Genomic DNA, 112,433 nt, shown 5'->3' with positions numbered 1-112,433 from the left:
CTGCTGAGGAAGGGCCCCCTCCTTGCTTGGATGTGGATCCCAAGGACCTGCTTCAAATGCGGCCGCTGCCTCCCCAGGGACAGGCACAAATGGTGGGGTGGGGCAGCTGAGCCCTGACCTGCACCTGCTCTCTGAACTATGGCCCCAGGGGGGACAGCCCAGGTGGGCTTGAAATTGACTCCCATGTCCCTGTTATCCATTGCTGTGTAACAAAGCACCCCCAAAATTCGTGGCTTAAAGCCCCCCTTTGTTCCTCTCTGTCTTGGTCTGTGGATGGCCCTGGCTCAGCTGGGCGGCTCCCCCTTGGGGCTTCTCTGCAGTGTGGTCAGGGAGCAGCTGCGGGGGGGGGATCTTCTGAAGGGATGCACGTCCAGGATGTCTGGTGCCCTAGCTGTGTGGCTGGCTGGCCGTCTCCCTGAGCGTGGCCTCTCAGTGTGGCCGGCTTGGGCTTCCTGGGAGCATGGCGGTCTCAGAGTAGTGGGATTATTCCATGGCAGCTCCCCAGTCCTCGGTCACGGGGCCAAGCTTCTCACGACCCAGCCCGGGATGTCTGACAGCATCATTTCCACTGCGTCCTATGGGCCAGAAAGTAAGTCCTGGCCACCCCAGATTCCGGGGGGGGGCGGTACTTCCCGAGGGTAGGAGACCTGGGACACATGGTTTATAAGGGCCATCGTCAGAGACTAGCCATCACCCCCATAACTCTGTAGGGCAGTGCGCTTCCCAGCCTTGGCCTGGCCACATAGTGTCCTGGAGGCCAGAGTGAGCGTCCGCCAGAGAGCCCATCCTAGAAGCTGGTCCCGTCCTGCCCAGCAGCCCGGCGGGCCTCTTCCTCCACACACGCGGGACCCAGGGTGTGCTCCCTCCCTCGAACACAGGCCATTTCCTCCTGTGTTTGTGTGAAAATGAGAACGAACCACAGAGCCTGCACAGCTGCGGCCCAGACCAAGGAGGAGCCCCGCTCCCAGCCCCTCCGCCCACTGGCTGGGCTGGTCCCCGGAAGCTGCGGCTCAGGTGCAGGGACGAAGCAACATCTCCACAGAGCATCGTTGTGCTCACGTTGCGGGGGAAGTAGCATCTGACGTTGATGCAGGCCGAGACAGCGTGCAGTGTAGATTGCAGAACACGTGTGCCTTCAGAATGTCAGCAAGGTGCCACCCCTGCAGGAAGCAGCCTGGCAGTGCCTCAGGCAGTTAGACATCGAGTTACTGGGTGACCCAGCACTTCTGCTCCCGGGTGTCTATCCAAGGCTTCGAAACGGACTCAGACAGATACTGGCAGTATTCACAATAGCAAAAGGTCAGAGCAAGCCGTGTCCATCAACTGATGACCAGATAAACAGTGTGGTCTAGCCACACAGGAGAATGTGACTCAGCCATAAAGAGGAATGAAACTTTTCATTGCAGCACTATTTAAAATAGCCAAGACATGGAAGCACCTAAATGTCCATTGACAGAAAAGTGGATAAAGAAGGTTGGTACCTATATATGGTGGAATATTACTCAGCCATAAAAAAGAAGGAAATAATGCCATTTGCAGCAACATGAATAGACCTAGAGATGATCATACTAAGTGAAGTAAGTCAGAAAGAGAAAGACAAATACCATATGGTATCACTTATGTGTGGAATCTAAAAAATAGTACAGGGACTTCCCTGGTGGCTCAGTGGTTGGGAATCTGCCTACCAATGCAGGGGACATGGGTTTGAGCCCTGGTCCGGGAAGATCCCACATGCCGCGGAGCAACTAAGCCCGTGCACCACAACTACTGAGCCTGCGCTCTAGAGCCCGCGAGCCACAACTACTGAAGCCCACATGCCTAGAGCCCGTGCTCTGCAGCAAGAGAAGCCACTGCAATGAGAAGCCCGCGCACCGCAACGAAGAGTAGCCCCCGCTCACCTCAACTAGAGAAAAGCCCGCGTGCAGCAACGAAGACCCAATGCAGCCAAAAAAAAAAAAGGTACAAATGAACTTATTTACAAAACAAATAGAATCACAGATGTAGAAAGCAAACTTATGGTTACCACGGGGGATCGGGAGGAGGGATAAATTGGGAGATTGGGACTGACATATACACACTACTGTTTATAAAATAGATAACTAATAAGGACCTACTGTATAGTACAGGGAACTCTACTCAATACTCTGTAATGACCTATATGGGAAAGAATCTAATAGAGTGGATATATGTATATGTGTAACTGAATCACTTTGCTGTACACCTGAAAGTAACACAACACTGTAAATCAAGTATGCTTCAATAAAAATTTTTTTTAAAAAGGCATGAAATTCTGACACGTGCTACCACAGTGAGGAGCCTTGAAGACGTCATGCTGAGTGAAAGAAGGCAGACAAAAGGTCCCATGTTATATGATCCATTTACATGAAACGCCCAGAATAGGTAAATCCATAGGGACGGAAAGCAGATTAGGGGTTGCCAGGAGCTGGGGGAGGGGAGAACGGGGAGTGAGTGCTTAATGGGGCAGAGTTTCCTTTCCGGCCGATGAGAATGTTGTGGAACTAGGGAGCCTGGTGTTTACACAACAAACACTGTGAATTACACAACACTGTGAGTGTGCTAAACACTGCCGAAGCCTACAAGGTAAGACGGTTAATGTGATGTGAATTTCAGTTCACTTTTTTTAAAGAAGGAAAACTACACCAGTGAGACCGTTCCGGAGCATTCCACGCTGGCCGTGGACACCCAGCCCCGTCGGCCGCACTCCCGGGGCCCTTTGTGGCAGGTCGGGACCAGGCCCCTGCGGCCTAGCCACGGGCCTGGGGACAGGGGGCACGGTGGGGGTCTGCAGCGAGGCCTGGCGGGGCGTTGCTCAGAGGCGGGAGGCCAGAAAGGCAGAGGGAGTTCAGCCGTGTGTCCGGAGGGCTCGCCGCGGGCGGGCAGCACGCAACTGGGGCTCGGAGGGCGTTAGGACAAGAACACGGCGCGGTCGAGGGGGGCCGGGCTGCGGGGTGGCTCGCTGACAAGGCGCTGTTCGCAGAGACCCGAGGATCCAGGAGGAGGAGGAGGACGGGATGGAAGAGGGTGCCACGGCCCACGGGGCCGCCAGCCGGGCTGTGCTGGACCCCTCAGAGGGCACTGGGAGCCGTGGAAGGTTCCAGACAGGGGCACGGTGGTCAGCCTCTGCCTCTGGAAGGTCGCTGTGGCTGCCCGGCAGGGGGAGCAGGAGGCCAGTGGGAGGGACTTCGGCCGTTGTCCAGAGCGGGGGCGTGCAGGTGGGTGGCCTTGGACCCCGTGGGAGCAGGTGCAGGAGGAGGTGTCTGGGTGGCGGACAGCTCGGGGGGGCGGGGCCCGAGCCACAAGGAGCCTCTGAAAACCCGCCTGTGGGTTTGGGAATGAGGGGGCTTTGGAGATCCCGCCGAGCCGCGTTCAGAGACGCTCGGGTGCGGCCGGGGTGAGCGCGGGCCAGCGCGCGTGGAGACCCTCACCCTGAGCGTCAGCGCCCCAGGGCTGCCGGGACAGGCCACCGCGAGCTCGGTGGCTTGAAACGGCACAGACTGGTTATCCTACAGCTGTGAAGGCGGAAGCCCTAGCGGGCCTCCCTGGGCTGAAGCCGAGGCACGGGCAGGGCTGCCTTCCGGGGGCTCCAGGGGAGAACCCCTTCCTGGCCTCTTCCAGCTTCTGGAAGCGGCCGCACGCCTTGGCTCCTGGCCCCTCCTCCACCTTCCCGGCCAGCGGCCGGCAGTCCTGTTCTCTCTAGGGCTCTACCTCCTGCTGTCACATCTCTACTCTGACCCCCCCTGCCGTCCCCCACGAGGACCCTGTGACGACACCGGCCTCCCCTATGATCCTGGATCCCCCTACCTCAGGGTCCTTCACTTAACCGCGTCTTTGCCGTGTAAGGTTCCCCGTTCGAGGGTTCTGGGAGTACGGTGTGGACGCGAGAGCCAGGGCGGGGTCCTGGGTGGGATTCAGTCTGCTGGGCCCTGGCAGGACTGGGGGAAACTCCTGCTGGCCGCCGCCTCCCCTTCCTCTGTAAGAGGCAGGGACGAGGTCATCTACCAAGAGTGGGGTGGGCGGAGAGGGTGGCTGCACGTGGTCCCCATGGGGTCGGGGGCCTGGAGTCGCGGTCGCCTGGTGAGTGGGGCTTCCTGCTGGCACAAGGCTGGAGGAGGCCCTCGGACGGCGCCCAGCAGCCTGGGCAAGCGGACAGGTGGACATCGGCTTCCTCCAGGGCTCAGCCTTTTCCCAGAGGGGGTGACGGGCAGCCCGTGGGTCCAGAGAGGTGAGGAGACTGGTCAGGGAGTTCCTGATGTGACAAACCCCAGGGATGGAGGGTGGTGAGGACCGGAGGGGCTGGCGGGCAGCGGGAAGCAGGGGAGTCGGGCTGGGCGTCCAAAACAGGCGCAGAACTCAAGCCTGGACGCAGGCTGAGCCAGAGGGCAGTCGGGGAGGGTCAAGGTCAGGGGCGTGGGTGTGGGACCTGCTGGCTGGCGGCAGAAGTGGGCGCAGAGGAAGCCTGAGGCCGGGGCCCGAGTGAGGGGTTGGGCGGGGCTCCAGGGGTGACACTGGCGAGCTGTAGGGGTGTAGCGGACACCAGGTCCAGAGGATAGTGATACCCCGAAAGCAGGGAGTGGACAGAGGAGGAGAGGGCCTGGGGCAGCTGGCAGGGGGCTGGGTTCACGCCACCTGGTTACTGATGACGAGCTGCCCGCAAGTGTGTGTTTGCAGGGGCAGCGCCCTACCCTCTGCATCTCTGCAGCCAGGAGCAAAGGGCATCCAGGCTGGGCACCAGTGGGTCTGCCATGCCAAGCAAAGGGGCTGAGGGCCCAGGCGCAGTAAGCCTACCTTCTGGGGCTAAAGGTCTCACCTTTTGAGGTTCTCAGGGGGGCGCCAGGGGCAGCAACAGAAAGCAGGGGCCGTGCAAAACCCCTGATCTTTCTGGGCACCTGGACAAGCCTTTTCTTTTTTTTTTATGGCCGTGCCACGCTACTTGCAGCATCTTAGTTCCCCGACCAGGGATTGAACCTGGGCCACGGCAGTGAGAGCACCGAGTCCTAACCACTGGACCGCCAGGGAAGTCCCAAGAAGCCTTTTCTTTTCACCTGAGTTAGGGAGTTTTAGTGATGGTTAAGTGTTTCATGTTTGTGGTGGATTTTTAGTTTCATTTGGTTTGAGTGTTTTGCTCTTTTTTAAGTTAATTGTTTTCCAAAGTGATGCACATACACAGCAAAAGGAAAAAGAAAAACGTTAAATATTAGTGCAAGACTCATACACAAAACTACCAGTCCCCAGCCCACCCCTCTCCACAGTTTGACCCCCCAGAGGCGGCCACTGTCAACCCTTCAGGCTGATTCTTTTGATGTTTCCCCTCCAAGGTCTCTGCTCACGTGGCCATTTCTTGATTTATTGGTTGTGGGCATTTTCCTCTGACTGCCTTGGTCAGGCCAGCTCAGCCACAGGCAACCAGGAGAGCCACCAGAATAGCTCCAACAGCGTGGGGTCGGCAGTCTCCCACTAGAAGTCTAGAAGGAGGAGGCCCCAAAGCCTTCCATAGAGCACGTCCCACTGGCACAGCAGGTCAGCCCCTACTCAACCTCATGATCTCAACATGGCTGCTGTGGCCCAGGCATCACCTACAGACTCAGTGGCATCAGTAAAGGGGAGGACAGTCTCTTTGCAAATAAGGAGGAAACGCTTGCCCAGAAGCCCCCATTGTGAGGACCAGTGACCATTCACCTCTAAGATTTGGGCCAGGGTGTGGGGGGCACAGTGCCTTCCCTGAGCACACCCCAGGGAGGGTGAACGCCCCCAACCCCAGGCTAGTACTGTGAAGAGGAGGTGAGGTGGGAGGGAGTGGACATGGGAGAGGCGTCCACTGCCTCAGGCTCGCGGCCCTGGAGGGTTCCACACCCGCACGTCCCCTTCCTTCTCTCCCAGTGCGTCCCCCTCAGGACCGCCAGCTGAGTCAGGGCTGGGTGTCACTGTCCTTGAGGAGAGGGTGCACCCCGTAGCATCTGAAGTGCATTCTGGTTACCCTTCCTGCCACAGGTAATTCTGATTTTCTGATTTAACCCCTGCCTTTTCCTCCTTTCCTTCTGTGATGTTTAATTTTATGTATGGACTTGGCTGGGCCACGGGTGCCCTGGTGTTTGGTGGGACTTTCTTCTGGGTGTCTCTGGTTGAGAGTAACATCTGAACGGGTGGTCTGAGTCAAGCAGGTGCCCTCCCCTTGCGGGTGGGCCTCGTCCAGTCCTGGAGGCCTCAACAGAGCAGAAGTGAGTGATGCAGAATCCACTCTCCCTGCCCGACGGTCTCCAGCTCGGACAGCGGTCTCCTGCCTTTGGACACAGACTCAGGCAGGACCTCACACCTCCGGCTCCCCTGGGTCTCCAGCTGGCCGGCTGCAGACCTGGGGACTTGTCAGCCTCCATAACTGTGCGTGAGCCAGTTCCTCATAATAAATGGGTATATATATCCGTCCTACTTTACACTTCTATATATAACACATACTCACATATGTGTTCTGTTTCTCTGGAGAACCTGTCGCCCCCGCCAAGGTCAATGCCCCGGTTGTCCTGCAATTGGTCTGTCTGGGTGGCAGCTCCCCGGGGCCCTCCTCCTTTCGCCCTGGGCTGGTGCTTCCTCCTGCAGGACCCAGGGGTCTCCTGTCTCCCAGATGAGCTGCATCCCCGGGTCGCTGGCCCCACGCCTTCCCCTTCCCTCATTTCCTTCCGCATTTCGCTGGTGCACATCCTCCTCGTCCTCGAAATGCCTCGTGAAAGCTGATCAGTGAGGACCTTCACGTGTGTGGAAATGTCACCAGCCCCTCACCCTGATGGATGCCTGACCAGATGGGTAATTCTAGTAGGAGTGTCATTTTCCCACGACGAAGCTTCCAGCACCAGGCTGACCACTGAGCCGGCGTGCCTTTCTAGTCCCTGACCATTTGCGGGGAACTCCTTTCCCTCTGCAGCCATTTGGGTCCCCAGCTTCCGTAATATCCTGGGTTTCTCAATCCTTGGCCAAGTAGGCAGTGACCATTTCAGTCTGGAAACAGGTGCCCTTCCGTTTGGGAAATCTTCGTATTGTTTCTTTGATCATTTTTTCCTTCCATTTTCTCTCTTCTGTCTAGAACTCCGGTTAGTTGGATGTTCGATTACGTGAATGAGCCCCTAATTTTCTTAATTTTCCTCTTTATCTATGTGTCTTTGTCTTTACAGGAGAGTTTCTCAGTTTTATCTTTCAGTCCATCTATCTTTTCCATATTTCTCCCGTTGTATTTTTAACCTGATGGGGGCTGTTCTCTCTCCCGCTTCCGTGTCTTCCCCCCGAGTGTGGGTACAGTTGGGTTTTTCTGGCCCACACTCACTCTCTCTGTTTCCTTTAATTCGGGGGCTGGGGGTACCCCGTCTGTGTCTGGGTGGGTGTGTTGTCAACTGGGGGGGCCGCGCTGCAAACTGTCGAACCAGCCCCCTGGTGGGGCCCCCAGGTTTCAGTGCCTGGGGGTCCTTTCTGTGGGCCTCTTGGTGTCTGTCTCCAAAGGGGAGCCCTGGGCCCCCGGCCTGGGCACAGAGCAGAGTGACCTGCGGACGCCCGGTGGGGGTCTGTCTTCAGGCTTCCTTCTCCACCCCGCTACCCTCCATAGACTGCTGCACCAGCATCAGCCTGTTTCATCGCTCTGGTTTGGCTTTTTGTTTTTGTTTTTTTTTTGGCCTCGCTGTGTGGCATGTGAGATCTTAGTCCCCCGACCAGGGATCAGACCCAGGCCCCCTGCATTGGAAGTGCAGAGTCTTAACCACTGGACCACCAGGGAAGTCCATCATTGCTGTGGTTTTGAGTGCATCTTCATACCTGGTTCTACAGGCTTTTTTGCTTTTTTTTCAGAATTAACTTACTTATCATTGACCTTTCTTCCTTACAAACGTTAGAATAAGTGTGACAAAACCAATGGCAGGAAGGTGAATTGGGGTGGCATCGGGTCTGCAGTCACCTGGGAGAGACTCAGGGTCTGCACGGCTCCCCATGTGCCCAGACGGAGCAGATCTCCTCGTTTCTCCGGATCGCCTGCGTCCAGACTTCCTCTCTGCCGGCTGACCCACTCCTGCATAGTTTCCCTCCTACTGGGAACACTGCCCTGCTTTCTGTCAGGATTCTGCTGGCTTACTGCCATGGGAAGGGGCGCCACTGATTTACAAACACTGAAACGTGAAATGTGTACATGCAGAAGAGCATGAAAAACGTCTTTGTATAAAGTACAGTTTAGAGAATAATAGTAAAACAGACACGCAGGAGCCAGGTCACGGAATATATCACATTTCTGGTGCCCTGGAAGCTGCAGGGGGAGGACCCTGCCCCCAGCAAAGTAACTTCCTCCAGACAACGTAGACTGTCCGCTGCGTCTTCTGAACCTGTCAGCATTCGGTGTGTGTCCCCCGAGCTATAGTCTCTCTTGTTTTGACAAACTGCTCACCTGGAGGCACCAGGAGGAGAGAAGCCGAGCAGAGCCATGGGGTCCAGGTCTGGCCTCAGCCTCCCTGAGGGTTTTTAGGAACTGTTCTGGGGCCATCAGTGGGCAGGGACACAGATGACCTAGGGATATCCAGGCCCCCCACAGTCGGGGCATCTGGCTGGGGGTTGGGCTGTCCTGTATTTCTGCTTCTGAACCCACCAGGGCTGTCTCCCAGTCCTCCGGCACAGGTCAGATGGGCCAAAGGAGACACTTCTGGGGAAGCCCCATCCTCAGCTACCCCCGAGGTGCCATCTCTTGTGTCACACTGTCTGACCTGGATGGCTGACAGTCCCAGGGGCACGGTTGTCCTGCAGACGTCTCCCTTCAGAACCCCCTGTGCACTCATCTCCCCCCGGCTCCTGAGTTAGATGCTGGAGGTCTGTTTGCCTGGTCTATTTCTTGGTTTACTCTCCTTTTGACGGAGCACATCCTTCAGTAGCTGCTTGAGACACAGTGCATGCGTGGAAGATGCATTTTAACACCTTGCGCGTCTCAGAGGTTTTTATTAAACCCTCACACTTGAATGATAGCTCGGGCAGGTATAGAATTCTAGGTGGGAAATCACTTTCCTCCAGCACTTCGTAGGTACTGATTCCTTGTCCGCTTACCTCCAGGGTGGCTGCTTTCACTTCTCAAGCCATTCTGAGGCCTCTTTGGGGACCTGATAATATATGTTAATTTGGGGAATGTCCCGTTTGTACTAGAAAAGAGTGCACGCCTCTTTCTATTTCTTGTGTTACCCACACAGTCTGCAACTTTGCTTGTGATGCTTGAGCTGTCAGTGTCTGAGACGGGAGTTGGAGGGTTTCCATCTCCAACCACTGTTCTTGGGTCAGTTGTCACCTATTGTTTTCTGTCTTCTGAGGCTATGTTTTTTTTGGGGGGGTTTTAAAAAATATTTATTTAATTTATTTGTTTGGTTGCACCGGATCTTAGTTGTGGCAGGCAGGTTCCTTAGTTGCGACTCGCCAGCTCCTTAGTTGCGGCAGGTGGGCTCCTTAGTTGTGGCATGTGGGATCTAGTTCCCTGACCAGGGATCGAACCCGGGCCCCCTGCGTTGGGAGCGCAGAGTCTTAACCACTGCGCCACCAGGGAAGTCCCTGAGGTTATGTTTTTAGTTGCATACATGTTGTATGTTTTTGATCTGCTGTTTATCTCACAAATATTGGATCCTGCTGTCTCCTAATTTAAAATGGTTAAAACGGTCAATTTTATGTTAGGTATAATAACCACCAGAAAAAAAAAATACACAAAACAAGACAAGCAGAGAGCCTTGTTCCTCTTGACTGAAGAACCACTGATGAACGACCACCTCCGCAGGGACTGCACTCCAGCCCTGGTCCACAGAAGATGCACGGTCGGGGCAAACTCACGACAGCCAGCGCGAGAACCTGAGGATGAAGAGGTTCAGGACGCGTGCCGGCGGTCACAGCGCGTGGGCCTCGTGTGCGTCTTCATCAGGGCAACTGTACAGACGCCGTTCCTAACAGCGACCAGGAGCCCGGAACCCTGAGAGGTTCTCAGCGTGCTGACGGCATTACGGGTACATTCTGGGAATACAGCTGAAGTACGAAGTGACGCCTGGGATCTACTCAGCACAACCAGGTTGGAGGAGGCGTGCGAGGGGGCGAGAGGGACGGGGTGGGGGTGGGGGTCTAGGTGACCCGGGGACGTGCAGGGCGGGCAGGAGGGGGCAGTGTGGAGACACATCACGGGACCTCCTCCCTGTGCCCCATGGACCTCCCCACCGAGTCCTCATCTTTTTTTTTTTTTTTTGCCACACCGCACAGCACGCGGGATCTAGTTCCCTGACCAGGGATTGAACCCTCGTCCCCTGCAGTGGACGTGCGGAGTCTTAACCACTGGACCGCCAGGGAAGTCCCCCGAGTCCTCATCTGTAATGAAGGCAAATCCTCAGACTTTGTGTCTCCGAAGAGTCCCCGCCTCCACTCTGTTCTCCTTCTGGGAATCGCGAACCTGCTGTTTCCCCATCCTTCTCCATCCTCCGCTGTGTTGTCAGGGTGGCCCTTCATCCCTCCCGAGTCCGTGCCTCTTCTTGGTTCTCTCTGAGCCCTGGCTCCTGCCTCCGGCTTCCTGAGCACCCACCCTTTGGGCTTCTCTGTGAAGCCCCCTCCGGTCAGTCATTCCGCCCAGAACAGCCGGGCCCCGTGGCTTCTTTTTCCGCCTCGGCCTGGACGCCCGGGCTCCGCCACAGAGCTTGCGGAGCGGGGAGAGGTGCTCGGGACCAGGGGTGGGGGCCTCTCCCTACCCCGCCCGCAGGGCCCACCAGGGCCTTGACCAGCAGCGCAGCCGCTCCTGCTTGCCTCCACCCATCCTAAGCCCCCAAAGCCCCCGCGCGCTCCGGCCTCAGCCCCTGCCCATCCCTCCCCGTGCCGGCGCTAATCTGGGGCTCACTGCTGGGGGCGCCCTACACCTGCATCCCCAGGTGCCCATCCCCCCGTGCCGGCGCTAATCTGGGGCTCAGAGCTGGGGGCGGCCCACACCTGCATCCCCAGGTGCCCAGACTCCTCACTGGGGTCACTGGCCATTCCCCGCGTACAGCTGAGCCGACGTGCAGGCGACACCACTGCTCCTTTACTACACCGTGGCCTACGCACCCAGGTGGGACTCCATGTGGCCCCGGGGTGGGGGTGTGGTCACGTGAGGGCTGCCTGCCCCCTCCCCCCGCTGCCCCCTGGGGCACGGCGTAGGCTGGACTCTCAGACCCCCAGCCGTGGCAGGGTCTCCCCAGGACAGAGTGGCCCGTGCAGGCCAGAGACGAGCTGAGCTGGGGCCGTGGGACAGCACCAGGCCCACTGGCCAGAGTCCCCTGGCCGGTCTCAGAGGTTGCCGGGGGTTCAGGGCGCGGCTGGGGGCCCTTCTGGGGAGGCAGGGGGAGTTGGGGCAGGGCCTGGGCTGGACCCCGAGGCCCACAGGCAGGCGGAGAGCGCGGCGGCGGCGGCGTGTGGGACCCCCAGCTCTGACCTCGCTCTGGCCCCCGCACAGTGCCGACTCCTGGACGTGCACCGTCCTGTGGACGTGCCAGCGTCGCCCTGCGCCGGTGGCTGCACCAAGGCCCCACATTCCCAACCTCTAGGCGCCCCTGGGTCTCGAAGGGAAACAGCTCAGCCAGGAGCCCCGGGAACGCGCAAGCCCCACCGCAGCCGAGCCCGCCCGGAAAGCACGAGCCCGGGAACAATGCCCTTCGTGTGACAGACTTTCCCCTCTGTGGGAGAAAATAGAGTTTAATAGAATGGCGATTTCCTGCATTTGTGCCTTCGACTGAGGGGTGATTCACACAAGACCTCCCACAAAGAGGAGCTTCTAGCCAAGTCAGCCAGGGCTAGGTGCCCCAAGGGCCCTGCACCCCTGGGGGCCCGAGGGCCAGGCGAGGTTCCACCCGCCGTCCTCCAAGCCCCTGCCCTCCCGAGCTTCAGCTCCAACCCCAGCAGCTTGGATATGTTCAGAGGCGCCGGAGCTGTTCAGGCAGCAGCAGGGCTGGGGGAGGACGTGGGGGGCTTCCTGGAGGAGGGGAGCTCAGAGCGCTAACAGCTAAGCAGGAGCCATCCAGGAGGGCCATGAAGAGAGCTGCTCAGGGGACAGAGGGTCCAGGGGCAGAGCAGATGGGGTGCCACGGTGAGGGCAGGCCACGGTACTGGGTGGAGGGGAGCAGGTTCCAGGAAGGGGTAGCAGCAGCAGTGCCTGGGCTCCTTCCATATTCTGGGTGAAGAGGGTGGGGTGGCCTGGGGGGCATTCCTGGATATGGGGAAGCTTAGCGGTTAATGACCGACGAGGGACACCAGGGACTGAGGCTGAAGGTGCCAGGAGCCCACCCACAGGTCCTGGGTGACGCGCAGCCCTGGATGGCCCGGGTGGTCAGACCCAGAGCTCAGGGATGTCTGACCTGCTCGGAGGGTGGGGACAGGATCCTGAGGGCACTCCTGGGGTCTTTCCCTTCTCACGAAGAGGTTTGCAGGCAGGGCCTCGGTGGAGGGGGTTTGACCCCTGCACCCCACTGTGGGGCACGGGGGAGGCGCAGAGCAGGGCACCGGCATCTGGGACAGAGCACCGGGCCCAGGCTCACACTGAGGAGTCCTCTGGGCCGTGTGATAAGGACGCTGTCTCCACCCAGCTCTACGCTTGAGGACAGGGCTGCCTGTCGGTCCCCCCTTCCCCTTGCTTCCCAGCTCTGATGCGTCCTCCAGGGCACTCAGCCTGTCGGGCCCTCCCCTGACTTCCATGTTTCAACCTTTCTCTGTCCCCAGGGCACAGGGACCACCCTCGTGCCTTCTCCTGAGGTTTCTGCCACTCCCACACCCAAACCCCACCACGGCCAGACCCTCTCCCTGGAGCTCTGGGGCCGCTCCCGGTTCATACTTTCCTCCCCTTCAAGGCCCAAAACACAGAGTTGGTGGGACCGACCGCCCTGCTTTGGGGACACACGGCCCTTCTCTGCAGGCATCGATGACAGCACTGCGGGGCGGGCCAGTGTGGCTGAGATGAGGCTTCACTAGGACATCCCGCTGTGAGGCTGGTGGACGGTGGCCCGGCTTCTGCCCTCCGGATGCGCGGGGCCTTGGCGCCAAGGCCTCGCTGCCCACGGCTGCCGCCTGCCCACGAGGGAGAGATGGAGCGCGGCAGGGGTGCAGAGGCCCCTTCCTGCAGCCACGCGGCAGCCTGAGGCCCCTCCTGCCGGGCCTCCTGCCTCTCCTGCTTTCCCTGGGGGCAGGCTCCCTGCATGGGGTCTGGCACCCCACTCCTCCGGCCCCCCCCCTTGATTCTTCACAGGTGTTTCCCCCCAGACCTCTTCCACATCAGCTCCCCACTTGGCCTCTCAGATGGGATCAAGTTCAAGCCGCCGCCGCCCCTCCTGGACCTTGTGACCTCCAGCCAAGGAGGTCACCTCAGGCCAAGCCTCCAGGGTGGCATGGCTCCCCGCTTTCCCTGGTGGGTGCTCAGGCCCTTTGCAAACGCTCGCTGCCCTTTGTACAGCACCTACGATGTCCTGGCACTGCGCTGGGTGTTCTCCATCTGACACCTCAAGTCTCTGCGCAAACCCCGGTGTTACAGCTGAGCTCAGAGGGAGTTGAGGCTTGCCCGAGGCTGCAGAGGGGCTCGGCCAGCAGCCCAGCACCGCGGGGACACAGCCATGGTGGGCTTTGGGTGACAACTGTTCCCTGGGCTCCTCTGGCCTCAGGCAGCCAAGACCTCTGGGACCAACTCCTCATGTTAAATCCCGCCATTTGAAATACCCGCAGTGTTTTTTTCTGGTTGGGTTGGACAGAGTTGGGGAGGGTTTTGCAGGATGGGCCACAGGGGGGTTCAGAGGAAGGAACTGCAGCAGGTTCCAGGGCACTGGGGAGAGGGGCGGGCTTGGGGGCTGGCCCAGAGAGGTCCGCTCTGTGTGGTGGGAAAGCGGGCAGAAGTTGGGCCATGTACGCCTTGGCTGGCATGGTGAGGACGGGGCGTCGTGCCTCTGGGGCCAGCTCCGTCTCCCATCCCCTCCCAGACCCCACTCTCAGCTGTGGGTGAGCATGTGACTGAGGCCCAGCCAGAGAGCTGCGCTGGGCTGACTGACGGGGCCTGGTGAATGGGCAACCTTGGGGCAGAGGGCACGATGGAAGTGGAGGCCTGGTGTGGCCCCAAGTGGACGGCCTGTCCACGATGGGCAGGACTGCATGGCAGAGCCCGGGTGAAGGAGGGAGGGGAGGCCTGGCCCAGGTGGGGAAGCACGGGGGGCCCTGCTTCCCTCACTCCCCTGCCAGGCCACAGTCCCGCTTCCCAGCCCGGAGTCCCAGGGGGCTCCTCCTCCCCTTCTGTCGGGGAGCCGTGGGAGCTGGGTTTCCACCCTCTGGAACCTGAGTCCCGCCTGATGCTGTTCTTAACGTCTTCAGGCCTGCAACCCCTGCCAGGGGTCAGAGGAAGAGCCCGGACCTGGGAGGAGCAGCCCTCCGCCAGCGGGTCTCTCTCCGCCTTCCCGTGCCCCTCCCCCAGCTCTGCAGGGTCTGATTCACGAGCCCAGCCCCCGCCAAGTCTTCCCCAGGAGGGGACGTTCTGGCTCATCCACCCACCCTGCAGACGGGCAGACTGAGACCCAGAGGAAAGGGCTGAGCTGAGCCCAGCTTCGTCCCCTGGTCCGGCTCGGAGCCCCCGACAGCGAGCCCAGGGCGGCTCTGGGCAGGTGGCCGTCGCCTCTGACCCCGGGCCCGGACGGCCTCTGTGTCTGGGCCTCGGCTCAGAGCGTTTCCTGCCCGCCAGCCCCAGCCCAGCCCCTCAGGAAGTGGCCGCCTCCTGAACAAAGAGGCCGGCGGACAATGGCCATTGAATTGGGCCGGGGCGCTCGCGCACGGACAGGCCACCAGCTGCCCGCACTGATAAGACGGCTTCGCAGGCTTGACCGGCTCCGGGATCCGCGGCAGGAGCTCGGGCCCGGCGCGGCCCCGCCCCGCGGACTGGGGGCCAATGGGGAGACGGCGCGCCGCGCCGGCCGCTCGGGGACCAATCCGGGAACTCACCGGGGAGCATCCCCGCCCCTCCAAACGGCTCTGGCCCCGCCCCCGGCGCGGCCCGGCGCGCCCGCCCGGCTGCACCCTGGGCGGGCCAACGAAGCCACGCTCTGGAGAGTTTTTCCCCTCTAACAGCGTCGGAAGTCGGCGCCTCGCGGCGCTTCCTTCGCCTACTTTGGGTGCAACAGTCCGGGAGGGCGGCCCGGCCGGCTTTCCTCGCACTCCCTGGCTCTCTGCGAGGGTCGCGGGCGGCTCGCTGTGCTCCGGGGGCAGCCTGGTCCTCCCGCCTGCCTGAGGCACTCCTCCTCCGGGGGCGCCAGGACCCATGGTGAACATGGGGCAGCTCCGTGTGCGGAGGCCCGGCGCTGAGAGCCAGCTCCCAGAGACGAGCGGGGGCCCCTGCCCAGGCCTGAGCCGTGGAGCAGAGGTCGGGAGTCAGCCCCGCGCTGGCTCTGGAGGGCCCAGGTGCACCAGGTCATCACCCCTAGTCTGGGAGGCTCTGCGAAGAGGCAGGCACAGAACTGTAGGCAGGGAATGTGGCGGGGTGCGTGTACGTCTGGGAAGCGGGTCACAGCGTCTTCCAGAAGAAGCCTGGCCACCTGCAGGGGGAGGAGGGGGGCTGAGAGGGGCAAGCCTAGAGGTTTGGGAGAACTGAGACAGGCTCTTTCTTCCTGGCAGGATGAGGTGGCCCCCTTCTGAGCCTGGCAGCCCCCAGGCAGAGCAGGGATCCTGGGAGCTTGGGCCCACGGCAGCCTCCTGTTCCGTGTGTCCAGCCCGCAGCTCTGCCATTACTTCCTGGCATCACCAGCCTGCAAGCCCCGCCTTCAGCAAGCCCCTGCGCTGGTGGGAGCCTCCCCCAGGATAGGGGTGATACAGGGGGGGCAAAGTCAAGGCAGAGGGACACTCGCAGGCTGCAGGGCCCAGGAGAGGGCTCTGACCCAGCCATCGGAAGGCTTCTTGGGGCAGGTGACACTTGTGTTGCATTTGCCAGGGCAGGACGGGATAGACCCACCAGGAGAGGGAGTGGCCCAGACACAGGCTGGAGTCAAGGAGGAGCCAGGCGTTTGGAGAAGGGCAAGGGGCCCAGGAGCGCAGGTGGAGCGGCCAGGGCGCCGGCGGTGTGTCCAGGCCCCAGGCATCGCCCTGACACAGCTGCCCCTTGGGCCTGTGGAGAAGGTGGCCATCGGAAGGAGAGTGTTTGCATGGTGGCTCTGTCAAGGTCCCAGGGGCTAGGCTGGGCCGGGAGTGATGGTGGCGGCGGTGCTGCGTAGAGGGTGCGGGCTGTGGCCCCGGAGATGCAGGTCCAGCCTGGTGGCGGTGGTGGTGAGCACCATCTGGCTGACGGTGGTGGTCCTGCTGGTGGGCTGGCAGGTTGCGGCCACGGGCGTGGTGGCATGGCAGAGTGCTGGGGCTGCGGTCACTGGGGGTGGCGCCGTAGGGCAGCCCACGTGGCTCCAGGTGCCTCGGAGAGGCTGCCCAGGCTTCCACTCAGTGGCCTGGGGTCGTGCCCTCCAAGGAACAAGGTGTCCCCTGCCAACTCTTCCTGCCCCTCCCATGTGCTGTGAGTACCCCATCTCCTGAGTAACCTAGGTAACCGTGACGCCTCAGTGGCCTGGGCAGGTGGACACACCTGACCTTCAGGTGGATGCAGTCCAACCCTCAAGCGGACACAGCCTGACCCTCTGACCCACAGCCTGACTAACAGCAACCTTGGCCCACCTTCCACCCCACCTTGGCCCCGGCCGTGTCCTCACCCTGACCACCTTCTCCACTTCACCCTTTGATCCAAAGCCTCAAAACTGCGGCTGCCCTTCCTGCCAGCAGCCACGGGGCACTCCCCGCGCCCACCACGATGTCCCCCGCTACGGCCTCCGCAAGCACAGCCAGGTGGTCATGGGTCACATTTGCGTTGTTTTGTGAGCCATCCAGGCCAAGCCACAGACACCCGGGCCTGCATGAGTAGATACCTGCCCGGCCTCTGCCCAGCACCGGGCCCTGCTGCTCGGGCTGCAGGAAATGGGAGGCCCGGCGGCTTCTGACTCCCGCCCTTTATCAGCCCACGACGCTTCCTGTGGCCAGCGAGGCCTGGGCCCCGTGGCGCCGGGACACCAGGTCAGCAGTGACTCACCGAGGGCCCGGCCTGGGGACACCCTGGCCCACACCCCCTGCCTCCTGAGAACTCCTGCCCTCACCCTGGCCCACACCTGGCTGGCAGGGCCACCCTGAGCCCCCATTCCCCGGTCCTCCCATCATTCTCCACCCACCAGCATCCTCCCCATCTTTTAGCCCTGCCCTCCCTTCCCCATCCCCGACAAGCAGGGTTGAGGTGCCCCACCTCTTTGTGCCCCCCCAGTCCCAAGTGCTCATAGCCAGTAGGGTGGGCAGCCGGGGCTGCAGGGCCCACCAGGGCTGAGCACAAGCTCCTTGCTTTGCCCACCTAGGCGGCCACAAGTTTGCTCCCTACCCACGGGCTCTGCTGTCCCCCAGCTCTGCAAGGCGCACCACACCACACCTTCCAGGGACCCTGACCCCTCCCACCCTCAGCTCTCACTGCTTCTCCCCACACCCTGTCACCCAACCCCAGGTTGGCAGCCCACCTACCTCCTCTGTGCCCCATCACGGCCTGACCAGTTCCTTCTCCTTCTGGTCTCAGTGTGGACCCCTCGTCCTCCAGGAAGCCTTCCTGGTCTAACCCCTACAATCCTCCCACCCTGGGGCCTCCCATGGATGTCTCCAGTCCATGGAACTCGTCTCTGAGCTTTATTGGACCCTCGGCGGGAACCCAGATTCTGCTGCTCACTGGCAGAACCCACTTCCCACCCTTGCCCCAGTGCACCCCCTGCCCAGCACGCCCGGCGACACTGCGTGGGTCAGGACGGGAACCGAAGTTGGGGACGGGGCAGAGAGGGCCCTGGGAAGCTCGTCTTGGTCTGAACTCGCAGGGCGCCCCTCCCCAGGTCTGGGGCAGATGTAAATGGCAAAGGAACCAGCTGTCTGGGTGGGCCCCTTCCCAAAGGAGAAGTGCCAACGCCTCCCTGGAGCAGGACTCCTTGTGGGACTGACCCACACACATGCACAAGCACACACGTGCACACGCACACACAAAACCTGCAAGAGGGTCCTCATCGTGCACACCCAGCCGGCCCACTCAGGCCCACCCGGGAGTCCTGTAGCACCGCCTGCTGGCTGACCAAGCAAGACCCCCTTCTGCTTGCCGAGCCTGCGGGGCTAGGAAGTGGGTGCTTCGCACAGCATGTGCCCATGTGTGCGTGGGCACTCCTTTGCACCCTGTGGCCTGGGCCCTGTGACCACCATGCCACCTCTACAGCATTCACATTCCCAGGCCGGGGTCAGTGATGGTCGTTTGGAAAATCTGTCTCTGAATAGCAGCAGTCCTGCCCAGGGCCAGGCTGGGGGTGCACCAACGGGGGCGGAGGGATTGAATGCCATCCGCAGGCTGGTGTGCTCCGGATTTCCACCCCTTGTGTGGCCTTTCCGTCACTTCAGGCGCTTCCATCCGCTGGCCCGCACACCCAGCAGGCCCCCATCCCCCAGGGACAACCACAGGGGCCTCCTGCGCAGACCCTGCCTGGCTCCCCCCCCCTCTGGCGGGCCTCGAACCTCTGCGCCGCCCTCACCTCTGCGCTGCGCTCACCTCTGCGCCGCCCTCCGGCGCACACGACTGCTCACCCTCTGTGCCCTGCCTGCTGCGTTTCCCCACAGCACGGAGGCCGTTCCCTCCCCGCCGTGTCCCCAGCCCCACGGCCAGCCTCAGAACCTCAGAGCTTCGCCACGAGGCTTCGCCAAGGCCTGCTGAGGCCTTGAACGGGAAATACGTGCTTTCCAGAGTCCTGCGTGTGGCTGGAAGGAGTATCCTGGTAAGGGGCTTTGGTGCGGAGGGAAACCCAGAGGTGGTGAGACCTCAGGGAGACCCGGGGGGTGGGACGGACACTAACATCTCCATTTCCCATCACTCGACGTGACATGGCACGTGCAGCTGCCGATCCCAGGGGGCCCACCTCCCTCTGCAGGCAGGCCCTGCCCGGACAGCGCGGGTCCTGCCGGCTTGGCCCTCGCTGACCCAAGCCCTCCCGCCCGAGGGGCGTCCCCCCAGCTGCAGGCTCAGCTCCACATTGCCGCTGAGGCTGGAGGCCAGGGCCACGGTGCCATCGCCCTGCGAAGCGCCCGACGGTTGTTTTCCCAGGCCCCCACCGAGGCGGGCACCTGGCAGATGATGTCCTTATTCACTGTGACCTCCAGATGGGAGGAGAGATTACTCAGTCTGGTCAGTGTGAAGGCCCCTCGTCGCCAAGGGGAGGATAGTCCCCACGCTGTCTGGCAGAGCGGCGTTGCCTCTGGTCAGCCTGGGCCTCTGGGCTCCAGCGAAGTCTGCGTGGCCTCAGCAGTTTGCTCCCTGTGACGTGTGATGACCCTCCCTGCTCCACCACGGCCCCGTGGGGCCATCCCACGATGTGCCCCCATCATGGCCTCCCACTGGGTTGGCAGTGGATCAGGGTCAAGGTTGTGTTGAGGGCTGGGGTCAGGGTTGAGGTCAGGGTCAGGTCCTACCAATCTGGGGCCCCTGCCCTCACAGGGCCCATTGTGTGGCGACAATGGCTTCCTGAGCCAGGTTCCTCTCCCAGCAGGAAAGCCATCAAGCCTCCACTTTGCCACCGCCCACGGCCCCTTTGAAGGGCCTGGGCGGCCAGCGCGAGGCCTGCAGCCTTGGAGCCAGTTCCTCAGCCCCCACCCCTTGCCAGCCTGGCCGGGGCCCAGGCCTCCCCGGGGACCGGCCAACCCTGCAGGCACGTAGGCACAGGACAGCATAGGTGGGCACTGCCCAGTCAGGGGAGCTGCCGGCCACACGCAGGCACAGCCCCAAACGCGGCCGTCACTCAGGAGCTCCTACCCTTCAGGAAGCAGTTGGCCCCCGTGTCCCCCAAGGGGCCAGGGTGTGTGTGCAGGGTGGCTGTGTGTCTTACGGACATGGCAGCTTGGGGCCTGGGAGAGTGTTGGCAGGACACCTGGGCTGGGCCTGGGGAGTAGGGGCCCAGAACCCAAGGCCGTAAGGAGGGCATCAGTCCCCTTGCAGGACAGGGGACAGGCAGAGGGCCTGCCCCAGCTAGGCCAGGCCTCCCCACCAAGCCCAGCTGGTCCTGGGGCGCCCCCTGCTGCCTGGGGTGTGGCTGCATAGCTGGGGCCAGTGCTGTAGGTGGGGCACAGTCTGGGGCCCCCTCAGGTCACAGGAAGCTGGGGTGAGGTGTCCAGCTGGCCCCAGGCTCTGAGAGCTCGGGTGGTCCACTGGGCACTGTGGCCGCAAGTGGAGGGGTGGCCAGAGCCCAGGCAGCAGGGGCCTGGGGTGACGCTCGGACCCAGGGCTGCAGCTCGGGCTGCTTTCTCTCCACGCTAGTCTTCACCGTCTTGCTGGGCAAGGGGGTCTTCAGTCCCAGGAAGGGAACCGGGTGGGCGTGGGGGGGACGGCGAGCCTTCTTGGATGCCCGTGCAGGGCGGGAGCGGCGCTGCGCTGGGGTTTCGGTGGGCAGCACGGTCCCGGGCCCAGCGGTGACAGAGAACAATGGCCCTGAACCGAGCCCCGTGGCTTTGAGGGTAGCCTTTATTATTCAGGGAATGGGGTGTCCTCGGGGTGTGGGGGCCACGGTCTCTGTTGAACCCCCGCTGTGGCCTGGAAGCGAGGTGGACTGGCCTGGGCAGCCGTGTGGCCGCAGCTATGGGGCTGGGGGGGCAACCAGGCCCTGACTCAGCCAGTGCTGGATGGGGGCGAGGCCCCAGCTTCTCCCGACGTGGTCATGGCCGCGCGGGGGGACCCGCAACCATAGACCCCTGTGTACCCTGCCACGCTCTCGGTGGGTCCGTTGAGTCTGTCCTGCTGTGACCCCGGGAGCCGTGCTCTCAGCACGCCTGCTGGACAATCCGTAGGGCGATCCCCAGCCTTGCAGCGGGTGACGGGTCCATCTACATCCCTCCCGGGGCCCCACTCAACGCAGGAGTGGGCACCTGGCCCGGAGCTGGCCAGTGACGAGAGGTCCCCACCCCCAGGCCCAGCCCAGCCCTCGCTCCGCTGCTTTTCCAGCCTACTGAGAAGCGGACGGAGAGGCAGGGTGTATAGGACAGCAGAGGGGCTGGGGGGAGAGCAAGAGGTGGATGGGGGACGGGGCACCGGCCCTGGGATGGTGAGACGGAGGGAGGTGCGGTCTGGAACTTGCCATATGGTGCCGAGCTGGTGGGAGCAGCGTTTATGGGGCTGCCGGTGGGAAGGGCGCAGCGGGGGGCTCAGGCTGGGCTCCTTGAGGCGAAGGTGTCAGCGGACCTTCGTACTCAGGGGCCGCCCAGCACCTGCCCCTCCCTCAGAGAGGCCCTCCCCCTGCCCACAGGTGGCCTTGGCAGCAGTGGGTGGCCCTCGGTCCGCTGCCTGCCTGCCTAGCCAACCAGAAACCACTGCGGGGCCACACGGGGGCACGTGGGGAGCAGCTGGGAAGAGGCAGGTGTGTGGGCCCGGGCCCAGGGCACACACGGCCTGAGGCTGAGCGAGCTGGTGTGACCTTTAAGTGACCGGTGGCAGCGGGGCACAGGGTAGGAAGGGCTGAGGCTGTGAGCTCTTTGAATGACTGCATAGATGCCATCCACTGTAGACAGTTCTTGGGAGGTGGATGCAGAGGGGCGCTGCCATCATCCCAGCCCTCCTTCTGCCTGACCCCTGACCCCCACCCCCGGGTTCCCACTGCCGGCTCCGGGCACCTGGGACCAAGGTGCTAAGCCTCCAGCTAGAGCAGCACAGAGCAGGCTGGCTCAGGATGTGGCCCATTCCCGAGGGCCCTGGCGGGGGGGAAGTGGGGGCCGGGCCCTCAGGCCTGCCCCCCATTCTTGGAGGAGCCTGAGGCAGTGAGTGGCACGTCACCGGGGCCCACCCAGCCCTGCCAGGAAGGTTACCTGTGGTCCCAAGTCTGTGGCTCAGAGAGGGGCAGGAATGGGCACGGTGTGGGCTGGGTGACCAGCAGATGCCACGTCCTCTCCGGGGAGTGGGCAGCCCTGTCACACATGCCCTGCAGCGAGAGGCACCATCAGGCCCATGGGCACCTGAGCTCGGCCACCACTGGGGTGTGGATCTGGGTCCTGTCAGAGCCCAGCACCCAGCACCCTGAAGGGTGGTCCAGAGGCACGAATGGATAAATGTGTGCACAGATGCGCATGTTCACGGATGGGCGCAGATGTGTACGAGCTGTACGTGTATGTCTGTGCGCACAGGTGCGTACCTGCAGGTGTGGAGGCCTGCACCTGGGAGAGGGCTCTGGGCCAGCGGCTGGAAGGCCCCGGCTTCAGGCAGATGCCAGGCAGTGTGAGTTCCGGGGCCCTGTCTCCTGGCCTCCCCTCCCTCGATCCTGGGGTCAGACGAACAGGTCGTTCTTTGGGGTGGGAGGATGGCATGCAGATGTGCGACGCAGGTGCACACGGGCCTGCACGTCCCCCTTGGGCCAGCACGTGGCAGTGGTGGCCTGCCCGCAGGGCGTGGGCCGTGGCCCAGGGGCACCCCCAGCCACCCTGGGGCTTGACTCCTCCAACCAGACGCCACACCCGGTCACCACCACGTGCCCCCAGACCTCCCCTTCCAGCAGCGCCCTGCCTCGCAGCCTCCCGTCCCCGGGGGTGGAGGAGGCCCAGCTGGGGAAGCAGCCTCACTTCAACTCTGGGCCTCGGCTCGCCCCTCAAACCTCCTCCACCTCCTGCCCGCCTCCACTCCCGGCCTCAGCAGCCTCTCCTCTGTACGCGGACACCCACTCGCAGACCCGAGCCTCACCCTGGCCTCACCTTACGAGGCTGGGCAGCACCGGCCCCTCCCACCCAGCCTCCCATGCCTCCCCCGGACCCCCTTCTTGCCCAGCCTCCCAGGGGAACCATCCAGCCACAGCTCCGTCTGGAGAGCCAGCCCCGCACAGACACAGCCAGCGCGCACCCCTCCGCCCTCCCCAGCCGCCAGCTCAGCCCTGCCGGGAGGTTCCCCAAGCACCCCCCTCCCCGGTCGCCTCTGGGCCGGCCCACCACCTGCTCCCTGCGCAGTGCGATGCGCCCCCAGCCCATGAGGCTCCTCTAAGAGCCCCTGCAGCCAAGCAAGCTCTCCTAGCCCCAAGAGGGGCCCAGGGCCAGGACGGCCCACAGCTGGGAAGAGTGGCACAGGGACTTCCAGTGAGGGTGGACATGTCACTGATGGTTCCCCATCAGTCAAGGCCAGGAGCATGGAGCTTGGAGGACAGGTACCCCTGCCTCAGCCGCACTCCTCCAGGGAGCAGACAGGGAATTGTAGACCACAGACTCAGTGGCTTTCTGCTTAAGGAACGATCTTTCTGTTTCACCAAGCCAACCCTCCACTCCAGCCTTCCAGAAGCCCTGGAGTCCAGGCTGGCTGCATGGTACAGGCCGAGGGGCACAGCCAATGGCCTCAAAATCCACCCCCTGCGATCTCTGGTGCACTCCGGGAGGGTGCACTCTGGGAGGGGTCTGCCCACCCCAGGGGCGGGGGGGCTGGGCCCTGGGTGGGGCAGAAGCATCTGCCCTTCCCCCGAGGACACCTCCCGGACAGCGGTGCCCAAGCCAGACCGAGAGTGGTCTCTGGGCCTTCCAATGAGGAGGCCTGGCCCGGGGGGTTCTGGGTGGCAGGAACCATCCGGAGCAGGGCTGCCAAGCTCGAGGCCCCTCTGCCGGCCACGCCTCGGTGGACGGTGAGCCCGATCGCAGCTCAGGCACGAAGCACCTGTAGCTCTCTCACCCAGGCCGGCCGCGCAGGCTAGCCGGCTGGCTGTGCACATGTCTGCTGAGTGGTGCCGGCTGGCCAAGCGGCCTCTGGGCTCTTGGGTGCAGATCTGTGGGGTCCCCAGGGCCCAGGCAGTGGCAGGGAGGCGCGAGGGCCTGGCTGGGGACTTCGGCTGGAGATACACGATCAATTCTGGACCAGCGGGACACAAAGTGCTTCTCAGACGTGGCAAGAAGGTGAGGGGCGCGGGGAACCCAGCTCCACACAGGCAGAGGAGGGTCCTGGAGCCCGCCCAGCCCTCCACGCACTTGGACAAGCGGCCGGGGCTCCCTGTGCCTTAGTTTCCTTCCGTGGGACATGACATTGCCGCCTGCAAGGGCTCTTGGGCCGTGAGACCCACCTCTGACCAGATGCAGAAGCTGGTCCGGCCCCCCTTGCTGGGCAGAAACACTCCTTACGTCGCTCAAAACATGGTCGCAACAAACAGCAAGTGCCACAGAGGCCACGTGTGGCTGTGGATGAGGGCGGCGGGGCAGGCGGGCCGGCACCCATCTTGTCACCAAGTCTCGGCGCTCACGCCTGTGGGCTGGCCCCAGAGGCCCCATCTGACCCCTCAGGAGATGCCGGGGGGTCCACCAGCAGGACACTGCCGGCAGCAAGGTCACGCCTCAGTAGCCATCGTCGTCGTCACCGTCACAGCCGTAATCTGCAAAGCACAAAAGAGTCACGGACACTGAGGGGGCGCTGCGTGGTCAAGCACGCTGCACCCGCCACCGCCCACCCCGTGAGCGGCGCCCCAGGCCAGGCTGCACGGGCCCCACCACCACTGACGGGGACCGCCGCGTCGGTCCCTTCATCTCTGCAGGTCCCGGGGGCAAGCGCCCGTGTGAGCAGTGCGGGGGTGGGAACCTTTCTCCTGCTGGACGGGCAGCCCAGAGCCCCCAGTCTGCACAGCAAGCGGGTCCCGGCCAGCTCCTTCTAGCAGCCCTGGCCTCAAAGCCAATACGGCCAATCGTAAGACGCCAGTTCAAATTCCCTTCCAAGGTGCAGTCAGGGGTTTGTGCCCCTTTCCCCGGAAGCCCCCGGCCCGCCCCACCCGCTTGCGGAGCTGCCGCCCATCGTCTCACCGTCGCCGCCCATCATCTGCAGGGCGCTGACACAGGGCTCCCCGTCCTCCTCATCGGGCTCCTCCTCGTCCGCGTCCTCCTCTGGGTGGTACGACACAGGCCCACTCTCCACCACGACCGCCGTGGGCCTGACGGGCTCGGCGCCCAGGGAGGGGGGGCTCGGGAGCAAGGCCTGCCGGGAGGGGTGGGCTGGGGACAGAGCGTGGCTCCCAGGCCACCGCGGGGGAGTGCTCTCTGGGGCGGGGGGATACGCCCCACCCTTCAAGAGTGGTCAGCGAGGACACCCCGATCCCCCGCGCCTGCCCCTGCAGCTGCCCTGGGACCCCTCAGGGGCCCTGCCTCCCTGCTTCTCCCTTCTGTTTCCTAGGCCCGACCAGGACCCCAACAATAAGAAGGGAAGACCCCTGAACCCCAAGACAAGGGAAGAGGGAGGCCGCTGACTGCGCTGGACCCTGGGACCTGGGCCTGGCTTCCCACACGGAGGGTCGCGATGGCTGTGGGCTGGCACACACTGGTGGGCTCAGGCTTTCAGGCCCCGGGCCGCCCCTGGGCCTCCCTCTGGCTGGGCTGGGCTGGGCTGCTGGCACTCCCTCCCTGACAGGCGCTCACAGACACGGTGCCGGGCGTCTGCTGTTTCCCAAGGATCCCTGTCCCCCGGCTATGTCCACACAACGCACCTCTCCCACGGCCACCTTCTTAGCTGGCTGCGTCGACACCATCGGCCTCAACCTGGAAGAGAGCACAGCACGGTGGCCTCAGCCCAGGCTGCACCATCGGCCACGAGGACACGGGCCCCGCTGGAAGGCCCGTTCTCTGACGGCGGCATCTGGCCAGATGTAAAGGACGACGGTGTACTGAGGCTCCCGTGGCACCACCCTGACTGGGTCTTGTCCGCCCAGTGGCTGCGCCTGGGCCCTGAGCGCTGCCCTGTCACCTCCTCCACCCAGGCCCGGCAGCCCGCCCCGCCCCCACCCCTGCACTGTCCTTCCCCCGACCCCACCGGCTGGGCAGGGGGCTGAGCCTCTTCACGTCTACCCCACAGACATGGCGCAGGCAAGATTCTTCCCCCGGGGCCTGGGTGAGCACTGCACCCACAGGCAGGGCAGGGCCAGGGTGCTGGGGATGGGGGCGCAGGGAGCCAGAAGCAGCCGGAAGTCTGGATTTTTGTATGAAAGCTTCTTTTTAAATGTTGGCAGCAAATTCAAATTTCATTGAAGCCACTCTGCAGGGAGACAGAAGGTCCCTCTGGACAGAACCCCCATGTATTGATCAATACTTGATGAAGGATAAAAACTGGAATCACACTGCCCTGCCACCAGGCACTCCAGGCCCCCCAGGTCAGCTGTTTTCTGAAGCGGTCCTGGGCTATCTGCCCCCTGCCACCCCCCATACTTCCAGGAGAGCGTGTGGAGGCCGTGGGCAGCAGCTGCTGTGGGAGACCCGTTCAGTCCTCCCACTGGTCCCTCCTGAGTTTCCCTGTGCTGGAAGAGGAGGAGGGCGAGAGGCACGTTCTAAGACCCAAGCCCGCCCCTCCCCCCCCCTCCCCTCCCCTCCCCTCCCCTCCCCTCCCCTCCCAGCCTGAGAGCCTTGGTTGCCCGCTCCACCCCACCAGGCCCAAGGCACCGGGCACCCACTTCTGCTAACAGCACCCCTTCCAATGGGCTTGTTCTTCCTCCCTCGGACCCTCCAAACACAAAACGCAAGGCGCTTTCTACACAAAACCACTGCAAGGGGCTGGGGGCGCACACCAAGGCTCCCCGGATGCTGCTGACCTGCCCAAGGGCGACGGCGGGACTCCCACGGGAGATGAGGCAGGTCCTCCTCCCAGCCCTGGCCGCGGGAGCCATCCAGACCCAGGGAGCCCCCCACCAGACCTGTGCAGGGTGGCCAGGGCAGGGGCAGAGCCCACACTGCAGCCGCTTCCCTCCAGGGCATGGCTTGAAGGAAGATGTGCGGGGGCAGGGAGGGGGCGCAGGCGATCAAGCTGCACCCACGGCGGCCCCAGCCCCGCACAGTCCGCTACCCTGGGCCCTCCTGGCTATCTGGCCCAGCCCTGCTGTGACGTGCCAATGAATGCTGGGCACACGGGGAATGGATCCCGTAACAGCCTCCGACAGCGGACACCTGACAGCGGGGGTCTGGCCTGTCAGGCCAGGTCTGGGCAGCCCGCCCCGTGAGGGCCTCGGCAGCAGTGGCTCCGGGGTCTCACAGGAAGCCCTCGCTCTACATGGTCTGGGGCTGCAGCCTGGAGGGGACAAGGCGGCGGCTCACGCAAGGCTGTGCCCAAGCTCGGAGGAAGCCCCTCCCACACGGATGGCTCTCCGGGTCCCCACCTGTCACCTGGGGAGGCGTGAGCTTGGAGCCACAGCTGCAACAACCCGAGGCCCAGCAGAGAAGTCCAGAGTCCCCAGAACCCAGGAGGCGGGAGCCGGTGGCGCGCTCCCTACCGACTGAGGCCAGCCCGGCCGGGGGAGCGCGCCGTCAGCGGACGGGGTGAGAACGGCTCCTGACGTGAGGGCCGGCAGGAGGCGGGTCTGGGTCTCAGGCCCTCCTCTCGAAGCGCGCCCGGCAGCCGGTGACTGGCTGGGCCTCTCGGGGGGTCTGCGGGCACCTGGGCACACGCTCCTCCCCTCCGCCCGCGGCCCCGCCCAGCCGGTGGCCTGGAGGGCCCGTGGCTGCCCCACGGGGCCGCTGCCCCACCGCTTCTGGAAATGCACCGCGGGCGCCAGCCGCCAAAATGCTCACAGACGGACGGCGAACACCACGTCCACGAGGGGACAGCCGGACCGTGCGACGGGGCTCGGCCACAGCACTTTGCACTGACAAACACAGGCTGAACCTGAGCTCTGGGAAAGCAGCCCCCGTCACCCCCGTGCACGGTGATGGGAGCAGGGGATGCCGAGCTTGGGGGTGAGGCGCCCCCTCGCCAAAGGACGAGGCTGCCTGCCACGACCCGGGAGCACAGGCAGCGACCACACCGTGTCCGGGCGGGGCGCTTCCCAGGCTCCAGGAGAGCGGCGGGCGGGCCTCCCGCAGTGCCCGCTCTTGTGCCTGTCATCAGAAGGGAGCACGGGGACACCCAACAGGACCAGGACCAGCTGTCCGGACACTGACAGGCTGTACTGGGCGCTTGGGGACTTGGGGGCGTGGGGTCTCGAGGAACAAGGGAGCGGGGTCACCAAATTACAGAAGTGTCGCAAAAACTGCGAAAAATGATTACTCCCACTTTAGAGAACAGAAATGCAAATCAGAACATCTTTAACTTCTCAGATGAGTCAGGACAAGAAAACGGTAGCGCCAGAGAAGAGGGGGTCAGGTGGTGGGAGTGCAGCCCCAGAGGGCCCTCCCCTCTGGAATCCCCCCGCGAGCACAGCCGGGGGCCAGGCTGCGGGCACACCGACCAGCCTCGGCCGCGGCAGGGGCTCTCGGCCTGGGGCGGGGGGCACTGCAAAGCTGCCTGGACCTGGCCCCACCAGCCGCCATCAGGAGGGCCCTGTGGTCGCGCTGGTGTCTTCCCCACCCTATCCCACTTGCCCCATCAGTGGTTTGCTCTCCCTCGGCGGAGAGAGCAGGGGGATGGGGGACGGGCAGGCAGTGCGCAGAGCATGGGGGGGGGCCCTCCCGGGAGAACGGACCCCTGGGGTGGAGAATGGGCCCGGCCCACAAGTCTCTTCAAACAGAACAGACCCCGATGCCGCAGGACCCCTTCCAGGGCTGAAGCCCTGCTCAGCTCCTGGCCAGGGCAGCGGGGGCCACGCTGGACACCGACACTGGTTCCCAGCACACAGGTGGGGAACGCCCCGCAGCCCTGCGCCTGCCCGACACCCAGCCCGCCTGGCACGGTACCTTTTCCCCACGCTGGCCACGGGATCAGCCCCGCTCCTGCTGGCTGGCGTTTTCCGCCGAGACAGCTTCCTGGCTCCAGCCCTCTCCTGAGGCCGGGCGTCCTCCTTGTGTGGGCCGCCCCCGCCCTTGCTGTCGAGGTCCCGGAGCACGCTGTAGTTGATCTTGCTGGAGATCTTCTTCTGCTCCAGCATCTTCTCGATGGCCTCCCCGGCCGTGCTAGCCTGGATCGGCTCCCGTCGCTTGCAAGACTTCTTGGGCTCGATGGAAACACAACATTACGCTTCCTGTAGGTCTTGGTCCTATGAACCTGCCAGGTGCCACTCAGGACGTGGGAGCGGGGCTCAAGCAATCAGGGTCGGCTGGGGAGTCTTACTCTCCCTGGAGAGTGGGGCACAGGGCAGTCCAGTGCTGGAGGAGCCACTGGGCAGCTGCAATCTGCCTACAGCCCACCGTGCAGAGCCCCGGCCGGGCTGGGCCCCAAGCGGGCTTCCCCAGGTCACAGGGCGGGGGCGGGGGCTGGCCGGGCATCTGCCAGTGGGAGGCCAGCACAGCGCAGGGTGGGCGGCCGGGAGCTCTCAGGTCCCTGAGGAAGAGGCGGCGCCCTACCTTGTGCTCCTTGTAGATGCCGAGCTCCCTCTCCTTCGCGATTCTCGCTTCTTTCTCTGAAAGGTCAAGGAGCGGGGTCAGCAAGGCTGGCGCCCCGGGGCACCTGGGCGGGTGGGGGTCTGCGAGGCCCGCGTTCCAGGGCGCCTGGGCGGGCACTCACCCCTCTGCTCCCGCAGGTACTCGGCATTCTCCCGCATCCACAGCTCGGCCTTCACGCGGGCTTCGGCCTCGTTCAGGATGTACTGGGGCAGAGCGCAGCGTCACCATCAGAGGGCACGCCCAGAGCTCAGCTCTGCCAACGTGCGCCCCTTCAAACACGCGGGTCAGGAAGCAGGCCTCCGACCCAAGAGGGAACGTGTGTGGAGAGCCGGCTAACACCCTGGTGTCCTCCAGCCTTTCCAGGCCGGCCTGAGGGCCGCATCCATGAACCAACCCCGCAGCAAACGCCCCCCCACTCCTGGCAGTTTGTGGTCCCCCGGGGCACGGGAGCCAGGCCAGCCAGAGCGCAGGGACGTGGGTCCCGGAGAAGGAACTGAGGTGAGGGCTCAAGACGCCAACTTAAGAACACGCAGGTGGCCTCAGGCACAAAGTGATTGATGACAAATCAGGGGAAAGGCTTCCCGCCTGCCAGAGAACAAGCATTGCTGGACAAACTGCTAAGAGCCCGTCTGAACAACGGCAGGCCCAGGGGGATATGGAGCTGTGCCCCCAGCCCACAGGAGCTTCCCAATGGGGCGCAGCCTGGCACTCCACGGACCCCAACCAGCACCCCCGGGAAGGCCACTGAGAGCTCACGGCGCTTACTCTGTCGATCTCGAGGTCATCGATGCCGCTGAGGTCTAGCTCACCGTCCCCGGAAGCATCTTCTAGAGGGAAGCACAGCCTGGCATTTAGGGTCAACGTCCAGTTAAACGAGCGCATACATCACCTGGGCCATCTCAGGACTCGGGGGTGCGGCCAAGGGCTTCTAGCAGCCGCTTCCTCCCGGCCGCCAGCCAGTCCCGGCCCCATCCCTGCGAGTGCAGGGCACAGGGGGCAAGGCTTACATCCCAGCGCCGAGTGGAAGCAGCAGGATGCTAACTTGGAAGACCTCCCAGACCTCACGCTCTCCTGTACAGAAAGCTTTTCAGATCAACAGGCCCAGGAGAGGGGGCCTCAGGCAGCCTTCCGTGACCACGCTCAGGACACCCCCAAAACCCATCGGCCACCACCCTCCTGCCCCAGCTGGTCAACAGCACAACCTGCACGGCCCAGAAACCGGGGCCGGCCCTCCTGTGGGCCGCCCCTCCTGTGGGCCGCCGCTCGTCATCCAACGGTTCTCTGCCCTGTCCTGTTGGTTCCAGCCCGACGGGAACTGGGAATGCTCTCCTGCCAGCAGGCTGTCGGGGATGCTCTCCTGTCACGTTGCCGCTCCGCGGCGGAGGCTGGGCGCTCAGACACACCCCCACGCCCCTCTGCGGTCAGCCTCGCTCCCCTTGCTCTCTCAGCTCCAGCCAGCTTGGCCTCTTTCTGTCCAGGTCGCAGTGCCCCCAGCTGCCTCAGGGCCTTTGCACATGCCCTCTGCTCAGTGAGCTGTGGGACCTGCTCCGGGTTCCACTCATACGGCAGCCCCTTTGGGGTACAACCCACCTGTACCTAACTGATGGGCTGGGTCTGTGTCACATCCCTCTCCCCTCTAGACCACCAACGCCACCACAGTAGGCGCACGACCGCCCATCGCCACGCCCAGCCACAGGGCACGGGAGGAACATCTGAGCAGCGTCCCTCTCACAGAGGCTCCTTGCACACAGAGGCCAAGCCCCTGGCACCCAGAGGAGGCAGGGCCCACCTTACGGTGAAACTGCGACAAGACCAAACCCGCCACCCTCCTGGAGCTGCCTGCACGCCAGGCCCCCCCGAGGGAGGAGCAGCTGGGCCCCTGCGCAGGCGCCCCGGCACTGCAGGCACTGGAGCCCAGCAAGTGACATCCGTCCGACCAGTGGAGATGCCGCCTTTGGCCGACACTTTCCCACCAGGTTAGATGCAGAGGCGCGGGCAGGGGATGCCAGTCTGTCCCTGTGGCCCCTCTGTAGCATGTGGCCTCTGCACTGAGGCCTCCTGAGTTGCACAGGGGCAGGAAGGAGCCTCCAGCCACAGCCCGACCAAACCGAGGGCTCTGGTCAGCGGAGGAGGGTCCCGGAGATGCTGACAAGCCCTGCGGCATTCGGGCGTCAGCACAGCTGGGGTCACTGATTGCTCACACAGCCTGCAGCGGAGCTGGCAGGGCCCCTCCCAAGCCCACCCTTCTCGGAGGCCCCTCAGAAGCAGCACCTCCAACTCCCACAGGCGGGGGGGGGGACAACCCAGGCCTGGAAACCCCAGCCCACCTGCCCGGAGGAGCCCCCCGCCGTCTCTCCACCCCCCCTGCTCCCCCAGCCCCTGGGCGCTCACTGGGGTCCCGGCTCTGCGAGGAGATGCACTCTCGGATGGAGTCCGAGATGCCCAGACTGGCCGCGGTGGGCAGAGGGCCGAGCAGGGACTCCAGGGCGGGGGGCCTGCCGCCTCCCTCAGGGCCTCCTGCCGCCTCCGAGCTGCCAGGAATGCCTCCCCCAAGGAGCTCCTGGTAGAAGTCCTTGTTCAGGTGGCTGGCCGCGGCCTCCAGCTCTTCATCCTCGGCGTCCTCCTCACCAAACAAGCTGGACGTGGTGTCCTCAACGGAGCCTAGGGACACAATTTCACGCACCACCTGTTACCCAGGCAGGAAGCCAGAGAGCCCGCTTGGTGAAGAGGAGCGTTTCCGCCCAGCTGCAAAAGGCACTTATTCCAAAAGATGTGCCTTGTCCCAAGGGCGCCCAACACCCACCCGCCCGTGAACGGGCCTCAGCCCACACCTCACACGTGACGCAAAGATTAACTCAAAATGGATCAGATGTGAACCTAACAGCTAAAACTGTAAACGTTTCAGAGAAACAATGGGAAGATAGGTGACTGTGAATTAAACCGGAACTTCTTATACATGACGCTGAAAGCAGAATCAATAAAGCACTGATAAGTCGGATTTCATCAAAATTGAGAACTCTACCTTTGAAAGACACTGTTAAGACAAAAAAACAAGCTGCAGACTTACCTGCAAATCACACATCTGACAAAGCACTTGTCTCTAGAATGTGTAAACAACTCTGAAAACACACAACCCAATAAAAAATGGGCGAAAGGTTTGACCAGAGACTCCAGCAGTGGCGACGTGGGTGATAAACAGGCACGCGTCATGCTGTCACGACGGACCTGCAAGCCTGCATGCCCCGCCCCCTCGCACAGCCACACCAGTGCGAGGGGCACGGAGGGATGGACGCCACACTTCCGGTGCCACCACGTTGGAAAACAGTCAGATGCTTTCTTAAAGACTTAAACACGTCTCCCCCTGACCCAGCGATTCCACTCCTCAGCATTTACCCAAGGGAAAAGGAAATAAAGACAGTTACATGATGGACTTTCCCAGTGGCACAGTGGTTAAGAATCCGCCTGCCAATGCAGGGGACACGGGTTCAAGCCCTGGTCCGGGAAGATCCCACATGCTGTGGAGCAACGAAGCCCGTGGGCCACAACTACTGAGCCTCTGCTCTAGAGCCCGCGAGCCACAACTACTGAGCCCGCGCACCTAGAGCCCATGTTAAGCAGCAAGAGAAGCCCATGCACCGCAACAAAGAGTAGCCCCCGCTCGCTGCAACTAGAGAAAGCCTGCGTGCAGCAACGAAGGCGCAACGCACCCAAAAATAAATAAATAAATAAATAAATTAATTAAAAAAACAAAAACAGTTACACGAATGTTCACAGCGGGTTACGTGCAACGGTCCAAGACTGGAAATAATCCCAGGGTCCTTCCACCTCGGACTGGGTGCACTCGGGCACCACTACTCCACAAAGAGGGCTGATCTAGCGACGGACGGCTCAGAACAACTACACCGAGTGAAAAAGCCAGAGGAGAAACAGGATACACACTACACGATCCCACGTACGTAAACAACACGACTAATTTCCAGCAACAGGAGGCAGCTGCACACCGGGGTGGGCACTCGCCGGGCCCTGGGCCTGGAATACACACCCCCGACCACGCGCACAGCTCCCTCACGCCCTCTCGGCCCCTTGCTTGGAAGCCCACGCCATTACCGTGTGTGTCACCGGACATCCCGCAGGAGGGCCAGCAGAGGGAGGACATCGGTCGGTCCACTCTGTCCGCCGTGGGGTCCCGGGGCCCAGTGCCCTGCACGCATGAGACACGTCCTCCGGAGGGAAGGATCGTACCTGCGTCCGTGGCCCGCGTCCTCCTCCAGCCCTCCTCCAGCCCAGCCTCCGTCCTCGCCGCAGAGGAGGGGACGCGGGAGCTGCGGCTTCCTTGCCGGGGCTGGGAGGCTCAGGGGCTGGTTCACGAGGAGGCAATGGATCCGAGGAGCGACCCAAGGCCAAGGCGGGCCGGGCCCGTCCCTTCATTCTTGACACAACGGATGAAACGTGGAAATGGTCCAGATAACCAAACGGCAGGGGCGTGGAAGAGGACACGTCCCCGACGGTCTCCCCAGAAGGGAAGCGTGTGAAAAGCTGGAACTGGAGCAGGAGACGAGCGGCCCCTCCACAGCGCCTGGTAAGCGTGACAGCGGCCGCTGACAGCCGGGCGGGGGCAGGAGAGCGAGCCCGTGTCCGCCCCACTGCTGGGCAGGTGCAAACAGGTGCTGCCCGAGAAACGGAGGACTGAAGAAACCACGTGAAGGAAACCACTGGGACAAAACCCAGACCTTCCCAAGGTCCAGAAAACACCAAGCAGAAAGGCACATAAGCGACATAAAAGAGCTCACTTCCACTGTTGAAAGAGAAAAAGCTCTCAGGCTGGATCAGAAAGCAGAGCTCAATTCTCTGCTGCCTAGAAGAGGAGGACACGGACGGAACAGGCGGGGCAGGCAGAGCAGAGACCACCAGGCATGCCCCCAGGCCGTGGAGGGCGCCAGGCACCAAAAACAAGCCAGCCTCAGCTGGAACACGGCGGCCACTTCTGTCTGCAAGAGGACCTCAAAGCTGACGACGTGACCAGTGAGATGCCCCGACAGACACAGAGCCCAGCCCAGCTGGATGGGAGCAGAGGGGGCCTCCTCCCAAGCACCACTGGCGTCTCCAACCAGCGGGCCTGTGGCCACAAGAGTTGATGGCACAAGGGAGGGACAGCGCCAGCAACACACTCGGTCACAACGCAGTAAATGAGGTTAACAACAAAATCAGAAAACAAAAGCCCCCGCCCCAACTCTTAACTCCCTCACTTGACTCTTAGCACCAAAGACAAATATAATCTGAGACCGTGAGCAGCGCAAATCGTCTGATACCAGGACAGCGGATCGCAGCTCAAACGACACTCGGGCCCTGCCCTGCGTGTGTCACAGGAAACCAGCCAGGCAGTGACCTCAGTTTAAAACAAGGAGAGAAGCTGCGAGGAGGACAGAGCAGAGGGAAGCGGAAATCAGCAACAGTGTACAGGAAGGCAGCAGGGTTCATAAATCAGTGCGAGAGCTGGCTGAACGGGAAATCAACAACCTAGCTAGGTTAAAAAAAACCAAAAAAACACAGAAACAAACTATGCAGAATAAGAAAGGATAAAAATGAAAACGACCAGAGAAACAATAAAGTCAAAAGTATTGTTAGATACAAGTTTGTTCAAATCTGTGCCTGGATGGGACGCCGTGGCAGCCTAAGAACAGAGAGGTTCACCGTCTGGCCAGGCAAGGCCTTCCCAGAACCATGGGACACTGTGGAAATGATGGATCACATTCATTGACCCAAGAAAACCCTGTGTTCTCTCCGCAGACCCTGCAGACATCAGAAACACTCCCTGACGGCTGAGATTGGACGGCTCAGTGAAAACGGCGGTGGGTGTTTCCTTTACAGGACAACGTGGTATTTCAGCCCAAAGCCTGTACCGTGTGTCCCGGGCAGCACAGAGGCCTTGTGGGGAAGCCGGATGACATGCCCATTGTCACAGCCAAGACTCAGCATGGTCTTTAAGGGTCAAGCAATGGACTAGGCAAGAGCAAGAAAGTAGGGGCCTAAAAATCGTGAAGGGCAGTAAAATACCACTATTTGTAGACGACCTAACTCACCAATTACCTGAATAATCCGATGATGAACTGAGAAGTACTCAAAGCAGTAAAAGAATCCCTAACATACAAGAGCACAAAAGTACCACCTAGAAATCAGTATCTTCCACAAACACAGCAGTTGAAGATGCCACTTATGGCAGCAACAGAGAAGGCAGTGCAGCTGGGACCCAAAGCACCTGAGGCAAGGCCTCAGACTCAGAAGAAAACCCCCGGGAGGGAGACACCCCGCTCTCGCTCTCGGGGGGAGGACGGCGCCAACCTGCTCCAGGTGATGGACCGAGCGGAGAGCTGCGCTGGGGCGGGCGGCGGCCAGGATGACTCTGAAGGTGGGACGAGGAAGTGAGCGAGGGGCAGCTACAAAGCCCCAGGGAAGAGGCGGTGAGCAGGTGCTCGCCTTCCAGACTGGATGACTGACGGAACCAACGCTTACTCAGCACCCGACCCTGTCCTGTGAGCCAGAGAGGGGGTGGGAGGGCGCCGGCCGCCGACCCGCAGAGCGTGAGCGGAGGGGGCGCCCCGAACCAGCCGGGGTGTCCCCGGAGCACGGCAAGGGAGGCAACGTGGGAGAAATGAAAACCACACACGCACAAAGAGAGCTGTCCGAGGGGGCTCACGGCAGCTTCGCGAGGCCCCAAACCAGAAACGGGGTTGCGCACGAGCTGCGATGGGACGTGGGGAGAGGCGGCAGCGGGGAGGGCTGTGTGGGCCGCGGCCGCGGGAGCAGGGCGAGCTCTTTCCCACAGGCAGCATCTGCCAGTGAGTGAGTAGCCTGAGGGCAGCGGGGGCAGGAGACTGGTCTGGAAGACTCGGCCGCCCCGGAGCTGCTGGGGACACAGGGTGGCTCGGGGTGTCCTGGGAGCAGCGGATGCCCAGCTCGGTGCGCAGAGGCCTGGGGCAGGGGTGGAGCCAAGAGGCAGGATGCACGGCCACGGTGGGGGCAGCAGGAGGGGCAGCGAAGCTCGGCGGCGGGGCAAGTGCCGGACACGGGTGAACTGAGCCAGCAGGTGAGGAGACGTGGCTGGACTCACCATCTTTTGTCAGGCTGGCAAGGGCCCCCTTTGCCTTTGGCCGGCTGTTTTCTAGTTCAATCTCAATTGCGTCCTGGTAGCTGGATATTTCACCTGAAGCAATAAATTAACAGCAAAAAGTAAGCACAGGGGACTTCCCTGGTGGTCCAGTGGCTAAGACTCTGCGCTCCCAGTGCAGGGGGCCTGGGTTCATCCCTGGTCGGGGAACTAGATCCCACACGCGTGCCGCAACTAAGAGTTCACATGCCGCAACTAAGGAGCCCGTGAGCCGCAACTAAGGAGCCCGTGTACCGCAACTAAGACCCGGCGGAAACAAACAAACTAACTAACTAAATAAATAAAATGTTTAAAAAAAAAAAGCAAGCACACAATCCGTTCCTGTAGGGACCTGAAGCACCCGTACGTTAAGATAGGCTGGTTACCTTCCACTTCCTCCAGCTGCTTTGACAGGACTTGTTCCAGCTGAAAAGGAAGAGGACGAATGCGTTTAGCGAAAGGAGCGAGAGCAGTGCCTGCCAGCACCCGGCGGCCTCTCGACCCCAGCGCAGGTCCCCAGCCTGACGAGAGGGACTCGGGCTTCAAGCCCCCAGAGACATGAGCACCAGGGCCCTCAGGGAGGCAGCTTGCCCCAGAAACTGTACGGGATGCACTGAGGGGGGTCTAGGGAGACCCCAACAGCAGACGAGATGGCTCGGGGCCCAGGAGGGACCGTGCTCCGTGTGGCCCACCCCGGCCCCGCCCGGGCTCAGCACCCCGCCCCCGCTTCAGTCTTCGCAGCTACGCCACTGTTGTGAAGCAAGAGCAGGAAACGGGTGGGGCAGCCAGGCCCGGTGTGCGGGTGGCCCACCTGCTTCATCCGCAGCTTCCTCTGCCCAGCTGTGTAGGACGGGGGGTCGCACTCCTCCTCCAGGTCGACCTTCATGAACTCGTCCACGGTCAGCTGACTGGTGGGGGTATCTTCAAACTCTGTGAGCCTGAAACAGACGTTTGAACGGGAACCTGGTGCCCGAGAACAGCGCTCAAACCAGCACCCAGGGCTTCCCTGCTGGCAAAGGGGTTGGGAATCCGCCTGCCAATGCAGGGGACAAGGGTTCAAGCCCTGGTCCGGGAAGATCCCACATGTCGCGGAGCCACTAAGCCCATATGCCACAACCACTGAGCCTGCGCTCTAGAGCCCGCGAGCCACAACTACTGAGCCTGTGTGCCACAACTACTGAAGCCTGCACACCTAGAGTCTGCGCTCTGCAACAAGAGAAGCCACCGCGACGAGAAGCCCGCGCACTGCAACGAAGAGTAGCCCCCGCTCGCTGCAACTAAAGAAAGCCCGCGTGCAGCAAAGATCCAACACAGCCAAAAAATAAATAAAATAAATTTTTAAAAAAACAGCACTCCGTTTACAAAACAGTCCCTCAGGGGTGCTGGTTCCCAGGCCCAGCACCCTGCCACACACAGCTGTGAGCACAGGCCCGGGGGCTGTCCGGCAGCCTCTCAGCCCCTACTCTATCCTGCCGATAGCTTGGGCCCCTGGGAGAAAAAGGCACGGCACTCTCATTGCTCCCCCAGGTAGACTCAAGAAGGCCCCAGAAGGAAGGAGGCCGAGCCACCAGTCCCAGGCAGGCAGGGCTCCTGTAGTGCAGTGTGCCCAGCCATAATTAATTCTTGTCCATTTCCTACATTTTATACCATATTTAAAATGTTCAACAGAAAAATTTTTAAAGAGAACCAGAGTTCAAATAAGCAAAATAAATTTCCCTCTGCCTTTGAAAACTGCCATAGGATATGATCTCAGTAGAAAGACAGCCATCAAGAGCTCCAGACTCAGGGTAAATACCCTGCGCTGACGGCTGTGCCAGCGACTCTGGGCTGGTGACTCTCTCGTCACAGTCTACGTGGAGCTCCTGCTGGAGCTGCCGCAACGACCCTGTGAACACAGTATCCAAAGCAGGGGCTCGCCTGACCACTCCGTTACAGGGACACAGTGGCCCTCTGCTTGAGCCTGGCTTCCCCCAGGGAGACCGGTCACTCAGGCTGCACCAGCCAGGAGACAGACAAGGTCACTCTCGGTACCTGTTTCCTGACCTGAGTCAGAGTGACTTTACAAACCACTGTCCACCTCAACACAGGGTGGAAGAGAGGGGCCACCGCTTGGACGGACTGAGAGGCTGTGCAGGGAAGCCTGGCCAAGCCCCCGGCTGCGATAAGAGCGACCCACCTCTTGCGCAGCGTGGATTCGCACACCTTGACCACGCTGATGACCTCTTTGACGGTCCTCCGGAAATCGTGCATCCTGGCTGCAACCAGAAGTGCTGGGAAGGAATACAATGGGGAATTCAGAAACAGGATGCTCCTGCCAAACCCAGGAGCGATCCTGTGGGCAGAGGGCTGATGACCCCACAGTGCGACCAGCTGGAGAGAGCGCCAGAGGGTGCTCTGGGAGCCCCGGGGCGACACCGCCCTCCTCACCTTCCTGCGGGCGGTGCTGCACGGTCTGCACGACTGTCAGAACACCTGAGATCCGCAAACCGCTTTGCAGGCAATTATACAGTAATTTTTAAAAACGTAAGAAGTACTGCATCACACATTCCTTCTTTAAACGCAAGAAAAATTAAAATACACTTTCTGAGAACTTTGTGTAACCTCTCAAAGCAAATGAGTGAACTCTGAGGTGACCTGTATAGGAAACGCTGGCTGGGGATGGACAAGCCAGGAATCGGGGAGAGAGGGAGTGGGCCCAGGTGTGCTGTGCTGCGACCACAACTGGCTGGATCCTGGGAGAGGCCCAGATGCTGGACTGCAAACTCAGGAGTCAGGCTTGGAGATGGAAAATGCATCTCAGGAAGCACTGATCCTGCTGGTTGCTGAGCGCTCTGGAAAGGAGGGGACTCGACCTTGTGGGGCAGGGTAAGAGGCTAAGAGGAAGGGTAACGGCCCTCCTGGGGAGGGGCTCCAGGTCCAGGGAGTGTCAGGAACAGAGCAGGAGGGCCGTCTGTGGGCTGCTGCCACCTGGAGGGGAGACGAGACAACTGTCGTTTGGGGAACGGGGCGCTAGCCCGACAGCCCGGGGTGCCCTCTGCAGCAATGACTCAGCACGGCTGCACCTCAACATTCAAGCCTGGGGTCAAGGCCAGGAAGCTCGTCAGTCCCCTTGGCCTCTGAGGGTCCTGCCTGTCCTCCAAGACAGAGGTGAGGTCAAGAGGCAGCAGGCGGAAGTCCCTGAGGGCTGGGTTCGGACTGGGCCAGGGAGGCCAGCAGGCAGCTCTGGAGGCAACCCAGCACCTACCGGCTCGGCCTGCTGAAGGGCCGGGACACAAGGCACCCGCACGCTGGCAGCGGGACCCAGCCAGCGGGACTCCAAGGCCGCCTCACCTGCCCCACAGAGGCCCGAAGGGCGCCGGCCCGTGTGCATCCAGTCCCTCTTCATCCTCTGCAGGAGCCTCAGGGCCGTCATGGACACCTCGTGGTTCTTGTCACCGAACTCCAGCAGGTGGGCGAAGCGCGGGATGTACAGGCAGGGGTCTGCGGAAGACACGCACCTCAGCCAGCCGTACGCGCCCTGGAACAGGAGTGTGCAGTGCCAGGAGGCCCTGCGGGGCGTGCACTCCACATCTGGCAGCACACGGAAACCCACCTGGTGCGACAAGTGCTCCCCCGCGCCCCCCCTCGGGCCACCCTCACCCGTCCTTCCACCGCACAGGCTCCCCAGGGCCCCTTTCCTCCGACACGAGCCCCCCTCCTGGACACGCAGCCTCCCGGAGCAGCTGCAGACACTGCGGCCGGGCGGCTGCTGCACCCAGAGTGGAGCCGGTGGGCAGGACGTGCGTGCCCTGCCACGGGACGTGGGGGCCCCAAGCCTGCGTATGCATCGCACACGCTCCTGCAGACGCATGCACAAAACCCCGTTGCTTCATTTGGCATTCCATGGACTGCTGTGAGTCAGCCAAGTTTTTACGTACTTATTTTCTGCACTTACTCTTGTGTAATGCCAGCTTCCATCGTCTGCCCTCCTGTCTACGGGCGTGTGCACCTCTTCAGATGAACGCCTCTCTCACTAAGGGAGCGTCAGCCCGGCTCAGGAGGGACCGGAGCCGCCTGCACACACACCCTCTCCCTCCTTACCAGCACTCCCTCACGCGGCTTTGGGCTAGACGCTTCGCGGGCAAAAACAACCAAGTAATTTACTCAATTCAGCTAAGCGTCTGGATTGCCATAGGCAACTGAAGGAACCCTGCAGAGCCCTAAGACAGAGAATAGCGGGGCGAGACCTCCTTTGGACAAGATCATCCAGGAAGGCTGTGCTCAGGGGGCCGGGGCGGAGGCCCGAGGAGGGGGTTCCAGGAGGGGACGGGCTGGCCCGGAAGCAGGTGTGTACAGGCAGACGGAGGAGGATGAAGGGCAGATCGGGAAGACCCTAGGAGGCACAGGAGGGAAGGGGACTGGTCAGCTCATCTCTGACACCTCCAACAGCAGCGCAAGCAGGCGTGTCAGAGACCCCAGCTGTCTACCAACAGCCAGCACCGACCTTCTGGGCCCCAGCCTGCCCACTTCTCCTGGCCTCCCTACATCTACAGGGCATTCATGACTGAGCTCTGGCCCCTGGAAGCCCCATAGATCCTACGAGCACCTCTTCCACCCCTGCCAGCCTTGGCTCACATAAAGGACCCAGGGAAGGTTTCTGAGGCCACAGAGATTGGCAGCCGCCCCTGAAGCAGGCTGGGTCGCCCAGGGACCACATGGATTCAGGCGGACACTCCCCTGCACTGACCAAGGAGGCTGTGGTGGCGTAGGGAGCAGTGCCTCTTGGTTGCCTTATGCCAGCCGGACCCTAACAGCCACCCAGCTCAGCCCAGCCAACACAGTGTGGAAATTAATAAGGGACAACCTCGCGTACAACGAAGGCGGGACGCCCTGAAGGGGGCGCTCTCACACCAGACCCTCCTTCCCAGCTTGCTTTGCGCCTCTGGGCGGGCAGAAGCTGGTGCGCTGCCATAGGAAGAGGAAGGAAGATTTTCTCCCGGCCCAGCAACAGCCCAGCCAATGAGAAACCGCCACCACCCTCAACTCTCACTTTCCTCCAATGGAGACTGGAAAACCTTCAAAGCAGCCCCGCCCAACTTCCTCCCCCCGCCCCCCCCCCCATAAAGTAAGGCTCCTCTCCTTTGTTGCAGGACTTGCCTGTGGTTTGCCATAGCTTGTGGGTCCCGAAATACAATTCCCCTGCCTCTCCCGAGTAAACTCATGTTGCTGGTAAGGTAACTGGCTGTTTTAGGTTGACAACAGGCAGCTACTACCACTTAACCCCCTCTTTCAGAGACGACAAGGTGCCCAAGATGGGGCAGTGTCATTTGAGCCTAGGCAGTCTGGAGCTACACCTACTTCCACTGTGGGTGTTTTGTTTTGGGTTGGTTTGGGGTTTGGGGGGGTTATTTGGTTGCTTAAAAAGATATTATTGGGAGAAAACATATTTTAAAAATATAATTGCTAAGATTTCTAATTATTTACAATAAAACAAAACCCATCAGAACTGGGGATTAAGTTAAAAGCACATTAAAAGATCTCATCCTGATTTGGGTGGGACTTTGACGCTGATTAGTTCTTGAAATAGAAAACTGTGGTACTGGTAAAAATTTCAAGGCAAACATGCCAGCAGTCTGCGATCGGTGTGGAATGGACTGGGGCATTTAAAGTAGGGAGAAGAAAAAAAAAAAAACTAGGAGAAAATAACAAACCACAAGTATAGGTCACACAACGTTAAGTTAAATTCCCTAATCAGCTTGCACCAAAGCGCTAAAACCAGGATATGGTGTTTACAAGAGACACTTAAAAATAATGCAAAAAGGTGAAGCTCCAAAGGCTCTGCTGGGCCCCACGAAGCAGGTCACCAGGAGGAAAAGGGCAGCCGTGAAGGGAGCAGCAACACGGGACTCAGGGCAAGGGACCCCTGAAAGGGACACAGACAGATGTTTCTTAGGATGGAAAGGACAAGATAATCTTAAAGAAGCCAGAACAGTCACAAATCTGTAGACGCACGGGGAAGGAGAAAGCATTAAATAAAGCAAAAAGTGTTGCAAACAAATTTCCACACTTGATATGAGATTTTAACATAACCACAATGATATGAGATTTTTAACACAATTCCCTCAAATTTGACAGACTGGCTTGGGGGAAAAAAAGACCAAATGGGGAACTGGATGCCATCACCATAGGCTCAATTTAACAAATATGTTTTAAAGTCAATACCTTATAAAAAGTAATCATTCTTTTCCAAAGTCTGTGGAACAGTTATGAAAATTGACCGTGTATTAAAGAACAAAGAAACCCTCCCTACATCCCAGAGAACAGAAATATCACAGGATGTGCCCTTTGACCTCAAGGGCAAGAAAACTAAAAATTAGCAAGACAAGGGTACACAGCCCCCTCACCTCCAGACAAACTATTAGGAAACTAAAGAACAATTTTCTAGGTAACTTAATAGACTTAAGTGCTTAGGTAAGGACAAAATAATGAACTAAGTAGTTAAATAAAAAACTAACAAAGTGAAATATTTAAAACAGGCAAAAAAGAAGACTTAAATAGACATTTCTACAAAGACGACATACAGATGGCCAACTGGCACATGAGAAACTGCTCAACATCACTAATTATTACAGAAATGAAAAAACTCCAACGAGGTACCACCTCATAACAGTCAGAATGGCCATCAACAAAAAAAAATTTACGAACAATAAATGCTGGAGAGGGTGTAGAGAAAAGGGAACCCTCCTACCCTGTTGGTGGGAATGTAAATTGGTACAGCCACTATGGAGAACAGTATGGAGGTTCCTTAAAAAACTAAAAATGGAGTTACCATATGACCCAGCAATCACAATCCTGTGCATATATCAGGAAAAGATACATGCACCTCGACGTTCACAGCAGCACTATTCACAGTAGACAAGATGTCCATTGAGAGAGGAGTGGATGAAGAAGATGTGCTACACGTATACAATGGAATATTACTCAGCCATAAAAAAGGAGGGACTTCCCTGGTGGCACAGTGGTTAAGAATCCACCTGCCAGGGGCTTCCCTGGTGGCACAGTGGTTGAGAATCTGCCTGCCAATGCAGGGGACACGGGTTCGAGCCCTGGTCTGGGAAGATCCCACATGCCGCGGAGCAACTGGACCCGTGAGCCACAACTACTGAGCCTGTGCGTCTGGAGCCTGTGCTCCGCGACAAGAGAGGCCACAACAGTGAGAGGCCCGCGCACCGCGATGAAGAGTGGCCCCCGCTTGCCACAACTAGAGAAAGCCCTCGCACAGAAACGAAGACCCAACACAGCCAAAAATAAATAAATTAATTAATTAATTAAAAAAAAAAACACACACATATAAGTAAACTGCTTATAAAAAAAAAAAAAAAAAAGAATCCACCTGCCAATGCAGGGGACATGGGTTTGATCTCTGGTCTGGGAAGATCCCACATGCCACAGAGCAACTAAGCCCGTGCGCCACAACTACTGAGCCTGCGCTCTAGAGCCCGCGAGCCACCACTACTGAGCTCGCGTGATGCAACTACTGAAGCCCACGCGCCTAGAGCCCGTGCTCCGCAACAAGAGAAGCCACCGCAATGAGAAGCCCCTTCTCCCGCAGCTAGAGAAAGCCCGTGCGCAGCAATGAAGACCCAACGCAGCCAAAAATTTTTTTAAAAAGAAGGAAATAATGCCACTTGCAGCAACATGGTTGGACGTAGAGATTATCATACTAAATGAAGTAAACCAGAGAAAAACAAATATCATATGATATTGTTTATATGTGGAATATTAAAGATGTACAAACTTATTTACAAAACAGAAAGACTCACAGCCATAGAAAACTTATGGTTACCAAAGGGGAAGGGGGGGGGATGGATAAATTAGGAGGTGGGGATTAACACATATACACCGTTATATATAAAATACATAACCAGTAAGGACCTACTGTAAAGCACAGGGAACTATGCTCAATATTTTGTAATTACCTATAAGGGAAAAGAATCTGAAAAAGTATACATATATATGTATATACATATGTATCTATGTATAATTAAATCACAGCACTGTACACCTGAAATGAACACGATGTTGTAAATAACTATACTTCAAAAAAAGTTAATTAAAAAAAATTATATTAGTGTTGCAAAGAGGGCTAAAAAAGGGGAAATGGAAATATTCTAAAGCCAAATGAAACATTAAAAAAAAGGTTAAAAACCTCCATCTTAGGAAAAAATATTAATACGGGAAAAAAGGAGTAATAAAGAAAAGTAAATATATAAATAAATTACTTTCACCAGGAAAAGAATTTTAGAAGATAAAACCAAAAACACTATGGTGCTAGTACAAAGACATATATAGACCAATGGAACAGAATAGAGAGCTCAGAAACAAACTCACACATGCATGGTCACATGATCTCTGATAAGGGTGCCAAGACTACACAATTGGGACAGGGTAATGTCTTCAACAGATGGTGCTGGAAAACTGGACACTCACATACAAGAGAAAAAAGATGGACCCTTATCTCACACATCATATACAAAAATCAACTCCAAATGAATTAAAGACCTAACCGTAGAACATGAAACTGTAAAACTCCTACAAGAAAACGTAGGGGAAGAGCATGACATTGGAATGTGCAATGACTTCTTGAATATGACACCAAAAGCACAGGCAACAAAAGCAAAAACAGACAAATGGGACTATACCAAACTTAAAACCCTCTGTGCAGCAAAGGAAACAGTCAACAGAGTGAAAAATGCCACCTACAAAATGGGAGGAAGTACTTGCAAATCATGCATCTGGTAAGGGATAAATCTCCAGAATATGTAGAATACGCCTAAATCTCAGCAATGACAAAACCAACCCGATTCAAAAAGAGGCAAAGGAGTACAAGAGACTTCTCTCCAGAGACACAGAGGTGACCAACAAGCACCTGACGCGGTGCTCCACATCACTGACCGTGAGGAACTCAAACCCTCTGTGAGACAGCACCTCACCTGTTAGTTAGGACGGCCGCCCAGGGGGGTCGTCTCTCCGGGAGTTCATCCCGTCCCTTCCGCCCCTGACAGCCCCGTGGACTCCGGACAGCACAGGCGCGCAGGCTGCAGAGTGGGCCTCGAAGAGGGGCAGCCCCTATGTCGGGGTCCCGCGCAGAGATCGGACCACGCCAGAACCACCAAAGCCGCCGCCGGCCGCTCCGCCGCGGGCCCGCGCCCACACGGTCCCTCCCACACCTCCGCTGCGGGATTCCAGCAAGCGCCCGCGCGGGGCGGGGCGGGGCGGGGCGGGGCGGGGCCGGACAAGGGGCGGGGCCTTGGGCGAGCACGTCGCCGCGCGGGGCGCAGCCGGGCAGGGGGCGGAGCCGCAGGCGAGCACGTCGACCGCGCGGGGCGGGGCCGCGCCGCGGCGTGACGCGCGGGCGCCGCGGCGGTGCGGGCGGGCTGGAGGCTCTGGCCGGCGGGCGGGGCGGCGCGAGGGAGCAGCGCCCGCCGCCCCGGGCAGGCCGGCCCCCCGCGCGCAGGGCCGCCGCGGCCCCATGCTGCTGCCCCTGGCCTGCCTGCACGGCCGGGTGGCGCAGTGTCTCACCGCGCTCCTGGTGCTCGCAGAGCCGCCCCCGAGGCCCCGGCGCGGCGCGAGGGCGCACGGCGCGCCGCCCCCGCGCGCGGAGGCCGCCCTGCCCGCGAAGATGGCCGCGGAGCTCTATGCGCCCGCCGGCGCCGCAGCCGCGGCCGCCACCGCCACGGACATCGCCAACAGCAACGCCGCCGCCGCCGCCGCGGGCAGGAAGGGACGGCCCAGCGCCCCGCTGCCCGCCCTGCCACCGCCCGCGCCCGCGCCGCCCGCACTCGACAACAACAACTTGGAGAGCCCCAACTGGCAGTCCTTCCACCCGACCCTGCGCGAGAGGTGAGCCCGGGGCCTGCGCCCCCGCCCCTGCCCGCGCCCCGCGCCGACGCGAGCCCCGAGCCGTGTCCTGTGCCTCTGCCCTTTGCAGGAACGCGCTGATGTTCAACAACGAGCTCATGGCCGACGTGCACTTCGTCGTGGGGCCCCCGGGCGCGGCCCGGAGGGTGCCTGCCCACAAGGTTGGTAGAGGCTCGGCCCTTTGAGCTCCCAAAGGCGACCGGCCGCCTCCCGAGTATGGACGGTCCTCTTCCCGGGTGTGGCAGCTGCTGGGGGCAGGGAGGGCCCAGGGCTCAGGGCAGCTCTCTCTCTCTCTCATCCGCAGTATGTCTTGGCCGTGGGTAGCTCTGTCTTTTATGCCATGTTTTACGGGGACCTGGCAGAAGTCAAGTCAGAAATCCACATCCCTGACGTGGAACCTACAGCTTTTCTCATCTTGTTGAAGTAAGTCTGCCTCCTCAGGGTGCAAGGATGGGGCGGTTCCTCGCTGCCTGGTTCCGCCAGCCAGCTGCCTGCAGCTTCCTGAAGTCCACAGGGACGGAGGGCTCCTGTCCCAGGCCCTGGGTGCGCGGCGTGACCCACGCAGCTTGTGACTTGGCCCCGTCCTGCCTAGGTACATGTACAGTGACGAGATTGACCTGGAAGCTGACACGGTGCTGGCCACTCTGTATGCCGCCAAGAAGTACATTGTCCCCGCGTTAGCAAAAGCCTGTGTCAACTTCCTGGAGACGAGTCTGGAAGCCAAAAACGCCTGTGTGCTGCTGTCCCAGAGCCGGCTGTTTGAGGAGCCCGAGCTGACCCAGCGCTGCTGGGAGGTCATCGATGCTCAGGCTGAGATGGCCCTGAGGTCCGAAGGCTTCTGTGAAATTGACTGGCAGACGCTGGAGATCATCGTGACGCGGGAGGCCCTCAACACCAAGGAGGCTGTGGTCTTCGAGGCAGTCCTGAGCTGGGCCGAGGCAGAGTGCAAGCGGCAGGGCCTGCCGGTCACCCCGCGCAACAAGAGGCATGTTTTGGGGCCAGCCCTCTACCTGGTCCGAATTCCAACCATGACCCTGGAGGAGTTCGCCAACGGCGCCGCCCAGTCGGACATCCTGACGCTGGAGGAGACCCACAACATCTTCCTGTGGTACACGGCGGCCAACAAGCCCCTCCTCGAATTCCCCCTGACCAAGAGGAAGGGCCTCGCCCCGCAGACGTGCCACCGCTTCCAGTCCTCCGCCTACCGCAGCAACCAGTGGCGCTACCGCGGGCGCTGCGACAGCATCCAGTTTGCCGTGGACAGGAGAGTGTTTATCGCGGGGCTGGGCTTGTACGGCTCTAGCTCCGGGAGAGCCGAGTACAGCGTGAAGATTGAACTCAAGCGGCTGGGGGTGGTCCTGGCGCAGAACCTGACCACGTTTGTTTCCGACGGCTCCAGCAGCACCTTCTCAGTCTGGTTTGAACACCCCGTGCAGGTGGAGCAGGACACCTTCTACACCGCCAGCGCCGTCCTGGATGGCAGCGAGCTCAGCTACTTCGGGCAGGAGGGCATGACCGAGGTGCAGTGCGGGAAGGTGACCTTCCAGTTCCAGTGCTCTTCCGACAGCACCAACGGGACCGGGGTCCAGGGCGGCCAGATCCCCGAGCTCATCTTCTACGCCTGAGGCGCTGTGGGGTGGCAGGGGTGCACGGCGAGTGGCAGGCCCTTTCTCTACAGGCAGCCCGTGACCCGCCACCTCGAAGGTTGCGCTCGCGGCGTGCCTCCTCTGCAAGTGGTCGGCTGGAGCCTGAAGCTGTGACACAAGACACTTTCCTGCACAGCCAGAGCCTCGGTCTCTGCATCTCTTGTACGTTGGGGCGCACGTCCCAGGTGGAGAGCAGATTTGGGGGGCACAAGGCAGGCTCCAGATTCCCTCCACGGGGCACCCACACCGCCTGCTTTGAGGGCTTTGCCATCTCTCGCATCCTCTTGGATTCTATTCTAAGTGGTTCTAAGCTTAAGATCTTCAGTTCAAATCCAAAACGGGAAAAGTCACTTAAAGTAGTTCACCTGTTTAAGTGGATTTTCATAATAAAGTTTTAACAAAATGAGAGCCGCACGTAGATAAACGACTGCGAGTCTCAAATTGCCCTAACAGTGCTTAGCGGGTACTCCCAAGAGGCCCACCCGTCCCCGAGTTTGCCCTCTGCCGGCAGCCCGGGCCTCCGCCATCTGGGAGGGCTTGCTCTCCGGGCTGCAGCCAGACCGCTCTAGAAAAAGCCAGGTGTCAGGTTGTGTCTACTTCCTGGAGTGTCACTAGCTGCTCAAAATCCTACTGTTTGATTTCGACGGGGTGGGGGCGTGGGGGTGCTCTGCCGGGCCCAGGGCTCCTGCCCCCGAGAGCGGACTCCCGCCTCGGGCTCCCAAGCAGCCTGCACGCGCGTGCCGTGGCGTCAGGCAGGCTCGCTGAGCCTCCTGCCTCTGTCCTCCCTTGCTGCAAACTCCTTGGGCATTTGCTTTGTTTCTGAAAAACCTCCGCATGACCCCTGGAGGGAGGGACCGTGTCACGCGGCACAGGGATACAGCCCCCAGCCCCAGGTCTCCCTGTGCCTGCGGCCCTCCTCCTCCGGGCCCACCCTGCTGGACCGTGCCTTACGGCCCCAGGGGACCACCCTGTGGGTGACCCAGGACTGCACGCCCTGCCCACCCTCCCTGGCCCCACGCACCACCTCCTTAGTACAAGGAGATGTGCCTCTAGACGCTGATGGCCGAAGGAGGGAGCAGCCCCTCCAAGCCAACTGTGCGAACAGTCCTCACGGTAAAGCTGCCATAAAGGCCGGCCAACCGTGGCTGGGAAAGGCCCGGCTCCGTCCGCAGGGGGCCTGCCCGCCCCGAGGCACCGTGCTGCCAGAGGTCCTCGAGCGGTGGAGACAGGCCCCCATCCACGCAGCACTTTCGTCCCACTCCATCCCTACCTGCGGGCACTGCCCACAGCGTTCCGGTTTTAAACCGGAAATAACCCCCCAGGCTGCTGGGCTCCTGGCAGCCTCCAGGCGACGCTTGTTCCCTGTGAGGCCCTTGCCCTTGCACGCGCCACCCTCCCACCCAGAGCACCGGCAGCGCACCCCGTGAGCCCCACAGTACCTATTGCTGGTGCGTTGATGCAGAGCTCTCTCGCCAAAAGAAGGAACGTCTTCCCCAGCACGTAAACGTTCACCTGTCATGAAGACACCACAACTAAGAAGGGCGTTCATGTGCAGGAAGTGTCTGCTTTTTTTTTTTTTCATCGTTCAGTCTTTAAGAGCCCCCCCTGCTGCCCCACACGAGCCCCCAGAGCAGCCCAGGGCACTCCTTCCCTCTCCCAGGTGGCTTTTTTAGACTCTACCACTATCTCAGCAACGACTGAACTTGCTGAGAAGAAAAGCTGCCTCAAGAGTAGCTGGCCGAGCAGAATCATCCAGTGCGCAAGGCGCCACGACTGCGGGGCCACGGCCACTCCTCTCCCCCGTTCCCAGGGGCTCACGGGGGCATCCTCTTCTGTCCCCACGGGCCAGCTCAGTCCTGGCTGTGGGGCTCTGCAGGCCTCAGTGACCCTCCACCGCTCCCACCTCAGGTCCAGATCCACCGTGGAGCCTGCCCCTGACCCAGTCACCTGCCAGAACCTCCCCGGGCGCAACTGAGCCCGGGGCCTGGCCAGGCACTGTCCTCCCAGCCTGCCTGGCGCTGGCCGAGGGCTGGGCAGCTCGCGGGGAGGGCGCTGCTGAGCGGAGTGACGGCAGGAGCGGTGCAGGGGAGGCGTGGATGGCGCGCAGATCCGAGAAGAGCCCAGGCTCTCGCCCCAGGCCCGAGCTGTGGGCTTCGCCGTCCCAGCCGGAGCTGGAGAAACCCCTGGCCACCTGTCTTCACCCCAGCCCTGCCCACAGGACTCGGGCCTCGCAGGAGGGCTGGCGCTGGCCCTCTGCCTCTGACTGCCTCAGAGAGCTCCCTCACCCGATCAAGCCTGGCCTGTGAGCCCCTTGGCCCAGCACCCAAGAGGGCACCAGAAAAGGTGCTGAGGAAGAGTGAAGACCTTGTTGTGTGCCATATCCATCACGGGGCTTGCAGATGGCACACGGGCGCCTGCTGCCACCAGGGGACCAGGGTGCTAAGGAATGGTACAACGTTGAGTCTCCTCAGGGGAGGAGATGAGGGTACCTGTGGGCACCAGGCAGCCTGGGGCCTTCCCAGCGGGGGCCAGGCCTCCCCGTCCAGGCAGCAGAGGGCACCCCCCACCCCACTGGCAGTCACTCTGCCCTCCTCCAAGATCCCCATCCCAAGGGCCGGGGGCTCCCGGGGAGCCTGCCACCGAAGCGCGCGTGTCGGCGTGCACCTCCCTCCGCCGGGTTCCCACCAGGCTCCTGCGTCCCGACCCTCCTGCCTCACCCTCCGCTGAGGCCAGAGCAGAACGGACCTGCCACCCGGCGTGCCGTCTCCGCCTTCCCCGCAGCACATCCCGATTCTGCCTGCCCACGCCGTGACCCCCACCACCCCAACCCCGGGACCTAGGCAGACGAAGCCTGAATGCTGCAGGAAAGCGTTCTCTGAACAACTTCAAGTGGAAAATCAAATTTTAAAAAGGATATGCCTGTAAAATGCGTGGTTATTGCCAGAGATGCTTTGACGGTCACTCTCCCGTGTCCGTGGCTGTGTGTGGGTGGCCAGCCCTCCCTGGCCCCTAGCACGTGGCGGGCAGGCTCCGCAGACCCTGAGGGCTCCCGGCTCTGCCTCTGAGGGGCCGTGGCCCAGGCACGTGAGTGCCTCTGTGTCAGCCTCACTATAAGGGGGCACAAAGGGACGTCCTGCCAGGACCCTCAGGGCCCAGAGGGTGCTGGCTGTGAGCTGAAGCCGGGAGGAAGCCTGCCTAGGTGTGCGTGTGAGCGAGGACAGAGGGGGCCCTGGGCGTGCGTGTGAGCGAGGACGGAGGGGGCCCTGGGCGTGCGTGTGAGCGAGAACGGAGAGAGCCCTGGGTCTTCTGCTCACGCCCTCCGAGCACCCAGCCCTCGGCAGTGCAAGCCCCCGAGTGGGACCCTCGCCCGACACACGTGCTCCACACCCACATCAGCTGCAGACACGTGTGTCCTGTGAGTGCTGAGCCTGTCCCAGCCCCTCCAGGGTGGGGCCAGGTCACCTCCCACCTTCCCAGTGCCCAGGCTGGGCTCTGCCCAAGACCAGGGGGCCCGAGGCTCACCCTTCCACCTGAGGTGTTAAAACTGTCTGTGTGGCTCCAGCCTGAACGTACGGGGTCTCACTGGCCAGCACGGTGACTCTCCGCTGGGCCCTGATCCAGCCCCAGGTGAGTGGGAGCATCTACTCTGTCACCCTCTCCCACCTGAACCCTGACTGGTGTCCTGCTTCCCAAGGTGTGAAGCAAGAAAGTACTGGAACACCTCCCTCTCCCTCCCAAGCGGCGCCCAAGCACTTCTGGAGCGCCGTCCTGTGCGAGCCCTCACTCCTGTCCTTCCTGGGGAGTCACCAGGATGGAAACCAGGCCACGTGGCCTTGCCCTGACCAAACACGGCACATGGAGTGCTGGATTTTCACGATTCCAAGGGATTATGTTTAGCGTGACCCCTGAATGTTTCAACAGGGCTCCTGAGAGATGCCATTTATAAAGGCACCTGGGAGAACACAAATGCAGGCGGCATCTGAGTTCAGTGACGGTCTGTGTGCCGGCACCGAGGGCACTGAAGGCCCAGCACCCGGGCAGCACAGCGCCAGGCTCGCGCGGAAGCTTCCCCGGGGGCGTGGGATTCCTGAGAGTCCTGCGTGAGTCCTCACACTGCGGTCACGGCTGCTTTCCACGACACTAGTTCTCCTTCCGAGCCCTCAGTGGACTGATCGCCACAGAGCCCAGCTCCAGGGCCCGGGGCCAAGCTCACCCCAGCCCCAGCGCCACCACCAGGGACAAGTGCGGAGTTGCAGCGGCTCCGCCCCAGCGCCGCTCCCACCCCGTGAGCGTCCCGTCCACACAGGTGTCCCTCTTGTTGGGTCTTCCCATTACCGTCAGGCATTTGGAAATGAGAGGTGCCTTCCTGGAACTCAGAAAGCAAGTTTCTCTAAATAGACTGTAAATGTAAGTTTTTATATTGTTTAAAACGTATGCATGTGAGTCCATTTTTTTTTTCTTTTAAAGAATCTCCCTTGCCTTGGACAAAGTTCACCTGGGTCTCTCCATTGGCTCTAAGGCCAGGGCTGCCCAGCCCCCGGGACAACACCATCACCCTGTGTCCACTGTCTCCCTACCCACTCCGTTTGCCAGTTTCCAAACAGAGACCCACACCCTGTGTGTCCTTCGCCTGTGGACCCTCCCAACCGGGGCAGGAAAGGGACTGAGAAAGGAAATGCATCTACCTGGAGCAGGTCGCTGAGGTCAAGGAGCATGTCTGCAAGGGGAGTCAAGGAGCAGTGCCCAGGCCCACAGGCTCCGGCCACCCGACAACTTCCAGGAGGCAGAGCCTGGCTGCAGACCTAAGCTCGGCACTGGACCATGAGGGCAGAGTGAGGCAGCCGCGTCAGGGCTCACCTTCTGGGAGACCTCCGAGTCACTACCGGACAAGGCGGAATGGAGCTGGGGTGGGGGCCTGCAACACGGTTCTTGGAGTGCAACTGCCTTTGCAGGACGGCCCCCGCATCTGTGTGGGCCCTGCCCAGCCAGGGGTCCCCTGCTCCGAGGGGGCCTCCTGCCCCGGCCTGCCCAAGAAGTGCGCGACCACACTCACTGCGTCTCACGAGCATCCACTGAGCGGCTGCCGGGTGCCCAGCAGTGTCCTCTGTCCCAGGACTCAAGGCTCCTGGGGGACAGATACACACACCAGGCCACCTTTGGTGGCCGGCAGGCACCACTACGGTACTGGTGCTTGAGGGCGCAGCTGTGGGGACTCTGGCGTGGGACCTGTCCTTGCTCTCAGCAGGTGGTTAAGTAGTAACCAGAATATGTCCTAAGTGATTCAAAACTCAGCCAGACACATACACAGAAATATAAAGCACAAGCCACTGAGAAAGGCAACTTGTCAAATGAAGTGAAATTAGTGTCATTCATGGATGTGCTATGGCTTTGAGAAGTGACTAAGAAATCCCCATGATGCTGAACCAGAGCCCAGACCAGGTGTCCAGAGGGAAATCCTGGGCCCAACAGAGCAAGGAGAAAGGAAGTCCCAATGCCAAAGCCTCACACCAGGCGGCGAGCGTCTGAACATGGCCTCCAAGGTCCTTGAATCAAAGGCACCTTGTTTCTCCGTATGAAGGCAGACGTTTCATCAGGGAGTGTAGTCACAGGAAGACAGATAATGCCACAGTGCAGACCAACAAACTAGTGAGAAGAACTCTGAAAAAAAGAGAAGTGAAATCACAAGAAATGAAAGGAAGACCACCGTAAATATATGAGCAGGAATCGGTGACGACAGAACAAATTAACATAACCAAGAGACTATATGCCGTAAGATTCCAACTCTAAGACATTCTGGAAAAGGCAATACTCTGGAGACAGTGAAAGGGTCAGGGGTTGCCAAGGGTCAGGTGGGAGGATGAACAGGCGGGGCACGGGATTTTCAGGGCAGCGAAGCTGCTTGTATGACACCACGACGGCGGACACGTGGCCTTTCACTCGTCAAACGCGTGGAGCGTGGACCACCGAGAGTGAGCCCTCACATCAGCTATGGACTTCAGTTAACAGTACTGTATCAACACGGGTCCATCAACTGTAACATACAGCACACTAACATGAGCTGATCATAGGGAAACTCTGTGCTGGGTGGAGAAGACGGAACTCTGCACAATTTCTTCATAAATCTAAAACTGCTCTTAAAAATGAAGTCTATTTTTAAAATAATACTAATAAAATAAATGCAAAAAAAACGGGCAAAAGTTTTGAACAGATGTTTCATGAAGAGAAGCAAAGAGCCCCCCAACTCAGCAGCTATCACAGAAAAGCAAACTAAAGCACCCCTACAACAGCAACAGATGACCGCAGCTGCCACGCCCGCCGGCAGGGCGCCCAGTGGAACACCGGCCCTGCTCGAGGGCCTCCGACCACGAGGAGAGGACAAAAGAATGTTCACAGCAGCTCCGGCACAAGAGCAAAGACCGGGAACAGCCCGGGTGTCCGTCGACAGAGACACCCGATGACCTGTCACACACTCGCCCCATGGAGACAAGACGGCAGAGGCCTGCCAGGCGACAGACCTGCAGGAAGAGCACACACCCGCATCCCGGACAGGGCGTTCCACAACAAGCAAAACTAACCCACGGGCGTCACCAGGAGAGCGGGTGCCTCTGGGGTGGGGTGTTGGTGCCGCCCTGCATTCCGACAGAAAACCTGGTCGCACAGACACGTGCACTCCTCAGAACTCATCAAATGGCATGATGAAGACTTGTGCATTTCGTTTTATGCCAATTTTACCTTAAAAGGAAATAAGAACCATAAACAAATACTGGTAGCTAGTCAGTTAATAATCTGCCTGCTGAAGGGCTTGGGGGCACTGGATAGATGTCTGCACCCTACTTTGAAAAACACCAAAAAAGGACAGTCTGAGGGACGGCTGGAGGGGGCCGAGCATAGACTAGCAAGGTGTGGATGGAGCCGCTGGGGTGGGGGGCGCCCACTGCATAATCAATCCTTTCAACTTTGCCACGTGTTTGATATTTTTCATAATAAAATGATGGGGGGGGGGAAATGTGTATATTTTAAAAAGGAGATTGGGATTCAACTTTTAACCAAGTTACAATGAAATGACATTTGCTGTCCTTGAAATGACAATGGCAGGACACCTGACCCGTGTCCACAGGAATGTCTAGACAGCCCTGGTTCCTCTCTGAGCAGGATGATCTGAATTACGTGCTTCCTGAACGAGGCGCCCCCCCTCAGGCCGCATCCTGGGCCAGGGCCCACCAACGCCCCCCGGGCCTCAGTGGGTCCAACTGATGGGCGTTTGGGGTTCTATGGCTTGGAAAAGTCTCCCGTCTGGCTGGCCCCTGGGCCAGTGTCCTTCCCAGCAGCCGTTCCCTTTTGCTAGGCAGCTGCGTCCAACCTCAGTGCAGAGACCCCAGACTCATTTTTGGTCAAAGGAAAAGTTTACAGAGATTTAAATAAGGCAGAAGTAAAGGTCAAAAGAACGTGATATTCCTCTACGCTGCCTCTGATACAGTGTCTCTCCAGGTGAAAAACTGCCCCTGCACATCCAGAGGTCCGAAATGTCATGTGTGTGCGTGGACGCCACACTTTAGGACGAACAGTGAGGCCAGGGGTGCAGCCACGTGAGCCAACAGCACCCTCCTGGGGCCGTACCGGACACGAGACGGTGAGTCCCAGGAACAACGGTGCCATCAGCACTAAAGAGCCAAACCTCGACCTCCCTGAGAAGGATGACCTGCCCAGCACCCACCCACCCTCCAACCCCGCGGGGTGCCCCCTGCTCTGGCGAGCCCTTCCCCAGGCAGCCAGCACCAGCTGGCAGTTATTCACGAGCCGGCCCACAGCTCTGTTTAGAGCAGGAGCTCGCAGCCACGCCCTACCAAGGACAAAGGCCACCAGGACACCTCTCCCTGGTGTCCTGCTGCACCGGTTATCACCTGGCAGTGCAGCTGTACCTGCACAGCGACATGCAGCCCTGATGTAAGGCTCGAAGAGACCACCCAAGTCCCGGAGGCAATCCTCAAAGGGGCCGGGAGTGGAAGCAGGCATCAAGGGGAGTTACAGGGCTGTGTGACAAGGGAGGGCGGCGCCTGGACGTAGAGGTGCGTGGTGGGGGGGGTCGGGCAGCAGCCAGGAGCCACCTAGGAAAAGGAAGGGCTTCCTGTTGTGCCAGGGGGCCTGCCAGCTGCTCCTGCTCCCCCTCAGGGCACTGGCTGCCCCCACAGCAGAAGGCAGAGGTCAAGGCCACAGCCTGGAGCTCACAGAGTCCCACCCGAGGGAAGATAAAATGTAGGACTCAGGGACTTCCAAGACAGCCAGCCTCGAGGGACCCAACTGTCAAGAAGTGGGCCAAACACCATGCACTCAGGCTCCCTCCAGGCCCTGGTCAGCTCCTGCTCCGCACGGCCACAGGGGTGCAAAGGCTTAACGCCACGGCCAGCGGCAGTCAGCTTGGAGAAGAGAAAGTGGGCAGGGACCCCTGTGATGGCACTGCCAGGTCCTGCCCAGGTCCTGAGCCGAGCACATCCCAAGATGTGCAGTGAGGACCCAGACGGGCCAGCCTCCACTGAACCCGGGTTAGCTCCCCACAACTCTCTGCCTGCCAGAGGAAACGAAGTCCCCTGCGGGCGCAAAATTATCCACAGTTGCCACAGGTTTTCAAACACTATATCCAGCACTTCGATAAAAACTTACCAAGTATGACAACAGACAGGACCAAATAACCAAAACCAAAAGAAAACTCAGACAATAAAAACAGAACCACCAATGACCCCACTGTTGGAGTTACTAAAGGCTTTCATATAACTGCAGAGACGGAGAATTTTACCAAAGAACTGGAATCTAATAAAAGAATCTAATGTAAAACCATCATTGAAGTTAGGAAGTTAATAGATGGGTTTAACAACCAATTAGACACTGCAAAGGAAAGGATGAAAGAACTCAAGACAGGTCACTGGACAACATTCAGAGTGAAACAGAGACAGGAAAAATAAAAAAAAACGGAATGGAAAATACACAACACAACCTGAGACATGAGGAAAGTGTCTAACGTGTGTGTAACTGGAATCCTAGAAAGGGAACAGAGAAAGAACGGCAGAGAAACTATGTCTGAAAAGATACCTCCCAAGATTTCCCCAAAACAGACAAAGGCATTAAGTCACAAATTCCAGAAGTTCTACAAATAACAAGCTGGACAAATAGAAAGAAAACCACATCTAAGTACATCAGAGTCAAACCCCTGAAAGAAAGACAAAGATATTTCTTAAAAGCAGGTAGTGATAAGAGACGGTAACCTCCAAACAGTGACAAGATGATGTAAAGCCCACTCCACAGCACCACGGAAGGCAGAAGGCAGAAGCGGGACGACAGCAGTACAGCTCTAGGAGAAACACCTGCTGCCCCAGAATTCCACACTCACTGAACATATCTTTCAAAACGAGGACAAAACAAAGGTGTTTTCACATAAAGCTGAAAGAGTCTTTTCCTAGCAGGCACACTGTTTTTCAGAGCGAGAACAACAATCCCAGATGAAACCACAGAAACACAGGGATGGAAAGGCTCAGAGCAGGCAGGTGGGAGTGAACACACCAACGGCTGGGGGCTCAGAGCAGGCAGGTGGGAGTGAACACACCAACGGCTGGGGAAGCAGTGCCCAGTGCCCCTAGCAGGGCCCGGGAGAGCGTGTCCTGCCAGGAAAGGCCAGCTTCTAACTTAAGGTCAAGGGCACAGGACACAGTCTCTAGGGTAACCACCAAAGCAGTAATAAGTAACTAAATAACAAAGTATTTGAAGGAAAACAGAATAACGAAATACTTGATTACTCTAAGAGGTTGTAAGAAAGGGAAAACAGAGAACAAACAGAAAATAGTAAGATATTAGAATTAAATTCAAATATATCAATAAGCACATTGAACTTAAATGGATGAAATTCTCCAATAAAAAATATTTTAAGACTAGATAAAAAAATTAGACAAATACACATAATTATGTAACCGAGCAGGACCCTATGGGGCCTTCCCAGAACAGGACTCCTCCACTTCACCCAAGCCCTCCACCTGCCTTTTGTCTGTAGAAAAACTTTAGTCAAAGAATAAATTTAACCAGGGCAGTGAAAAAAACTGCAGAAAGAAAGGACAACAGTCAAGCAAGACAAAATAATACCAATTTGGCCATTAAACAAAGGCAAGGACCTTTAGTTCCTCCTCAAGGGTGAGAGGTACTATTCTGAGCCACACTCTTTGAGCTGTTTTGCAGATACTGAAACCCCCACCGGGTGGAAGAAGTTAACTGCATGGTGACCACAAGCCTGTAGACCCCAGACCAGTTGGAACCAGAAGGCTGAGGATGCTGACTCCCGATTACCTCACCAACAACCAATCAGAAGAGCGTCCAAGAGCTGATCGTGCCCCCACAACCCCCTCCCCCACTCTGTCTTTAAAAACCTTTCCCTGAAAGCCTCTGGGGAGCTTGGCTCTTTTGAGCATTAGCTGCCTGGACTCCTTGCTTGGCGCCTGCAATAAACCCTGCACTTTCCTTCACCACAACCAGTGTCAGTAGGTTGGCTTTACTGTGTGTGGGCAAGTGGACCTAAGTTTGGTTCAGTAGCAATTATATGCTGCTTATAAGAAACATACCTTAAATATATCACAAAGCATTGAATTTTAAAATATGGGAAAAGACAGACCACGCACATACTCAGCAAAAGAAAGCGGGTATAGTTATACTAACACCCAACACAGTAGAATTTAAGGGGAAAAGCGTTTGGTGATAAAGAGGGACATTTTATAATGTTAAGCGTCATTTCCACCAGGAAGATACAGAATCCTGAATCTGTATCCTCTTAACACAGCATCAGAATATAATGGGAGGGCTTCCCTGGTGGCACAGTGGTTAAGAATCTGCCTGCCAATGCAGGGGACACGGGTTCGAGCCCGTGGTCCGGGAAGATCCCACATGCCGCGGAGACACTAAGCCCATGCGCCACAACTACTGAGCCTGCGCTCTAGAGCCCGCGAGCCACAACTACTGAAGCTCACGCGCCTAGAGCCCACGCTCCGCAACAAGAGAAGCCACCGCAATGAGAAGCCCGTGCACAAGAAAGAGTAGCCCCTGCTCGCCACAACTAGAGAAAAGCCCGCGCACAGCAACGAAGACCCAACGCAGCCAAAAAGAACAAAAAATAAATAAAATAAAATAATAAAATAAAAAAATTTATTAAAAAAAAAGAATATAATGGGAAACAAACAAGATAAAAGGAAAAGTAGATAAGTCCACATCTGCAGTGGGAATTTTAACACTCTTCTTTAGAACAAGGGGACTGACAAATCGGCAAGGATGATTTGAACGGGACTAACCAACTTGACCCAATGGACATTTATAGACTGCTCCACCCAACAGGTGCAGATACCCATTCCTCTGAAGTGCACATGACGCGGCCACCAAAATAGACCATGCGCTGGGCTGTAAATCAAATCTCAGCACACTGGGAAAAAAGGGAAATCATTCAGTGTTTGTCCTCTGACCACAATGGAATGATACTAGAAACTGATAATACAGAGATAACTAGAAAACTCCCAACTGTTTTCAAAACAAGTGGTACACTTCTAAATGACTTAATATCTAAAGGAAATAAAAATGGAAATTAGAAAATATTTTGAACTGATCATAGTAAAAATGTTACACATCAAAACTGTGTGATGTAACTAAAACCTGCCTAGAGAGAAATTTATAGTCTCAAATGCTTTTATTAGGAGAAACAGAAAAAATGAAAATCAAGAACCTAAGAAAGCTGAAAATAGTAAATTAAACCGAAAGAAATTAGAAGGAAAGAAATAATAAAAGTAAATCAATGAAATATAAAATAAACGTACAATACAGATAAACAACAAAGCAAAAGTCTGGTTCTTTAAGAAGGCTGATAAAAGCTCTGGTGAGGCTGTAGAGAAACTGGAACCCTCCTACACTGCTGGCAGGAATGCAAAATAGTCCAACTACTTTGGAAAACAGTCCAGCAGTGCCTCACAGAGTTAAACACAGAGCTCCAATGATAGCTTATATGATTCCATTTACATGAAATGTCCAGAACAGGCAAACAGAGAGTGGCAGAAAGCAGGCTGCTGCTCGTTTAGGACTGGTGGCATGAGAGACGTCCCTTCCGAGGCGATGACAGTGCTCTAGCGTTGACTGTGGTGACGGTTGCACACTTGTGTGCATGTAACTGAAAACCAGTGACTTGCACAACATATCGGGTGAATTTCATCTCAACAAAGCCATTACCAAGGAAAAGACTAATAAAACTGGCAACCCCTAGCAACACGGATCAAAGAGAAAAAAGGCAAAATTACAAACATAAGACATGACAGCGGGGTCGTCACTACAAGTGCCACAGACACGAAAGGGAAACCGGGAATGTTAAGGATAACTTTACTCTGATACACCTGGTCTCTGAAGTGACACAGACAAAGGCTTTGCAAAATACAACCTAGCAAAACTGGGATGAGAAGCAGAAAGGCTGGATAGTTCCACATCTACTATAGAAATTGAAGCCACAAGTACGATCTTACCACAGAGAAAGCTCAAGGCCCCGATGGCTTCGCTGTGAGTTTTCCCAAACATTTCAAGAGGAAACAGTACTGGTCACCGCTGGACTGCCCAGGGTGCAGAGCACGAGGGGGCCCCTCCCAGCGGTGTCGGGGCACGCACGACTGCGACACACCCAGCTGGCGAGGACACTGCAGGAAGACAGGCCACCAGCACAGCTCCACCCGAAATATCAGCAATACCTGGAGAGGGTGCCTTGGCATGACCACATCTGGGTATGCAAGGGCGGTTTAACCTTAAAAATCAGGCAGTGTGGTGGTCCAGTGGTTAGGACTCCGTGCTCCCACTGCAGGGGGCCCAGGTTGGATCCCTGGTCGGGGAACTAAGATTCCGAAAGCCACGTGGCGTGGCAACCCCCCCCCCCCACCACAAAAAATCAGTCAGTGTAATTCACCTTGGCACAGATTAAGGGGAAGAACCCCACATGATGATCAAACCAATACATACATAGATGACTCAACACCCTTCACAATAAAAGCTCCTGGCAATTAGGAAAAAGGAAATACCTTCAACCTGTTACCTGATAAAGGTATCTTAGAGCAGACGTCTAAGGCAAAGGGCTGGAAACGCTCTCCAGAGCCAGAACAGAGCCGAGGATGCACCCCCCCGGCCCCCGCAACCCCTTCACACCCCACAGGGCACCACAGGCGTGCAGATGGCCAAGAGAAACACATGACAGGCATACAGATCAGAAGGGAGCAACTAAAACTGGCAGCAGACACAACTGTATACGTTAAGAAAACAAAACAAGAGGGCTTCCCTGGTGGCGCAGTGGTTGAGAATCCGCCTGCCAATGCAGGGGACATGAGTTCGAGCCCTGGTCCGGGAAGATCCCACACGCTGCGGAGCAACTAGACCCGTGCACTACAGCTACTGAGTCTGCACTCTAGAGCCCACGAGCCACAACTACTGAAGCCCGCGCACCTAGAGCCCATGCTCCACAACAAGAGAAGCCACCGCAATGAGAAGCCCACACACCGCGACAAAGAGCAGCCCCCACTAGCCGCAACTAGAGAAAGCTCGCACGCAGCTACAAAGACCCAACACAGCCAAAAATAAATAGAAATTTTTAAAAAAGAAAAAGAAAACAAAACAAGACATCCCAAAGTTCAATTAGTAAGATTACTCACTGAATTTTGTATTTTTAGATATAACATCAACATACCTCAACTGTACTTCTATACACTGGAAACAAAAGATACCATTTACCTTAGCTCAAAACACAAATACTTAGGAATAAAACTAACGAACAAAGTGTAAGACCTCCTCATCAAAAATGAGAGAAAGCAGAGAACACCTCAAGAAATAAGGGAGGGTTTCCCTGGTGGCGCAGTGGTTGGGAATCCGCCTGCCAATGCAGGGGACACGGGTTCAAGTCCTGGTCCGGGAAGATCCCACATGCCGCGGAGCAACTAAGCCCGTGTGCCACAACTGCTGAGCCTGCGCTCTGGAGCCACAAGCCACAACTGCTGAGCCTGCATGCCACAACTGCTGAAGCCCACGCGCCTAGAGCCCATGCTCCACAACAGGAGAAGCCGCCGCAATGAGAGGCCCGCACACTGCAGGGAAGAGTGGCCCCTGCTCGCCGCAGCTAGAGAGAAGCCCGCGCGCAGCAACCAAGACCCAACGCAGCCAAAAAAATACAATAAATAAATTTAAAAAGAAAGAAGGGATATTGATAGGTTGGAAGATTCAGTATTGTTAAAATGAATGTCAATTTTCCCCAAATTGATCCACAAACCCCAATCAGAATCCCAGAAGTTTTTTTTACAGAAATGGACAATCTGATTTAAAAATTTATACAGAAAAACAGAGGGCCACGAACAGCCCAGACACCCCTGAGGCAGAAGAAGAGCTGGGATTCAAGGTCTCATGCCACAGATCCTGAGACAGGTTATAAACCCGCCATACTGAAAACAGTCTGGTATTGGCACAAACAGACCAGCAGAAGGGGTCAGAAACGGCAGCAATAGACCCCCACCTAAGTTCAAAACAGTGGTGCCACCACTGTGCGCTGGGAGGAATGGTTGTCAGCAGATGGCACCTTGTCACCTGGACACCCAGTGGAAAGCAGCAAACTCTGACCATCTCCTCACAACAGACACACAGACCAACCCCTTAGAAGTCCTCAATCCAATGGGAAATGTAAAACCAAAAGTTTCCAGAAGGGAACACAGGAGAATATTTCTAGGATTTGGGGCAAAGATTTCTTAAACGGGACACAAAAACATTAATCACAAAGGAGAAGACGGATAAATTGTACTTCATTAGAATTAAGAACTCTGTTCATCAAGAGATACTGCCGAGGGGCTTCCCTCGTGGCGCAGTGGTTGAGAATCTGCCTGCCAATGCAGGGGACACGGGTTCGAGCCCTGGTCTGGGAAGATCCCACATGCCACGGAGCGACTAGGCCCGTGAGCCACAATTGCTGAGCCTGCGCGTCTGGAGCCTGTGCTCCGCAACAAGAGAAGGCACTGCAACGAGAGGCCCACGCACCGCAACGAAGAGTGGCCCCCACTTGCCGCAACTAGAGAAAGCCCACGCACAGCAACGAAGACCCAACACAGCCAAAAATAAATAAATAAAATAAATAAATTTATTTAAAAAAACAATTCTCTTCAATTCTTAGGCTGTCCCTGGGGAGGCAAGCAGAGGGGGAGGGGCGGAGGGAAGCAGGTAATGGTGGGCTGGGGAGAAGGGAGTGTCCAGCTGCACTGCCCTCCAAGAAAGAAGATCCCCAGGTGAACCTGAGGAGAGGGACAGAAGCTCAGTCTGGAAGCCCACCCCCCTCCCAGATCTGCAGACCTGAACCGCTGTTAACAAGACCCCCGGTGTCTGAAGCCTGGGAGAGAAGAAGATCTGAAGGTCGCGGTGGGCAGGACACGGCTGTGGCCGTGGGCACGCTCTACACAGAAAGGGTGACAGGTGACAGCAGCCTCCTGGCCTAGACCATTGCTAGGGCTCACCTGCTCATACACAGGCCTGCTGGCAGCTCGGCTGGAACCCGGTAAATACCAAAGACTTAAAAAATAGCTGTGGGCAAAAACACACCTCCCATGGATGTGTTTCACAAAAAGTTGCGGTGGGATTTCCCTAGTGGCACAGTGGATAAGACTCCACGCTCCCAATACAGGGGGCCTGGGTTCGAACCCCAGTCAGGGAACTAGATCCCACATGCATGCCGCAACTAAACATTCACATGCCACAACTAAGGAGCCCACGTGCTACAACTAAGGAACTGGCAAGCCACAACTAAGGAGCCCACGAGCCACAACTAAGGAGCCCGCCTGCCACGACTAAGACCCAGTGCAACCAAATAAATAAATAAATAAATAAATAACTTCCCTGGCGGTCCAGTGGTTAAGACTTCGCCTTCAAATGCAGGGAGTGCGGGTTCGATCCCTGGTCAGGGAGCTAAGATCCCACATGCCTCAAGGCCAAAAAAATCAAAACATAAAACAGAAGCAATATTGTAAAAAATTCAATAGGGACTTTGAAGATGGTCTATGTTAAAATAAAAACAAAAAAGGGGGGGATTCCCCTGGTGGTCCAGTAGTTAAGACTCTGCGCTCCCAATGCAGGGGGCCCGGGTTCGATCCCTGCTCTGGGAACTAGATCCCGCATGCATGCCATGACTAAGAGTCTGTGTGACGCTACTAAAGATCCCACGTGCCACACCGAAGATCCCACGTGCTGCAACTAAGACCTGGTACAGCTAAAACAGATAAATAATAAATAAATAAATATTTTAAAATACATAAATAAATAAATTTTTAAAAAGCTGCAGTAACAATCTGGACACACAGCTCGGGAAGACGCGCTGGCCGGGTCACCTGCCCGGCAGCAACAGGGGTGTCTGCTCACAGCCTGAAAGTTTCTGCCAAATGCCCACCCAGGGACGGACGGTCTCGAGAGCAGGTCTCTCCTCAGCCTGTCCCAGCGAGGGCTTTACCCTCTGTGGGTCGGGGAGGGGGAGGCGCTGTCTTCAGGGCCAGTGCAGCCCCAGGCAGCAGAGACAGGAGGGCAGCCTGGGGCAAGGAGAAGAGAGTGAATCAAGCCTTCAAATGCACTCTAGGGGCTTGGAATTTACGTGGAAGAAAAGGAGGTGGCACTGGCAGGGTGGCAGACACAGAGCAAGCCAGGGGGCCGGGAGGGTGAAGGAGCAGGAAGAGGGGGTGGGAGCCCAGGCCTGGCCAGCACAAGTCTGGGGACCCCCGCTGGGGGATGGGGGCAGGGGAGTGCTGTCAACCAGAAGAGGACAGAGAGGACCGTGTCACACTTGTGCCCCCCCCCGCCACCCCCCAAACGGCCATCCTGAGGGGACCACCGGCAGGCCCACCAGCCAGAGCGCTGGACTCCCCGCACACTACTGTCTCATCTTTAACAGCTTTACAAGGTCAAAGTCAGGGCCACAAATGCACCTGTTCAAGGTGTACAGTTCAATGGCTCTTAGTCTATTTACAGAGCTATGCAAACATTACCATAATCTAACTTTAGGACATTTTTATCCCTCAAAAAGAAACCCCCCAGGGGCTTCCCTGGTGGCGCAGTGGTTGAGAATCCGCCTGCCAATGCAGGGGACACGGGTTCGAGCCCTGGTCCGGGAAGATCCCACATGCCGCGGAGCAACTAGGCCCGTGAGCCACAGCTACTGAGCCTGCGCGTCTGGAGCCTGTGCTCCGCAACAAGAGAGGCCGCGATAGTGAGAGGCCCGCGCACCGCGATGAAGAGTGGCCCCCGCTTGCCGCAACTAGAGAAAGCCCTTGCACAGAAACGAAGACCCAACACAGCCATAAATAAATAAATAAATAAATTAATTAATTAAAAAAAAAAGAAACCCCCCCCAATCCCCCAGTCACCACCCCCAGTCCCCGACACCCACGGATCTGCTCTCTGTCTGGATCTGCCTCATCTGGACGTTTGGGTCACGTTCCTCTGCAGGCGGCACGCCGCTCCACCGTGTGGGAGGCACCCACCCCTCGGGTGTGGGCGGGAGGGGCGGGGCTGCTGGGCCCGCCCACTCTCCTCCACCCGGGGGCGGGGCCAGGCCTGGACCCCTGGACGAGGTGCCCGCCCCTTCGCTCCCCTGGGAGGAGCGCGAGGCGGGGACTGGAGCGCCGGGTCTCCAGAGCCCCGCCCGCCCGTACACCTGTGTCCGCGCCCCGACCGCCCCTGCGACCGCCCCTGCGGCCCCCGCGGCTCCGGCTCCGGCTCGCGCCACGCTCAGGAGGCAGAGCGGGGCCCTGACCCGAGCGCCCGCACCTCCCTGCAGCCCCCCGGCTCCCCACCCCGCCTGAGCCAGGCCGGGGCAGGCCTCGCCGCGGAGCAAGGCGGTGACCACGGACGGAGCTCCACCGCGCCACCTCGTGGGGCCGCCAGGGCGCGCAGCTTCACCCCTTCCAGCAACAAACGCTCCTTTTATGCTGAAACGGTACCTTTCAAAAACTGAAAGACATTTTAATGAAAGATTCTGATATTGAGGGTCGCCCACCCACGCACACTGTCTCCAGAACCCTTCCAGCACTCCATGCAAACAGGGGCGACGGCCAGGCCACCCGCCATCGGGGAAAGCCTGCGCGGCACACGGAGGGAACAGCAGGAGAGGAGAGAGCTCAGAGGCCACCGCTCCTACGAGAGACCAGACGCCGCGGCTCCCACGAGAGCCTCGCAGGACCGCCTCACAAGGAAGGGTGCGGAGAACACGGAGCTGCTCCGGCTCAAACCATGAAAGCGGAAACGCAGGCCTGGCTGGAAGATAAACTCTCCCAAAGCAAAAGGTAAGTAAGTGGGGAACAGGAAAGGAGACCAGAAGACAGGTCAGCAGGGCAGCAGAGTGAACAAAGAAGACACGAAGGGAGAAGCCACAGTGACTCCAGAAGCCGGAGACGGGAGGCCACGGGGGAAGGGCCGCTGGGGACACCGCACGTGGACCTCTGAGCCTGAAGACAAACAGGAGGTGCTGCAGCTCGGAGAGCAACGCAGCCGTCCGTCCCTCACAGAGGGCCCAGAACCAGGGCATCCAACTGTTCCACAGGCGCGCGGGACGCAGGAAGACTACGGGCACCACTGTCCAAATGCTGCGGAGACCAATTTGCAACCTAGAATCCTGCCAGACTATCCCCAAAGCTTGGGCAGAAGGAAGACCACAGGAGGTCAGATGCTCAGAGGCGCCCGGTCTCAGAAGCCACGGGGGACGCGCTGTCACATAAGGACGAGGACACAGGGCCAGTAGCGTGGGTCCCACAAGGAGAGGCGAGGGGAAAAGAGACACGAGGAGGCAGCGAGAACAGAGGCCAAGTGGAGGGGCCAGAAGGCCCCAGAAGGCCCTCTTCAGGAAGGCGCAACAGACAGAATTCCCGACGCACGCAAACGCCTGCAGGGCAGCCGAGAGCGCCCACCGTCCAGGCACAAGGAGAGAGCAGAGCACCGTGCTCTGGGAGAGGGCGAGGCTGGCGAGGAGGGGGCGAGGTCAGCAGCCCCGCGGGACACCGGCCTGGCTACAGCTGGCCAACCGCAGGAGGATGCTGAAGAGTCCTCCCCAGGGGCCGAGGGGGGATGGGCACCCAGCCGCCCAGCTCCTCAGTCTGTGGACGTCTCGTGTCCGTCCAGACGGTGAACCCAACAAGGTGCTCCCATTAAACACAAACACTAAGCTACTGGGACACAGAGCCCGACAGCAGAGGGAGGCGGACCGGGAGCCAAGACGGGGTCCTCCAAGAGGTCCCCAAACCAAAGGATACGCGGGGTGCCTTCCGTCCGGCACACCAGGTAGAGGCAGGCCGCGATCACGTGGGCCATCTTCCGGCCACGGGTCAGGTGCTTGCTCACGGCCATCTTGAAGAAGTTGAAGGCTGTGTCCAGGCAGTGTTGGTTCAGCTGCAGCTGGTTCCCCAGATGATGGATCTGACGCCTCCCTAGGACACAACGTGAAACGTTACCGCGGGTTCCCAACTGTCCGTTAACTGACAACTTCGTTAAAAATAAAAGGGTCACACGACCGCCTCAGCCATTTAAGATGGAGAGTAAAGATTTACCCTTTTCCTTTTACACTTTTAAGTTCACTTTCTGCATGGGTTCCAGTAAAATTTTATGTATGGACACTGGATACAAATTTCCTATTATCTCACGTGCCGCGAGACGCTCTCCTCCAGGCTGGAGTGGCATCAGGTCCAGGCCCGGGGGCAAGGGCCCTTCTCAAGGGCCCTGAGCTCAGGGTGTCTGGAAAGGGCTCTGTGCAGGCCGGCCGGCCTGGCGCTGAACACCGTTAAACAACATGGCCCGCAAGTTCCACACACTCAACCTCAAACGCCCGCTCCCTATGGCTGAGCTCCCCAGGCTCTACCTCCTGCTCCCATGGCCGGGGGTGGGTCACGCCCACCCAGCCTTCCCTAAGGCCCCCACGCCAGCCTCGGTGAGGCCACGTGCAGCACAGGCAGACTCGGGGAGGGAGGGGCGCGGGCCCTCGCACGGCCAGGGTGTCAGCTGACCCGGGCCCCAGTCTGCGTCCGCACCTCTTCCTGAAGCGAGGCCGTCTCAGAAGCTATGGGCCAAAAGGCAGCAGCAAGAGAGGAAGCAGACGTGCTGCCCACACGCCAGCGGGTCACGGTGGGCCATCCAGCACGCGGCCGCGCGTCGCCCTTGTGAGCCGGAGCGTCCACAGCTTCCTACGTCTCTGCTGCAGGCCCAGCCCACGCCCACCTCCATGTGCTGTGTTGGCACAGCGGGCAGACAGGTCCCAGCACAGACTCCAGTTCCACCCAGTGTCCTCGGCACCCGAGACCCTCTCTCCTCTGGCGAAGGCCGCCCTACACCGGGCCAGGGACCTCTGCTTCGCCCACAAAGAGCTAAGAGCCGATTCCGCTGCCCTCTTTGACAAGGACCATGGGCTCAGGGAAGCGAGGGCTGTGAGGTCTCCTCCAGCCTCGTCTGCTAACGGTCTGGCCCACACACCCCACACACGCCAACACTGACCGCCGGCCAAAGGTGGGCACCCAGGGAGCCAGCGCCCCGGGGAGCTGGCCACAGGCATGCAGGCTGGCAGCCAAGGGACGGGCCTGACGACCATGGCATCAGGCAGTCAGCCCGTCCCATAAGCGTCCCTGCCCTTTGTGGCCCTGCTCCCTCGACCCCCAGCAAAGCTCGCCTGGAGCCCACACAGCTCTGAGGCCTCTGGTCAGGCTGAAGTGACGTGGGATCACACTCACCGCGCCAGAGCCAAGGCCGGGGCACAGCCGACATACTGACCGTCTGGACAGAAAGACAGGAAGGGTGGGCACTGGCTCCCCGTCAGCACTGCATGCTCTCACGCCAGACACGCCAGACAGACAAACGCGGTCCACGCCACAGCCCAGCCAGCTCGGAGGTAAACGGGGCGGCCGATGGGAGACCTGCTAATGCCGGGGGCTCGCTCCCAACCAGCTCCTCGGTGCGCGTTTGGGAACTCCCGCCACGGGAGGTGAGAGAGAGGTGCTCCCCAGAGCAGCTCACAGAGGCCAGGACCCAACCCGACCCCCCATACCACGGGCCAGGGCCCCCCAGCAGCTTGGGGGGCTTGAAGTCATTGCAGTACGTTATAACATCTTTACTGCAATGTAACTCACATACTGTAAAACTTACCCACTTAAAATGTTTTCAGGTGAGTGGTTTAGTATGTTCCGAGTTGTGCGAGCCTTACCACACTTCGGTACATTTTCATCACCCGAAAGGAAACCCTGTACCCACTGGCAGTTACTCCCCACCCCCCCCCCAAAATGAGTTTTTAATTCACGCAAGCTCAGCAAGCACAACTGGCAGACTGAACAAGTCACATGACGCAGGCGTGTGTGCAGCTTTTAAATGCACGAAGGTGTTATTAACAAATGCAAACTCATGTAAAACAGACTCCTGATTAACTAACCACGGCCTCCTCTCCTTGGAATAGTAAATGAATGCAAAAAGGCAACGCACTAGCACACAGGGTGTTCAAATTTTTGACATTTTGTAAAAATAAGGCCTGCTTCTCCCTTTGAGACGGTGGCCAAACAGCATCCTTCCAGGACTGTGGTGATGGCAGAGAGCACGAGAATGAACACAGAGCAGCATGCGGGCAGGCAAGTGCCCCGGGAACATGTGGAAGGAGGATCTAACCTGGCCCAGCTCAAGAAGCTAAGCCATGACACCACAGGGCTTCCCCCAGAAGCCTCCCTCGGGCCGGAAGGACCTTCACAGTGCCAGCCGGGCCTGTGCAGCTGGCCTGACTCACGGTGCACTAGCATGTCACACCCATCCCCACGCAGTGACACACTAGAAGCCACTCCCATGATCACATCCAGGGGCGCTCAGAAGCCAATGGGTGCCCCAGGTGGGCTATAGATGTAAAGAGTTCAGTTTAAGACCCACATTCGTATAAATGTGAACTAACAACTGAGAATCTGTAGAAAACGCCAACATGAAGAGAGAGAAACACCAAGCTCCACAAGCCAACTGCTAACAGACGAGAGCTTTGCAAGCCGCATCATAACCTCAAAATACTAGAAAGATGTCAATTCATAGAAATGTATGAATAGGCTGTAATTAATAAGACACAGTCTGGGGCTTCCTTGGTGGCACAGCGGTTAAGAATCCACCTGCCAATGCAGGGGACACGGGTTCGAGCCCTGGTCTGGGAAGATCCCACATGCTGCGGAGCAACTAAGCCCGTGCGCCACAACTACTGAGCCTGTGCTCTAGAGCCCGCGAGCCACAACTACTGAGCTCGTGCACCACAACTACTGAAGCCTGGGCGCCTAGAGCCCGTGCTCTGCAACAAGAGAAGCCACTGCAGTGAGAAGCCCACGCACCGCAACGAAGAGTAGCCCCCGCTCGCCGCAAACAGAGAAAGCCCATGTGCAGCAACGAAGATCCAACGCAGCCAAAAATAAGTAAATAAAATAAATTTATAAATAAATCAATAAAAATAAAAAGAGAGCTAGGAGTTGGAAGAAGGGACCCTCCCAGAATGCAGCCCCAAAGGAGAAGGGCAGCGGCCAGGTGACAAACCACAGAGGGAGGCTCACTGCTGACATGGGCAGGCCTCTCCCTCCAGACAGGGAGCAGACTTTTAGGCAAGAAGGATTATTAGAAATAAAGAGGGCATGTGATAAGAACATACAAACACCACAGGAAGAAATAACAATCCTACACAGTGTGGAAATTAATAAGGGACAACCTCGCGTAAAACGGAGGCGGGAAGCCCTGAAGGGGGCGCTCTCACACCAGGCCCTCCTTTCCAGCTTGCTTTGCGCTTCTGGGCAGGAAGAAGCTGGTGCGCTGCCGCGGGAAGAGGAAGGAAGATTTTCTCCCAGCCCAGCAACAGCCCAGCCAATGAGAAACTGCCACCACCCTCAACTCTCACTTTCCTCCAATGGAGACTGGAAAACCTTCAAAGCAGCCCTGCCCAACTTCCTCCCCCCGCCCCCCACCCCATAAAGTAAGGCTCCTCTCCTTTGTTGCAAGACTTGCCCGTGGTTTGCCATAGCTTGCGGGTCCCGAAATGCAATTCCCCTGCCTCTCCCGAGTAAACTCATGTTGCTGGTAAGGTAACTGGCTGTTTTATTTGAAGGTGGGCAACAGTATGGACTTAATAACTTACCTTCAAAACGTACAAAGTAAAACTTGACAGAACTAACAGGAAAGGGACAATGCTACCTGACAGAATTCCGAAGACTAAAATGGTGTGGGGATGAGGGCCTTAGCACAAAAGGCGCTGCTGCAGGAAGGATCTGCTGAGGGCCACTGGGAGCAGCAGGCAAGACTTCAAGGAGAAGCAGCGTATTGCACAGCCACTAAGTTCCTCCCTACAGTCTTCCAGTAACGTGTGCACATTAACATCCCCCCTCCCCGGGGAGGTGGACTCAGTTTCCCTCCCCTGTCTTGAGTGCAGCTGGACTCAGTGACTTGCTTCTAAGGGACAGAGGATGGAAAAGAAACACGTGAGACATTTTGTGGAGGACCCTGGCAGTGATCTAGGCCAACATCACCTGTGACAAGTCATATGACTTGAGGTAGCCCTGCTATGGGGCAAAGAGAAAGGTGCCACGTCTCTGTGGGATCTCCCCCAGAATCCACAGCAAACTCAAACTGAGGGACCTTCTATAAAACACCCACCCAGGACTCTTCCAATGTGTCCAGGTTGGGAGAAACTGTCACAGATGGGAGGAGACTATGGAAGGTGAGGCCACATGCAGCCCGGGAGCCCTGATTGGACCCTGAAGCAGAGAGGGCACGAGTGGGCAGACCGGGACGGGGAGCCAGGTGTGCAGTGTCGTCAGCAGCCCTGTACCACGTGCCACACCTTCTCAGTGTGGGTCACTGTGCCGAGGTTATGGACCATGTCTATGTTAAAGGGAAAGCTGGGGACCGGAATGCTCAGGGTGCTATATCTGCGACTCTGCTGTAAGTCTGCAAGTCTGACACTATTTTAAATAAAAACTTTTTAAAAACCCCACAGAACTAAAAGGAGAAATAGCTATCTCTAGCACAACATGGTAAATCAACTATACTTCAACAACAACAACAAAAAACAAACAAAAAAAGAAATAGCTATCTCAAAACTTGGAGGTTACAGCTAGACTAAAGCTTAGAGAAATGTACAGCTTAAATGCAAATATTAGAAAAAGAAAGCCTGAAAAACTGATGAAGTTTCCAACTTAAGAAGCCAAAAAAGAATAACGAACTACACAGAAGATGTGGAAGAAAGGGAATAATAAAGAACGGAACCCAGTCAAATAGAAAACAGACAGCAGAAGATCAACAAAGCCAAATTCACTCTTTGAAAAGAGTAACACAATTGCTAAATTGATAAATTCCTAGCAAGATCGATCAAGAAAAAAAGGGATAAAGCATACATTACTAATGTCAGGAATAAAAGGAGAACATCACTAAAAATCTAGGTAACACATTAAAAGCATAAGAGAATATTATGGAAGACTACGACAACAAATCTGAATTTGAATTACTGCAACAGATATTAAATTGAGAAGCACATCTCACCAAAACTGACAAGAAGAAATAGAAAATCTAAGTGGTCCCAGTAAACTCCTATTTAAAATTGTCCTGTTAAAGAAATGTATCTGTAATTAAAATCTCCTTACAAGGAAAACTCAAAGCCCAGATGGTTTCGCTAGTAAATTCTTCCACACATCTAAAGAAAGTGGTAAGTCACACATAGCTCTTACAGAGAACAAAAAAGAACAATGCATCGAGACCCAGTGAGATCTATTCCAGAAATGGGGGGTGAGCTTCACATTCACGAAATCAATCAGTGTAATTACTTACAATAACAAAATAAACTGAAAAAATATACAATCATTTCAATAATACAAAGAAGCATGTGACAAAATGCTAACATCATTCTCAGTAACAAAGAAATACTGACCGCTTCCCATCACTGTCAGGAACCAGACAAGAACACCCAATCCCACCATTCTATTCAGCACCTCACTGCAGAGTGCAGCAACACACAGCAATAAAAATGTAACAAAGCCCTGAAAATAAATGACCACCATAAAGAGGGGAAAGGAAGAAGCAATAACGTCTAGTCCCAGACCACATGAGTGTTAATGAAGAAGGAGAGAATTTATAAACTACCAGATTTCATAAGTAAATGGAACAATTCTCCACAAATTGCTCTATAGATTCAATGCAATCCCAATCAAAAAATCGGCAAGTTTCCTTTTGGAAACCAACAAGCTGATTCTAACATTTATTTTGAAATGCAAAGGAGCTAGAATAGCCAAGACAATCTCGAAGAACAACAACAAAGCTGGAGAACTTACACTACCACGTTTTCACTGGAATGCGCAGTAATCAGGACAATGTAGTACTAGCTCAGGACAGACAGACAGACCAAGTGACAGCAGTTAGAGAGTGTGTCTGTGGTGTCTTACCAGAGTCTGGAATTGACTCCTCCGTCTATGGTCACTTTATTTATGGCAAATGGACCAATGCAATTGACTAGGAAAGAATGGTCTTTTTGATAAATGGTGTTGTAACAACTGGATGTCCACAGTGAAAAATGCAAACCTCGAGGGAGCGGATCAAGATGGTGGAGGAGTAGGACGCAGAGCTCACCTCCCACAGATGCATCAAAAATACATCTACAGGGGCTTCCCTGGCGGTCCAGTGGTTAAGACTCCACGCTTCCACTGCAGGGGACACGGGTTCGATCCCTGGTCAGGGAACTGAGATCCCACATGCTGCGAGGCATGGCAAAAAATTTTAAAAAATAAAAAATACATCTACATGTGGAACTCTCACAGAACATCTACTGAATGCTGGCAGAAGACCTCAGACCTCCAAAAGGGCAAGAAAATCTCCACGTAACTGGGTAGGACAAAAGAAAAAAAAAAAGAGAGAAAGGAATCAGGACAGGACCTATGCCCTGGGAGGGAGCTGTGAAAGAGGAAAGCTTTCCACACACGGGAAGTCCCCTCACTGGCGGGGAGATCTGTCAGGACAGAGGGGAGGGCAGAGCAGAGAGAGACCTGCACAGAGGGTCGGTGCCGACAGGCTCTCCACAGTCTGAGACGCCCGTCCACTGGGGCTGGTGGGGGCTGGGTGCTGAGGCTCGGGCTTTGGAGGTCAGACCCCGAGGAGAGGACTGGGGTTGGCTGCACGAAGACAGCCTGAGGGGGCTGGGGTGTGGTGCGCCACAAATGAGGGAGTCCAGGAAGAAGCCTGGGCCCGCCAGAGAGGCAGGGTGCCGCTGTTGGGGGCACGCGAGGAGAGGAGCAGGCCCACCATATGAGCTTCTTTCTCCACGCTCTCACGCGGCAGGGCACTGCCTGCAAGAGCTCCAGGGGTGGGCGCTACTCGCTGCTGCCATCTCAGACTTCAGAGGCAGTGCGGGCCAGCGCTGCCGAGGGTCCTGTGAGCAGGTGCAGGTCACTGCCCCCACCTTCCCGGAGCGTGGGCAGCCCACCACTGCCAAGCGTCCCTCGACCTGGCGCCAACCACTGCCCCACCTCCCCGGAGTACGTGCAGCCAGCTGCCTCTGCCAGGGACCCATGACCGGAAGCCAACCGCTGCCCCGCCTCCCTGGGAGCATGCGCATGGGCCATGCACCTGCACGCCCCTATCAAGGGGATAAAGGCCAGCACAAGCTGAAGAAAGAGAGAGCAAGCATCCAAACCAAGAACAGCCCTCACGCCAAAAAAATATTAAACCCACACAACCTACACAGAGACGCTCCGGCATATAAACAGCCCTCCGAGACTACAGTAGATATTTGTTTCTCCTAAACTCACAAAGAGAAACATAAGCAAAATGAAGAGGCAGAGGAAGCACTCTCAGTTAAAAGACCAAGAGAATTCCCCTGAAGGAACAAACAATGAAACCTCTTCAGTCTAACAGACACCAAGTTCAAAAAGTCAGTAATGAAAATACTGAAAGAATTAAGAAAGGCTATTGACAGAAATGCAAATTACTGTAAAAAGGAACTAGAACTATAGAGAAGGGCGGAGAAAAATTAGAAAATGCATTTGCTGAGACAAAAGCTGAGCTAAAGGCAGAAGAGCAGAATGAATAATGCAGAAGAAAGAATAAGTGACCTGGAGGACAGAATAGTGGAAATTACCCAATCAAATCAGCAGACAGAAAGCCAAATGAAAAAAATGAAAGCAATATAAGAGACATATGGGATAATAAAAAGCAGGCCAATCTACACATAATAGGGATTCCAGAAGGAGAAGAAAGAGAAAAGGGGATTGAGAATGTGTTTGAAGAAATTACGGCTGAGAAATTCCCAAACCTAAAGCAGGAAACAGATATCCAGATACAGGAAGCATAGAGGGTCCCAAACAAGATGAACCCAAACAGACCTACACTAAGACATATTATAATTAAAATGACAAATGTTAAAGATAAAGAGAGGATTCGAAAGGCAGCAAGAGAAAAACAAAGAGTTAACTACAAGGGAACTCCCATAAGGCTATCCGCTGATTTCTCTGCAGAAACACTGCAGGTCACAAGGGAGTGGTAAAATACATTCAAAGTCTTGAAAGAGAAAACTCTGCAACCTACTGTAGAATACTCTACCCAGCAAGATTATCATTTAGAATAGGAAAAATAAATAATTTCTCAGACAAGCAAAAACGAAAAGAATACAGCAATTACTAAACCTATCCTGAAAGAAATATTGAAAGGTCATCTCTAAACAGAAAGGAAACAAGAAGATATAGGAAGGAGGAAATCACAATTGGACAGTAAGTCACTTAAATTATCCAGTGAACAGATCAGAAAGAAAAAAAAAACCTATTTGTGAAAGCAATGATAAACACAAGGAACAGCAAAAGGATAAACATGAAGATGTAAAAAGGGACATCAAAATCATAAAATGTGGGGAAGGACAGTAAGAAAATGCAGATTCTTTTTCTTTTTTTTTGGAATATGTTTAAGCCTATATGACTATCAGTCTAAAGCAAGCAGATACAAGAAGGCATTGACACACTTGAAAAACAGGGCAACTGCAAATCAAAAATATACAACAGATTCACGAAAACCAAAAAGAACACAAGCATAAAAGGAAATCATCAAACCACAAAAAGAAAAACAAAAAGAAAGAAACAAAAAAGAAACAAAGAATCAACTGCAAAACAAGGTCTGAAATGGCAATAAATACATATGTATCAATAGTTACATTAAATGTCAATAGACTGAATGCTCCAATCAAAAGACACAGAGTGGCAGACTGGATAAAAAAACAAGAGCCAGGCTTCCCTGGTGGCGCAGTGGTTGACAGTCCGTCTGCCAATGCAGGGGACACGGGTTCGAGCCCTGGTCTGGCAAGATCCCACATGCCGTGGAGCAACTAAGCCTGCGAGCCACAACTACTGAGCCCATGTGCCACAACTACTGAAGCCCACGTGCCTAGAGCCCATGCTCCACAGCAAGAGAAGCCACCGAAATGAGAAACTCACACACCGCAACAAAGAGTAGCCCCCGCTCACCACAACTAGAGAAAGCCCGCACGCAGCAACAAAGACCCAACACAGCCAAAAATAAATAAATAAATATATTTTTTAAAAAAACAAGAGCCTATAACATGCTGCCTACAAGAGACCCACTTTAGGGCAAAGGACACACACAGACTGAAAGTGAGGGGATGATATTTCGTGCAAACTGAAATGACAAGAAAGCGGGAGTCACACTATTCGTATCAGACAAAATAGACTTTAAAACAAAGGCCAGGACTTCCCTGGTGGCGCAGTGGTTAAGAATCCGCCTGCCAATGCAGGGGACGTGGGTTCAAGCCCTGGTCCGGGAAGATCCCACATGTTGCAGGGCAACTAAGCCCGTGCGCCACAACTACTGAGTAGCCCCCTCTCTCCGCAACTAGAGAAAGCCCATGCACAGCAACTAAGACCCAATGCAGCCAAAAATAAATTAATTAATTAATAAAAACAAAACAAAACAAAAACAAAGGCCATAAGGAAAGATAAAGGACACTATATAATGATAAAAGGATCAATACAAGAAAAGGATTTTACACGCATCAACACATATGCACCTAACATAGGAGCACCCGAATACATAAAACAAATACTAATGGAGATAAAGACACACAAGGAGAGGAACACAGTAATAGTAGAAGACTTTAACATCCTACTCACTCAATGCACAGATCTTCCAGACAGAGAATCAATAAGGCAACAGAGGTCCTAAATAATACAACAGTTAGACTTAATTGATACTTTCAGGACATTACATCCAAAAAAAAAAAAGACCAGAATACACATTCTTTTCAAACGTACATGGAACATTCTCTAGGACTGACCACATACTAGGGCACAAAACTAACTTCAACAAATTTAAAACTACGGGAATTATTTCAAGCATCTTCTCTGACCAGAATGCCAATGAAACTAGAAATCAACCACAGGAAAGAAATGAGAAAAAAAAAAAAAAAAAAAGAGACTACATGAAGACTAAACAACATGCTACAAATACCTTGAGACAGACAACAATGAAAGCACAACCATACAAAATCTACGGGATACAGCGTAAGCAATTCTTAGAGGGAAGTTCATAGCAATACAGGCCTTCATCAAAAAACAAGAAAAATCTCAAGTAAACAACCTAACCTACCACCTAAAAGAATTAGAAAAAGAAGAACAAACAAAACCTAAAGTCAGCAGAAGGAAGGAAATAATAAAGATCATGGAGGAAATAAACGAGATAGAGATTTTAAAAAATAGAAAAATAAATCAGTAAAACCAAGAGCTGGTTCTTTGAAAGGGTAAACACAATTGGCAAACCTCTGGCCAGGCTCACCAAGAAGAAAAGAGAACCCAGATAAACATAATAAGAAATGAAAAAGGAGAAATCTCAACTGACACCGCAGAAATACAAAAAAAAAATAAGAGAATACTACGAACAATTATACACCAACAAATCTGACAACCTAGAAGAAATGAACAACTTTCCAGAAACATACTGCCCACCAAAACTGAATCAAGAAGAAATAGATGATTTGAACAGACCAATCACTAGAAGTGAAATAGAATCTGTTAAAAAAACAAAACAAACCAAAAAAATCCCTACAAACAAAAGTCCAGGACCAGATGGCTTCACAAGCGAATTCTACCAAACATACAAAGATGAATTTATACCAATCCTCCTCAAACTCTTCCAAAAGAATAAAGAGGAGGGAACACTCCCAAAGACATTCTATGAAGCCACCATCACCCTGATACCAAAACCAGACAAAGACACCACCAAAAAAGAAAATGACAGGCCGATATCTTTGATGAATATAGATGCAAAAATTCTCAACAAAATATTAGCAAACCGAATCCAATAACACATAAAAAAGATCATACACCACGACAAAGTGGGATTCATCCCAAGTTCACAAGGATGGTTCAACATTTGCAAATCAATCAATGTAATACACCACATTAACAAAAGAAAAGTCCAAAACCACATGGTCATCTCAAATGATGCAGAAAAAGCATTTGACATGATTCAACATCCATTCATGATAAAAACTCTTACCAAAGTGGGAATAGAGGGAACATATCTCAACATAATAAAAGCCATTTATGACAAACCCACAGCCAATATAATACTCAACAGTGAAAAGCTAAAAGCCTTCCCGCTGAAATCTCAAACAAGACAAGGATGCCCACTCTCACCATTTCTATTCAATGTAGTATTGGAAGTCCTAGCCACAGCAATCAGACAAGAAAAAGAAATAAAACGTATCCAAATTGGAAGGGAAGAGGTAAAACTGTCACTACATGCAGATGACAGGATACTATATATAGAAAACCCTAAGGACTCCACACAAAAACTACTAGACCTAATAAATGAATTCAGCAAAGTAGCAGGATACAAGACCAACATTCAAAAATTGGCTGCATTTCTTTACACCAGCATGAAATATCAGAAAGGGAATGTAAAAAAACAATACCTTTTGAAATAGCACCAAAAAATATACATATATACACCTAGGAATAAACCTGATCAAGGAGGTGAAAGACTTATATGCTGAGAACTATAAAGCATTAATAAAGGAAATTAAAGAGGATTCAAAGAAATGGAAAGATATCCCATGCTCTTGGATTGGAAGAATTAATATTGTTAAAATGGCAATACTATTCAAAGCAATCTACAGATCTAATGTGATCCCTATCAAAATACCTATGACATTTTTCACAGAACAAGAACAAATAATCCAAAAATTTATATGGAACCATAAAAGACCCAGAATTGCCAAAGCAATCCTGAGGGAAAAAAACACAGCAGGAGGCATAACTCTCCCAGACTTCAGACAATACTGAAAAGCTATGGTAATCAAAATGGTGTGGTACTGGTTCAAAAACAGACTTACAGATCAATGGAGCACAATAGAGAGCCCAGAAATAAACCCACACACCTACAGTCAATTAATCTTCAACAAAGGAGACAAGAATATAAAATGGGAAAAAGTCTCTTCAGCAAGTGGCACTGGGAAAGTTGGACAGATGCACGTAAATCAATGAAGTAAGAACACACACTCACACCATACACAAAAATAAACTCAAAATGGCTTAAAGACTTAAACATAAGACATGACACCATAGGGACTTCCCTGGTGGCGCAGTGGTTAAGACTTCATGCTCCCAATGCAGGGCGCCTGGGTTTGATTCCTAGTCAGAGAACTAGATCCCACATGCATGCCACAACTAAGAGTTCGCACGCCACAGCTAAGGAGCCTGCATGCCGCAACTAAGGAGCCCGAGAGCTGCAACTAAGGAGCCTGCCTGCCACAACTAAGACCTGGCACAACCAAATAAATAAATAAATAAAAGGCATGACACCGTAAAACTCCTAGAAGAGATCATAGTCAAAACATTCTCTGACATAGATTGTACCACTGTTTTCTTAGGTCAGTCTCCCAAGGCAATAGAAATAAAAACAAAAATAAACAAATGGGACCTAATCAAACTTACAAGCTTTTGCACAGCAAAGGAAACCAGTGGTAAAGAATCTGCCTTCCAATGCAGGGGACTAGGGTAGATCCCTGGTCAGAGAATTAAGATACCACATGCCGTGAGGCAACTAAGCCCTTACGCCACAACTACTGAACTCGTGCACCTCAACGAGAGAGCCCATGTGCCGCAAATTACAGAGCCCATGCGCCGCAAACTACAGAGCCCATGCGCCACAACTAGAGAGAAGTCCAGTGCCGCAACGAAGAGCCCACGCGCCACAAAGAAAGATCCTGCACACCTCAACAAAGATCCCGCGTGCCACAACTAAGACCCAATGCAGCCAAAAAAATTAAATGAATGTAAAAGCTTATTTAAAAAAAAAGAACACACATGGCAGCCAAAATGGAGATGCCAAACATCCGTGGCTAGGAAAAGCAGATAGATAAGTTGTGGTATATTCACAAATGAAATCCTATGTGGCAATAAACAAACTGCTGATATACACACACCAAAAGGACATTCTCTGTGATTCTAATTGTCTGAAGCAGAAAACCAAGTAAAACTAATCGACAGTGGGGAGCTTCCTGGGGTACAAGAAACATGCTCGACCATGATATGAGCCCAGGCCTTAGGTCATACACATTAATCAAGCAGTTCACTTAAGGCTGGTACATTTTACACACTTTACTATACATACGTTATACCAAGAAAAACAGACCAACAAAAAGAATAGAATAAGAAGTTTCCCTGAGAAATGCCTCCCATGTGAAAGGGCTCATCAAGTCAGTGACCAATGCTCCAGCCTAGAGACATTTCAGAACTTCAAAGATAAAGAGAAAACCCCAAAAGGTCCAAGTTAGGAAAGAAAAAGAGAGTGAGACGGAAACTCAGATTGGACCAAATCCCCTCGCTGGCGCCCAGGATGCCCTTTCCACGCTAAGTGGGGCGCCCGCTCCAGCCCCTCCCAGGCACCCGGAGGGAAGACAGAGTCCAGGGCTTCTCTCTCACTGAGCTGCACCTCAGTTGGGACCTGAGCACGTTCCCAATAAACCAGAGACGGCCCAAGAGAGGGACCTGCGCGGGCACCACACCTCCAGGGAGGGAGGGGGGCCAGGAGGCACAGGCTCCCGCGTGAACGGAATCACAACCCACGCCGTCTGTTCCTCTCCCAACTCTCTTGTTGTCTAAGAAAGGCACCCAAAACCTAACACAAATAGTAACAGCTGAAGTTAAATCCACAGATTTCAACCCCACCCAGCAGACTGGGGGCGGGGGGTGGGAAGTGAAAAGACAGGAGTCTTCCCTGGGGGAGGACAACAGGCCAGCTCCGGTCCGGTCCGGAGAAAAGAGGCGCCTTGCGGAGAGATGGCCCCCCTCGGTCCCTGCGGCCCCCACCCAGACAGAGACAGGACGACAACACCGGGGGAGGCAGCCGAACACAGGAGGGGACACCTGCCAAGGTGGGCGGAGGGAGGGCCAGCCCCTCCTCAGGGGCCAGGCCGCTGGGCGCGGACCCCAGGCAGGAGCCCCCGGGAAAGGCGTGCGGAGGACGAGACGGGGTGCTCGCCGGGGCTCTGGGCTTCCCCAGACGGCGGGGCGGCCTGCACCTCGGCCTCAGGCCTCACCGGGCCCTTTCCGAGGAGCCCGCGAGTTCCGCTTTGATTTCGTGCTTGAACCAAGGGCTATTTAAAGTCTTTTTTTAAATTAGGCGGGTTATTTCTCTCTCTTTATTGCTAGTTTCCAGTTCTACTGCCATGAATACGTCTGCATGAACGCTGCTCTTTACAACTACAACTGATTTGAGTCCGATGTGCCACCTAGTCTAGGTTTTTGGAAATATATACATTCTTTTTTTTTTTCCCTTATAAATTTATTTTTATTTATTTATTTATTTTTGGCTGCGTTGGGTCTTCGTTGCTGCGCGTGGGCTTTCTCTAGTTGCGGCGAGTGGGGACTGCTCTTCGTTGTGGTGCGCGGGCTTCTCATCGCGGTGGTTTCTCTTGTTGCCGAGCACGGGCTCTAGGTGCCCGGGCTTCAGTAGTTGTGGCACATGGGCTCAGCAGTTGTGGCTCGCGGGCTCTAGAGCTCAGGCTCAGCAGCTGTGGTGCACGGGCTTAGCTGCTCTGCGGCACGTGGGATATTCCCAGACCAGGGCTCGAACCCGTGTCCCCTGCATTGGCAGGCGGATTCTTAACCACTGTGCCACCAGGGAAGTCCGGAAATAGATACATTCTCTATAGGGAATAAACTTCTTCATGTGCAGAAGATCTTAAAGTCAGCCACAGAGAAAAAGAAAGATGATGTGATAGCACCAGCTAGAAGAAAGCAGGTGGAACGAGGCCAATACAAGTGGGATTGAAGGCGAGCATATAGGCAATGGAGGCTCAGGCTACCCGCCAGGAATAATTGTGAATTTGTGTTCATTAAGGAGCTCCCTAGTGGCCTAATGGTTAGGATTCCAGGCTTTCACCGCCGTGGCCTGGGTTCAATCCCTGGTTGGGGAACTGAGATCCTGCAAGCTGCACAGCACAGCCAAAATAAATAAATAAATAAATAAGTTTGTATGCGCTAAACTTGTATACACATTGTCTTAAAACAGGCAAAACAAAAGACCAACAAAACTATGGGTACAAATGGACAAATCCACAATCATCATGGAGATCTTAATATGCCCTTTCAGTGATAGACAGACAAACAGAACCAAAATCAGTGAGCACTGGGAGGAAATCTGACCCAAGTGACATGTACAGAACACCCCACTTTCTGCAGAAAAATATTTTCAAGTGCCCAAACTGACTGTAATTGACCATATGCTGGGCCATAACGCAAGCATCAAATCATTTCAAAAGACTGAAATCCAACAGAGTATGAGCTCTAAACACAGAAGAACCAAGCTGGTAGAGCCAACAACACTAATAAACCCATGGGGTCAAAGGAAAAAGCTCAATGGAAAATTTAAAACATTTTGATGCGAGTCAATAATTAGAAGCCCACCACCTGCCCTCACGGTAGTCGGCCGACGTGGATGTCAGCCCTGCTGGACTGGGGAGTTGCTGGCCGGGTCTGTGCTGGCCACTCCCATCCACAGCAGCAACGGGAGGCGGGTCCTCCAGAGCCAAGGAGAAGGTGGCCAGCATATAGATAAGGATGCTGGACCTCACCGAGCCCATCTTCCCAGCGTGCAAGTGAAGATCGCGGAGCTTAGGGACGCACCCAATATGGAGGCACTCTTATGTGCCATAACATTCCTGACAGCGTCCTCACAGTGTCTGAGAGGTCCCAGCAGAGGGTGTCCCTGCCTGAGCTGACCACAGCCAACATCACACTTAATGGTGAGAGACTGGACACTTCCCCTGAAATCAGGAATAAGACACCTGGATTCACCGCGGTGTTGGAGGTTCTAGCCAGGGCTGTCAGGGGAGAAAATTAAAAGGTGTCTAGATTGGAAAGTATAGCAAAGCTATATCTATTTTCAGGTGTCGTGATCTTATATATAGAAAATTCTCAGGAATCCACTAAAAAAGCTATTATAATATGTGGGTTTTTCAAGGGCTGCAGGATACAAGATCAATATACAAATACCTCTCATATTTCTACACACTGGCAACAAACAACCAAAAAATGAAATTAAAAAAGCAATTCCATTTACAATAGCCAAAAAGAATAAAATATTTAGGAATAAATTTAGCAAAGAAATGTACAACTTGTACTCTGAAAACCATAAAAATTGTTGAAACACATTACGGAAGACCTAAATCAATGGGAAGACATTCCACATTCAGGTTTCAGAAGACTTCATCTTGTTAAGACAGCAATACTCCGCAAATTGATCTACAGAGTCAATGTAATCCCTATTAAAATCCCAGTTGGCTGCTTTGCAGAAACTGACAAACCAAACCTAAAATTCATATGTAAATTCAAGAGACTCAGAATAGTCAACAAAACAATGTTAAAAATGAAGAACAAATTGGGAGGACTCACACTTCCTGATTTCAAAACTTGCTACAAAGATGCAATAACCAAAACAGTGTGATACCAGCAACAGGACAGACGAAGACCAATGGAACAGAGGTGAGAATCCAAACCCTCACACTTAGGGTCAACTGACTTTTGACAAGGGTGCCAACTGAATACAGTCTGTTAAGCAAATGATGCTGAGAAAGCTGGATATCCACATGCAGAAGAGTGAAGTAGGGCCCTTACCTTACACCAGACACAAAAACTAACTCAGAGTGGATCAAAGCCTCCACCTAAGAGCTAAAACCATAACACTCAGGAGGAAACATAAGCATAAATCTTTGTGATTTGGATTGAATCAGGCAATCTTTCTTACTTATGACACAAAAAGCACAGGCAACAAAGGAATAAACAAACCGCACATCAAAATTAAAAACCTTTGTGCTTCAAAGCACACCATCAAGAGAGTGAAAAAAACAAACCACAGAATGGGTGAAAATTTTCTGCAAATCATATAACTGATGAGAAGACTTGTATCTAAAACACATAAAGAATTTTTACAATTCAGTAAGAAGACAAATAACCCAATTAAAAACAGGCCACAGTTTGAACAGACATTTCTCCAATCTGTTGTGGACTGGGGCTGTTATAAAATACAACGAAAATGCTACTACACGTCAAACTGCTATAAATTTGTTTTTGCTGTGCTTATCGCGACTGAAACTGTAACAGACAGGTGTGGGCCCGTTAGGGTCCAGAGACCTCACTGAGTAGCCCTGGCAGAGAGCCCCTGCAGGAGGCCCAGGGCACTGCAGGGCACCAAGGCAGGGTCCTGACGACCCGGGGAGGGGACTCCGCCAACAGTTCCTCCCAGAAGTGGGGCCTGCACTGGCTTGGTGACAAGGATGGGGGATCACGGCAGGCTGTCCACTCTTATCCTTCATCCCACATCCCTGTCCCGCCTCAGGAGCCCACCCTCTTCCAGCAGCACCCACGGCGGGAAATACCGTTCTGCAGGGTCTGTGCTCTTGACTCCTTTCCCAGGTTCACGTGGAAGCCGCCGCCCAGGGTTGGGGTTTTGCCAGCACCTAGAGACACAAATCAGACTCATGAGCCGAAACTGGGCAGAGATCTGTGTTAACAGCCCTTTCGTTGCATCAGTGTCTCTGGAGCAAGATTCAGAGCAGGAGGCAGCAAGCATCCCACCGCACCACTCACACCTCTGCCCTGCTAACAGGGTCGTGGCCTTGACCTGGAGCCGAGGGCGTGGACCGTGCCCATCTGCATTCTCTAACCATGTCCCAGAACAGACTGTCACACAGCTCTCCAAACTACGGCCCAGGCCTGGCCCGGCCCAGCCTGGCCCCTCACATTGGCCCTCTGCGGGCCCTGGGCCAGCCCATTCACATTTATTATCGCATCCATCTCCCGGGGGGCCGGGGGTGGGGGGGGTTGGTAGGTGGGCTCCCGGAGGGCAGGAGCCAGTCTGCAGGAGACGCTGGCACCTCTACCCATCTGTGTGCTGCCCGCCCACAGAGCAGCAACCTAGGGAGCCCTGGACCCAACGCGTAGCCATAGCTGCACCTACAGGTGCTCTGTTTTGAACCTGCCACCGACTCCAAGCCTCCCCAGGACGTCTCACGCACTCTACTCTGCAGGGCTTCAGGGCGGGGGCTTCTGCCCTGATACCCTGTGAAGACAGCCAGGTGGACATCCGGATTGTTCACCAGACTTACAAACCCCAGCGCTGAAGCGCGACCTTCAAGCGAGCACCGCGCTCAAGTGAGGGGCGCAGGCGGCCAAGCACAGGCGGGGGGGCCGGGAGTGCTGCTCATCCCACAGGCCAGCGTGTCTGTTACCAAGTCCAGAGCAAAGGCTTAGAGGCTCCTGAAGTTAGGGGACACGACCTCACCCTGTTAGCCACGTGGCGGAGGTAAGGGTGCAGGGCCTACTGGAGGATGAAATGGAAACTCAGCAGTGACAGGGATCTGAGAAGCCAGATCACTGAAGTCTGAGAACAGGTCCCCCGAGGAAAACACGTGGCCCACCCCCTGGGGCCAGTAGGGACCTCTGGGTCATCCATAGGCCAGCTACCAGCACAGATAGCAGAGAACAAGTCAGCCTTCGGCTTCTCTGTGACTGCAAACAAATCCCAAACCAGTACTAACAAGACTCTTCAAAGATCTCAGCAAAATGATTCTAAAGTTCAGCTGGGAAAAAAAGAAATAAGATTGGCTAAGAAAACTTTGAAACGAGCAGCAAGTAGGCCTGGCTGGGCAGTTAGTGGGCTACGAGCAGTTGGAAGTAGCCGGGCGCACAGCAGGGGGCTGGCTGGCTGGTGGCCCCAGCACCCAGCGTCCCCGCCTCAGCAGCTTCCTTGGGGCTGAGGCCCAGGGCTGGGCAGCGTCCCCCACCAACTCCTGTGGTCCGACAGTGGGGTCTAAGCGCCGGCCCCCGTGGGGACTGGCAGGGAGCCCATGGCTCTCTCAAAGTAGGATGTGGAGCCTGGGGGCAGGTGGCAGTGCCTGGGGAAGGTTTTGCTGTCACCCTGGGTGTGTTGGTTTTCTATCACTGCCCTGACAAGTTACCACAAACTTAGCGTCTTCAAGAAGCTGGCCATAGAGGGCAAGGAGGGAGAGGGCCAGGCAGGGCACACTGGGGGCCTAGAGAGGAGCCGGGAGCAGTGCAGGGCCCAGGGGAGACCTGTCCACCCGGCCCAGAAATGAGGGGCTTCCAACACTCCAGTGTTGCCTCTGACTCTGCAGAAGCCCGACACGGGCTCACTGGCCTGAGACTGGGGGTCTGCATCTTGTACCCTCCTATTTTGTGGCAGCTTTTATAAACTGGCAGCTTTTATAAACTTTAGAATTTTTATATTTGCGATCTTTTAGACATAGGAACCACTGAAGAAGGCCTCAATCCCTCAGTCACCCGACCAGGACAGCCACATTTTGACCTGTGTCCAGTGCTGCCCAACTTTTATTTGAGAAAAAGGAAAAAAATCACCATGTTGTTTTAACGGAAATCAGCACGTGTTTTAAGCAAACAATTACAATAATGTTGCATTAGAAAAAGGACAATGTAAGGGTATAAATCCCCTGAAGCCCCACCTTCCAGGCACAAGGACCCTGGGCGGTCTTCCTCCCAGCCACCTCTCCCTGCTTAGACACAGACGGGGAGCGACCAGGGCAGGTCACACAACGACGCTGCTGAGTAAGAGTGGAGACTCGTTCTGGGTGAGCGTGAAATGCACTGCAAGACCTTGAGAGGTCACACCCTCCCCTCACCCTCTCCCCTCACTCCCCCCCCCACACTCTCTGCACGTGCCCCCCTTGCACTTCCAGGACCTCTATTTCCTGCTGCCGTGCTGTCCTTCCCTGTCTCTCCCCAAGGCCCCAGTCACCCTTCCTGGGGCTGCTCCGGCCCCACCTGCTCTGGGAGCTGTCTCCCGATGCCTGCTGTCAGCACGCACACTCACACACGCTCACATATCCACACACACCACCCCGGTGTTCTCCAGGGTCCTCGTACGTAGCCTCAGTCCCGCACGTGCTCCCAGGAGAAACAGGGACTAAGTCCTGGCAAGGAAGGTGCCTTACTGGGTCCAGCCAGCTGGGGGAAGGGAGGCGGCAGGAGGTCAAAACCTGCTTGCCAAATGGATGCATATTCTTTTATTCAACAAATACTACCCACTGGGGATTTGGTTACAGTAGATAACATCTGGAAAGCAGTGGTGGAGCCTATGAAAAGTGCTTATTCAGCAAATCTCAAACAGCTAACACCACGGGGCTAGGGTCCCCTGAAGTGTGAAAGAAAGCTTGAGTACCACCTCTGACCAAAACCATCAATGCACGCTGTACTTGTCTTTCAGATGCCCTTCATATTATTCCCTCTACTTCTAAAAACATTTTATATTTTCTATAACAAGGTCCTGTAACAAACAAGATACACCAGCTACATCTAATAAGTAGAAGTTGCAGTTTTTGTCAGCGCAGCCGGGCCAAGACTGCCCCCTTGTGGACAGCAGGGGAGGGGCCGGAAATTCCACCCAGATGCACCTGTGCCCCTCCCAGTTGTGGCTGCAAAAGCAAGGTGCAAAGGCCTGACCCCTGCAACTTGGGGGGGGGGGGCGCTTCTCGGCCACTCTGAGCACTGAGGACAAAGCCAGCAACACCAACACCCCAAGACCACAAACAGAAAAGCAGCACACGGCACCGTCCTCCATTTCACTCACGGATCCCTCCCACATGGGTAAGCAAAACCTTTCCTAAGTCTGTATTCATTTTATTTAAAGTGAGGGGTTTCTGTCACTGCTGTGGAACTCCTCTTAAGGGGGGACAACTGCACGAGGTCCAGCTGGGCGGTTCCAGGACAGAAGAGAAATCCAGTGGCCCCTCGACCTGAGCTCGGACGTGTGCATAACTCCCCTAAGGCGCCCGAAAGACACTCAGCAAGTCCACACTGAGCCCCGGGCATGGGGACGTGGCTGGACACAGACCTCTTGCCGTCGGCGAATCAATAGCTAAACAGCGGCAGCAGCGTAAACTTCTTTCAACCAGACACAGCTACTGAAGAGCCTGCTTTGTCACGATTAAAAGTCTGATTATGGAAACCACGCAGCATGCAGCATGGCAGGTGATAAAAGCAGCAAATGACATTTTAGGAACAACAGTCCTCTCTCACCCAAGTGCCTCCAGGACAAAACTCAGCCATTTCCTGAGAGCAGGTCCCTTCCAGCAGGAACTCAGTGGGGCTCTGAGGGGCCACAAGATAGAAACAGAGATGCAGAACCTCCGAAACTCCAGGACGAGCTTGGCCAGGACACCTGGTAGGCTGTGCCTGAGAGAACCCCCTCCGGGCAGGGCACAAGCCAGGCAGAGGGCAGGTGGGCCTGCTGTTCTTTAGGACCCAGGGAGCTGCCCCAGCGAGCAAGAGAGGCTCCACCCCCGCCAGAGCTGGGCACCGAACCTTCCTCGTCGAGTTACGCATGGAAGGCACCTCATTACTCATAACTACGAGAACACTAGCACTTACAGACACCTTGACTTCAGGGACAAAGCTTGCAGCGATTGCAAGCTGTGGTCATGGAACCCACAGGGGTGCGCCCCAGGAGAGGGAGGGAAGGGCCCAGGGCAGCAGGCGCTCCCTCTGCCTCCGGGCTTCACCCTGGGGGAGCAGCACGTACAGCTCTCGGGAGGGGCCCGCGGGCTCACCGTGCGCCATCAACTGCAGGGGAGACCCAGGGGAAGGACCTGCTGTCCTCGAGACCTTCAGCACCGACACCAGGGACAGGATGCTGGCGTGGGCCTGTGCCAGGAAGCCCTACTCTGCACCTGAGCTCCTTGACGCTCTGGTGAGCCCCTCCCCCATGACTCGGCGGGACCCTCCTCAGGCCTGCAAAGGCCCAGCTGCCCCGGCTCCGCTCACCACCTTGCCATTCTGCAGTCCTCACATCCACCCCTTCTCTCAGCCACGCCCATCCCCTCACCAGCTGCCCATCAACTGAAAGACACAGCCCAGGCGTCCCCAGCACCACCCTAGCTGCCACCACTCTGCGAGTCCCGCCTGGGACGCTGGACTCACACTTTGCCGGTCCTCAAACATCTACCAGGGGACCCAGGGGTCTGGGCTCCTTCACCTCTGGACCCTGGGCCTGGGTCACAGTCAGAAGCCCAGCTGGTGACAGGGCCGCTGGCCACAGGGCCCTGACGTCTGATTTACATATTCTCAAGTGAACTGCGGCGCTAACCACCCACCACTCCTTCTCAAAGAGTAAGCAAGAACGCTTAGGAAAGACAGCGGCCTTGGGCCCTGCACAAGGGCACCCCAGAGGGCAGGCCCAGCTTCCAGGATGAGGCTGGAGCAAAGGAAGAGCTGGGGGGCCAGCTGGGCACACACTCCGCACCAGGGAGGCTGACAGCAGCCAGGATGGCTGCTGCTGTGACAGGGAAGGGAGGAGGCCAGGAGCCTGGGAGGGACCCACCCAGGGGAGGGAGGGGCTGCTGGAGGCAGCGGCGCCCCTCCCTCTCCGCCCTCTATACAGGAGCTGAGAACCCACAACCCCTGCAGCGCTTCCCTGGGGACCCTCCAGAGAGTGAGCCCACCAGACAGAGCCAGCCCAGGTTCATACCACCTTTAAATCACACCACCAACGGGCACCCAGCTCTGAGCCTGTGCTCACAGGCCGTGGGACCAACGTCACTGCCCACAGGTGGCAGCACATCTCTCACGTCCAGGACTCCTCTGCACCCAGCTTTGTCGTCTGCAGGGAGGACAGGCTGTCATCAGGTACAAGGGGTGCACTCAGCACGGTGCCTCCCACGGGAAACCCTAAGTGTCAGCTACGATGATTATTCCTTCTTCCTGCCGTTGTTACTCTCTTCCCAACAGGCATCAAAGTCTTGGATGACTGAGGGGGCAGTGTGGCAACATGTGACAAAGCTGCAAACACAGTGCCAGGGAGACTCCGCCACAGTAGTCCCAGGAAGAACACAAAGACGTGCGCCATGCAGAAAACAGGAGAAAAAAAGCAATGAAACCCAAAACTGGTTCTTTGGAAAGATCAAAAAATTTGATAAACTTCCAGCAGGAGAAACAAAGGGAAAAAGAGAGACGATACAAAACACCAATATCTGAAAGGGAAACGAGACACCACTACAGACCCTGCGGACATCCAAAGAATAAGGGAATAGTACCAAAAGCTCTACGTGCATAAATTCAGCAACTTAGATCAAATGGACCAAATCCTCAAAACGACAAACTCACCCAACATGAAAGAGATATTCTAAAATATAAATAAAACCTATAACTATTAAAGAAACTGAACCTGTAATTAAAAACTTCTGAAAAAGAAACCTCCAGGCCCAGATAGCTACATTAGTAGATTCCACCAAACAGTCAAGGGAGAAATAACACCAATTCTACACAATCCCTTCCAGAAAACGGAAGAGAAGGGAACATTTCCCAACTCATTCCAGGAGGCGCATTACCTTGATATCAAAACCAGACAAAGACATTACAAGAAAACTGCACACTAATATACCACATGAACATAAATGTAAGAATCCCCAACAAAATATTAACAAATCTAATTTAGCAACACATACAAAGAATAATACCCCATGATCAAGTGGGTTTACCCCAGGAATGCAAAGCAGGTTGAACATTCAAAAACCAGCCACACTGACAGACCAAAGAAGAAAAACAAAACTCATCACCCACTCTTGATAAAAACTTTCAGCGAACTAGGAGCGGAAAGAGAACTTCCTCAACTTTATTTATAAAGAACAGGTATCAAAAACCTATAGCTAACATCATATTGAGTGGGAGGAGAGTGAATGCTTCCCTCTAAGACTGGGAAGAAGGCAAGCATGTCTGCTCAAAAGCAAGAAACAGAAACAAAAGAAAGAAAACAGCCCCTATTTATAGATAACATGATTGTCTACATCAAGAGTCCCAAGGAATCTATTTTAACAAAAACTCCTAGAACTAATAAGTTTCGCAAGGTCACAGGAAAGAGGTCAATAACAGAAATCAACCACATTTCTATATGCCAGCCATGAACAATTGCAAACTGAATTTTTTAAAAATACTATTTACAATAGCTCTATTTGGGTCTTAGGTAAACATCTAAAATACGTACAGGAGCTATATGCTGAAAACTACAAATCATGATGGAAGATCAAAGGAAACCTAATGAATGGAGAGACAAATCTGTGCTCATGGACTGGAAGACACAATATAGTAAAAATGTCAAATCTCTCCAAATTTATCAAGAGATTTAATGCAATTCCAGTCAAAGCCCCAGCAAGATTTTTTGTAAATATACACAAACTTATTCTAAAATTGAATGAAAGGGGAAGGGAACTATAATAACTAAAACAATTCTGAAAAGGAAGAGCAAAGCTGGAGGAATCACATCTCATTTCAAGACTCACTCTAGGGTGCCTCCCTGGTGGCGCAGTGGTTAAGAATCCACCTGCCAATACAGGGGACTCGGGTTTGAGCCCTGGTCCCAGAAGATCCCACATGCCACAGAGCAACTAAGCCCGTGTGCCACAACTACTGAGCCTGTGCTCTAGAGCCCGCGAGCCACAACTACTGAAGCCCATATGCCTAGAGCCCATGCTCTGCAACAAAAGCACAATCTATGAAAGAAAAAAAAAAATCAATAAAGTGGACTGCATCAAATTTTAAAACTTTTAATCAAAATTTTAAACTTCTGCTCTGCAAATCACATATCTAACAAAGGACTTGTAACTACAATATTTAAAGAATGCTCAAAACTCAACAGTAAGAAAACAAACAACCTGAATAAAAAATGAGCAAAAAACTACTTGAACAGACATTTCAGCAAGGGGGATTAAGGGATGGCAAATAAGCACATTAAAAGCTGTTTAACATCACTATGCATTAGGAAAATGCATTAACACGGAGATGAGGCACCACACACTAAAAACACAACCAAAATATATATAAATACAGAGACAACACCAAGTTCTGGTGAAGCAATTAGTGAGAATGCAAAATGGTGCAGCCACATTGAAAATCTGTTTGGTGGTTTGTTATAAAGTTAAACATACAGCTACCATCCACTCCTGGGTAACCACCCTAGAGAAATGAAAACCTATGTCCACGGAAGAAGCCATCCACGAAGTTTTTAGCAGCTCTATTCATCATCACCCCCAACTGGAAACAAACCAAAGGTCCTTCAGCAAATCGTGGGCCGTGCACAGGAAGGAGGCCAGATCCTCGCAACAGCCTGGGCGAATCCCAAAGGCACAGGGCTGAGCGACAGATGCCAGTCTCTGAAGGTGGCCCACGGGCTGGTTCCATCTACGCGGCATTCCTGAAAAACAAGACTGCAGGGACGGAGGGCAGCTGCCGCTGCGGGGAGGCGTGGGGCTGTGGAACTCTATCCTCGCTGTGGTGTTACTCGAAACCAAATGTGTTTAAATTCATACAACTGCAACCCGAAAGGAACTGAATCGACTATGATGACTGAGAGGGGGGACGCGCTGACGTCCCCGACCCCCAGATTCAAACAACTGTCCCCCCAAGGAGCGAAGGGACTGCGCTGACTGAGGGGGATGGGCCACGACCCCGACCCCAGGCCGCATCCTGTCCCCTGTTCCGGTAAGTTCCGTTACTAAAGCCAGAACCGCACACGCACGGAGGCCACGGGCCACCCGGTCCCCCGCCCCGCCAGCCCCGCCGGGACCCACCGTCCAGCGACACGAACTGGCCCACCGCCGACGAGCCTCCGCCGCTGTTCTCCACGAACTGCACCTCGGACACGATGATGTTGTCCTCGAGCACCGAGCCGCAGCCTGTGCACACGGCGTCGCCGCGCGCCGCGTCCAGCTCGATGTCGGTGCCGCCGCAGCCGCGGCACACGCGGCCAGTCATGCCGGCGGCTCCGGGCCGGGCCCCCGCCCGCCGGCCCCGGTCCCAGTCAGCCCGCCGGCCCGCGCGTCCGCCGGGCCCGTCCGCAGCCGCGTCCGCGCCGCCCAGACTCTCGCGAGGCCGCCGCCGCTGAGCCCGCCGATTCGCAGCGGCAGATTCGCCGCGCGAGCCGGGACGGCGCCGCCCGCCACGGTCGCGCCCCGCGGAACGAGCACGGGCTCCGGGGCCGCGGCGAAGACGCGACTACTCGAACCCGCGACCTCCGGGCTGGGACGCAGCCACCAGGCCTCGGAATTTGGGACCTACAGGCCGCAACGGCAGGGCGCCAGCAGCAGGAGGAAGAGCTGAGCGGCCTGCGGGGGCGGGGCCAGACGGGCGGGACCGTGGCTTGTGGGCGGGGCCTGAGGAGCGAGAGCACGGGAATGGTGGGCGGAACCTGGGGGCCTTATGGGCGGGACCAGGGGCTGTGGGCGTACCTTGTTGTAGGCGGGGCCTCAGGCGGGGTCTGAGAAGCAGAGCTCAGCGACGGATTGGCTCAGGTTGAGGGTGGAAACCCTCGCCCGGGACCGCCCGGGGCCGCCCGGGGCTGCCCGCTCCTCCCTCCGGGCTTGGGGGCAGGCTCCGCGGCCCTACGCCCCCATGCAACCCCGCTCCCTGTTGTGTGGCCCCCCCCGTGTCTCCCCACCCCCTGACAGTCACTTGTGCCACCTGTGGTTACCGGTGTCATCACGCTTCTGTGTCCCTCTCACCCGCGCCCTCAGTTATCTTCAGATGCCATTCACAGTCGCGGAAACACCCATGCGGTCCCCGGGAATGAGCCTGAAAAGAAATGTGCAAGATCACTTTTTTTTTTTTCTTTCTGGTCGCGCGGCTTGCGGGATCTCAATCACAGGAACTGAACCCGGGTCGCAGCAGTGAAAGTCCGGAATCCTAACCGCTAGGCCAACAGGGAACTCCCAAAACCACCTTTTTTAAAAACTCTTAAACCTTGACTGTAGGACTGACAGGAGCTCTAACTGAATCAGAAAATGCCTTATTCCCATTTGAAAGCAATGTTGTAAATACTTAAAATCTTCACGAGTCAGTTTGTAAAGTCGATTTAATCCCCACCAAAATGTCAACAGGATTTTCAAGTAACTTCATAAGCTGACCCTAAAGTCATCTGGAAGAGATACTGCACAAGAACAGTCAAGAAAATTCTAAAAAGGACTTCCCTGGTGGCGCAGTGGTTAAGAATCCGCCTGCCAATGCAGGGGACACAGGTTCGAGCCCTGGTCTGGGAAGATCGCACATGCCGCGGAGCAACTAAGTCCGTGAGCCACAACTACCGGGCCTGCGCTCTAGAACCCGCGAGCCCCAACTACTGAGACCATGTGCCACAACTACTGAAGCCTGCGCGCCTAGAGCCTGTGCTCCGCAACAAGAGAAACCACTGCAATGAGAAACCCATGCACCACAACGAAGAGTAGCCCCCGCTCGCCAAAACTAGAGGAAGCCCACGCGCAGCAACGAAGACCCAACGCAGCCAAAAATAAATAAATAAATTTATTTTTTTTAAAAAAAGAGAATTCTAAAAGAAGAGGAAAATTGCCCTTCTGTATATCAAAATATTATATCAAATTACATCCATTAAACCACGTGGTATTTGTACAGGGACAAATGGACAAGTGGAATAAAACCAGGAGTCCAGAAACAAACCCAACTATACACGGAAATTTAGCAGGCTCAATCATTGTGGACAAGACAGACTTTTCAGTGGGGTTGGGGTTTCCGTTTAGAGGAGGAAAAGGGTAAATTGAGCCCCAACCTCACCCTGTTCTAAAAATAAATCCCAAATGGCATTAAATGCTGAATGTAGAAACAGAACTGCAAGACTCCTGGAATGAGATACAAGAGGGTATCGTAAATCTGCGGTGGGTCTCTGTCATGACGGGGGGGGGGGGGGGGGGGCGGGTGCCTGGCCTCTGAGCCCCCTCGCTGTGTGGCTCATTATCGCCTCCCCCTGCAGGTGGCCGCCCTCACCGCAGGGCGTGGGCAGTCGAGCCGGTTAAGCTAGAAGACAGTGCACGTATGGTCAGGACAACATAGTCTTATGTTGGAAGGACAGAGCAGAATTTTGGTCACCGGTCTCATGCTGAGGAAACAGAGGTTGCTGCAGTGATGACCCTTGTCTTCGTGCCCCCATGCACACACGGATGTTCCCCAAGGAAGACCCAAGGGGCATCCCTGGAGCGCAGAGTATTCCTACACTCAACACACTATACATGGGCAAATTGATCCCCAAAATTGTCCCATGAAATTATTGTCTCATAGTTCAATACTGTTCCACATTTTGGCCAACTTTTTGTATGCTAATTATCAATTGCTGCCTAACAAATAACCACAAAAGTTAGCAGCTTAAAATGACAAACCTTTATCATCTCACAGTTTCTGTGGGTCAGGGGTCTGGGAGAGGCTTCGTGGGACAGTCCTGGCCCGGGGTCTCCCGAGGCCACGGTCAAAGTGTCGGCCAGGGCCGCGTCCTCTGAAGACTTGGCCAGAACCAGGGGCTCTGCCTCCAAGCTCCCCCACGTGGCTCCTGGTGGGGCCTGAGCGCCTCGCCCGGCAGCCCCCACAGCGTCCTCACAGGGGGGCCGGGGGCCGGGACCCGCAGGACAGAAGCTGCGAGGCTTGGATGACTGACCTGCCAGTGCCGTCGCTGCAACAGCTCCACCTGGGCGTCCGGCCCACACCCGAGGGGGGAGGACTCACAACATATTTAAAAGCGCCGCCGGCCGCCCCCCTGACCCGACCTGACACGCGCACGGGGCACCAGACGTCCAGCGCCACCCCGGGCGCCCAGACCCCTGCAGGCTTCCGAGGGAGGGGGACCGGCGCGGGGACCCCACTGCAGCCGGCGCGGGAGAGACCCGGGGTCCGGGGGCCCCGAGAGTGCCTCACGACCCACACAGAGGAGGGAAGTGTCCAGAACAGAGAGCCAGGCCAGCCCCGGACGAGCAGATGTGGAGGACGCTGGACGGCTGTCTCCCTCCCGCACCTGTCACCCGATAGAGGGAAGGAGGAGAGGCTGCCCGGGCGTGGGGTGGGGCTCCCCAGCCAGCTGGGCCCCCGAGTCAGAGCAGTGGGCTCCCAGGCCCCACCTGGAGCGCCAGGCTGGAGGGCCCCTCCCTCCCGAGGCTGAGGCCCGGGTGCAGGCTGCAGGCCTGGGGGGCGGGGGCTGGAGAGACACCTGCCTTCCTTGCAGGGAGTCCTGAGGGCAGGTGGCTTTTCTCCTCCCCATCCCTCGGGGAGAGGAGTGGGGGTCGACCCCGGGGTCTTGTGAGGAGAGATGGGGGTGCCTGGAGGAGGGAGCCCGCCCCTCGCCCTGGCTGGGGACCTGCCCAGCTGCAGGAATCCTCGGTGTGGACGCCCGAGGTGGGGGTATGAGAGGGTGTGGGGGGCTTGATGAGTGTAGAGCACACAAGGGACCCTGCAGCCTGGCTGCTGCCCTCGGTGGTGGGGCGCAGGTGGGAGCAGCTGGGCGGCTGGAGCGGGGACAGGGCCCCGCGGGAGTGGCCACGCTGCGGGCAACCAAGATAGAATTGGAAGCTGTCAGTCCTTTCCCTTCAGTAATTTCAAGGCTCATTCCATGGTCTTCTTTGCGTCATTTCTGTTGAAAAAGTCTGTTTTTTTATCTGTTTTGTTGCACTTTGAAGCTAAGCTACAATTTTTTTCCTGGATGCTTTTAAAATTTTTAAATCTCTTTCTAGGATTCCAATTACACCCATGTTAGATTTTTGCTATGTCCTATATGCCTCTGTATTTTTACACATTTTTTTTCTCCTTCTTGTTTCCATCTGGGTATTTTCTACTTAAATAATTTCCATTTCACTAATCCTCTCTTCTGCTCTGTGTAATCTGCTTTTAAAAGCATCTATTCCATTGCTCACGTTCCTCGTACTATACTCTATATTTTACTTCTTTTTTCCCCTCCTTGTTTCCATCTGGGTATTCTCTACTTACGTAATTTTCATTTCACTAATCCTCTTTTCTGCTGTGTGTAATCTGCTTTTGAAACCATCTCTTCTGTTGTTCATTTCAGCTATTTCATATTTCAGTTCTAGAATTTTCATGATTATTTTTCTTTAGATTTCAATTCTGTGATGAAGTTCTCCATTTTTTAAAATTTATTTTCTTGAACATATTAATCACATTGTAAGGTTCATTCTAATCATTCCAATATTGGTGACCTATGGATTTATGTCTATCATTTTTCTTGGCTTATGTGAAATCGTTTCCTGGCACACCTGGTAATTTTGGAATAAATGATGATCATTGTAAAGAAAAACTGTGAGGCTCGGAGATGTTTTTGTTATTCAGAGAGAATTTATTTTCCTTCTGTAAGTCACACAGGTGGGGGCGACCCATACCTTGATGCAATCAGGCGCTGATAGGATTCCAAGCTTTACTCCAGGCTTTGTAGGGTTCTCTGTCTTCCTGCTTTTCGGGCACCTTCTTTCAAAGGCAGTTGTCTCTGTGTCTGTCACCTTACCACACCTGATTAAAACAAATCTCAGGTACATTTGAGACGGGCTGGGACCTGGGACCCTTTGCTGCAGGGCTTGCACCTGGACACACCTCTCCTCCAGCAACAAAGTACAAAGAAACTATAAGGGACTGAAAATAAATGCGTGCCTGCAAACAGCTGGGGCAAATTATGGACAACAAGATACAAAAAAACCAAAAAGCCCAGCTGATGCTTCTGAAGAGCCCAGAGCAAAAGCAGGGGACTGCGCATGCCCGCTGCACACAGCGCCGCCTAAGGGTAGGCAAACTACCTCAGCCGCCCCTCCAGCCTGACCCCCTGGACACGCCCCTACCCTTACCCCTTATAAGGAACCAGCTCGCCCGGGAGCAAGCAAGGGAGCTTGATACTTCTCGCTCCCCCCGGCTGCAGCAGGGGCCCCAGTAAAGCCTCGCGTGAATTTCTTGTCTGGCCTCTGATCAGTTTCTGTTGATTAAGGAGGACGATAACCCTGGTCGGTAACACATTTACAACACTTCCCCACGTGTGGCAGTCAGCGCAGGTGAGAGGACCGGGCTGGGCACGCAAGCTTCCATCACCTCACCTGAAAATCAGCAGCTCAGTGCCCGTGGGCGAGGTCTCCAAGTTTCTATCTCCTCGTCTGCGTAGCAGAGGTGATGGCACCTCCATCCCAGCATTGGCGGGGGCCGTGGGGGCACAGCAGGGGAAATGGCGTATGTGCTACAGACAGCAGTGACGATCGCAGACCCCTGTCTCTGTCTGTTCCGCCCACCCTCATCATGTGCCACTGGGCGGGGGGGGGGGGGCAGTCCATCTTCCGCCACAGAAGCCATGGACCGGCGCCCTCGTGTCCCACCTCCTGGGCCGACGCACAGTGGGTCACAGGCTCCCACCTCCACCAGGGGCAGGAGAGGTCCCTGGTGTAGCGGGCCACCTGCCCCGCCTGCATCTCTCTGGTTCCTCCCGTGGACGGGGTGACGGGGGCCTGACCCCTTTCTACAGCTCCTGCCACGCCTGAGTTCTGCGGCCGCCGGACCGCTCCTGAACGCCAGACATCTGGAATGTCCTCGGAGACAGCATCGCCGGGAGGAGGAGCGTGGCTGCGGCTGCTGCCTTTTGGGGACGGAGCCTCTCCTGGTTCCACCTGCTCAGAGAAGGTGCCTCCTCGATGGTCGGGAGGACCTTCACCTGGGGACGTGCCGAGATGGGCCAGGGAGAGCAACGGCCAGCAGCGTACAGTTTAGCAAGCCTGGAATCACCCCATCCGCACCAGTGCAAGACAGTCGTCAAGACCAAGTTAATAAGGCTTGGACTTGGCACAAACGAGGAATCTAAGGATGCCGTGGGTGCTACACTCTCCGGCTCTGAGGCCGCCTACGGCCACGGTGTCGCCTCCCCTGACTGTTCCTGGGGCCACACTGAGGGCCCCCATCAGGTGCACACTCTGGGTCCAGAGGATCTGAGAGAGGAATGTCGCACCAGGCCTCCTTGGGGAGTGTACCCCAAGGTCAAAGCCCAGGGTCCCCTGGATGTCCTCACGTCTCCAAGCCCTGGCTGACCCCCATGACTCCAATACATGTCCGAAGAAGGAAAGGGCCTGGGGACGGGACAGCACAGCGGTGACACAGCCCCGGCGCCAGGGTCATACTGGATGAGAGAAATCGGCATGCAATGTTAGTAGAATAGCTGGATTTTTTTTTTTTTTTAGCTGAACCTGTTTTTGCAAACCCCCAGCCAACTGCAAAATTTAATATTATGTACAAACACATAATCTTCCCCAAAGGGGAAGAGGCCTACTAGCTATTCGCTGGATGGGTAAGTTTTCCTCCTTGGATGAGGACCACCCTGCCCCCGCTCTCCTCTGGGCTGGCTCGGCCACGCAAAGCTCACGCCCGCCCTCCACGTCATGCAGGTGGCCCTTGGGGTGCGTGTGCCACTCTCTGTGCCTCCAGTGAATTCCTCCCCGTCCCAGCTAAAGTTACCCCTTGACAGACCTGTCAGGGGACTCTCACTAGTTCGCAGTGCCTGAAGTGTCCTGGGCGGTGTGCTGTGTCTGTGTGATTCAGTGTCCCTTTGCAGCGCACAACACAGGGCCAGGCTCCCCACCCGACCGTTCCGCATCCCAGACACTCTCCCGTTTTTTCTTTGCGTGTTTGTTTTGCTTTCTGTACTGCATCTCCCCCTCAGGAATTTTGCTCATTCTCCTGGGAGACTGTCAGTTTCCAAGCCTGAGCTGGTTTTTACTCCTCTCTTCCCCTCTGCCCCAAACCCAAGTGGTCACCAGGTTGTTCCCAGGCCCACCTACCCGTGGCTCTCGGCAGCCAGCTAGGCCCACCCCCGGCAGTGGCAGTGCACCCCTGGTGCCCCAGATGTCCCTGTCCCGTGTGCCACGTGACCAACACCAATATTTGAAAAATGCTGTGTCACTCAGGTCTCTTTTTGCTTAAAACTGCACAAAGCCCGGCATTCAGGGCCCACCCTCCACTGGCCGGACTTTATTTCTTCTGCTTGAGAAATAATGTTGCTTTCAAGTATCAAAAACATGTTTGCTAATTGTAAAACATTAGAGAAACAAAGAAAATTCTAAGGAAAGCCAGAAATCATTCCTGTGTTAATCTGAACAGCACTGAGGTCGAACATTGATTCACAGGCGCTGCCACCATGGTGTTCCACCTTTTGTGAATTATCCGGGAATGTCCTCTGTTGATTTCTGTATTAAGGCCTTGCTGTTTTCTTTTCCAACATTTAACTCTTGTACTGACTTACTGTGACACAATTTCCATTGTGGGGAACACAGAAAAGTATTAAAATGTAACTACAAAGGTGCCCCTTACACTCAGGGCCCAGAACAACCCCCAGTAAGAGGCAGGAGGGCTCCTACACGTTATCCTGACCCCAGGTGTGCTGTCTGTTCAGCTACACGCCCTGATTTTCTCACACAGTCACGTGCGGTGGGCTTTCTCCATGCTGTTAAAGCTGCACAATCACCCATTTTACTGGCACCTTTATGTTCCACAGGCCGCCCGTGACATTTGACCACAGAAGCTGCTATTCTTTTCCTTTATTTTTGTGGTACAATTAATACATATTCATCATAGAGAAAATATGAGATAAAGAGAAGCAAAAAGAAAAGTTCGATCAACTGAATTCCTGCCAAAGAGATAATTTCTTAACACTTTGGATTCATTTTTAACCTTCCGTATTTTCCTTGTACTTTGAAAATAGGTCTTCTACACGTATAATCACTTACATGTAAATATATATTTTATATGTACATGCACTTACACACACATTTTGTAAGCAGAAATGCTTTTTTTTAGGCGTGTCCTAACCTACCATTGCGCACAGCTGTATGCTCCAAGGGGTGGCTGTGCGGTGGCCGGCCTGACCTCCCCCGGCTCTGCGACCCTGGACTTGATTCCAGGCTTCACTCTGAGAAGCCCCGCTGGCCCGGCCCCGGGCCTACGCGGCTCCCACAGGTCAGAGGTGACCTCAGGAACCTCCCGCAGTGTGGCTGCAGGGCAGTGCCACCTGCGGGGTCCTGTGCTCCTGACACCTCCTCCTCTGGTTCCCCCAGAGGGGGCCTGATTCAGCCCCTCCGGTGCTCCGGCACCCGTTCCCTGCCAGCGCCAACGCAGGGATCCCAGTGTTAGATCCTCAAACTCTCAGGGCAAAACGGGTGTCTCTGTACGTGGGAATTCGATTCCCATGACTGCCGGCCAACCCACCTCCGTCTACCGGTCTTCTGGAATGCCCTTTCCCTGTCTGCATCGCTCCTATCCATTTGTAGGTGGTCATTAGGTAACCAGGTTACCACCCTTGGCCTACGACATACATTCCAGACATCCTTCTCCCTTTTTTTTTTTTTAAATTAATTAATTAATTAATTTATGGCTGTGTTGGGTCTTCGTTTCTGTGCGAGGGCTTTCTCTAGTTGTGGCAAGCGGGGGCCACTCTTCATTGTGGTGCGCAGGCCTCTCACTATCGTGGCCTCTCTTGTTGTGGAGCACAGGCTCCAGACGTGCAGGCTCAGTAATTGTGGCTCACGGGCCTAGTCGCTCCGTGGCATGTGGGATCTTCCCGGACCAGGGCTCGAACCCGTGTCCCCTGCATTGGCAGGCAGATTCTCAACCACTGCGCCACCAGGGAAGCCCCTTTCTCCCTTTTAACTTTGCTGGCGGTGGATTTTTGGCTTCGGAGACAGTGGGCATCTCCAGGTACCCAGACACCGCCGGCTATCAGCCCGTGACTTCGTAGAGTGTTTCTGTGCTCAGAAAGTCCCCTCAAGTCCAGAGGTGGCTTTGCCGTATTTGACGCTTAACTGTGTCGTCCACCTGGGTTTCGCGTAGGTGTTTTGCACGAGGGAGGCTCACACCTGATTTTCTGGCAAGCAGCCTTGAGAAGAGCCTTCCTCTTACCTGTTCTGTGCTACTGATCACCTCTTGGATTCTTGCAGTGGCAGGCATGGTTTTGGTCCCTGTCATCTCATGAGACAGCTGGTTAGGACACCTCTCCTTCCTCCTCCGAAGCGTGGTAGCAGTGACGATCACAACACTGCCCATTTCTCCGGGGCCTTCCGGGCAGCAGCTCTGCACGTTTACACCCACCCCTGTGGCTGACCCCACGACAAGGCAGCGTGGGCACTATAGTCACCCCGTCTCACAAGTGAGAAGACGGGGTACCGCAGTCACCCCATCTCACGGGTACGACCACTTGTTTATTCTTCCAGTTGAACGTTAGCAGCAGTTTTTCAAGCTCCTTGTAGTACTAAGGGTTCTCCAGGGACACAGACGAATAGGACGTACCCCGACAGGGAGCTTTATTATGAGGAGTCGGCTCACGCGGTCACGGAGGCTGAGGGGTCCCACGAGCTGCCGTCCGCAGGCTGGGGACCCAGGGAGCAGGTGGTGTGATTCATCCCAAGTCCGAGGGCCTGAGAACCTGGGGAGCCGATGGCATCCCTCCCATCTGAGGACAGGAGATGAGACGGGACCAGCTCGATGGTGAGGCAGGTGCAAAAGGGCAAATCCCTCCTTCCTCCACCTTCTGTTCTATTCAGACCCTCAGCGGATGGATGAGGCCCACCTGTACGGGAGGGTCACCTGCACTGGGGGGGGGGGTCACCTGTGTTACTGGTCCACCTGTCCAAGTGCTGACCTCATCCAGTAACACCCTCACACACACCCAGAAACAGTGCGTAATCTGGGCACCTGTGGCCATCGGGTCAACACAAAATTACCTACGAGCCCCCTGCACTGACCATTTGGGGCCCGTCCGCTTGTGCGGAGCACTTGATGAGGCCCCTCGCAGAGACTCCTCACACGGCGTCGCTGGCCGCACAGGCAAATGTGCCTTTACAACCCAGCTGTACGCTCCCAAGGCTGGAAGAGGGGATCTCTCCTCCTGTGTCCAGCCCCACATCAAGAGCTCCGTCCCTCTGGAAGAGAGAGAACAGATGTTGGGGCCAACTAGCTCTCTCTGCCACGAGAGGTATTTTGTTTTATTGTTTGCTGTTTCAGGGGTGGACCGTCCCTTTGTATCTTACAACCTGTAACAGTCTCACTTCTGCTTAGTTACAGCACTCTTCCAGGTTCTTCTCTTGCATTTTCTCAGGATATAACCAAATTCTATTCATAATGACAGTGTAACCTCTTCCTTCCTCCCACTAAAACATTAGCCCTTACTAACGTCTTAAAGACTAATTGACCATTTTAATGGGATGCCACTAACGCTTTACCTCATATATGATGTTGGTCTAAATGCCCGCAAATGGACATCTGGGTAAACAGATTGTACCATATCCACATCACAGAATACCAAAAGGCCGTTGAAAACCACACTCTAGAAAAACATTTAAGGATACAGCAAAATGCTCATAGTGCGCTGTTAGGTGAAAAAAAAATACAGTATTTGTACTTCCACCCAGATTTTTTAAAAAAGTATGGGTATGCATAGAAAAAGGCTGCCAAGATGTGCCCCTGTGCAGACCTCTCCAGATGGTTGGCTTGTGGTTCCTTTCCCCGTACTCTGTTCTGTGCCCCCAGCGCACTGGGTGACGTGCCGTTGGCCCCTCTGTAAACACCCCACTGTGCCTTTGCCCGTGGTCCTCAGTCTCTGTTCTCTGTTGTTCAGTAACACTCAGCCGGCTGAGGGCAGGCCCGCCCTAAACTCTTGGGGACGCTCCAGCCCTCCAGAGCCTGAGCCCAGCAGACAGCATTCTAGGGAGCTCCCAGGCCGGCACTGCCCTCCCCCCAACTGGCACCTCACTGTCCTTCCGTCCTCAGCCCCACGTCACCTCCCTGCCCACGCTCTCTCAGTCCCAACACCCGTTATTGGAAAGTACAATGTTTTTGTGTGTTGGTTGACCTGTTCATATCCTCTCTCCGGGAGAATGTACGCTCCACGGGGGTGAGAACCAGGTTCTGCTTTTTCTTTCCTGTGTTCCTAGGGTTGGACACTAGCCTGATTATCATTTATGAAATGAACAAATGTCTGAACCTTTCCACTCAGCTCTGTAAGGGTCACCTGGGACGTTCCCACTGGGCAGCTCCCGATGGAATTTCTAGCTTCTTTCGCAGTCAGTCAACGGTAGGGATCAGTGGGGCACCTGAGCCAGCCACTTAGAGGGCATCCCAGGGAGACAGATGCTGGATGCCATCCTGGCTTACGAAGCTCAGCCGGGGTGGACAGATGAATAAGACAGGCAGGCATCCTAAGTGTCTGAATCTCTAACCCTATGTTGAGTATCAACAGAAGGAGCGTTGATGCCGCCCTCAAGCTGAGCCCACCCACCCCTGCGGCTCTGGTGCCAGATGCCCGCAATCCTGTTGCAGCTTCCCGGAGCATCTCAGACACAGACTTCCGCTCACAGCATTCCCAGCACACCTGCCCTGCCCTGGGAGGTCACAGCTGTTCTTCCCCTGTAAGAGGACTGCCTCCCGGGCCACTGCTTGTCATCTGCTGGGGCTCCTGTGAAGAGTTCCCATCCCTACTTCAGTGATGGTGCCTCAGCCACACCACATCTTCCACCCACAGGAGTGGATGGGACATAGGTCACATCCAGGGGTTTCTGCCAGGAGCGTGGGCCGGCCAGAGTCTCGCTCCGCGCCTGCGCCTCTCCCCCGGCACCGCCCTAGCAAGAGAAGATGCCGCCGAGCTGCGGGCTGGAGCAGGCTGGAACCACCCAGCTGAGCGGTGTCTGCGTCCTGCAGGAGGCCTGGGCCACTCACCTGACCGGCTGGAGCCGCTCCAAAGGCCACAGGGCGGAGGAGCACACCAGCCTCCCCCGACTTGGCGCGCCCCAGCCCGCTGCGCTGCAGGCGCGGGAAGACGCGCACCGAGGCTCCTGCCGGAGGGAGCCCCGCGGTGTCCGCGCCCGGAGGGGAGCTTCTTGCCGTCAGGGGCCGCCCTGCCTGGTGCTGCATCGCCTCTCACGCCTGGGGGGATTTAACTCGGGCTGAACAGACGAATGAGTTTCCAAAGAGCCGGAGGTCCAGAGCGCCCCAGTAGAAAAGCGAGAGCCCGGAATTGAAGGCGCACAGCCCCCCAGCGACGATGGGTGGGATCGCAGGGAAGGAGCCGCCAGCCTCCACCTCGTCCCGTCTTCCGGGAGTCGGGGGGCTTCAACACAGCGGCAGTCCTACCGCCCCGTTTGGAAAGCCGAGGCCTTAATGCGTTTGAAAAACTTGGCAGGCAGGTGGCGCACTATCAGGTCCTCAGCAAAGGATTTCAGGGTGCCCTCCAGGGACCTCAGTGCTCCAGACAAACCCTCTCCTCCAGCTTCATCCCCAACCGTGCCACACCAGTTGTCCAGAGAGGGTCCTCTTTAACCAAGTTCCTGTTCTAAAGAAACAGCCATCAGAAAGAACAGATGTCCTCCAAACATTTGCGGGGTCGGGGGGGAGTATGTGTCACCCTGTACCATTTGGAGGGGCATTCTCCCAGCTTTCAGGGCACTCATCCTGGGACACACAGTGCAGAGTCATTTTCAAACACGGAGGGTTGCAATGCATGGAAGAGGTTCTGGCCAAAAAGGTGACTGATCACAGAGTGATACCTGTCCACTCCATCTCAGCACCACCAACATTGTGGTGTCCACATGGTCCTACCTTAAAAAAGGAACAAATAAAAACAGAGTCACAGGTACAGAGCACACAGCCTGTTTCCAGTCTCTGCCTCCCTGCCTTGCAGAAAGATTTAAGCATTTCCACTGTCGTGCTTATCGGGACAGCTCTGGACCAGACTGCGTGAGCCCACACCCGGGCCCCTCCCCTTAGGGGCTGCATACCCTTGGGTGCCTCAGTTTCCTCATCTGTGAATTGGGGATGGAACAGGGCTGTCCAGTCCATGAAGGGTTCACAGTGGTCCCTGGTACCAAGGAGGGGCACAGCTCCACGGTACAGGCAGCTGGTGTCAAGCCCCCTTGTGTACGGCTTAGTCACCCCACATCTCCTCACTTGACCCCCAGGTATACTCCTCTCCTGGGTGAGATCCCAGCACACACAGACACAAAGTGTCAGGTGGCCCATTCATCTGACGCCACCGCACCTCTCTCCGTCCGGCACTGCGGCACGCCAAACGCCGAGGTCACTGGGCCCCTGTACTCACAGGGGGCTGGTGCCCGTTCTCCGGACATCTCCCTCCCCCCATCTCAGAGGTATGAGACCCACAGGCACTCTGCATGGCAGGAGCAGCGATGTAAGACAATACCCAGTCAGCTGGCCGAGGACAGACAGCCCCGCGTGGCTTTCAGCTGTACCACCCCAAAGGCGCAGGAACATGTGGGAAACACAGATTCTCTTGTTCTCTCCAAAATGCCACCCTGGCTTTAAGCAGCCACAGCTGTTTGCAGCTCCAGATAGGGAGTCAGAGCTGGAGGCTGAGCTCTTACAAAGGAGGGAGCCAGCATGGGGTCCTCTGCAGGAGAAAGAGCTAACGGGGCGCTGGATGGTAAACCCCAAGGGTGAGGGAAGAAAGTCCGTTTGCTTGGGCTGGGCTTCTTTCAGTAGACAACAAGACACAGACAGCAACTAGAGAGAAAAGCAACTGTGAATACTGTGGCTACAAATAAACAGAAGAGATGCCAGAAAAGCTTTTCCTAAATCTCAGCAGCAGGATCTGGTGACTGATCAGAACCACCGCCAAAAGGATGGGGGGAGGGGACCCCTCCTTGGGCCCCCAAAACTAGTTGTTCTTTTCTAGGGCCTTTTCTGACCTTCCCTGCCCCATGGGCCCAATGGGTAGCTCTGGTCATTGCCTCCTACTTGCCTGGATCCCCAAGTTCACTGTGAGCCCCATGGCCAGGAGCCACCCCTGCCCCCAGACATTTGTTCTCCATTGTCATGTGTAAAAACCGCAGAAAGGGCATTGCTGGATAATAAGGAGGCTCAGGCAGAAAGAGGACACTCCAGAGGGGATTTATGGAGGACCAATCTGCACACTGAGCCTGTGTGGAGCCCCAGTGCGCCCGCAGGGAGGAACTCCTTGGGGGGGGCTGATGGGTCTGTGCCACCCGCGACCCTGGTCCTCCTACTTCACGCCCCACCCGGGCGATCCGCCAAGGGAGTCGGCGCGGGGGGAGGGTACAAGGAGACGGTGGGGGGACAAAGAGAGTTCGCAGGGTGGGCAAGTCTCCGGGGGACACGAGAGGCGCGGGGGTCCGGTGGTCTAGGAGTCGGTGCGGAGGACCCGGGGCCGGCATGGGACTGGAGGGCGCCGGGGGACACGCGGAGTGCGCGGGGGCGCGGGGAGATTCTGAGGAGGCGTAGGACTGGGGGGTCGGGGACGCGCAGAGGCCCGGGAGATACAGGGGGACAATAAGTGCTCCTGGGGGGCTCGCGGGGCACAGGGCCACAGGCGGACCCTGAGGTCTCTCTGGCCCCTCCCTGCCTCTCCCGGGGGGCGGGGCGCGGCGCTCTGGGCGGGGCCTGTGCGCAGGCGCGGACGCGCGCTCCCGCGGGCCGCGGGCCGCGGGCTGGGGCGCCTCCTGGGGCGCCGGCTCGAGGGGGGCGCTTAATCTCACTTCCGGTGAGCCCTCCGCGGGCCGTCATTGGGCCCAAAGCAGCGAGCGCGCGCCCGCCCAGCCAATCGGAGGCGGCGGCGCGGTCGGGGGAGGGGGAGCGCGGTGGGGGGGCGCGCGCGGGAGGGGCGGGGCGGGGCGGCCGCAGCCTGGTCGCCGCCCGCGGGCTTGTCCGACGCCCGCCCGGCTGTCCCCACCGCCCTGCAGCCATGTGACCGCGCCGCCGCCCTCCGCGCGCCCGGCCCGCCCGCCCGCCCGCCGCGCGTCCGCGGCCCGGCCGCAGCCCAGGCCGCCGAGGGAGCGGCGGGGCCGGCGCCATGGCCGAGCGGGGCCGCCTGGGCCTGGCCGGCGCGCCCGCCGCGCTCAACACGCCGGTGCCCATGAACCTGTTCGCCACCTGGGAGGTGGACGGCTCCAGCCCCAGCTGCGTGCCCAGGTACGCCGCCGCCCGCCTGCCGCTTTGTTCCCGCGCGCACCTGCCGGCCACCCGAGACCGGCCACAGGGGACCTCGCGCCTGGGTCCCCACCCGGGGCCTGCACGCGGGACTGGCCACCCCGGACCTGCACCCGGGGCCCCCACCCGGGACAGTCCACCCGGAACCGTTCACTCCGGGATCCCCACTCGGGACCCACACCCCGGGCCGTCGCCTTTTCGCCCCACCTCGGGCACGCGCCTTTCGTGCAGACAACCCCTGATGCGTGGATGGTCCCTGAGGTCCTGGTCCCGTGCAGCGGAGGAAGTGGCGCTGGGTTTCTCAGGCCCCGCGGTCCCCCGAGGCTCTCCGAGGCGCCTACCTGGTTGGCTCCCAACCGGCATCGTTGCACCTGCCTACCATTGCGGTGACGGTGGAGTTGACTCAGGGTGTCTCCTCTCTCCACCGGGTACCATAGATTTCCTTTCGCGTCCAGCCACACTGTCAAGCCTGAGTGGCCTGGGAGTCACTCAGGGCACGCAGTGTCCAGAGGACATACAGATCTGGGACCTGGGACCACAGTTTTATTCCTTCATCCTTCGTCCTTTTGAGGGTCTGGCCCTACCCCCTCTGTCCTGCTGGCGGGGGGAGGTATCTGCCCCTTGCCTGTTTGCACTATGCTGTGTAATTTAGGGACTTCCTTGTACATAAACACTGCTCCTTACATCATACTGTTAATTTTGCCATCGCAAAGGACGCTGCCCTTTCCACTTGGGGGGAAGTGCCCTGTCCCCAGCGGTACAGCTGGACGAGGCTCACCCACAGGACAGCGCCATGGCCATCCCGACTCTACTCAGGCCTGTCGCTTCCCTGCTCCTCCTGCCAGCTTGAAGCTCTGCGGGTTTCTTCCTGATTCAGTGGTCCCTGCTGAGGAAGCTCCCAGGCTGAGGGGGAAGAGAGACAAACTCACACCAGGGCCTGGTTCTGGAATGGACACCAGGCCACAAGGGCTGCAGGGGGGCGGAAGGGAAAAGCTCTCCCTGGGGAGATCCCCTGGCGGGACCAGAGGAAGTGGCCAGTGTGTACCGAGGGGGGTGCGCTCTGCCACGGCTCCTTCAACGGGTGTGCGAGCCAGGTGTTGGGGACGCAGAGGGTGCCGGGTGCCAGGGTTGCCCTCCCAAGCACGAGGCCGGCGGCTCAGGGCCTTGTCTGTGCCGAGTGGGAAGGATGGGTGCTCCCAGACCTGTGTGGGACCTTGGGAGGGTGTGGTGTCGGCGGGAGACCCACCTGCTTGCCTCTTGTCTGCAAAGTCCCAGGGGCACCTTCCCAGGCCTGGCCTCCCACCCTCTCCAACTTCCCGTCTTGGCATTTGGCCCAGTGTCGGGCGTCGCACCCAAGGGTCATCCTGGACCCTCCCCACCATGCTTCTCCTGTCTGTCACCCCTGCATCGTCACCCCCCACCCCCGCGCTGGCTGCCTCCCCACGGCGCTCCCTGAGGGCATGCTTGCCCCCCTTCCTGCACCTCTTCAGCAGCTTCCTGGGGTGCCCCGAAAGACCACCAAAGTTTTGACCAGGGGGAGGTGAGGGAGGTGGCAGGTGGGCAGGGGCTGCGTGGTCGAGGGGCCCAGTCGGGCCCTCGCGGAGCTGGTGTAGGACGCCCCCTCGGGTGGGCGTGTGGGGAGGGCGGGGGCGGGGCTGTGCAGCGCTAGGTGCGGGGTGGGGGCGGTCCACGGCGCGGGGCGGGGGCGGTCCACGGCGCGGGGCGGGGCCTGGCGGGTTGCTCTGTAGGCGTGGGGCTGAGCAGCCGTCGGGGTGGGCAGGCGCAGAGCTCAGGGGTCGGACGCACAGAACAGCCCCGCCCCGGCGCGGCCGTCCCCGCAAGGTGCTGCGGGTCCCCCGCTTGTACCCCGGAGCAGGCCTCCTTGGATAGGCTGTTCTTCGTTCCGCTCGCTCGGAGACTTGATGTAGAAGGGATCCCACTCTCTGTCCGTGTGCGCGTCTCCTCTTGCCCGGTCTCTAAGTTTCTGAGCGGCGTCGAGCTGATGGCTGTGCCTGCGGCGTGGTGTTCCCTGTAAGACAGCAGCACGTGTCTCTGCTTTGTGCGGGGACCTGTGGCTGTCCACAGGTTTGGGCCAGTTACGAATGCACCCCTGTGGGCGGGCATTCTCGCACTGGCCCTCTGCCGCCGGCAGTAGGGTTTGGGGGGCGTGTGCTCGGCGTCACCACCAGGAGCCTTCCCGGAGCGGTGATGCCAGCTCTGGCCCCCACCCCGCACCCCGGCGTCCCCACTGCTCTGCCTTCTTTTTTTTTTTGTTTTTTTGTTTTTTTTTTTTGCTCTGCCTTCTTGCCAGCACTGCCTGACTTTCAGTTGTTGCCAATCTGGTGGGTGTGAAATGGTATTGTGGTTTTAATTTGAATTTCTCTGATTACTGATGTAGGCCATTTGTACTTCCTCATCAGCGAAATTCCTGTTCATTTCTTTTGCCAATTTTTTTCTCCTTTTTTTTCCCCCCTACTTGAGTCTCAGCAGCTTTTTAGGGACTGGTAATCCTTTTTCGGCAATGTGTTGAAACCACCCTCCTCTGATGATGCACGCTTCTTGGCTGTCTTTTCGAGGTCTTTGCTGACTCCTGAGGTGCACCCGGCGTTGTCCTTGGTCTTGTCTTGTGGTCTTTCCTTCCTGGTGGTGGTGGGAGAGCTCTCTGCTCTTCCCAGGAGCTGGTGCCAGGCCCACGGGGCTGTGACAGAGGCAGGCTCGGTTTCGTGGATTTCCTCGAGGGAGCGGACAGCACCCCTCCCCAGTGACCCCCGGCCCTGGCGTCTTCCTATCCCTGCCCCTCTGCTGGGATTCCCAAAGCAGCCTCCTTCCCCGTCAGCTTTAGCGGGGTCTGGGGCATTTTGGACCCTTGCACTTGCCCCTTAATTTTCCTTCCTGTTGAGGTTTATGAATTAATTTCACGGAGTCGGACGTCGTTCCACAGGCTTACTGCGCATTCACATTCCTCCACATCCTCCTGTTGGCGTCCTCTGCCGGCCACGGAGGATGAGCTCACACTCGCAGAAGGGCCTTCAGCTGGAAGTGTGAGCTTTGGCAGCCGCGTGCCGGGGTCCACCACAGCCCGCAGGATGGGGACGTCTCTGTCACCCCGCAGATGAGTGTCGAGCGCTCGGGGCCAGGCTCCCCCACCGGCCAGGTGCCCCGGGCATTGCCCACGGCAGCCCCGCGGCTCCCTCTCCACGTTGGTGGCATCCGCACGTGGTTTGAACTTTCTCCTGCCGGTGGGTGTTGGGGTCATTTCCTTTGGGGCTGATGTGTTCAGAGCCACTGTGACCATCCAGGGTCAGGGCTTGGGCTGCGTTCGCTCTTCTCTTCAGGATGGCTGGTCGCAGGGGAGGCGGGGGTGTGTCAACTATGAAGACACTGCCGGCTTTCCGGAGTGGTGGCACCACCTTCCAAGGCTGCCAGCCGTTCTGTGTTACCATCTTTTCAATTCCAGCCATTCTGGTGGCTGCACGATAGTTTCTCCTTGGGGTCTCACTCTGCACTTGTTGTGCGTGGGTGTTGGGTATAAGCAAGAGCCTGACGTGGTCCTTCTCCTTTAACGACTGATGTGGTAAATTACATCAATGGATTTTCTAGCATTAAGCTAACCGTTCGCTCTTGGAAAAATACCAGCGTGGTCATGCCATGTTCCCCTTCCTGTACGTGGGTAGACTGAAATTAAGATTTTGCTTAGGACTTTTGCACCTCTGTCTAGGGTCTGTAATCTCCTGCTCATCTACTGCCCTTATCAGATTTTGGTGCCAAGATATCCTGCAGAATGAGCTGTTGCATGGTATTGTTTGTGTGAAACAGGAATTGTTTGTTCCTTGAATGTGTGGGAGAAATCACCAGTACAATACCTGAGCTTGAAGTTGCTTTGGGGCAAGTGTGACTCCTGGGTCAATTTCTTTAATGATTGTAGGACACACACACCCCCACTTTAAGTTAGTTTCGGATATATAGTTTTCTGGGAATTTGTCCATTTCGTCCAGATTTTCAAGTTTTTGGCAAAAAGTTGTTCCTAAT

The 112,433-nt window shown here is 56.5% G+C and overlaps 3 protein-coding genes across 13 annotated transcripts in view; 2 read left to right on the top strand and 1 right to left on the bottom strand.

Annotated features, from left to right (window-relative positions):
* Positions 1–23,310: 23,310 nt before the first annotated feature.
* On the bottom strand, positions 23,311–93,709 carry BRF1 (BRF1 general transcription factor IIIB subunit). 7 transcript variants are annotated; one of them, XM_082450823.1, is made up of 18 exons: positions 93,227–93,707; positions 85,010–85,090; positions 67,353–67,526; positions 52,734–52,765; positions 49,488–49,560; positions 39,833–39,982; positions 38,679–38,772; positions 37,314–37,440; positions 36,889–36,928; positions 36,467–36,559; positions 31,750–32,019; positions 30,124–30,185; positions 29,480–29,561; positions 29,320–29,375; positions 28,714–28,970; positions 25,545–25,596; positions 24,868–25,039; positions 23,311–24,446 (listed from the first exon to the last, which is right to left on the bottom strand). In XM_082450823.1, exons 1-18 carry the CDS (start codon positions 93,408–93,410, stop codon positions 24,409–24,411), a joined length of 2,037 nt encoding a protein of 678 aa, XP_082306949.1. In that variant the 5' UTR covers positions 93,411–93,707; the 3' UTR covers positions 23,311–24,408. The 7 variants fall into 7 exon arrangements, with proteins under 7 accessions (XP_082306949.1, XP_082306951.1, XP_082306950.1 ...); XM_082450825.1 differs by lacking the exon at positions 85,010–85,090 and having other exon boundaries at positions 93,227–93,708; XM_082450824.1 differs by lacking the exons at positions 49,488–49,560; positions 52,734–52,765 and having other exon boundaries at positions 67,305–67,526; positions 93,227–93,709.
* On the top strand, positions 45,908–48,472 carry BTBD6 (BTB domain containing 6). The gene is made up of 4 exons (XM_082450830.1): positions 45,908–46,384; positions 46,473–46,563; positions 46,707–46,825; positions 46,995–48,472. Exons 1-4 carry the CDS (start codon positions 46,014–46,016, stop codon positions 48,025–48,027), a joined length of 1,614 nt encoding a protein of 537 aa, XP_082306956.1. The 5' UTR covers positions 45,908–46,013; the 3' UTR covers positions 48,028–48,472.
* A 14,450-nt stretch (positions 93,710–108,159) lies between the features above and the next one.
* Positions 108,160–112,433, top strand: part of PACS2 (phosphofurin acidic cluster sorting protein 2) — a 62,916-nt gene continuing 58,642 nt past the window's right edge. For 2 of the 5 annotated variants that reach the window (XM_082450818.1, XM_082450817.1), the window contains exon 1: positions 108,163–108,386. In XM_082450818.1, coding sequence (XP_082306944.1) covers positions 108,268–108,386 — 119 coding nt within the window. In that variant the 5' untranslated portion in view covers positions 108,163–108,267. Of the gene's footprint in view, positions 108,387–112,433 lie in introns of all 5 variants that reach the window. The other 3 variants (XM_082450820.1, XM_082450819.1, XM_082450821.1) reach the window with 2 other exon arrangements.

This window comes from Balaenoptera physalus (genome assembly GCF_965194825.1).
Source record: "Balaenoptera physalus genome assembly, chromosome: 2".
Lineage (NCBI taxonomy): Eukaryota > Metazoa > Chordata > Mammalia > Artiodactyla > Balaenopteridae > Balaenoptera > Balaenoptera physalus.
Note: the sequence above shows the minus strand (reverse complement) of the source record. Positions and strands in the feature narration are given on the sequence as shown.

Excerpts from the sequence above, each read along its gene's own strand:
- BRF1 (XM_082450823.1), bottom strand. The coding sequence starts at position 93,410 with ATGACTGGCCGCGTGTGCCGCGGCTGCGGCGGCACCGACATCGAGCTG. Across the intron at positions 49,561-52,733 it reads ACCTCAGCGACCTGCTCCAG|GTGAACGTTTACGTGCTGGG; the intron begins GTAGATGCATTT and ends TCTTCATGACAG. Across the intron at positions 28,971-29,319 it reads GCATCTACAAGGAGCACAAG|CCCAAGAAGTCTTGCAAGCG; the intron begins GTAGGGCGCCGC and ends GTTTCCATCGAG.
- BTBD6 (XM_082450830.1), top strand. The coding sequence starts at position 46,014 with ATGCTGCTGCCCCTGGCCTGCCTGCACGGCCGGGTGGCGCAGTGTCTC. Across the intron at positions 46,385-46,472 it reads CACCCGACCCTGCGCGAGAG|GAACGCGCTGATGTTCAACA; the intron begins GTGAGCCCGGGG and ends TGCCCTTTGCAG. Across the intron at positions 46,826-46,994 it reads GCTTTTCTCATCTTGTTGAA|GTACATGTACAGTGACGAGA; the intron begins GTAAGTCTGCCT and ends CGTCCTGCCTAG.